The sequence below is a fragment of the Hyalella azteca genome, unplaced genomic scaffold (assembly GCF_000764305.2).
Source record: "Hyalella azteca isolate HAZT.00-mixed unplaced genomic scaffold, Hazt_2.0.2 contig15428, whole genome shotgun sequence".
Taxonomy (NCBI): Eukaryota; Metazoa; Arthropoda; class Malacostraca; order Amphipoda; family Hyalellidae; genus Hyalella; species Hyalella azteca.
The window spans coordinates 37-144,215 of record NW_025945282.1 but is presented as its reverse complement, the minus strand read 5'-3'; the positions used below and the strand labels follow the sequence as shown (position 1 = coordinate 144,215).

The following is a 144,179-nucleotide window of genomic DNA, read 5'->3' as shown; positions in this document are numbered from 1 at the left end:
AATGAGGATAATGGTAATTTCATTCCGCTTCTTGTTTGTGTGTGCAGACGACCATCATTTGGGATGCGTCTTCAGGCCATTCCCGTCAGCAGTTCGCATTCCACACGGCGCCCGCACTGGACGTGGACTGGCAGACCAACACGTCCTTTGCCTCCTGCTCCACTGATCAGTGCATCCATGTGTGCAGCCTCGGCCAGGAGAAGCCCATCAAGTCCTTCAAGGTAATGCACTACTATATTGGCGGGACAGCCACTGGAATTCAAACTGCAGGCTTTGAGTGAGGTTTTTTTATTGATTCATAGAGTAAAATTTATCTCGGTTGAAAATGCAATGGGAACTGTCATTGTATCAACAATAAATATTTAAATGTAAATATTTAAATGCAATACATTTAAACATTTAAATGTATTGCAGGGCCACAGCAATGAAGTGAACGCTATCAAATGGGACCCGCAAGGCAACCTGCTGGCGTCTTGCTCTGACGACATGACGCTCAAGGTGAGAACACTCAGCCATCTTCATGGCTTGCTAACTCAACACTTTTCCAAAAAGAGATAGTGTTTCTTTGTAGAAAGTAAGTGTAAGCTTGAAACTTGTTTATTATTATTTTACGTGATATGTTTGGTATGATTTGTTTCAGATTAGCTATGAGAATTTGGGTGTTTCTCGGGCAAAACGATGACAGTGAAAAACTGCCCCAATTAAAGTGCAAAATTGTGCTGTAGGTGTTATGTATTCTTTTGGACAGTTTTGCAAAATCTTGATTCTCTTTTTTCATACATGAATGTTTTCAGATAGTTTGCTACTGTACATAGGTATATCTTACCGATCAATTAGGCACTCGCTGAATATAGTTTTTCGCCTGCTCTGCTAACTGATGTGTCTTGCAGATCTGGTCGATGCGTCAAGACACTTGCGTCCACGACCTGCAGGCGCACAACAAGGAAATCTACACAATCAAGTGGTCACCCACGGGCCCCGGCACCAACAACCCCAACATGAACCTCATCCTTGCGAGGTAATGCATTGCAGTATCCACAATATGTCATTTGTACTGTGCATCATTTGAGTGGACGGTACGGTATGTCTGTATACGTCCTGCAGGACTCAATAACATGGAGCTACTACATTTTTATTTGTGCAGCGCATCATTTGACTCGACGGTGCGTCTGTGGGACGTCGAGAAGGGCGCTTGTATCCACACCCTGACGAAGCACTCTATCATTTGACTCGACTGTATGTCTGTAATACGTCCAGGACACAATAACATGGAGCTACAACATTTCTATTTGTGCAGTGCATCATTTGACTCGACGGTATTTCTATAATACGTCCAGAAGGACACAATAACATGGAGCTACAACATTTATATTTGTGCAGTGCATCATTTGACTCGACGGTATGTCTGTAAGACGTCGAGAAGGACACAATAACATGGAGCTACAACATTTTTGTTTGTGCAGCGCATCATTTGACTCGACGGTATGTCTGTAATACGTCCAGAAGGACACAATAACATGGAGCTACAACATTTTTATTTGTGCAGCGCATCATTTGACTCGACGGTGCGTCTGTGGGACGTCGAGAAGGGCGCTTGTATCCACACCCTGACGAAGCACTCAGAGCCCGTGTACAGCGTGGCGTTCTCCCCGGATGGCAAATTTCTGGCGTCAGGGAGCTTTGATAAATGCGTGCACATCTGGTCTACTCAGGTGAGACTTTCAGGCGTCATGTTGCTTCTCCAATTGTTATTATTGCATGGCGCATTGCTAATAATATGGGTGTGCCCATTATTGTCATTATTGCTATTATTATTATTTTATTATTATTGTCATTATTGTTTCTTGAAACATAGACTACAGGCTTCACTGAGCATGGGCATGCATCATTCAGGGATCAATATTAATTTTGTCATCATAATTAATAATCATGTATTCAGAAGCATAAAGTAATATTTCCGTTTCTTATATCCTGTATGCATATGCCTGTGGCCTTTAAGCTTTGCTCAGCATGGGTCACACTTAGTTTAGACTTTAGATTGATAGTAATATTAGTAGGTATAATTAATATTATTTAATATAATAATTAGCATCATGATATTGAAATAACTGAAGTGATGGCTTATCGCATGATTCATATCCTTTATGGCTTTGCTTGAGGGTAGTAATGAGAGTCTGCAATGTGCATTGACTCTTTCCTCATGACGCTTCAGCAATCAATACATTTGAATGTTAGCATCAATTATATATGCCAGAAATTGATAAGTGAATACAAGGGGAGTCTTAGGCCCTAAAACCTGGCTGCTTATCATAAGGAGCTCCATCAGATTAAATATTTCTAATGGAGCTTGTGAATGTTTTCAGCAACTTAACGATACATTAAAGAGATCTGACAAAGTTAAATTTCATGTGTGCTTTGATTCGCCGTCATTTTTTTTTGTTATACTGTTTCTGTCGCTGGTAAGGCTTAAACTTTCAATTCACGTGCGATCAAATTATAAAGTTCCCATAACGCGACTAGTATCTTGGCAACTATAAGATCGTTTTCAAAGCTGTAAAGCCTTTTTTAATAGTCTAATATAATGTGTTTTTTGCAGAGTGGGCAACTGGTGCACAGCTACAAAGGCACTGGTGGTATTTTTGAGGTTTGTTGGAACTCCCGAGGAGACAAAGTGGGCGCGTCTGCCAGTGATGGTTCCGTTTTCGTTCTGGACCTCAGAAAATAGAGCAGATGGGCACGCACAGCTAAACCTCCATGCTATCAACAAAAGTATAAAGACTCCATAACTTTTCCTCGTCGTTTGTGTCTGACAAAGCGTCTCCGGTTAACATCCGGACAATTTTGGCTTCACTTTACGTGGCGGTTATTTGAACGACTTCTCAGATATCAATGCCGTTCATATGTTCGATTTAAATTATCTGCCACGCCTATCAGATATCAATGTCGTTTATATGCTATGCTCACCGTTAATTGATCTACCAAATATTAATCTGATATTTGAATATTAATCGGCACCACTCACTTTCAAAGTATGAATTAATTATAAACCCCCATGAGTTAGCGAAACAAATACACATGCAGGATTCCATATGTAATTTGCAATGTAAATCGCATCATCTACTGTACGCAGACAGGGGCAGATTTGATGAGGATTTCCAATTTGCCGTCACATTCTCGTTCTTGTGTGCAACATTTGATTGGGGAGTTGGGCTTGACTCATCATCATATTTGTTTCTAAGTGATGGACTGTACAAATTCGAACTGATGTATTAGGAATAAAAGGTGATGGACTGTACAAATTCGATGCGATCTGTACGGATTCGATGTGACGTTCCGTACAAATAGGCAGTATGTACTGTTTAAAAAACTGACTACAGTGTTGGAAATCTCAAAAGAAGTTACTGTCAGCGGGCAGGAAAGCGGTGTAATATTGTAATCTTGTGCAGATATTGAAGCAGATTTGTGTTTATTTTTCTTTTTGGGTGCCTGATTTTAGAATTTCATTCTATCTCGGATCAAATTGAATTTCCTCACTTCATTTTATTAATGTCCCATGTTGTGTGACCTTTATCTTTCTTCTTGGTTCTTTACCTTGTAGTTTCTTCAACTTCCTGATTATTTTCACATAGCCGTACAATGTATGGTACTTATTCTAAGTTTTACTGGGCGTCTCAACGGCACAGCCATACGCCATTTTCTTTCTTCCAAGCAAGCTAAAAAGAAATCGATATTTTTCTAATCGATGAAAAACGCTTTTGGTGCCGTACCATCACTGCTCTCTGGGGTGGAGACTAAACTTATCATTTCTGAAAAATCCGTTCAAAATGTCTGAAAATTTTACTGTATGACATTGTACGACTTCCATACGTGTGATTTCAAGATATCGACTTACTTGTTTTTAAACGAATCTTTCAGTGTTTAGCTATCTAAAGTGCCTATATCCCTAAATAATTAACCGATATCAACATTTTTGAAAAGACTTGTTCAGAAATTGATGTTGGAGCAAATTGCTTGTGTTCCGGTCCAGGATACGATTGCACGAAATATTTTATTAGCAAATTTTGAAGCTTGACTTGACTGAAATTTCTGACTTAGATCAGTAGCTCAGCTGTGTACATATTCTGATGTGAATTCTACGCTTGTATGGTGATTGAAATTGTCGGCCATCGCTAAATTATATTTCAAGTCCAAGCTTCTTCTCTCGTTTTTAAACAATTTTTATTCTGGCTGTCATTTTTCATGTATGGTTAGGATTCGTTTGTAAGTAATGTTCGTCTTATTCGCCAGTAAGCTGTTAAAGATCTTTATTGACTAGTTCTGTTCTATATCAGTTGTACTATATTGTACAACCATATTTATCAGCGCCTCCTACGTTTGGCCGCCCATCTAAAATTTTGCTCGTTTTGAATTAACTGCTCGGCTGATGGCATTATCTATTATTTCATCTCCATATTATCCTTATCAATATTCTTTGATATTTTTTAGTGCAACATTCACTACGATCTAGGAGAATGAATTATATTTTAAGCTAAGATTGTGCTAACTACTTCGCAGTCCAGCTGCTAAGTTTAAATATCTGCCCTTAAATATACACTATGTTATCTTGGCTGCTTACCTTTCATTTGTTAGTGTCTTGTTACTGCATGAATTTGGTTGTCGTCGTGTCTCCTACAGGTGCGAACTATCAGTAGGAAGAACCGGCATCACGTTCCTACTTCAAAAGAGTAACGTTTAAATTCGCCCGAATTGTCATATGAAGTCATCTTGACTACGTTCATAGTAGACTTGAAAATTTAAAAACTGGCAGGCTCCGGTTACTTCGAATCCTGCTCAGGTGTTTCCAATAGAGGTGAAATTTTATTTTTGGATTCTAAATTTACATATAATTTTTCATTCATTAGGTCCTATGAAGTTGCCCTCTGATCCTTCTTCAGATTTTCGAAAATCTACGAACTATCTATTTTATTTTCTTACGTATGCGCATGATTAGAAGTTATCTTATTAGTTAAAACTGAAGAGAATCGTATTCTTAAGTGATTAGTTTTAAATATGTTAGCAAGTATTGAGAACGATGGGCGTGTTACGTAGCATTTTACCATTCATTACTGTATGTACCTTGAATTATGTAACCACCGGCAGGCAAGTTTCGATATTTTTCCGATAGGAATCAGTTTATTAAATAACGTCCAATACCGTACAAATCTTGTTTCAATTGCACTGCATGTCTTGTTTTGTAATCTTGATTACCGGAATTTCTGGAGATACCCTGATGCTATTTCCGTTACTGTCGAGGTTACACCGATGGATATAATTTGTCTGATGCAATCAAGAGAAAATCAGGCACAAGTTTATGTAGAGTTGCTTGTTGGGCTTCAGCTTTCATACTCATTGCATGTTGTTAAAAAATACCATCCCTCATCTTCGTTGCTTAATTAGCTGATGTTTCATGACATGAGAAGGGAAGGAATAATTTATTTCGTACGTATATTTATACTCTAACAAAGTGTTCTGCAACAGTTAGCAAGCAGGTAATGATGATGATGAAATGGCAGGTATTGTGATCGGAAATAAAATTAGACTGACACGTGAGTTAAGGCGAAATTATTCATTTATGTCATGTCAAAAAATCATATAATTTGACGCAATGCAATTTAAAAATCATCCCCCGTTGCTCTGCTTATAATATAATTGATCTACATAACAACAATTTATTAGTTATTTGCGAACATAACTGAAGCTGCAGCCACTGACCGACAGGAAACGAGTGTGCAATATGATAATTATGTAACATGTTACAAATTGTGTTATCCTGTTACGTCAAGAAAATGTGTGCCTACAGACTTGCTGTCACATGAAAGAACAGATTCCATCAGTCTTGAGAGCTTCCATTTTAAACGCTTGTAATGAGAGACGGATTGAAAATTCTTTAATATGCGCTGACCAATGAATCTAAAAGCGGAAAATTTCATTGAATAAAAAATGTACTGCCGTGAAATGTTAATATCGTGGTAATAGAAATCACGCGATGGCAGTCATGTCTGCGTGGCATCACGCGATGGCACTCATGTCTGCGTGGCATCACGCGATGGCAGTCATGTCTGTGTGGCATCACACGATGGCAGTCATGTCTGCGTGGCATCACGCGATGGCAGTCATGTCTGCGTGGCATCACGCGATGGCAGTCATGTCTGCGTGGCATCACGCGGTGGCAGTCATGTCTGCGTGGCATCACGCGATGGCAGTCATGTCTGCGTGGCATCACGCGATGGCAGTCATGTCTGTGTGGCATCACGCGATGGCAGTCATTGTCATGTCTGCGTGGCATCACGCGATGGCAGTCATGTCCGTATGGCATCACGCGATGGCAGTCATGTCTGCGTGGCATCACGCGGTGGCAGTCATTACTCATTCTCGATTGCAGCACATGTTAATTTCTCTACATTCAGCTATTATAGTTCGATGACATGTAGGTAACAACATCGTCCTATGGAAAGCCACATTAATTACATGAGAAGAGCTTCACATTACATAAGTCAAACCTGGCTGTCGTTAGGCAGTGGTTAGGCTAACAAAAAATAAGTAATAACCAAATTTTCGAAAATTTAGGCGTTAATAAGCAGGAGCATACAACACAAAGGATCTAAATCTACAGCGAAATTTCAATTTCTAGAAGTGAAATTAATCGATCCATGTTGCTCGCTCGAAATTATAATGATATAAGTCATATAACTTGCAATATTTATTATATGCCTGCATAGGCAGTGGCTCCAAAAAATCTAAGTGTATGAATTATAATTATGTATAAGAAAAGTTTTTAGTTTTAAAATTGCCAATGTCTTAAACGAGATCAACTAGGATTGCCATAGATCTTGAATTCATTTACAACACGCATAGAAATCCCATGTTGCTAGCAACGGTTCGCAATTTTAGATGCATACGGACGGGTTTACATTAAAGAATACAATATATATATTTTTTTAAACAGCTACTATAAAATTGGGGGTAACGTTACTAATATAATTTTTTACGCATAGAGTTTAGACCACATCTTGCCGATGCAAATTTACAAGATTTTCGCAATTTTTCAAGTTGGTTCAATAAGAGGTTTCGTTTGACCAGGAATGACGGCTAAAGCAATTCCATTCAAAAGAACATCGAAGAAGAGAAATTTTAACACAAGGTCTCTAATGAATCGTGAACTGAATCAAAAGTAATGACAAGGATGCGGATGAAGAAATGAATGAATATTATGCCCATTATTTCCCGCAACATTCATAAGCAATAAACATTTCTTGTGGATGTTGCCGAGGGAGTTTGCTAAACTATGGGTTATTCGCCTACAAAATTTTGTACGAGTTTGTGAACGGTTAAAAGCTTGTACAGCAAAATTCAGATAGGCATTATTTTATTTAGAACTATTCCATCTAAGTTAGCTAGAATTATAAACATGGTAAAATGACTTATTTAAAAGGCACTTATTTATTGAAGAATAAAACGAATTAACGGTTAAGTGACAGCGATCTTTGAATACTACGAGAAATTACATCGACTTCACGTTAAATTCCAGTATTGATTTAATTGAAACGGTTAAAAATTTTTATACAACAAATAACCTAAATCTCGCTCTGATCGATGATAGCGTTAATATTCACTGAGATTTAAATTATTATTGTCGACTACCTATTCTATTGTAAAAATGTGGACGCTCATATGGCAATTTCGACCACGATAAATTTATTGTATTTTTAAGATGCGACGATGTCTTAGAATATAACGAAAAACAGAAGGGACGGAGAGTTTGTGCAGTTTCGTACCTATAACATGCACCTGAACATTCATTAACAAGCACGAAAGAAACGTGTATAAACATGCACTTAAATATCGACTCGCGAGTAACATTAACTACATCGAGAGACGACAACTTTACGTTACGTTATCGTATCTACCAGCAAATAACACTGCGTTCTCGTCACATTATAATTTATAACTTTGTGAAAACTTACACACGAACTTTGATGTTTTACCAAAACATAACGAATAAATCAATTCCAATCCCAATGTTACTCTGAGGACCGTCTATCACATCCACGTAATGGATTAAATTCACAAGATAGAGTTCCGGGCGAAACTTCTGTTAGATTTGGTTCGTTTTGAAATTTGTGGAGTCATTCGACAGAATCAAACTCCAATTTTGCTCAAAGCATCTAGTGCGATGCGCACGAAAAAATTTACATGCACGTTTACGATATGGTAATGTTTAACCTAGATTCAGGATTTCGATTTTTAAGGATAGATTTACCCCGAGCGATGAAACGATCTTTAAAATTATGTAAATTCAATCTTGTTTGTATCTTTGTTCTATTACGACACTAAAATCTTCATTGGAGTCTCAAAGTACCTGTGTGAAAATCCTGCACATTCTACGCTAAAATCAAAGTTGTAAAATTTGTTCGACAATTTGTTAAACAAACTGGGCGGCTAGACAAAATTTAGACTCGGAACCTCGCTATCAATAAAAATAGGGAATAAACTTTGAGTTTGAAATAACGTGTTTTCGCTTCAACTAATGATGATAACAGCACAGTCCATGCCATTTTAACATTTTCAGGAAGTTGATGCTTGTAACGTGCAGCTAAAAACGTTTTACAATAAGGTTAATTTGTGATGATTCAGTAGCCTGACTTTTTAAAACCTTCCTATGAGAGGATTCGCAGCTTGTTTTTGGAACCATCATTCGAGAAAGTAGATGTGAATATTTGTTCAGCATCAGACACGTTCTTCGGGCAGATCATTTGTGCGTAGAACTTCCTCCTCCTCCCCCGGTTGGGCTCACATCGGGAGATTCCTCCTCGGGTTCCAGCAGCGGTGTTTGCGAGTTCTCCTGATCTCTTCCACGATGGAAAGATAGCGGGGCTTGCAAGAAGCGCTGTGGCTGCAAAGGAGCTTGTAAAATCGGGAAAGTCGTTCCCGCCGGCTGCCTCTGGGGCAACGTTTCGTCTGTACCCGTCTGCAGTCTGTCGCTCGTGGCCACGGTATCGCGATCAACGAAATGGTCACTGGTAGTTTGCGCGTCTGGTTGGTCCAAGATTAGTGGGTCTGGAGTATTCAATTGCTGACCAGAGGTTACGGGGTCAAACAGAGGGGTTTCTGCTTCACGGTTTGGTCCAATTTCACCAGGGAAATCAAACCGAGAGGCTTTGAGATCGGCTTTGTGCCTCGTCTCCAGAGGAGTTTCGGCCAGGGGAGTTTTGCGTCCTAGCATGGGTTCGCCGAGCAGAGAATCCGGAGTATCAGGAGTCGGGGATGGAGTGGCTCGGTCCGGTGATAGGAACTGCCCTATACCTCTGAGCTTGAGTTTGCTCTGACGTGACCTGTATGGAGTGAGCGGCTTGTAGATCGAAGTTGACCTGAACGGACTGGACGCTCGATCGTAATCTGTTTTCTGCACTTGAGGTTCATCTTCGGTTGGTGGCGACGGCGGGCGATGACTTTCGATCGTAGGAGACGCTGGACCGGAGAAAGCCGGAGAGCCCGACCGCGCCGACGCTGAGGGAGAGTCATCAAACGACTCATCGATGTGGAGCACCTGAGGTGTTGACGATGTTGAATTCTGCGTGGAATGGAACGGATGCAGCTGCAGCTGCTGCAGCAGGGGAGGCGCAGCCTGCTGGGGCAGTAGCGGGGGAGGCAGAGGTCTCGGGATGGCCAACGGTGGTGTCGCAGGAGGCGTCACTCGAGATTTTTGATTGCTGGCAAGTTTTCTGTAGAAATATTAAATGCAAATTTTTCTCTGAAGTAAAAAAAAATAAGTGTACGTTTTTTAGTTAAAGTATTCAGAACTTTGCAGTAATTTCGTGTTTAAATCAACAATTTGGTCAGCTAGACTATTGCCTTTACATTTGGATGAATTGTTCCGATCTATTCAAGTGAAATTGTTGGGGAAAGCCGCAACGTAGCTGCATTTAGAAGAAGTTATCAAAAACATAATAACTTAACAAAGACAACAAAAAGAAAATACCCAAAATTTAAATCTTATCGAGATCGAAACAATAACTTCATTAATAGGCTATTACAGAAAGATGTTAGTACAATAAATATAATATTATTTGTTAATTGCGACCAGAACGATGCCAGGATTATTAATTAGTTATTGGAACCGGAACGAAAGCCGTAATATTAATAAATGATAGCACTGGAAACGAGAGAAAATGTGTTAAAATATTCTTTTGGAGTACAATAAATGGAGCAAGCTTGAGGAAGCCTTAGCGACCGAAGAAAAAGTAGCAATATTATCAAGAGAATATAATAATTCAATTTTAATTCAGTTGTATTTCAATATAAAAATAATAAATTATCAGGAATGGGAAGGATGAGGAAAGGTTGGGTAACTGGAAAAGTTGATCACGAAGGCAACCAAAGAATGAACCAAAGTTCAGAAAGAATTTGAACAAACATAAACGTGATAAAATTTCCGGACACCGAAATATATTCCATATCCTAAATAAGTATTGTATTTGGAAATCTATATTTCCTTGCAGTGATAATAGTGGTTGAGAATGTAGAAATGAAACTCGGTTGATCCAATAAGCCCGGATAATATCGTGAAAATAGAAAAAATCAAGAGAAAAACGTAGATTTATCATTTAATTGAGAACCTCAGTATAGATTCCATAGATGTTGCTTAATTAATGGATTCCATAGACGCTGTTCTTGACCGTGCATACACTCAAAGAATGAGACGTATCTGATTTTGGCAATTTTCGTGTCATGCTGAACCAGTTTGGCCCGACAAAAAAAGGCGTATCAGTGCTGCGTATTTGCTTTGGGCATGAAATTATGTCAACATTTGGTATTTGGCCCATTCAATCAGTGCCCGGCAAAAAGGGCGAATCAGTGCTGGGTATTGGCTTTGGCCAAGAAAGTACGTCCGCATTTGGTACATCACCCAATCATTTAACTAAGAGTGTTGTTAGAGTACACCGCGCTGCCACCTTCCCTTGTGACCATAAAAGTTATTTGCGAGAATTGAGCAGCGGATCCCTGATCCATTTTAGTTTTATGATGAATCTTCAGCATGCCAACTTCAGGAATTTATTTATCAGTGTAACTTAACAGGCAACTCATACCGGCGCTCAGGGAGGTTTAAAGTTCGCTGCCGTCGCGCTGGCTGATCCCTGTTGCTTTTTTGACGCTAGTCATTGTATCTTTTCAAATAAACGATTAAGAACTCGATACTTCCGAGCTGACTTGCATTTCGCCGTTACTTGAAAATTCCTGTATAATGAATGAACTTTTATCTGGATTCTTTTGAGTAAAGTATTCCTTAGGTTCCAATACAACTCGAATTTCCGTTTCCTTTTCACGAATAATATTCTTTCGATGTTGAATAGGTATCTTTTTATCAGTTTGTAAGTCCGTGCTAGGTATTACTTTGCATTAACCATCTTGGTAATGGATTAATGATAATTAATTAATAGATTCCAAAGAGTATGAATATTTCAATGTTAATTAAACAAGCTAATAATTCCAATTAAAATATTTTCTTGAGCGGATTTGATCCAAATTTCACTCGACAATTAATTTAGAATCAAGAGGCTAGAACGGCGCACTGTTGGTTCCTTTTTAATTCCTAAGAACTTGAGGTTATAAGGATGAAGTAGGAACTACTGATAAGGTTTCTTCTTCATTGGAAAGACTTTTTTGACTTTGATCTTTATCTCTAAACTTAATGACTTAAATGAATTATTCTGAATTTTTTCTTTAAAATTAATGAAAATTTGTCGAGAAAAAATTTCTAAGAAAATAGCAACTCACCCTGGAGGGTGAGTAGTCTCGCCGCTGCCGCTGCCGCGGCTGCCTCCGCTCCATCGCTTAGTTTGCTCCTCTAGAAAAAAATTATAATTTCAGAAGCTAAAAATGATAAAAATTCAAGTATGCACGCATATGTGGACAGATAATAAGGAAAATGATTCGTGAACCGAGAAAAAAAGTGAATAACTTTCCAATCTACCTTGCTGAGAACGGCTCTACTAAATGCGAAATTAACAAAAATTCACCATACAGGGGAGGTTAGACAAAATAAGGGAAACACCTGAGAAATCCACAAAATATATTTTAGCATATTGTAAGTCCACCTTATGCGGCAATTACAGCCACAATGTCCGAGTTATTGATTCATACAAATTGTGAATTGTTGCCAAAGGAATATATTAACCCATTCTTCGCGTATAACTCCTTCCAGCTCTTTTAAAGACGATGGCGGCGATCTGCCAGAAGTAGTGTCAAGCGTGTACTCTAAGTATGTCGATGACGAAAAAGTTTGTATTACAGTGAAGGATGTGTCAAATAAAGTGCAATTGCAAAGAGGATCTTGATAGTTAGTTAGCTGGGCTGATACGTGGATGTTGCGTTTTAATGCCGACTAGTGTAAAGTACTTCACCACGGTATGAACTTGGAATTGTATTGAAAAGTCTAGTATGGAAAAACATTTGGGAGTTTATGTCGACAAGAAGCTGAAATTTTCTAGGAATATTGAGACGAAAGCTAATAAATCCAATGAACTTCTTGGACTAATCAGACGTCATTACGAGTTCCTAGATGCAGAAACGATGGAGCTGTTTTTTGTCGCTGTCGTGCGCCCGAATCTAGAGTTTGGAAACGCCGTGTGGTCACCGAAACTTGAAAAGGACAAAAATTCAGTACTCTGTTGAGAGACGTGCAACAAGGATGATTCCAGGCTTGAAGAGCAAGTCTTACGAAGAAATATTAGAGATTATGAAGCTTCCAAGCCTCTATAATATATTATCAAAGTTGGCGTGGTGACCTCATTGAAGTGTACAAGTTTACTCATGGTTTATACAAGGTTCCAGATGGACTACTAGAGTTTGAAACAAGAACCAACACCAGGGGCCACGGCTAACGTATAAACAAAAAAAACTGTGTTGCAACTCATCCACGCGACAACATTTCTTCTCGCTTCGAATCACCGACATGTGGAACAGCCTCCCTGATTACATCTTTGACGCTCCAAGTATAACCGCGACCAAGAACAGACTAGATGAAGCTATGGAGAAATATATGTTCAGACTTTAAATGCATTGCACCATATCGAACCTGAATCAAATTTATTAGTTATTTCAAACTAACGCCAGTTTTGAAAAGATCCGGCCAAATGACCTGTTTTTAGATCTCATGTGAACAAGTAACGGAAAGTGCAAGAATGCCTTATGAATCGAATGCCTTATCACATATATATGCCAATGTATGTGTGTGTCTATGTATATGTATGAATATGCATGTTTGATCGTATATATAATTTTTTTTTTAATTCAATGTGGAGCTTTTCCTCGAGCCATCGGGGTAACCACTTTTCTTCAATAAAAAAATTGCTTCGTAGGTAAACTAGTTTAACTTTTTTTAAATGGGGCGTTCTATCAAAAAAAAAAAAAATAATTCCTTCTACTGTTATATCGATCACAGCTAATCAAATTTCTTCAATAAAAAAAAAAAAAAAAATCGACGACAGGCCACATCAGGCCTATTCTTCAGCGCCGACATCCCTATGATATGATCTTGAAAGATGGCGTTCCCCTCCGGAAACAATGCTTGAACAATTGGATGACACGGTCCTTGTAAATTCCTAAATATTTACGGTTATTCATTCTTCCATGAAGAGAAATCATTGGTCCGCCAGATTTCCATCCCAGATCATAACAGATCCCCCCTTCAAAAGGTTATAAGTTAGGTTTTAGACATGAAAAATTACCAAAAATATATAGGACAGAGGGTAAAATATCAATTAGCAACAACAATAATCAATAAAAGATAAAAATATGTCAAGTTTTCATAGTTTATAGCATGTTCAAAAATTAAAATGTCAGCTGTTTCCCCTTTTTTGTCAAACCCTTTCTATATGACGGAAACATTTCGCAGTCCAGCTCCATCCATCTGCGAATTGGCGATGGAGTTGGACTCCAAAACCTTTTCAATAAAGACTTTTTGATTCTTATTCTATGCTTTTACATGTCTCGTTACTATGTACTATCATGGAATCCTAGAAAATGTAGATGCATATTTTTGCTGGCACGCAGTACACATTTGTAGCGCATTTTCTCATTTATGTAAAAAAGGCGCTATTGTGCTCGTCATGTCCGTCCGTCCGTGACTTCACGTCACAGACGGACGAGAAAATGCTCTCTCTGCCACTCACTGCAGTGAGTGACAGACTGATCTAATTTTTACTTGATTCAACGTTTCAGATTATTAATGTTTCACATTATTAATGCTTCACATTATTAATGCTTCACATTATTAATGTTTCAGATTATTAATGGCGAACGAACCGGTTGGGTCCTGAGGAGATGCAGGAGCAGGAGATGAAGGCTGCAAGCAAAAAGCGTTACTGTCAGTAAGAAGTCTACGCATCCGAAATAAAAAAAAATGACATGCGTTGAAACTAAATGAAAATGTAATAAATATTACGTCCCTATTAATCAAAAATAATAAAAATTACGACCTGGAATTTTTCCAAGTATCATCAACGCAAATGTGATGTAAAGCGAAAGTTTTATGACTAATATATAAAAGACTTAAATGTTCGTCCAACACTCGAAAGCAAAACAATTTCACAGAAAATATTTAAATTAGTTATTTTCCTTGAAATGAAAGTATCCAATCCTTCAAAACAATTCAAGATAGCACAGTTCATGGAAAAGAGGATTTAATATCATAAACCTTCGAACAACTTCCATCAAATTTCACTATGTGTTCCCTCATGTGAGTGAAATTGTGCAAGTGAAATGACTAGGTTTTTATTGGCAATAATTCATGAAATCATTAAAGCGTGATTACATGAATACACATTAATGTAATGATTACATGTAATGTAATCATTACATACATGTAATGATTTTACATCATACATCATTACATACATGTAATGATTACATTGTAATGATTACATGAATACATTACATGTCGCGACTGAGTGCTTTCATTACACACATTATTTACGACAATGTTGACGGGTGAATTTTTTTACATTTTTTTATTTAAGAAGACAGCAAATGAACCGAATGTTGGGGACAGAAATTAACGAGTATTTTGTCATTTCATATTATTGCTAGGGACATGAAATGCTCAATTATTTTTAGGCTTTGACGAGCAGTCCAAGGTTCAATGGATACAGGTTGGAAATATCAAATACAAATAGTTTAAATAATTAATTAAATACTCTTACTTCAACCGTCGTATGTAACTCCCTCTACCGCCATAAGTAACTCTCCGGGAACATGACTTTTAAGTAAAATTACACGTAAACTATTGAGTTTAGCAACAGGTGGACGTTTGTACGCAACAGAGAACATTTTATAGTCGTACGTGGCGGCAAGTATAAGTGCAAGTCATTTTACGCTTTACGCTCACTAGAACGTCTCCTTTTTGGGTAGGCTTGTGTGCCAATATATTGCTCCGACTACTCATGTCAGGCGGTAGAGGGTTAAAGATGATATCTAAAAAACGATGTCAAGTTATCGCTTTCATAAAATATTGCGCGATTGGCAGAGGAAACAAAGAAGGAGCTAAATGAAACGTATATATAAAAATAGATAAAAATGAACTAATTGGAGCTAAATGAATAGTATAATAACCTAGTATAATGGCGGTTATTAGTAATTATATGGGGCATTAGTTACTGTTATAATAACTAAAGGAAAAGGAATGCAAGCGCTGTGCGCAAAAATTGTAAGGATCGTACATGGATTCTCGGGTTTACAATATTCCGACAATTAAGCTCATTACAAGTTCACCGCTTCTTCGGTGAATAATTATTGAATTACTTCAGAAAATTTCACTCCTATATTTATTATATATTTATTATTTTAAATTTTTACTAATGGCGGAAATCTAATGTCCTCACCTCAGGCGAGTCGACGCAGGCAGCGTCAGTGGATGGCCGACGGCGCTCGTCCTGACCATCTTTAATAATATAATTAATAGATAACAATTAATAATATAATTATAATTATAATAGACCCGTATGTAATAATCAAATATTACCTAATAATTAAATTATTATCTGCGCATGGTTCCACAGTTTAAACCTAAAATTCTACAAATTTATTCGTGTTGATATCGAAATTTCATTTTGAATTTATAAAAAGAAATTACTCATCACTGCAGACTATAAATCATTCCTTGCACAAAAATATATGATTTAAACTACATACAATATATCCTTGATTACTTCAATAGTTCCAATCACCACTGCACTAAAAATCATCAATTACTGTAGTAATGGATTAATGATTAAATATGATTATTATAATAATTATTATAATCATTATATATCACTATTAACATTATATATCATTATATAATGATCACCACTGCACTAAAAATCATCAATAACGGCAGTAATTGAGTAATGATTAATAATGATTAATATTATAATTATTATAATCATTATATATCATTATATAATGATCACCACTGCACTAAAAATCATTAATAACGGCAGTAAAAAAAATCATCGTCAACCCACCGTCAGATGTCGCCTCGTCCCGAGTCTTGTGCAGACCGGCGTCGGGGTCTGTTTTGCTGGTCTGCCTGGACAGTCTTCTATTGAAGCTCCTCCTGCTCGCATTCTTCCCTTGCAGACTTTTAGTGAAGACTTTGAGGGTCGTGACCGAGGGTCGCTGGGGCAGACCCGCCATGGGGTTAGAGGGTCCCGACCCTGGGGTCCCGGGGGTGCCCGGGTCTGTGTCAATTAATAAATAAGTAATCACTGTATCTAATGAGTAATTACTGTAATAAAAGAGTAATTTCTAACGAGTACATAATAAATAAGTAATTACTGTCAATTAATAAATGAGTAATCATTTGATAAAACTTATGGGGCTGCGGAAAACATGAATTATTAATTAATCGATAAGTTAATAAAAATAATGGAGCAGCAGTGAATATCCAGTTGTGCGCGTAGCAGCTCAAGTTAACGTAGCCGGCCGAATTCTCTTCTACGATTGGTGGGTTTAGTTTGAAAAGACGTCAGTGATTGGCTGAGGGCGTTACGAACTCTTACTTTTTTTGATAGCACAGTTATAGGAATGAGTGAGAATTGGTCGTAAATCAATGCACTTTTTGCCATGTGTGGTTATCCTGACCCAGTTTTGCTCAGTAAAATGAGGCTCGTATAATCAAGCTACATCCGCTCTGTTTGGTGCTGTAAGAAAGTGTGTCACTATTTTGACAATATGACTCGTTCATTTTCCTGTATATACGACGAGTCCTGCATATATCCTGTATATTTATCATGTATAATATAATGAATACGACACCAACGCACCTTGGTTGGGCTGGTCGCCGCCATGTTGGTGGCCATCGGCCAGGCGGGTGCCCGAGGCCCCCGCGTGGGGGTAAAAGTGGACTGTGTCGCCTGACTTGCGACGTCCGCCCCCCGTGGGGTCTACGCTGTGGTCTGAACCTGCGGTGAAGCTGAGCTGCTGGCTCGTCTGTGAGAGAAAAATTCGGGAATGGAATTTCAGAATTCCAGAAAAGGCCATGTTATGAATTAAATAAAATAATTGATTATAAAGTAATGCGTGAAGAAATTTTAGATTTTAGATATTTTTATCTAGAGATTAGCATCGAAAGGGGGCTTCATACCGACGAACCTTGATTCAACAACACCTTGATTAATGACGAACCTTGATTAATCAACAAGTTATCAAATTCAAGGTCCTGCATAAAACTTCTACTCTAACTTAAATATTACTCGTCGGACGTTTTTCGGTCCACATTATCAGATGAAAAAGTTTTAAATCTAATTACTTTAAAGAAACTAATATATATTCGTTGAAGATTATTATAAAATGAAAAAGAGATTAACATTATTATTAGTAATAATAATAATAGTGTTAGTAGTTTCAAGCGATTTGGAATTCAAAATCTATATAAAAACCAACTATTCAGAAGCAACGACCTTTCAACTACGGAGAACATAAAATTACGAACTAACCTGATCTCCCGGCAAATGTAGCACGTTCCTGTTGAGTGACGAAACACTTTCTGTTCAACAGAAGATCAAGTTACAGTCAACAGTTTTAAGCAGTTTTTCAACAGTAAATAATGAAACGCTAGTAATGGCAGCAAGCGCTAGAATAACAGTTTGTGCATTTTTTATTACCAATGAATAATCATTATCAATGTTGTGAAATTTCTGTTGTAGCGCCCATATGTACCTAGTATTCCGTACTATAGTTTCTACTAGTAAGTTACTTCGCTCTAGAACTAGTGACCATTGTTAGCATTGACTCGGCTCTTGTACGTTCAAGACATAGTACTATTGTTCTCCTTGTAAGTTGCACTCGACAGTTTAATCGTTCCATTTCTTCCCATAAACCAATGACAATGGGAATAAAAAAAGTATTCAGTAAATAGTTTCTTTATGTGTAAGACTATCACATATGAATATATTCCCATTACCTTGCCGTTTTTCCTGTTTTATAGTAGTGTTTTTTTGTTCCAGGATGTTGCATTCTTGTTGAATAAAGCTCTTGATGAGTTACCTAAGAAGCATAAGCTTCAAATACGCAAGCTGCACTGATATCGGCTACCTGAACCGAACTATCAAGAACTTCAATATTTCGTAAAAGTCTTTAATTGTAAAATGAAATTGCAGGCACCCAACTTCGAAATCGAGAAAATTTACGAGAAAATTTGTAAATTTCCCATTAAAATAACTAATTATATGAAATAAATTGAATTTTCTGACTGTCACTGAATAAAAAATGCTGACGTTAAAATTATGCATTGACTGCGAAAAAACTTGTATTTCTATCTAGGAATAGGAATGAATTCCAGATTTTCGGAACGGGACAATAATGACGTTTAGCTCGCGTCGGTCAAGTGGTTAAAATCTCCGAGTTGATGGTTCGAGACCCGTAATTAGTTGTAAAAATTCTGTTCAAAATCTGCAAGGTGGTTGGGTAGCTAGGAACTAGCGAATCAACATGGCCTAATCATCATTAATTATTATAAATATTCATTAAAAATAGGTTAAGGAAATAAATTGACCTGCTGGAGAGCCGCGATCCAGAGATGATGGATTGCTGCCCTTCAACTTGTGGGCGATGAAGTTGATGACTGAGTTGATGGGGGCGAGATTGAAGCTTGAAGCGTTCGACATCTTGGAATTAGCACGGCGAAGTCCGCCTTCTTCGTCCTGTAATATTTCAAAGTTAAAATGAAATATCTATTATATTTTCACGAGTTTTTTCACATAAAAAGTTCTACCTTATCGGTATGCCACATCAAGAAAAAAGTTTCAATGAATTTATACTCAATTGAATAATTCAAGCGAGTTCATTCTGACATGAGATGCTAAATTTGCTACTTTATGCAAATTTTGTGTATGTAACTATATTTACAACAACAAATGAACATCATGAGGCTTATTAAATTGAATTTTAATCATCAAAGCACCTTTGAAATTAGTAAGCTCTGAACTAGAAGCACGATCTTATTCGAGACGCTGTACTATTTCATTTTCTTTCACCCACAAAACAATGCAAAATTCATCTATTGCACTCCCATTATCGTAAAATACCTAGCATACCGAGTGCTTAAAATTTTGACATTAGGTACAAACCCCTTAGTTTTTTCAGTGTATACGCCGAAAGAAAAAAAATTAGAACAGAATCAATCAGCAAAAAAAATTTCTCTTCTCGCCCTTATGGACATGCTCACCAAAAGAAAAAAATGCTGAGCAAAAAACGCAATGTTATGAATCTGTAAAAATGTAGTTCTATATTCCTTTACCGGGTGCCTTTAGCAACAAAATTTTATACAAAATAATAATAATAAATAAAAAATAGCCTGCAAAAAAGTAGCTTTTCGTCCTTTTATTGGACACATTCAACAACAAAATTTCTACCGAAAGCCTAAATAAACAATCAACCATCAAAACGTACCTCTTCGTTCTCCTCGACGACAGGCAGAAGCTCCATGTCCTGCTGGGTGACTTCGATGTTTGCGGTGGAGCCGAGGTGAGGCTCAGTGGGCTTGAAGTCCTGAGAGGCGACGGTGTAGGGCAGCTCCTGAGGCACCACCTCGTCCCAGTACATGTCCTGGATCAGCTCCGGGTGCTCGTTGTGCATCTCGTCTACGATCAGGTACGATACCTGACATGTACGATAAGGTCAAATAAAATAAATATAGGTAACGTCCACGATCAGGTACGATACCTGACATGGACGATAAGGTTCGTCTACGATCAGGTACGATACCTGACATGGACGATAAGGGCAAATAAAATAAAATAAATATAGGTATCGTCAACGATCAGGTATGATACCTGACATGGACGATAAGGTCATACTGCTGGATTTCAAGTTTCGTCCACGATCAAGTATGATACCTGGCATGTACGATAAGGTGATAAGGCTGGGTTTCAAGTTTCGTCCACGATCAGGTACGATACCTGGCACAACATGAATATATTACTGTTATTACATTATTGCTTATAGCTCGGTGCACTCGTCTACGACTAGGTATGATGCTTAACACAACATAGACAATACGAAACCTACAGTGTACTACGTCACACCTTGAGCGTGCGCCGAAAAAGGTTGTTAATTCATGATCAAACCCTTAATTCCGGAGTAAAGTTTCTAAATTATGTATACATCACACAAAAATATTGTAATAATAAAAGATGTTTCGCTACGACATGAGCTGCTTACCTGCAAGTTGCGGTCCACTAGCCAGTTGATCTCAAAGTCATCATCATCTTCGCCGAAGGGATTGACGAGAGACTCCGCTACTTTAAGCCACCCCATGTAGAAGAAGAACTGCAGGTACGTAAATACTGGCAGGTAAAAGTCTATTGAGTTGTTCTTATAGCCTTTATCAGGGTCTAGGAACTGACGTCCCATAAGCGTGGAGAGGAAGAAAGTGTACACTGCCAGGGTAACAACCTGCTCGAGAATACGAGGAGTTGAATAACAATCAAAATAGGAATAACGACAATTTTAATGATCACAAGAGAGTATTAAATACATTTTGACACAGAGATTTTACAGGGACAATTTGTCCATAATAAATTTTTCCGATCATTTCCAGCATTTGCTTCAATTATTATACGTGTTATAATCCAACGTCAATTTCTTGGTGGAAAATTTAGACCAGCTATGCGGCTACTGAGTATAAGCTGGGACAGTCCCCCAAATTTTGTTATGTTGTAGCATGGAGATTTTTGTTTTGGTGTAGCATGGAGATTTTAGTTATGGTGTAGCATGGAGATTTTAGTTATGTTGCAGCATGGAGATTTTGAACGGCGGTTACCTGCGTGTAGACAAGAGGGATGCTGATCCAGTCGTACCCCAGAAGTGAGCCGCACAGACCTCTGACTCGCGTGATCTCATCGATGATTGTCTTCACAGCGAAGTCGTCTTTAATTTTGTTCTCTTTTCGCGCGCGCGATACCAAAGCTCCAGCCCAGGCCAGCGGCATCCAGTAGATCGGGTGACTTGTACGATCACGCATCGAAGAGTAAATCTTGCGCTCGTTGGCGGTCATCAAACCTGCAACAACAAATGCAGCGACATCAACAAACCTCGAATGCGCGTTGAACAAGACCGGTAAATTTAAAAACTTGATGAACTTACCTCACAACGTAAGACTACAACATCATCGAAAGTATTGAACTAAACAGTCATTTTTTGGAATAAAGTACGTTTTGGTGTCACAAACTTACTATCGAGCTTTGCTCACCAGCCTCTTCGATGTGGTCTAGGGTAGGGAAGCGCTTCTTAACACACGGCGACACCATAGCGAAGGTTAGGACCATGGCTAGGTTGGCGTAGCGCAGGATAGCTCGCCGCATCATGCGCGCGCGGTTGTCCTGTCGACAAATATATAATTTGAATTTCGATTTAAAATGAAATATTTGGCTGCTAACTTGTTCGATTATGTGACTAATAATTTTTTGTGACTAATAATTTTTTTTTTAATTTTTGTGTGTTTTCCATACTGCAATAACAATAGAAGTATCCTGATTCGACAGAACTTAATTTCAACAATAAACGATGTATGTAAATCGAATTATAACAATTTATTCAATTATAAGAATAACTGATCATGACGTAAATAAACAAGAATGCAGTCTCATTCATCATTTAGTATATAATATAAGAACTGTTCTTGTTTTCTGAACATAATGGAAAAATTATCATTAAGTTATAAGAAAAATATTTTTAACGATGTATTAAAATCGCCAACAGTTTTATAAGTAAGTAACTTCAGTAGTATATAAGTTATATAAGAAATATATAAATTATACATAATTACATGCGTTATGTATAAGAAGTATATAAATTATATATTGGTTGGTCTCACGTTTCCAGTGACGGTGGTGGAGACAAAGAGGGCGAGCGTGTCAGGCCAGGGTAATGTCTCCCACTGCGCCCACCAGCGCTGCACGACGATGCTCACGTAGAAACCCAGCACGAACGACAGCGGGATGAGATCCGTGAAGTACTGACAGTACAGCGAGATCCGCTCGAACTGACTGCAAACAAAAACATTCCAACGAAATGACTACCTTTAAAACCATTCCAATAAAATGACTGCTCACAAAACCGTTCCAATAAAATGACTGCCTACAAAATCATTCCAATAATAAAAATAAAAGTGTTGAAACCATTCCAATAAAATGACTGCCTAAGAAACCATTCCAATAATGTGACTGCCTACAAAACTATTCCAATAAAATGGCTGCCTATAAAACCATTCCTATGGAATGACATGCCTATAATATCATTCCAATAAAATGACTGCCTACAAAACCATTCCAATCAAATGACTGTCTACAAAGCCATTCCAATAAGGTGACTGCCTACAAAATCATTTAATATATTCCATTCACTTCTATTCGATACTGGAAGTACAGCGAGATACGCTCGAACCGATTGCCCACAAAATCATACTATACAGTCCATTGCATTTAATTCGACGCATTTCATTTTCATACTTATATTCCATTCAATTTTCACTTTATAAGTGCTGCGAAAAGTGTCGAAATTGATTGAATTTGATGCGATAATCATTTTTGCAAACTTTCGATGTCCTAATATATATGTAATAATTTCTTTCCTAACAGTTCGTACATGATTAGAAGGACGGTCCGAACCACAATATACTAGGGTTCGTTATTGGCAACCAGGTTCATGAAGGAAGACAAGTGTACACAACAATTTACCGACGCCACAAACACACTTTTAGTGGAGCATGGATAAAACTGACACAGGTATTAATATAGCTTTACACATCAGGATCCCTGACTCGTGAGTTTGCTAACTCAATTTAGTTAGTAAGCGTCCCAGGACCACGAGAATATTTTACGTGTCTCCGAAGGGAATACAGTTTTCGATACAACTCTGGAATTTGGCAAGGTAGGATGATTAGTACAATTCTCACTTGATAATTTTTCGTTATTAAATATTGTTCAAAAATATTATTATTCGTTACAAAATATTTAAAATACGAATTAAATATTCAAAATATTTAATTCGTCTCCACTAGAAAGTACAAAAAGAATTACAGGATTCGTCTCACTAACGATACGTCGTCTGAGTCATACTCGCCTGTCGCGCACAAGACATTATCTCGTGCGCCGCGCATAACAAGAGAGCGCGCTTTTGCATCCGCGCGGAACTTCAAAGAAAGATTTGCCGTGACCATGACAGCCGTAAAACATGCTACCGGTATCATACATCGGGTATCATACATCGGGTATCATACATCGGGTATCATACATCGGGTATCATACATCGGGTATCATACATCGGGCATCATACATCGGGCATCATACATCGGGCATCATAGATAGTGCATCATATATCGGGTATCATACATCGGGTATTATATCGTCTTAAAATGTAAAATAGGAAAGAAAGAAATTCGGAAGAATTGTATCTTTATTTTAGGTAAATGGCGACTTTTGCATCATATATCGGGCATCATACATCGGCTATCATACATCGGGCATCATAGATAGTGCATCATACATCGGGCATCATACATCGGGCATCATACATCGGGAATCATGCATCGGGTATCATACATCGGGCATCATACATCGGGCATCATACATCGGGCATCATACATCGGGCATCATACATCGGGAATCATGCATCGGGTATCATACATCGGGCATCATACATCGGGTATCATACATCGGGCATCATACATCGGCTATCATACATCGGGCATCATAGATAGTGCATCATATATCGGGTATTATATCGTCTTAAAATGTAAAATAGGAAAGAAAGAAATTCGGAAGAATTGTATCTTTATTTTAGGTAAATGGCGACTTGAAATGTACGAGTCGGCTTATAAGAAGGCTGATGAATTATTTGAAGATTTTGGTACATCATTACTGGCGTTAAAGCAATTTTACATCATCATTACTGGTGTGGCAGTAATTTCACGTGGGTAAAGTCCAAATAAATTATTAAACGAAGTATCTGGTAATTAAAAATAGATTAGATTTTAAAATCCTAATAATTTAGCTAATAATATCAGTTCAAAGATGCACACGATAAAAAATAAAAAAAAAGAAAAAAATGTTCTTTTCTGGTCAGGTTGTCAGGTAGGAAAAAGAGATAAATATCGAAAAAATATTGTTGATTTTGGTCAACTAAAAGTCTTGCAAGTGGCTTGAACGACTGCGATTCACACTACGGCAACAGCACCACAAGACTGCATGTGCAGAATTGTTATCAAGTTTGATCTACTGTATTCGCGATCAGAATTGTGATAAGGTTGGATCTATAGAAATATTAATTGAAATCATTACAGAGTTGGATATACTGTAATCTCTGTCATAATTTTGGCTAAGCAGGATCTACTGTTTGATACTACTGAAAATTCCTTAAAGTAATTTTTCCTTGGTCATTCCTCGAGTTACTCCGTGGGTAAATATTCCTTCTGAAGAGTCGCAGTGTGGATTCCCACGACCGGAAGCTTTAATCGGAGTGCACCGCCAGCTAGACGACCTTCAATGCTTCTAAATATCCTAGATATCCTGCACTAAAATTAGTAACGTATTTTGCTATTAATTTAATAAAATTTGTAAAGTATAGCACAGTGTAGGATAGTATAGCATTCTCGTATAGTACATGTCGACGTAAAAGAATAAGCCCAATTTAGCCTGTCGCCAAATAAATTGCCATACCTTACATAAATTAATATGAACTGATTAATTTAATAATAATAAAAATAATAATATTGTTATTATTATTAATAATATTAGCAACAGCATTGCACTTTTATTGTATCGTATTATAGTAATCCGCCAATAACTGATTTACTGATGCACTGCGCAGCAGCAGCTCGTTGCTATATCACGAATTGTTTGCACTATCATATCAACTATTTTAAGAATATCCATTTATGCTTCCTTATAAAAATTAGTCTAATGGTATTTCTCGCAAAATTGAAAACGCTAATTTTATATGTTTGACTTTGAATCAGAAGTGAAGAAAACTTACGTGCACCCCTGACTTTGAAACATCGAGATCCACTAATTATGGTGCACGTTATGCCAACAATGTTATTTTCATTGAGGATTCTTAATGATCAATAAGAGAAAAAGAATTTAGGCGGTAATTCATCCAGTTAATTTGAAATTAGCATCAATAATTTCTTAATATGACTGTGCAATGCAGCTAGTAGCATGTGAATCAACTTACAGTTAATGTTATTCAGCAGAAAATGTTTTTGCTTCACTATGTCGGAACATTCTTAAAACTCATCTGACATGTAGTACCCTCTCACAAGATAGATTATATATGCACAAGGAGATAAAAATTTTGCGTCAACCGAAGTACTCAACATTTTTTATCGGCTGCACGGCGACTCTAACATCGAGCTTTTACGAGTGTCACTCGTAGCTTTCTCCGTGCCTTGCCAATTTAACTGTTCGGTAAAGCCAATGCCATTTCTACCGTTCAGTTATTGCATTCCCTAGTAGACAAGCTAAACTAAACGGCTCGAGGCGGGTACTCAGCCGGCATTTAACGAGACTGATTTCTAAAATTTAAATTCCAATAGTAGCTTCACTAGAAATTTTACCGTAACTATAAATTTTACTATAACTAGAACTACTAGTACTAGAACAACTAGAACTATTTAAAAACAAACTATGATTTTTGCACGCAGATCATCTTTTTCCCAAGCACCAATATCAATTTATTCATATAGTTAGGGGTTTACTGTTAAAATATGAGAACTGAAAAAGACAACGTGAAGTGGTCACTGTTGCATCAATAATTCTATGAAGCCAGAAGAGCCCGAAATATTGAAGTTATTATAACGTTTCGATCAATTGCAGCTGTTAGCACTAGAAAGTAATTAATGTGAATGCGGGTATTGTTTATCAGAAATTTCGATAGCGGTAGATTTTTCCATAGTAACAATTCAGAAACTCACGTCATGTCTTTCTCCTTCGCATTTAATTAGAGTATCACTCAAGAAATCATCGCTGCGCTGTGCCTAGCAGAAAGGAAAATTTTCTTCAGAAACTCCCGTGAAATTTTGGCGCAGAATGAAATGCCCGGTAGTAAAAGAACCATATATAGGCGACCTCTTTCATCCTCATATTGGCGGAAGCGACAGAAAAAACGTAAAATTTAGGATTTTCTAAATTGTTTGAGGATGGCATAACTAAATTATAATTTTACGTAAACCAGACCAATTTTTATCTGACGCGCAGAAAATCTTTTGTTGATAATAATATTGAGTAGCCTAATTTCAGAATTTTTGGTGCTGATTTAGAAATTGAGCGATAATTCGAATAAAGATGGATTTATAAAATGTATTGGAATAATTCCTATTCTGTGTAACTAAATGCCCAACGTTTATATGAAGAAATTAAATATTAGTCTCAGTTCAAACCGCTGACTTCAGCATTATGCATCATCAACAAAATAATTCAATGAGTTATTATTAGGCAAGTCACTGAGTCGAGTTAATGAAATGCAGACAAATAATTTATACATCGAATTTGATCATGAGGATTGTACAAATTACACCGAACACACGACAGCTAACGTTGTAATGACATGTAATAAGGGCGAAGGATTTTTTCATGCAGGGTTAGCGTGCAGGAGAACAAAGTTCCTTTGATGTGCACCAGCCAACTTTCTAGCAGATGTGATCTCCGTTAAAAAATTCTAAGCGAATTATGACCGCCCGAGGGATGCCTTACGGTTGGCTGGTGCTGCCCAGCAGCAGTTTTTTCACGTTGGATTGCGTGCGCGGCAATTGGATGCTTAAAATCTTTTTCGTAAGTAGTTTCGTTCATCTTATGTGTTGACATTGAAAAAATATATTGTCGTTTTAACTATATTCCCATAATTTTTATTTGAAGTACTAAATTATTCAAACCGTCATTAATCTACACAAATTTGTCGATCACAGACTTAGAACACGAGTCTACGGCAACGTAGGTATAAGAGTTAGCATTAAATATGAAGCTATGATTTGTTTGAGTTTCGGCTAATTTGTAAGATAAAATTTAGTCAATTTTATTGAACTTGGGCAATGAATTACTTTGGCAGTGATGGTTATGAAGGCAGGCGATGGTAAAATGATGTCGGCACTTTTTTCAAAAGTTCAAAGCAAGAAAGTATAATAACTACATCAATGCAATCAAACGCCATGCATCTAGAATTAATTAAAAATCATTTCATATTCGTGTCTATTTCCGTTAACACAAAGCGTAAACTCGAAATTCATATGCATAGCTGAAGTGCATATAAGTACTAAATTAATGCACTTCAGGCAGAATAAACGAATTCATTATTCTGCAGTAGGAATGCAGATACGGATGCGTAAGCAAACATAGTGCCAAGTTGAAGAAAAAAACGGCAAAAAAGCGTCAAGCGTCAGTGCGTCTCTCACGAACATGTGTATGAGCGTGGGTATGCAGATATGCTAGCGTGAGAATTTTTTCTTCGGAACCCACCCGAATGTTCAAGCTGACATCAGGATACATCGTTAGAACGAAACAAAATAGACTCAATAGCTTATTTTGTACAGGGTTGAAGAAATTCGACGCAGATTTCATGTATCTAAATAGGTACGAATATTTATGACAAAGAAATATTTTGAAACGTTTACCTATTTGGATAATTAGTTTACTAATGTTACAGAAATTCGAGTCGGTACAAGAGAAATTTGAGTTCGGAAAGCACATGATAGTTTGAATTCAGATACATCTTGACAATCTACATGATTTCCTGAATTATAAATAAATTTTATTCATGGATATGAATAATTATGAGCACGTATTTTTTAAGCTACAAAAAATACTGAACTCGGAGAAACTCTGGAGAGCAGAACATTTCTTGTTTGCGCTGAAGAAAATGTAGTACCGTATGTCAAAAAAATAAATTGGGGTTAGTTGAAGGTTTAACAATTATTTTTTCGACGCCATCGATATGAATGAAGGTTCAAGCACCAAGAATTACTTAAAAGCAGCGTTCACGAACGGAAAAAAATTCTTCTTGATGGTCGAAAGAAATCAAGTTTACGCAAGTCGAGGCTGGCAATATTTGAATAATAAAATTATTGCCGGAATTATTGGAACCCAAATTTCAGGTAACTAAAGAGTATGTTCCCGGAAATTCTCGCGTTAGAATAACCTAGATGTTAACATTCTGTCAAATAACTGATTACTATATACCGCAAAAAAGTGTTTCTTATAGTTGCAGAGGGTCACATCCAGTACAACGATCTCTAATCGATGAATTTTATAATAACGTTAAACACCGATTTCTTCATCAAATTTTACAGTTTTCATGTAGATTTCAGCGGGAAGGGCATATAATGAAACTAATCCATACCACACAAAATGATATTGAAGTTTTTGAGCACATTATTATATAGCAAGTATCGGACTAAGAATGGTTGTTCATTTATTTTATTCACGTAAGAAAATAGAAATGTTTGATCCTGACGATTGGAATGACCATTCTGGTAACAGTCAATTCTTTGTGTATTTAATGTCTTGATACTCTCACTTCGTATTCAACACCAGACACGCTGCTTATCATAAAATGATTCATACAAAACACGTCTCTGTTTCGTCTTTAAATCGCCTCTATTCGCCACCCATTATAGATCTCTGCACTTCCATTAACCGCAACACTCTGACTATTCTCATCGTACATGCGAGCATGTCCAGTTATGCACTTATATTCGACTACGCCCACACGCATGTTGTTCTGCAGCCTTGTAGCTAATATTATTGGGAGAAATAGGCGAATCTTCGTCAAAATAGCGTTGCATATTTTGCCTTTGTCTAGATTACAATGACCCGTTTGGGCTCGAAAAAATGACGTATTAGTGCTTCGTCTGTTCTCGGTACGTGTTGCGGGTACGAAAATCTATTAATATTTGGGCAATAAGACGCATTCTTTTTCTTGAGTGTACGCCAAGTAAGACAGACATGCACGTCAAGGGCGCGTGCATAAGAGCATAGGTTTCGCCTGCAACCGGTCAACGGCCACGAGGCATGGGCGCTAAGCAAGCGACCGGAGGCCGGCCCGCGGTGATGAAGCAGAACCGGTTGCAGGCCGCAGACATCGCTAGCGACCTGCCAGCTTCTCGTCGGCAATAGAAAAAAATGGTTGAAATGATGGCTTAAATGATGGATGTGGATGATCGCTTGGGGATGATGGCCTTGTAGGATGCTGGCTCAGGAATGATAGCTTAATGATGCCCGGCCTGGATGAAGATGATGGATGTTGAATTTAAATTTTTTCTCTGCTCTGGTATTGACGATGCTGGATCTAACAATGCTAGCTTGCACGATGAGGAATTGAGTGCTAAGACGTCCGCGTTGTTCTCGCAAATGGAAGACGTCAGAACCTGAAGACCATCGTCGGCGTTTGGTGACCGGTTATGGCTGTTGTTGCAGCGGTTGCAGCTTAAAAATAGCTGTAACCCTTTTCTTACGATAAACATTTACCCTCGTCAATGCTATTCCTACGTAAAGATACAAGACGGGAGGTACCGTCAGTACAAGAGAGAATAAATTAGCTAATGATGGGATGGATTCGCATTGGTCTACTCGGTCTACGTACTGACAACCAATTGGCAGACTCCTATGGAAATGCAATGAGAATTCGGAAATCTTACGCAAGGTGGTCGCGATAGAGGATTTATAACATATTGATGTCGGCGCTAAAGAAAAGGCCTGATGTGGCCTGTCGAAAATTTAATAATTTATTTAAAATCATTTATTCAAAATGATTTTTTTTAAATAATTTATTTAAAATAAGTACTTTACCAAGTTCACCTAAAGTTGAGTATAAAGTTCACCAAGATTTTCAAAGTGAAAAAAAAACAATTACATTTTGATAGAAGATACGGTGGATTTATTCATCGGTTTTAACTTAATAATGCCAGTTCACACATAAAATTAGTACTAGATAAATTACGGAGTGGGAAATATTCCTAAAATACTTCACATATATATTGTTTGGTGGAGAAACATCCCTAAATAGACAGCGGAGCAGCAAATAATTGCTTAGTGACAGAGTTATTGAAAGAATTATATGTAAATTGAGCGTAAAAAATGAGTGTGCGGACAACAACGTTTCTGGAGATACATTCGGAACGTGAGGATGACATTAAAATCAGGGCGATTACTGCAATTCATTTAGGGACATAGAGCGTTGAATTATTTAAAATATCATTTCACAGCGAGAATTTTATTTTCCCGTAAAGTTTCATGGATGTTTATATTTAATGTGACTTCCAGCAAGGAGTTTCTTGAACATAGAAGCGCGAAAAAAGTATTTTAAGTATATCATCATTCATTGATGACGGTGAGATACTCGAGTGAAGCATTTTCTTTTAATTAACAACTTTGATGTCGGAGTTCACAGAGATTTTCTGTATTATATTTTCTTCGTATAGGCAGAGCTGGGCAGCGCTACTTTGAAATGTAGCGCCGCTACCGCTACCGCTACATGCTCTAAATGTAGCGGGCGCTACCGCTACCGCTACCGCTTTACTGAAAATGTAGCGACCGCTAGTAGCGGCCGCTACAAGTAGCGCGCTACTGCCCACCTCTGCGTATAGGCTACGGAAGACGGAGTCCCACTATTCAGAAGTGAAGATGACATGCCAATCGTATGTTAAGGAATACGTAAATTATAAATAGGTGGGAGTAATTTCACACCATCATCACTGGTGTGACAGTAATTGCAGATCATATAAATATATTTTCCTCGCGTTTAAAGTATTTTTCAATGTGAAGATAACACTGTATAATTTAAGACTACACAATCTTAAACATTAGTTCAACATTGTAAATCCATCAGCCTACATGCATCAACTAACTTTTAAGATCACCCTAATAATAAGAAATCAGAAACCTAATTTTTTAACCCTTTCACACTTTACAATCACTATGATATTTCTTTCCTCCCAGACAAATGACGCTTAAACGTTTATTTCGTTACAAAAACGTGTAAAGAACGTTATTTAAACGTCATATATCTAGTTGGAGTTTGTTGCTTCAACCAAACTGAACTTAACCCGTCAATGCAGCGGTTATTCGGACTTAGATATATACATATATATATTCTTGATTTTCAGATTCAGATAATTCAGCCTATTATTTTGTAGCCAAGCACGATAGCGTGTGGACAAAATTGGTAACCCCACGGCACTCTAGTCTGGCAAGTCTCGAACATGAATCCCTAATTCCGAACATTAACATCACAATCTCGAACATCAAAATCTCGAACATCAACATCTCAATCTCGAATGTCAACACCACAACTTCGAACATCGACATCACAATCTTGAACATCAACATCACAGTCTCGAATCTCGAACATCAACATCACAATCTCGAATATCTACATCATAATTTCGAACATCAGCATCACAATCTCGAACATCAACACCACAATCTCGAACATCAACAGCACAACCTCGAACATCAACATCACAATCTCGAACATCAACACCGCAACCTCGCACATCAACATCAGTCTTGAACATCAACATCACAATCTCGAACATCAACATCACAATCTCGAACATCAACAGCACAACCTCGAACATCAACATCACAATTTCGAACATCAACACCACAACATCAACATCATGCCACTGTTCATACGACAATGCTATTCATTTCATGCAGTACCGGTTATCTAGACCCAGTTTGACCCGGCTCAGGGGTATAAGTGCTACGTACGTCTGTTCTCTGCACGTGTTGTGGGTACGAAAGTGTCACTATTTGACCCATTAATTTTTCTAAGGGTATGTCCATTCACATGCATTTACTTTACCTAGTTTGTGTCCGAGTAGCAACAGCCATTCAGCCCTCATACACGTATTAAAATCACTTGGCTGCCTAAGTCGCAAATTTACCAGGAATTTAAAAGTAAAAAAAAATAGCCAAAAAGTTCACCATTTCTTATAAGCAAAAACGTTTCGGAGTCCAGCTCCATCGTCAGTTCAAAACCTAGAACACAGGTACAAACAATTAGTGGCCTAAAATTCATATTCAAACAATTCACCTAAACTTGAGGACATTAGAACTGAAATCGAAGATAACAGAAATAAAAATGAGATAACATGTAGAGAGGGTACTATATATTTACAATTTCTAGAGGATAGGAACTGAATGCAGCATTTGAGCTGGGTTTCTGTTTGAAAATATATAAAGTTATCTGTTATCTCATTTTTATTTCTGTTATCTTCGATTTTAGTTCTAATGTCCTCAAGTTTACGTGAATTGTTTGAATATGAATTTTAGGCTACTAATTGTTTGTACCTGTGTTCTAGGTTTTGAACTGGCTATCGTTTTCGGTTATAAGAATTGGGGACCTTTTTGCTATTTTCTTTACTTTTAAATTCCTGGCCCTCATACACATTTTGGCATCACTTTAATTACGTTAAATTTAAAGGTACTCGAACACTCCCCCTCCTTTCTCACTGCCATCGTACATAACACACGACCAACTTCTGGCATTGCGTCTACTCAGTATAATTGAAGAGAACCTTTGTCAGTCCTTGCGTCAGTAGTTGCAGCTCATACTAATTCCCTCTTCACGTAGATTTCTTTAACTTAATTTGCATCAAGTTCTATGACAACAACGTTTCTGGAGATACATTCGGAACGTGAGGATGACATTAAAATCAGGGCAATTTACTGCAATTCAAAGAGGAACGTAGACCATTGAATAACTTGAAATATCATCTCACAGCGGAAATTTTATTTTCCCGCATAATTTCAAAGAAGTTTATATTAAATGTGACTTTCAGCAAGGAGTTTTTCGATCATAAAAGTGCGAGAAAGTATTTTAATTTTATCATCATTCCTTGGTGACGGTGAGATACTAGAGTGAAACATTTTCCTTTAATTAACGACTTCGATGTCGGAGTTCACAAAGATTTTCTTTACTAGTTTTTCTTCGCACAGGCTACGGATGATGAAGTCCCATGAAGATAGCAGATAACATGCAAATCGTAAGTTAGCAATAAGTAAATTATAAATAGGTAAGAAATATATAGGGTGGGAAATAGATCTATAGGTAGGAAATAGAATAATAGGTGGGAAAATAGACCTTTGCCTCGCGTTCAAGGTATTTTTCAATGTGAAGAAAACACTATATTCAATGTGAAGATAATTCAAGACAACGTAGTCTCTAAAATTAGTTTAACATTGTAAATCCATCAACCTATATATGCATCAACTCACTTTTAAGATTACCCTAACAATTGTAAATCAGAAATCTGATTTTTTTTAATTCATTCACTCTTTACGATCACTAAGATAGTTCGATGCTCCCAGGCGAATGACGTTAAAAACGTTGATTTCGTTCAAAAAACGTCTAATGAACGTTATTTGAACGTCAAATATTTAGTTGCATTTTATTGCTTCAATCAAACTGAAGTCAACCCGTTAATGCAGAGGTTATTCAGACTTAGATATATACGTATATATTTTTTAATTTTCAGATTCAGATAATTCGGCCTAGGATTTTTTAGCTAAGCACGATAGTGTGTGGACGAAATTGATAACCTCACTGTACTCTAGCTCGGCGAATCTCGAACATGAATCCCGAATTTCGAACATCAACATCACAATCTCGAACATCAACATCACAATCTCGAACATCAACGTCACAATCTCGAACAGAAACATCATGCCATTGTTCATACGGCAATGCCATTTATTCCATTCCATGTACCGGTTATCTGGACCCAGTTCAGGGGTATATATAATTTTCGTACGTCTGTTCTCTGCCCGTGTTGTGGGTACGAAAGTGTCACTATTTGGCCTATTCATTTTTCTAAGGGTTTATCCATTCACATGCATTTACTTCACCTAGTTCCTGTCGCAGCTGCAACAGTCATTCAGCCATCATACACATTTGGCATCACTTTGATTACGTTAAATTTAAGGGTACTCGAGCCCTCCTATATCACTACATAACACACGACCAACTTCTGGCATTGCGTCTACTCAGTATAATTAAAGAGAACCTTTGTCAGTCCTTGCGTCAGTAGTTGCAGCTCATACTAATTCCCTCTTCACGTAGATTTCTTTAACTTAATTTGCATCAAGTTCTAGCCCATTATAATCACTTTACATCTACCATTAATATATCTGAGCACAAAAACTAATGAGGCTATTACACATTCTGGTCACGTTTATCTCAGCAATGCACGAATGTGAATGAGTTGCGACACGGAGGCTTCCTCTCTGTGGTTACCACATCTAAAATTACATACATTTACGATGCTTGATAACGAATCTCGTTCACCAAATATTTCGTTGCTTAACAATTAAACTGAAGATAATTATGCTATATAAATTTTTAAAAATGTTCCCTAGTCTTCTTTCAGAATGCGTGCAACTGATATCGTAATATTAAATATGTACGCGAGTGTCAGGCGAGACCATGCAAACATGGACTACTGAATGACGTCGAATAAATTCACTATCGTTTTTTAAAGCAATAAAACGGGTAAGTCTTCAAGCTAATTTCAACATTTAATTAAGGCAAAAAATTGTTATAGGCACTCATAACGAATTTGGAATTTTCTCTGCTCAAATTATAATGAACACAACGCGCAAATTCAACGCATGCAAGAATTACCCCAACGTCGCATTTTAATCAAGAACCTCTGATAATAACAGGCTTAAATCTCCAATGAATGGATAAGGTCAAAGTAATTCGGTTGTGGGTGAGGATTTTTGCAGCATGCTTGGCTTGGGCGACAGTTCTCAACGTAACGGGCCATTTCAGGGGGGACCGTTTCAGGGTCAAGATCGAATTCCGGACGCGGCTTGACAGTTGCAGTTCTTGTCAGAGATATTTACAGTTAACTCTTTGCCTAGCGACTGTTGCCCAATTTATCTGGTTATTTGATACCAATAGCATTAAAGACGGTAACTGAATTTATCAGGCCGTTGAATACGTACGGATCGCATTGAAGACAGTAACTGTACTTTTCAGGTCTCCACAAATGAATAGTTTTCACGACAGTTACTGTCCTTATCTAGTTTAAAGATACGAATAACACTAAGGATGGAAACTTTTTATCAGATTTTTGGATTCGGATATCATCGACGACGCTCGCCGTATCCGAGGACAAAAGACTTCGTTACATAACATGCTGGAGACTGTGCGGTTTCGGCCCGACAAAATATAAAAAATCACAATATTTAAAGATGCGGAATGCATGTTACCGAATACTGACGATAAATACAATGCTTTTCCCTATTCTGCAAACAAAATTGAAATTTACCTAAAAATATGCTTCCCCGTTTATTATTAATAATTTCCAATGTTAATTAATTTTCGTTTTTATGGATCGTGATAATTCCTGACACTCGCAGCATTTACCGTAGACGCGGAAGACAAAGCCGCCTTCTTCATATTGACGCAAGAGAAAAAATATATTCCTGGCCCTGGAAACAACAAGGAGCTTTAGAGAAACCGATCGCCGGGAGAAAATTAACCTTATTTCGGCAAATTAGTCATGAATATTAACGACGCAAGGGCGGAAAATAGCGCCTCTGTTGAATTGACGCCTTCAATATTCCAGCTCGGCCCCTCTCGCTTCCCGCGAGAAATTTTGGGAGAAAACAGGATTTAACCGGTATTTTCAACAGGATTTAACAGGTATTTTTAATAGGATTATTGCAAGGAAAAAGTTTAGGCTTATATCTCTGTTGAATAAAGAGGATACGCGAGTTTAAAAAAGAATGAATGGTATCGATTAATTATGACATGAGTATGACTCACGCTACACAAGACGGGACTTAAAATTCACGAAACAAAGACGAAGTTTGAAGCGATGACGAAAAATTGAACAAAATAAGTGATGTGAATAAATTAGAATTTTACGCTTAAGGAGCTGGGCAATGGCTGACGTCAAGCTGACATTTTCAAATTAAAACATTTGCCAAATGGGAAATTATGCGTTTTATTTATATTCAATTAAATTTAAACTTTCATTTCATTTAAATGCACAAATACGCTTTTTAGGCACTGCAGGAGATGATATTTTTAATTCCAGTCGTCCAAGCTGCAAGTTGTAGCAACCAAGATTTTGTTATAATTAGACAGTCAATTGTGACTAACGTTTCACAAAACTCAAATTCTGTTAACGGTAAAAACTCGAGAACAAATAAATGGTAGAAAACTCACAGTCTACCACTGTCGTCGAGAGCGAAGCGGTAGATGAATGAGAGCGAGAAGTACATCACTGAGTAGAGAAGTAGATCTGGCCAGATGAGCTTGTAGATGCTGCCTCTCCATCTATATAATAGCAGAAGAAAATCATATTAAACGTTTACAAATAATATTGTGAAGCGCTAACAAGCATGAAAAAAATGTAAATACAATAAATTATAACTTCATCTATCAGTTGATGGACAACTCCGTATTTATAGTAATCTTAGTTAGAGGACAATTAAAAAAATACGTAAGATGAAAGAAAAACAATTTAAGAACCATAAAGCAGTTGAGAGAGAGGCCTCAATAGTTATGTACATAATAATAATCAAAATGAAATAATACGGGCTAGATGAGAGGCGGATAATATATCGGATAAAGGATAAGTAAAAAATCAATTTATACGGAATAGATGGAAAATCATGGGTTCAATATTATTATTCACGAAGAAAAATCCATAAAATTTATGATTGGTCAAAACGAGCATGCATGACGAGAAAGAATGCATTTCCGTGACTTAATAAGGGCTTTAATCTAACTTTTAAAAGGCTCTACATAACACGCGTTTATATGAAAAATTTTTCTTCCTCGGAAAGTGACAAATATTAATTGCTGTGCGCTTGAATGAATAATACAGGATGACTACAAAAGAATAAAATAATAAATTAAACCAAAACAAGACGATTTCTCTTCCAAGTTGGAATAACCCTAACTATAATTATTTTATTGAAACTTTTATTACACAGAATGAAACTAGAATCACCAGCGAAATAGGAACAATTTAAAGTACTACCAATATATTTTCCAAGGGAGGAATCTAGTTCACAATTAACAATCTAAAAAATTATTCTCAAGGAGTTACTCGCCTGAAAAAATTGTCATAAGGGGTACTCGCCTAAAAAATAATTAGTAATTGGGATAACTCACCCTAAAAATAATAAGCTATAACAGGTGACTCGCCGGAAAAAATAATTAGTTTAAATGGGGCAACTTGCCTGAAAAAATAATTTATAAGGGATAACTCGCCTGAAAAATAATTAGTTATATGGGGTAACTCGCCTGAAAAATATTTAGTTCAAAAGGAGTAACTTGTCAAAAAAATTACTTATTAGGGATGATTTGCCAGTAAAATAATTACCGGCAGTTATATGGGGTAACTAGCCTGAAAAATTTTGTTTATAAAGGGTAACTCGCCTGAAAAATAATTAGTTATAAGGGGTAACTCGCCTGAAAAGTAGCTTCCAGAAGCACCCAAGTCCCTTGCAGTCCGCGACCTCATGTGTGTAGGTGACAGTCATCGTGCAACTGACAGCAATTTATTTCGTAACAATTAACTTAAATTAAATTTTTTTCACTCTTTGATTAGATTGATGTGTAATCCTCGTGAGAAGTTGAAGCTGGAATTTTCAGTCAACATTGCTGGTTGCAGTAGATGAAATAAGATGGTCGAGCAGAAAATTTCGGTCCACAAAAAGAGGAGTTGAAGAAGTTTTTTAATGAAAATTTACAGGTTTGATTTCACTGATGAATTCAGAAAAAATTCAGCAGAAAATTTCGGTTCATAAAAAAAGGCGTTGAAAAGTTTTTTCATGAAAATTTACAGGTATGATTTCACTGAAAACGTAACTTTTCACCTGAGCGCTCATTTACTGAGCGGCACTTCGAGAGGAAATTTCTCCCAAAGAAAGAAGATATTTCGGCTGTACTTTCCTTGCTGATTCTTAAATGTACGGCTCCTAAAGCTTCTAATCTATCCGACCTTCAATTACCCATTCAACGCTAACTTAGTGTCGTGTGCCTTCGATTTCCACTATAGCATTCAACGAATTCTTTGTTTTCTGTATAAAAAGTTTCTTTAGCACAACCATATTTGATTAAATGGTAAAACCTCCACGCGTCTTCACAACATAAGCATCACATTTGGCTGGAGTAAAAGTTAAACTAAAGCCAAACTTTTAAGCGGATAAGACATAACTCAATCTGAAAAGAAAGGAATCGTGAAAATAACTTTATATGTTCGATGATTGAACGCAATTAGCGCCGGTTTTTATCAATCGTACATGGACAATATGCTCCATACCTGCGGGAAAAGATAACTAACACTATCCCTGAACAAAAATAAATATAACTCAGTACTCACTGCAGTGAGTCACAGAGCGCGCATTTTCTCGTCGACAAAAACTTGAGGTAACGGAGTCACGGACAGACGGACGGACAGACGGACGGACGGACATGGCGAGCACAATAGTGCATTTTTTTCATAAATGAGAAAATGCGCTAAAAAGATAAAAATGTAACATGAAAAAAGGTAGAAGGTAATACGATCCTTAAATCAGGTGCAGTGGACTCAAACACGGGATAAAGAGGCCTCACACATGGCGTAGAGGCATCAGTCATGACAAAGAGGCTATATACTCATGGCAGGCAGGCCCCGCAAGTGGCAGGGAAGTCCTACACATGGCAATGATATACCCAATACATATCAAGTAGGTCCCACTTATGGAAGAAACTTAGAGAGAGGCCCCGGACATGGTGAGGGGCCCCACACATGATAGCGATGCCCTATACATAGCAATGATATACCCAAATATATCAGGTTGGTCCCACTTATGGAAGAAAGTAAGAGAGAGGCCCTTTTTGCATGTTTCAATTCAAGTTTAATTTAGCTAGTAAAAAAATGGCATCATTTATAAAAAAAAGTGGTCTAAGTTACCCCATTTTACGGTATCAATTTTGGCCGGTCTCTATGGTTCGCTATCATTTTTTGCCATCGTTTACAAAATAGGACCACTAGCTGATTAAAATGCAACGTCGACGCTCATGTCCCGAATTAAATGCCATCAATGATGTAAAGATATGCATTAATTGAAGAGTTATTGAGCAGCAATTTATTGAATTTATCGAGCAGCATTATTGAATTTATTGAGCAGCATTATTGAATTTATTGAGCAGCAATAATTATGACATATTGAGCAGCAATTTATTCAATATTGATGCTTCGGTCCCTCTTAGCAAGGACGCAACCAATTGCAAGAAAAGGCCCTAGATACAAGTGGGGAGAAGGTCCCACACGTACATGGACAATATGCTCCATACCTGCGGGAAAAGATAACTAACACTATCCCTGAACAAAAATAAATATAACTCAGTACTCACTGCAGTGAGTACTGAGTTATATTTTTTTTCATTTCTGTGTACTGCCTCACTCTACAATTAAGTATGCGGCCATGTGAAATATAAAAATTAAAATATCAAAAAGGTCCGAAGTTGGCCTTTTCTAAGTTGATCAAGAGTAAAACTTGGGGAAATTTCCTAGACAACTTGACTGCGCAGAATATTTTAGTGATAACTGGTCAATTGATCCAAATTATTTGGCATTGGACATAATTTGAGCCACGCAACCTTATATATATCTAGTCACACAAGTATTTTGTATATATATATATAGTCACACAAGTATTTTGTATATATATATAGTCACACAAGTCTTGTGTGTATATATATATATATATATAGTCACACAAGTATTGTATATATAATCACGTAAGTCTTGTATATATAGTCACGTACGTAATTAAGTACCGTATCGTGATTGAAGACGAAGTGCAGTGCAAAATAAAAATATCACCACTTCCGTGTTCAAGGAACGCGTACGTCGACTGCAGTTCTTAAAAAAATTTGTCCTATATGACAAAAAAAATTTGTCCTATATATCCAAAGTAATGCGCGAGACTTTGTTCAAGTAGCTCAACAAACTCAAGCCATTGAATGGGTCACACAGACCCACTTTAGACGTATCACAGCTACCTCCGTTGTGCGTTCGTGCTGGGGGTGGTTAAAAAGTGGGTAAATTTTTTACAATACAACTTGTTAATTTTCCTGAGTGTATTCAGCACGGCGTTCAGCATAAGTATATACCAGTAATTTATATGATCAGGTAAAAACCAGTAATATAATGAATAATTTGATTCCTCGAGAAACAAGGCAGCTGACCATGACAAAGATCATCCATAAAGTGCCAGTCGACATTCTGAAGAAAATAAAGCAAAAACACGGCACAGAAGCGATCTTCTGAATCAATTAATGCCATATGAACGGGGAAAAAACTCGGGCCGTTTGCCCAGATGATTTCATACATTAATTAATTTCTTGATTCTTCGTCATCTTCAAGGCATCAAATTTTCATCGATGACCTCGGCCCATAAGCATGGACTAGATTGCGAAACCCAACAATCAGTTTCGAATTCAGCCGCAAATGAATGCTAACCCGCAAATGAAACTGCTTATATGAATGAGACGCGCATGCGAAATTGGGTTAATATTAAAATTAAATTTTTTTTACCGCCATTGAACGGCAAATTATGACATACGTACAGCTAAGGGTGAAGCCATTAGTCTACGAGAAGGCGCTAGCGGGTTATGTTGAACGTCAACAGGTCAGTAAAATGCATGTAGGACGCTTCATGTTTCTCAATCTTAGAGGCCGCTTCCATAAATTCAAATGCTTATATTTCTTCATATATTACTCGGACGATACTTTCTCTTCCTAGTTCCGGTTTGATAGCTTATGACCCGAAATAAATGATTTAATACATGAAACGTGTAATGTCATCATATACTATACGACATTGAAATAATATACAGCAATGAAATGATCGTAAGTCACTGGAGACCCCGCGTCAACAATTTTATTCATCTAATAATAACAATGGCATCTTATCATTTTGGGGGGAATTAATCCCACAATATCCACATAATTATAATGCATTTCGCAAGCAATCGCAACTCTGATCGCCGCATATTCACAGTCGACTTTGACAAACACTAAAAAAATGAATTCGTCGTATTGTCCAGATATCGACACACTTTCTACACTCAGACCTGACACCATACTACCTAACAAAACTTGGTAGATCGATGACTATCGATCCTACAGAGGGACTATAAGTGCATCGCTATTTGGACAAAGTGCCACTCATTTCTCTGAGCGAAGAGTAAAAACAATGGCAGGACTTGGCGGTTGACGTAGCAAATATTTAACTTCGAGTCTGACGATGAGGCGAGGCAATTAATCTTGTCTTCACGGCCAATAAATTGCAGTGACCGCCCAATTCGTTTTATATTGCGTTGACGAATGCCTTTACAACTACATTATTTAGGAACACATTGCGAAAATATATAAACATTTGCATTCATGATATCATATGAAAGCGCAACGCATCATTTAAAATCCATTAATCTATCTCGTTTGTGAAATTGATTTTACATAAATTTTACCTAAATATTAATAAAACTCTCCCCCGACATTGACAAAAATTAAAAAATTCACTCAATCAAATCCACTTGAAAATTGAATGCACATGGCTTAGTTTTAAGAAACACAGGAGGCGTTTGAAGGCGAACATTTCGATGCACACAAAACATAACCGCGTCGTCACAGTCTGACGCAGGCGTCACTGACAACGTGTCAAGTTTCAAGTCGGATTAGCCTTCCCCAGACGTCGGAGAAAAAAAAGGGATATTGCTCAAACTTCGACTAATAAAACAAATTAATATTAGAGCTGGAGTTCAATGCATTATAATGACAATATTGCAAAACGGCACCAATATTATTCTACCATATTGATAACATTCATTCCTAACAAGATTATGAGGATGATTGGACTGCCAGAAGAAAAAAAAACATCTTTTCTTCCGCCACGTGGTAAACAAGTTAGCGGCAACAACGGAACAGCCTCCAGTATGCGGGGTCACGAAAAGGACAACTGGCGCCTGCGCGAGTAAGTCGATTACCAAGGCGTGACAGGTGACCTGATAACGGGTGGTGAAACGTGTCACCCGTGAGCAGCCAAACGGGCACCCGTGAGCAGCCAAACAGGCACCCGTGAGCATCAAAGCGGGCACCAGGTTGCAGCAAAGCGGGCACCCGTGAGCATCAAAGCGGGCACCCGTGAGCATCAAAGCGGGCACCCGTGAGCATCAAAGCGGGCACCCGTGAGCAGTCAAACGGGCACCCGTGAGCAGTCAAACGGGCACCCGTGAGCAGCCAAACGGGCACCCGTGAGCTATCAAACGGGTGCGCGCGAGCAGGCAAACGGGGACTCGCGAGCAGCCAAACTAGCACACGTGAGCATCAGAAAGGGCACCCGCGAGCATCGAAACAGGCATTAGTGAGCAGCTAAACTAGCACCCGTGTGCAGTCAAACTAGCACCCGTGAACAGTCAAACTAGCACCCGTGAGCAGTCAAACTAGCACCCGTGAGCAGCTAAACTATCACCCGTGATCAATCAAACGTTCACCCGTGATCAATCAAACGTTCACCCGTGAGCAGCCAAACGGGTGCCCGCGAGCAGGCAAAAGGGTGAGCATGAAGGTCTAAACTGAAATTTATCCTGAGCCAAAACAGCGGCTATCATTGCCCGGCAATACGGCGCATTCACAGCTGACAACAGCAACTTGTGAGCAAAGAAGCGGTGGATCTCTGCCAAAACTGGGACATAATGCAGTCTACTAACGCGCGTACGGGGGCGTACGGTGCTCAGTAAAGAACGCTTTTGATCAGCAAACATACGTACAAAGTACGCTTTTGAACAGCAAACATGCGTACAGCGTACGCAGTTACAGTGCGCGAAGGTATGGTGCACACTAGTACTGTGCATACCAGCATGATGGAAGTTAGTGCAATTTGACACCCTTAAGTTTACTAACAATTTCAGTTTCATATTAAAACTCAAACTTCACTATAGAATGATCGAAAAATATGATGATTTAGCTCATATTTTTTTCATATGAAAAGATAACGAGATTTTCGCACACATTACGTAATGCGTATTCGCTAACATGGCAAATTTTATAATTTTTTATTAACCATCAGATTCCATTCTGGCAATTAACTTGCATGAAATGCTTGCCTTGCGCATTTGAAACGATAATTAAAGTTTCAGCGAAGGTGAACGCAGTCTGAATTACCAGAACGTTGTAACGACAAAGTTGTTTAATTCATTCATCAAGTAAATAGATGTTGGCTCAAACCATCACACTTCAAAAATCAAAGTAAGAATGTGTGAAAACCTTGAAACCTTTAATCCGATGGTCTCGTAATGCCACCGAAGTTGGCAAATCGGTCAATAAATGCGAGTTTGATGATGTCAACTGGTATAGCTGTAATATTAGTAGGTAGTATATTATAATCAATTTCTTGCTACTGTATAAGCAGGCAATTCCTTAACAGAAACCTCACTCTTGGATACCAAATACAACACAGCAAAGCATGCCATCGCGTGTTCAAGTTTATCGGTTTAAAATGAAGATGAAATAATTTTGTTAGAGTACACTAAAGAAAATGTGAATTGAAAATAATTGATACCCATGTAAGATAATCATCACACCGCTGTGGTGATCCTTCATCAAATCCTTACTTCATCAGACCGAATCCTATAGTACATATATTCAGAAAACCTTGGACACTGTGAAGAGAAAATACGGAATACCCATCTGTATATCAATGCAAATTCATTAGCGAATCGCTATTCAAGTCACGAACTAATCGTACCAAGATGCAGATCATCGTTCAGTTTCCTAGCTAATTGACAATCACAATTCAGATCACGAAATAATCCGGCCAATTAATATTCAGTTAACAAATTAATCCTGTCAATCACCATTCACTTTACAACCTATTCAGGTCAATCACCATTCAGTATATAAACTATTCCAGTCACCGTTCACTTTAAAAACCAATCCTGTCAATCACCATTCACTTCAAAAACTAATCTTGTCAATCATCATTCAGGTCACGAAATAATTAAATGAAGATGAAATAATTTTCTTAGAGTACACTAAAGAAAATGTGAATTGAAAATAATTGATACCCATGTAAGATAATCATCACACCGCTGTGGTGATCCTTCATCAAATCCTTACTCCATCAGAACCGAATCCCATAGTATATTCAGAAAACCTTGGACACTACGAGAAAATACCCATCTGTATATCAATGCGAATTCATTAGCGAATCACTATTCAAGTCACGAACTAATCGTACCAAGATGCAGATCATCGTTCAGTTTCCTAGCTAATTGACAATCACAATTCAGATCACGAAAAACTAATCCTGTCTATCACCATTCTCTTTACAAGCAATTCCAAGTCAATCACTATACAGTATATAAACTATTCCAGTCACCGTTCACTTCAAAAACCAATCCTGTCAATCACTATTCACTTCAAAAACTAATCTTGTCAATCATCATTCAGGTTACGAAATAATACTGCCAATCAGTATATAGTTTACAAACTAATCCTGCTTATGTCCATTCGGGTGACGTGTTAATATTGTCTATCACCATCTAACCCATAAAATGCAGTTCAGAAATTAACTTCCCTTGATTCGCGTGCAATCAATTCCTACAAGACGAAAAAAACGCACGAAAAAACTGCCGACAGTTTGAATCGAGAAGACAATATCTCGAGATAGGAATTTCCTAATCTCTTGGTTCAGGCAAGAGCAGCGCTCAATTTGCTCAAGACTTTTTCTAGCCTCGCTATGAGCAGCGCCAGACTAACCGACAGGGTACGTACAGATGAAGACTGAAAGTAATGATTAGCGGCGGCAGCGCATCAGTTCTCTGCAGCGGTCTCTGTAGGCGCACAAGAACATACATGCATAATCTGTATGCATGTTATAGGTGCATTTTCTTTCCCATCTTGCATGCCATCCATTGTAATTTGGATTTCGATGAGTGGTACCCATAAAGGATGTGACGTTCAAATTTATTTCTTTTGGGAATGAAGGTCCGATCTAAATACACTAATTCGACCTAACAACCACTCAACAAAATCCGATGTAATTTATACGTCACGTGCGCTGGCCGCAACAAGGCCAAATTCAAGATAATTCATGGTGGTTCATACTTTCAAAACCGATCCAGCTTCGTAACTTGCTCGACGCAAAAGTATCAGCCTATCGTTAATGCCGATAAGGTGACACAGCACTTAAATCGCCCGTCTTCAGTAGAAACAATTTATTCTGTTAACAAAACTGGATATTTCTAGCGCGATCAAAATGCTTAGTAGTCATCATGCGGTTATCTAATTAACACAGCAAATTGTAGTTCTGACATACAAATCGTATTTCTGACCTACAAATCGTAATTCTGACCAGTATTATACGGTTAACGGTTGTCAGCAACGAGCGCCGAATAAGTACAGTATCTGCCGAGCGGCTACTTATGTCATCGACGATAGTTTTAGAAGGAAGGTACACTACCTCAACTATGACGATATCAGCGGTCAAGTTTAGGAAGATACGAGCATCTGCCCAGAATTTAACCCACTTGCCAACTCCCAGACTTTTAGCCTTTACGACCACAAGTCGGGACACGCATCGTCAGCTTTGAAGAATATGAGCCATTTAAGTGGCCGGGACAGAAATTGATTACGTGGGCACTGTTGAACGACACTTCTGCAGTTTAGTAGGCTAGGTGGTATAAAAAAATCCGGCTGCGTGTCTCTTGATGCAACTGATACCCCGAAAATTAGCTTTTGAAGAATCTGGGGTTACGTTAGCATATAGCTAAGATACATTAGTGAATTATATATATATATAGCTAAGTTCATTTACTTCCTCATATAATAACAGATTGTTCTCGGATTTTTTTTCCTCAAACAGATTTCATCAATATTTAAACGTTATTTCCGAAAAAAAAGAAAGGAATTTTCTTCAACCTGATGTCAACCAAGATACTCCAAAAGCTGGTTTTCAGGGTACTATCCGTCACGTTCGGCAGACTTATTTTTTTTGCAACAGCTTAATTTGCATTTGACTTGCACTGCAAGTTAACAACTTAACGTTATCACATTAATAACTAAATTGTCGTTTCACACATGATTCATTAGGCCCGATATGCAGGTAAATCTAACGCTGCAGCAAAATTAGGACAAGACGTGCACCTGTTGATAGCCCTCCAGTTGTCTGTACCGGAGCGACCACCAACCACCAATCCACACGAAGTCTGCAATGCAACTGAACTTCAACCGGCCGGCACCGCGACCCTGCAGTCTGCACTCTGCAGTCGGTCGGCATTAGATAGCAGCATTTTAAATGAGAAACGATTACAGGCCAGAGAAAATTCCTTTCAAATGCGAATAAACAACAAAATAGGATTGATACCTTGCGCCGCTGAGATTGATTGAAACAAGCAACTTTAGCAATAGAGCCAATTACTGAATGACCACTGCTGAAGCTGTGGGGGTGGACCGTATGCTTGATGCCTCGAAATACACATGGAAAGATTCTTGTCCTTCAAAAAATCGGAAGAAGCACAGCTTGTATCTTTGATGTATTTTTTAGCTTCAATTTACCTAGTAAAGTTGTTATTTCGCTCAACGAACTACCGCGAAATGCTCCTCAATGAGTATAGCTACTTATATCATGGCTGAACTAATGAACCATGCATACGTTTTAAAGAGAATATTCTTTATGATAATAAGCAAGCATATGAAGGATAAAATAAGCTATAGGTTTCACCAGAGCTCTCATGTTAGTGTCGATTAAAACAAAGTGAAACCATTATGATGTTAATCAATATTGAATCAAATAGTTTCCGTAGATTATTTTTTACGGAAATTTCATTCAAAGAAAACAGTTCCAGTCGAAGTTTCTGTGGGAAACTATAGTAAATAGTGCATCGCTGTCTTTCAAGTGTATGTTATTCACCGTTGTGGCAATTGTGCTGCATAAATAGTTTTTTAAGTTAGAAGAACATAGAAAATAATTAGTGATAATGATTCAAGGCTATATTTTCAGACTATTTAAAAATAGTCAGTCATTGTGGCCTAAAGGATGAAAAATTTTTCATGTGTGTTTTTTTTCATGCTTGCAACTTTTGCTTGTCAACTTTGATGTTTTATTTCAACATTGCTTGATGTTTGCTGGTAAATTTTTACAAAACAATTTACAAAAATACTAATGATTGAACACTTAAAAATTATAGTAGGGATTCTTGCTTGACTATTAATTTATGAATGGGCCTTCATTTTCGTTCTGCCTTGCGTTACTTAGTTTCCAACATCTCGGGTCGTTGAATTAATAAGGCGACAGCGCTTGAAGTCATAGAATTTATAAGCTATTACTGACATAGCTTTGAATTAATAAGTTAGTTTGGACTTAGGCGAGATAGGCGATTACTGAATATTTCTTAAATTAATTTGTTAGTAGTGAATTATGTCCTTGAATCAATAAGCTAGTAGCGCTTGAAGTCCTAGGATCAATAAGCCAAGCCTACTTAGAAAAATATGCTGGACCGGAGAGAGATCTAGAAATGAAAGTGAAAAAATCAGAATTGTGTTAATTTGCACAGATCATATTGGAACTTAGCTATAGATATTATAAAAGTCAAGTAATAATAAACCTACTGAAGTGTTGACAAAATTTCAAGTCGCTTCTGAGCCATATTTGTTTCCTCCTCGACAAAAGCGTCAACGAATAAAATATTTGATGTATGTTTAAATAAATTTTTGTTAATTGTGTAGCGTTTCATGCAGGTTGCAAATTTGCTACGAACATCGTAACAAAATAATTTATTTAAATCGTAATTTATTTCATATAATTTTAAATTCTGTCTTCGTAATTGGCAACGATCATTGATGCGTTTTTTATTATGATTTATTATATTATATTTTATTTTAATATAGCGATAAATATTGATTTTGAAATTGATTTTATTTTAATTTATTATGTTGAGTATCCAGCCATCAAAGTCTGCGGAGCATTGAAGTTACTGAAACCAATGTACCCGCAAAATATATTACATGTGTCACCAAACGTTACTTACATCGTTACATCTTACAGTAACAAGTAACAAGTTCTCAATTGTAACTAGTATAAGAGTCTCGAGTACCAGACTTTACATGTAACTAATGTTACCAGGTTCCAGGAATTTAAATTGTATTCTGTTTAGTTAATATTTTTCACAACTCGTTTCGCTTTCTTGTTTCTAAACGATTAGCCGTCTTGGTAATACCATACATTGACCCACAAACATGTACACCATCTGGATTTACGTGTACGTGTCTTGGTAATACCATACCTTGGCCCTCGAACACGTACACATCTGGATTTTCGATGATGTTGGTGGTTTTGTAGTTTCGTCCATCATGACAAAGAGGAAAAAAAAGCGAATGGACAAAAAGTGAATGAACTAAGCAGTTATTAGACATTTTTTCCACTGGTTTTAGAATAAAAGGTGCATTAGTGTACCAAAATAAGATGCAGTATTAATTCTCAAATTATTTTCATGGTAGGATATTTCCATGGGAGTATATATTTTTCAGCCGTTAGACGAATTAGTCGTAAATTAACAAGGTTTGGTGTGTAGTGGTATCGTTTAACTGTCGAACACTAAAATTTAGAGTTAATAATACAGAATGAATAAGTTTCAGCTCTCTCTCTATAAGGCGTTAACGCAGCATTTTAAAGCAGGAGATTCTCTGCGCAAATGTCACTTGAACTCCGGCCCCGTTCTTCGCGATTATTTTTTTTAATGATCAGAAAATTTCTGCTCTATCACTGTGAGGAGATTAAGTCTGATTTTGTTTAATCCATGGAACCGCAAGCTATTGAAGGGCCGTGAATGGCTTTTGCTCGATTACTGTTGATTGGAATAGGCCGGCTGGGACGAGTTTAAATCGAGCGTCGAACGGTTGAACTTCCTGCGCAGTCTGACTTTGAGAAGCCGGTATATTTTTTTTTGCATTATGAAAACTATAAGCTAATAAAAAAATATAATGTACTAAGTTTCCGGATTTAATGGCACGTTAGTTCGAAAAATCATGTATTAGATGGTCAGCGCGTTTAATAACTCAATATAAAAGAATTGAGAAAATGAATTATCCTAATATGGATTTTTTCCTGATGGAAAGAACTACTTTATCTACTTCTCCAATGTGAACACCTGATTTATTAATCAGGAGAGAATATTTGAACAATTACATACATCCAAAAGAACTACGTTAATTCATGGAACCCGCCGTAAAAGGCCAAATCTTTGATGCATTATACTTACTTCTTTTATATAAGAGTTCCTTTTGCAGTCTCAGCCCTTATTGGGTATGGAATATTTGATTAAAGCATTTCGTTCGCCTCCTCACCCAAAGAGTGTTCAATATTGGGCTCCAGAAGCGACGGTGTTGCAGTTGGGTGTGGGGCGTGGAACCGGGAGGTGGGAGGTGTTGATACGCTCATAATTCGTAGTATAGGGGCCGTACTATCAAAAAAATTTACGAATTCGTAACTTTGTCTGCCAATCACTGGCGGTTTTTCAAGATTATCCCACCAGCCACAGCCGATAAATTAACCGCTTAGTGTACTTTGGCCGCTAAGTGTACTGAATGACTTTTGATGGTTTGGCTCCAGATCAAAATTTGGTCCTGAGTTATTTCCATATTTTTATGGTATAAAAATGGACTCCGAAATGGACTCCTTGAGCTGGACTCCGAAACGTTTTCTATAAAGATATGAATTTTTTGTGGACTATTCTTTGCTTTTAAATTTTTAGTTAACTTGCGATTTAAGCAATTAAGTGACACCATATTTTTTTATCAATGATACAGTAACTGCATAATTAAACGTAGATAAGATGTGTGTTATTATGTGCTTTTTAATTAGGGTTTTGATTGATCCCAGTGAATTTTCTTCAAAGAAAGAAACAGTGTAGGCCAAATAATACATTTAATTGTTAATTTAATTTTTGATCTTTACTACCATCACAATTTAATATTTGATTGTGTTTGATAGGTTGAAGGTCAAATTTTTAAGTCGGGTTATTTTTGTGACGCTATAAAAAATTTAATTTCGTTTAAAGAAAAATCCCTGAGAAAAAAGAGAAAAAATATTCCAAATGCATGATTAATTTTAGGCATATACATTACTGGGGAGCTTCTTTCAGGGTGTTATTTCATTTAAATTGTGAATAATTGGAAATGGAAGTGTAATGAAATCATGAATAAATCAGACAGATAATAGTTTTTGCTGTTCCTAGTTACAAACACATAATATTGTATGGTCGTTCGTCTGCGTGCCTTCATCACGAATACCTATGTTAGGAATTTATTCACCAATAATTACTTTTATTATTATTATTATTATTAAGATTATTATTATTATTATTATTATTTTTATTATTATTATTATTATTATTTTTATTATTATCAACAATATTAATATTAATACAAATAATATTAGTTCTATTATCATTATTATTGGTATAAGTTATTAGCATTATTGTTCAGAGAAATAAGAAACATCCTATTACAATGCAAATTTGACAGGAGCCCATTTCTCTCAAAACTTAGGAGAGCATTCACGCAAAAATAAGTTTTGTAGCTTTGATACTCCTGTCGGCAGAGCTGGGCAGCGCTACTTGGAAATGTAGCGGCGCTACCGCTACCGCTACACCCACTAGATTGTAACGGGCGCTACCGCTACCGCTACAGTAAAATGTAGCGCGCTACATTAGCCGCTACAATGGCCAAAATTATCGGAAATCTCTAAATATTTATTGTTCTGCTATTGGGATATACTCATTAACATTTAATGATAATAAAACATTTTTAAAACATATCAATGCAACTTTATTGCAATTAACCTACCGAACTAGTATGGGTTACCCCAGGCTTAGATACAGTAAATAGAAGTTACAGTTATTTTTATGTTTTACCTTCCCTACATGGATGTGAACTTTAATCTACCAATCTAAGAAATTATCCACATATACATCGTTTAAAAATTACTTTTTAAAGACAACACTTCCAAAGAATCCAGTGTCTCCAATCTTACAGATGTACAATGAATTTCTCATTTAATTTTGGAATATTGAAGAAATTAATTTTTCGATTTTTAAATATATAAATTTTTTTAATATATACATTTTTTCCAAAATTATTTATTCTATTAATTGATTCATGCATTGCCTCTGACTTCACACAAGTGTGCAAAATTTCAGATGAATTAGACAGGTAAAAGTGTGTCAAATATCAGTTATAAGATTTGTAGCTGACAAAGTTATTTTTTCAATTTTTTAATATTGAAAAAAAAAAATTATTTTTAATACCTAAAATCATTTATTTTGACATTTGATTCATGCCATGTCTCCAACTTTACACAAGTGTGCAAAATTTCAGATCGATAGGATAAGTAGAAGTGTATTAAATTTTTATTACAAGATTTGTAGCAGACAGACAAACAAACAAACAAACAGACAAGAAGTGAAGTTAAAGAGAAGTGTTGTAAAAAAGGGATGCACATCCGAAAAAGAGATTTTCATGTGCTTGCATAAAAATTCAATGGTTTTATACTAGTGTCAGAATACTGTCAATGGAACATAAATTCAACTGTTGTTTCCCTTTTGGCCTCATTTGGAACTATTGCACGATTTTTATTTGTGGTTGTAATCATGGCGCATCAAGCTCCATGATAATTAATTGTATTACGATGCCTCTAAATTCAATCTCAGAATAATCATTCTCTGTCGTCTATACTCTTGTTTCTTTATAAAATTCCTGTTATCTCGGCCTTGAGATCTACTTACGAGCTTTTTTATGCCCATACGCGAAATTCTCCATTATTTTTTTTCGTTTTAAAATAGCAATGCATGTGGTGGCCGACCATTTTGCCGACCCTGATCGTTTCGCGACTGTCTAACAGAAGGTCAAACCAATCATGATGTTTTTGTTCGTCCGCGAGGGGTACAAAAATTTCTCCGTGCCGATTTAGGTACGAAACTAGGGCATGAAATATTTGGTGCTTCTATATTATATTTTTCTTCATATTTATTCATCCGGGCTAAGCGCCTAGAGATATGATCGGCGTGGAGCTTCATTTATCCCTTCCATGGAGAACGTTATTAAATTGCCTAAAACACATTAAAATTATAATTTGAGGTCAATCCGATGACAAATGGTATATGAGATAAAAGTATACGAGCATATTTTTCAGTGTAACCGTAATCTTATTGAGATATTTTCTTCAGATTTTTCAAGTTTAAGTCTTTTAAATTATGTCTCCTAAAATTTGAAAATCATCCGGCATGCCTAACATTGTCTAAATACTGTCTAATATTAAAAATATAATGATGTACAATATTGTATACTATAGTCTAATATTAATACCAGCTTTAATAACGCACGTGCCTGCTACTCTTGATTGCATCAAACATAAAATGAGCATAAACTCCTCCTTGCAACAAGTTCGCTTCATCTAAAATGCAAGAGTTCTAACCAATGATAAAAAAAGTAAGAGGCTCAAAGCACCAACCGAGCCACTGAATTAACTATTTTACAGAACCGGACCAGCCAAGTAAAAAACTCTATTCTGCTTTTTGCAAACTCAGCCTTGGTGATTTTTGTGACAATATGTGTTGAATTTAGCAAAATGAGTGATGTTAAAAAGTCTATAAATTACCTTTGTCGTGCTTAAAATAGCTCATTCGAAAAAATGCATTAGTTCTGAGTATTTTGATATACGTAATCTCCGATAAATTTTCGGATGATAAACGGCCTGAACGGATAGTTATATGAGTTGGGTAATAAATAATAAACCGTAATAATTATATGAAGTTATTTAAGCTACTTGAATAAATTAAAGATTTAGAAGCTGAGAAATGTCGATGCTGCCTATGCCACATTGTCCGTGCTCATTTTTTATATGAAGTTTTTTAAGTTATACTTGAATAAATTAAAGATTTAGAAGCTGAGAAATGTCGATGCTGCCTATGCCACATTGTCCGTGCTCATTTATTAAGCTCTAACTGAGGATCGGGTTACGTGACTAAGGTCGTGAAGGATAAGTAAGGCACAACTGTCTAGATAACACATCTTGGTATACGGGGTGGTAATACATGAGTTACGATATCGAGGTATAAGCTACGGTGTCGACCGTAAGGTCTGAGAACTCAACCGACGCGTTACACGCGCAGCGCTTATCAACTACTGCGGGGTGTCTTACTGAAGGTTGCTAGCCCTTATATAGCCTTCGCTTCCGCCCACAACTAAGGTCTTGATCGCGTGATCTATCATGTGATGTCTTCCAGATGCTGACTCATGTCATCGATCTTGATCAGGTCAAGTGAATATTACGTCCTAATTACATATAATTATAATGAGACTCCAGATTGACAACGGACAACGTACAGTCTGTAGATATCGTGTAGCCGGTTAATAATATTGGATTCAGGTTCCAGATTTGTAGTACCGTTACGGTATTACATTTAGTAACTCTAAAAGATCCCGTTCGGAGTACGACACTTTTTTTGATACATGCAGTAGAGTTTCATTTTAAGTATTAAATTATGCATCATTTTACTTATTGCCTCGTGAGAAAATTGTGTGTGTTATATAGAAATATAACCGCATGTTATACTGGCACATGGTCTCAGTATGAACGAAACTTCTTGTTTTGTATTTTTGTTCAGCGAAAATTCGTAACCGATGATCGACGTCGGTCCGAACGAGCGGTGCCGGGGGCTCTTGTCTAGCGCATTCCTCGTCTAAAACTGACAAGCACACACAGAAAACAATTAAAGGACTTTGTCCACATAGCGATACACTTCTTACCCTTGTGTGGGTCATCTTGACCCAGTTTTGCCCGAATACATGCAGAAAGTGTGTCGCAGTGCTAAACGTAGCTGGGCCGTGCTAACTATATATAGCTTGGCGGCGCTTACTGTGGTTGGAAACTGTTAGGCGGTTAGCAGTAACGCGGTTTCCAAATGTTGGAAGAGAGAAGGCATATGTTCCACAAACTTTTCAACGTTATTGATAGGGTGCAGGACTGTGAGACATCGAATAATTCATGAGAAAAATTTTGCAGATGAATAATAAAAAGAGTGTGGTACGTTTGTACACGCACAAAGCCACTAGAATTAGAGGCTCTGGTTAGCCTCTGCACTCAGGACTGTAGCGCGCATTCCAGTTTGACGGCCAAGATAACAGTTAATTGTTAACTGCATTTCAGTTATTCGTGAATCGCAGTGCAGTGCATTAAAAAAAACAGTGAATTTATTTTTGAACTGCAGTGCAGGTAATTTTGAATTTTAATACCGTTAATTATGAATACTTAATAGTAGTGCAGTTAAAAATGAAATACGGTTAATTTAGTTTTAAATGGCAGAGCAGTTAATTTTAAATTTCATTGCACTTATCTGTGGGTTGATAGGTAATTAGTTATGAATTACAGTGCAGTTACTGGTAAATTGCTGTGTAGATAATAGAGAAATGCAGTGAATATGGTATGGTCATGAATTTCAGTGAAGGTAATTCTGAATTGTAGTGCAGTTAATTATGAATTATAGTGCAATTAATTATGACTTTTAGTCAGTTAATTATGAATTGCACTGCAGTTAATAATAAATAAATGAATTGCGAAGCTGTTAGCGGGGACTGTATTGCTGTAAGTAATGTGTTACCGTGCAGTTAATTATAAATTTCAGTGCAGGTAATCATTAATTGAGCAAAAACTTCAAAGGAATAGCAGTTAAGTTAATTATGGATTACAGTACAGCTAATTATGATTTGTAGTTCAGTTAATTATGAATTCTGTGGAAATATCAACGAATAGCAGTTAAGTTAATCATTAATTGCATTACAGCTAGTTATGAATTTTATTTCTTCGTTACGTAAGCTATTAATGCAGTTTCGCTGATATATGAGAATGATGAATATGTCCTGCCTTGAATTTCTTCATATGAGTGGGAAATTTTAAAATTTGCACTTATAGAATCATAGGTGAAAGATCATGGAACGTCAATTGAGATGTGACTTTGTGCCATCTTACATGTGCGACCAAGATTTCAAGTGAGATTTTTAATTACTTTTACATTAATCATAGAAGCGAAAATATTTTTAAAATGTCTGTGAATCTCGAGCATTCTCAATTGCAAATGTTTTCTCAGCAGAAGTAGATTCTGGCGTAGCAGTTTTGGTTATTTTACTCACCTTTTTTATAAATTGTTCTCAGAAATTATTATAAAATGACAGTCTCATATGCGAAGGATGTTGTCAGCAGTAAAGTCTTCGGCTGCTTCCTAAAATTACTGTTCAGGTATGTTGCTAAAACATGAGTCAGCATAAGGTTAATCACGTCATAAAAGTTATACATTATTAACCTATGTAATTTATACAAACTGAACCTCCATGTTGCAGAGCCGTGGTGTTTTGACGTTTGGAAATTCTCTTCTTTAGGTTAATACGTTCAGCAGTTTCGTGCCAATTTCAAAGTTATATAGCATTGCACCAGCGAGTTAAAGAGATTCATTCTTCAAGCATCAACGCCATCGTGAAGTAAATTCAATGCTCAATATATATAGTGAACCAATTTAATTTTAAATGTGTACCCAATTTCAATTTATAGGTGGTCCCAATTTCAGTCTTAAAGGTTAACCCATTTTCAGTTTAAACGTGAAGCCAATTTCAATTTAAATGTGAACATAATTTCAGTTTAAAGGTGAACCTAATATCAGTTTAAAGTTTAACTTAATTTCAGTTTAAAAGTAACCCAATTTTAGTTTAAACGTGAACCCAATTTCATTTTAAACGTGAACCCAATTTTAGTTTAAACGTGAACTCAATTTCATTTTAAACGTGAACCCAATTCCAGTTTAAACATGAACCATATTTTCAGTTAAAATGTGTGTCCAACTTCAGTTTAAGCGTGTACCCAATTTTAGTTTAAACTTTTGAGAAAACTTTTATATAGATTATTATAACTATAATGATACTCCGATTATCATAGTTTTCCTTGTCCTCAGGTGGCGCGGCAGTGTTTACAAACTAATCTGGATGGATTTGTTGGTCTTCCTTTCAATGTACTTCGCACTTTCGATCATCTACCGATTTGCTTTGAATGAATACGGCAAGACGTAAGTAAGGTTTTCTTTGAGTGTTTGTTCTCATTAGAAAAAGTTTCCAAAAATCGTTAATACCGACAAACCATGTTCGAGCGTTGGGTTTGAATTAGAGAGCAAATTTTTAACAAATGTAAAAGTGAATACATTTTATACCGACCAAATGTTTAAAACATTTTCTTACTAAATATTATGAAGTCGAAGAGAACTTAGCTCATGAGATGTACATCAATCTAGAAGGCACATAATCTATGGTTTTAAGAAACGTTTTAGTATAAGCATTATCAAGTAAATAATTCTAAGCCATTATAATGTGTGAAGCTCAGATATTTGACTCAAATCGAGTAAGATTCCTTCCCACTCTTGGCATGATCGTATTTTCACGTATTTCAAGTCAATGTCAATGGTGTGTAACAATATGTTTATTAAGGGATTGTGCTGTTAATGCAAAAATGTCACAGTGTTCGAAGTTTTTTTTTTGTTTATTCTTCATTTCACCTGCTGTTTTAGCATTGAAAAAATATTCACTCTAGCCTTATTTTGACTGCTAATAGATGGCTTCGCTTAATTGAAAATTGAAGCCAAGCTACTCAATTTTCATTGTAAAAATCTGTCGTTTCTTTCAAAACCTCATCATTGACAAGAACTCACTGGAAATTATAACTATGGAAGATTTTTTGTACCGAAAACTTTTCTGTGAGCACCTTATCAAAATTCGGAGTACAGGTCAGACTCGGCAACAGGTGCCGCCTAGGACTCGGGGACCACGTTAATCAGACGCTCTATATATGTCCGCTCTACGTTACCATGACATGCAGGTCTTCGCTCACTTCTCTTGTGTCTTCATCACCTCCACCATGTTTTTGAAGTGTGCACGCATCACTTTTAGCATGTTTGTGAATTGTTTGCACCACAGTTGTAAAGTGTGGTCGAATAATTTTCACTAAGTTTGTGCATTGTCTTCGCATCACTTTTGCCAAGTTTGTGCTGTGCTTTCGGTTCACTTTTTGCCTCGGTTGTGCAGTGTGTTCACATCACTTTCACCACGTTTGTGTTGTGCGTTCGCATCACTGCTGTGGGCTCACACCAAAGCCAACAAGGCCCAAGCATCATTATTTATATTTATGGCAAGTGGTCGTCCATCGACCAAACTTCTCGGCTTTCAAGGGTGCAATTAATTAATGTCCATTGTAGTCAACCATTTAATAATCCAGGTTTAGGTCCAACCACATACTTATTAAAACAATATACACTTCATATACACGGACGTAAACGAGAAGTTGTTTTTCCTCTAAACATAAAATTATAGAATTCAATTTCAATTGACTTATTTAAAACCCCAACATCACTTCCAATACGTCTTGCAGTCAGTTCGAGCAGATCTCCTTGACGTGCGCCGACCACGCTGGGTACATCCCGCTGTCGTTCGTGCTCGGCTTCTTCGTGACCCTCGTGGTGAAGCGGTGGTGGGATCAGTACCTCTTGTTCCCCTGGCCGGATACGCTGGCTCTCTTCGTTTCTACATCACTTGCCGGAAATGTATGTGAATTTTAATTGTCCATGTTTTCACTATTAATTAATGATGCTCATGTTTCTGAACAAATTTCTGTCAGGTAAGTCAATTTTACTCATAGTCTTACCAGGTGCTGCTCTTTAGAGTACACAGTTGAAACCATGGAGTATCACAGAGATAATTCAAATCTAAATGAATGCACTCGTGTGCATGAAGAATCTACAAAATACGTAAAAAATATAATTCAGTACTCACTGCAATGAGTGACAGAGAGCGCATTTTCTCGTCGACGAAAACATGAAGTCACGGGCAGACGGTAAACCATGGAGTATCACAGAGATAATTCAAATCTAAATGAATGCACTCGTGTGCTTAAAGAATCTACAAAATACTTTAAAAATATAATTCAGTACTCACTGCAATGAGTGACAGAGAGCGCATTTTCTCGTCGACAAAAACATGAAGTCACGGAAGGACGGACGGACGGACGGACTGACGGACGGACATGACCAGCACACTGAGCATAATAGGGCATTTTTTCAATAAATGAGAAAATACGCTAAAAAGAGAGAAGAGACAGAAAATAATAGAAATAAGTCACCCGAACAATAACAGAATGATTGTTATAGAGAATAGACCTGGTAAATTTCATAGGATCCTAAGACTAGTTTTTTCCGTCCCTTTATCCCGAGACAGGACAAAAGAGGAAGGATGATGAGGAGAACAATCCTTCGCTACATCAACTTCTCCATGTCCTTTACCTTCTCCATGATCTCGCCTGGTGTCAAGAATCGATTTCCCACTCTAGCGCACTTCGAAGATGCAGGTACTTTAGTGAAAAAATATCTATACGTGAACGCTGATGTTGATATCATACGAGTATAATCAGGGTGATGAATATTTTCTACAAATAAATTGAGTACATTCCTCAGATCAAGATACTGCAAAAATCATAGACAAATAATTTCATATTATTGGAAGGAATATTCTTTCTACATACAAATTAAAAATATTTTCTCGAAATCAGGAAAGTGCATATATAATAAATACATTAAATTTCTAAATGAAGAATACGTACAAAATCTTGTACCATAGGATAATTTTGAATTGCGTTAAGTTTTTTGGAATTTTAGACAAATTAGAATTAGCCATAAACTGCTTAACACGTGATCACCGTCCTGTCGGCACTGAAAGTTTGCAATGACAATGAAAAGTGTATCTTTGATATATTAAGTCAAGACTATCACTCAGGTTTCATTACTGAGAACGAGCGCGAGATCTACTCGCGCATGTCAGAGCGCACGCCGCACTCTGTATACTGGATGCCTATGGCCTGGGCAGGAGCTTTGGTGTTCAGAGCGAGGAAGGAGAACAGAATCAAGGATGACATCGCCATGAAGACAATCATTGACGAGATAACCAGACTTAGGAGCCGCTGTGGGTCCTTGCTTGGCTACTACGGAAACAACATACCGCTTGTCTACACTCAGGTTAGGAAATCGGGACGCTGCTGTGGCGACAAATTTAACCTAAGGACAAAGTTAGCCCCCTTAACAAGCGCTCAGCCTCTTTATGGAAGAATTAAGTTCAGCTTCGGAAATATAAAAGCCGGAGACCACTTAATGAGAAAGCGGCAAATCTACCGCCGCTGCTTAAGCTGGTTAAGCTTGCATAACTTCGCATAATATAAGGCAGCAGGAAACTCATCTCCAAATACACTTGCTGCTCGGCCCTACCTCATCGACTGCTTCGACTCTCCTTCTTCCAACCTATCACCAGCTCTACCTCCTCAAATGCCCCACCTCTCCACCTTGCCGCAGCCACTGAGTTTTAGGTTTTGTCCGCTAAGGTTTGGTTTGGGTGGAGAGTCGGGTAGGTGAAGAGGTAGCGCCGAGTTGCGATTGTATTAGGGATGTGAATCCAACTGGCTTGAAATATTGAGACGTGAAGGGTGCTTAAGCAGTGGTTGTGTATTCTATAGGCTCCAATGCCTGAAAGCGCTGAACTGCATGGGCAACTCTCTCCGCGTTTGCCCACGAACAGAGATATAAATGAAGTGTGTACTTCAAGAAAGCTAGCATCAGGCATCCATCCCATCTGATGGATTGCATCACAGGTGGTGAAAATTGGTGTGGTTTACGCGTTGTTTATTACTTACCTGATCTGATGGATTGTATCGCAGGTTGTGACGTGGGCCGTTTACGCTTTCTTCATCACTAATCTGATGGGACGACAGTTCCTGGACCCACGCAAAGGCTACGAAAAGAACACCATCGACTTCTACTTCCCTATCTTCACGACGCTTCAGTTCACATTCTACATGGGCTGGTTGAAAGTGGCAGAATCTCTTATCAACCCATTCGGCAACGATGATGACGACTTTGAGATGAACTTCCTGGTCGATCGCAACCTGCAGGTGATTTCAATGTGCTACTTTGATTTGACATAAACAGTTAACCAATTTTACTATTTTTACCTTTGAGTACTACCTTTGTCGTCGATAGATGGAGGAGTCTATCTTTATACTGTAAAATTTATGCCAAACCTGTCTAATATAATTGGAAACCGAATCCATAGTCATTCAATTACCCAAGACCTTTCCAAGTGAAATATGATCGTTCCTGGCCACTGCCCATTCCTTCTTGGCAGTCTTTTAAACTCACATTTTTGCTGATGATTCACTATGACCAATCAATAACACCATCTACTCACTATGACCCATCAATAACACCATCTACGTGTCGAGCGCAAACCGGTCGAGTTTATGGCAAGACGGCCTATTGTACACTCGACGCCCATGATCGCCTCTGCTCTCAAATCACCGGCGACGCAATTACATTTTTAATGGAGGGTTTTATTATTTATTGCTTCAGATTTTTTTATTAAGTTGACAAGTTTAATTCCTGAAAACGTATGCATTATCATTTAAAAAACGCCAGTATCGCACTTGCAAATATTCAAATGGTAGCAGCATCATTTTATTAGGTTATCGGTTCTAGCCGGGCACATTATACAGTTTTCAAACGCGTTTTACTGTGTCAGGTATCGTACCTGATCGTAGACGAGATGCACAACGAGCACCCGGAGCTGATTCAGGACATGTACTGGGACGAGGTGGTGCCTCAGGAGCTGCCCTACACCGTCGCCTCTCAGGACNTTGGCACTCTGCGACGAATACGTAGCGTTAGCCGCTGTCGCTCGAGGCCAGTCCTCGAGGCCTTCGTGGTGGCGCTCGTTCTGACCAGATTGGACTATGGTAAGCCACACTTTATGGACTTACGAACACGGCAGTTAATAATTCAATCCGTAATGAACGCTACTGCGCGACTCGTGTGCAAGAAGCGAAAATTCGACCACGTGACGCCGATATTGAGCGATCTTCGATGGCTGCGCATGCAGCAGCGCACGCAGTTCAAGGTCGCTGCTCTGACGCACCGGTGCCTTCACAGTCTGAAGCCTCCTTATCTCACGAAGTGTCTGCAGCGCGTGTCGAATCTGCCTCTTAGAAGACGATAGCGTTCGTCATTCGTAACGGTCCTCGTCATTCCATCTACATGTCTATCTACCGTCGGCGACAGAGCGTTCCCGGTTGCCGCTTGGCGGCTTCAGTCTGGCGGCTTCCGTAACATCGGCTCCTTCGTTGCAGGTGTTTCGTCGAAGCCTAAAGACGGAACTATTTCGCAAAGCCTATGAATCAATTGCTTAGTAATTTTTATCCGTTCTCATCCTCTCTCGTGTCTATTTATTTTCACGGATTGAAAATTACAGGTTTACAACCACTTAATTGTTAGATGTTGTGATATGTTCAGCCGAAGTCTGGGGCCAGCAGACGACCTTCCTGCACCTCGCTGATGGAGGTGGCAAGTCCCGAGTTCGCAACCATGTCCCTAGTGGCGCAGCACCTCAAGGGCATCACCTCGCCCGTCTTCGAGGGAGATGAATCTCCAGCGCAACAATCTTCAGCGGAAGGTGAATTAATTATAATTTATTATACCATTTTCCAGCATTTAGTGAATACGGTGTCGAATTATCCGGACTGAATTCGGTCATTCATGATGCCACTTTGACCAATGAGTGGATAGTGAATACGGTGCTTGAATATTCTGTGAAAGTTAATTTTTTAAACGAGATTCGGTCGAGGAATTCGGAGGCACTCCGAACAGCCGTGCCTCTATTGAATTTTGCCTAGAGTACGAGTTGAAATTTATTGATTGTTTCAGTTTTGTTATTTATAACGAACTAATTCGAACCTAGAAATAATCATCCATAGCTAGAAAAAAATACCTTTAATATATAAGAATTCAAGAATATTGTGGCCATTATAGCTAATTTACTTATAAATAGTTGTATCCAATTGCATGTATATCCTTGGTCACAGGCAAGTCTAAATCGAGCAGCAGCGCGATCAAAATCTATTCGATCCCCGTCCCTTCTGGCGACGAAGGATCAGCACCAACTGGAAAAAGAACTGGAACTGTTGATCCAAATTTGTTGCGGAAAGCAAGCGAGGTTCGAGATAACATGGCGGCTAATAAGAGCTGTCCAACCCTGAAGATCCAGCAGCACGATGAATATGTCGTGTGATTTGTTGAATTAACCCTCTGATTACTGAGGTTATCTTCGTTACATGACCTTTTGTTACGAATAACATTTAGGACGGGTAATGTATCCGTCGACATAAGGTTAAACCTTCAACGACTGATGGTAACCCTCGTTGCCAGGTAATTATCGTTTAAGCTAATACCAAATTACCACGGGAAGTTCTAAAAAGTATTTATTTGTGCACATATTTTTTTGTTCATTATTCCAACATTATTCTAGTGCGCACGCTCTACGCCCAGAATTCACTGAACAGAATTTCATTCACAAAAATTTGAGTTATGTCAATATTATTATTACAATGTGTTTAATGTAGGAATAACAATATATCTATAATAAATAAAATATGTTTTCACATCAATTCACAGTAAAATGAATCAATCAAATAAAAATTTCACATGTTTTATACATAAATTAAACATCGATCATTACGTCGAAAAATAAACACACAAAACACAGATCAAACAACAAATATAGATGTCACATGCGCAATAATTCTTAACAAGTAATTATTCCATTTTATGTGGTCATTTTAGCACGATTCTTCCGACGTTGAAACTGCGGAGTAAATGTTACTGGAAGTGAAAATGTATTAATAATAATTATTATATTATTATTCATTTAATGATTATTGTGGTCACTTCCAAGTAAAATAAACATATTATTTCAATGAATTATTTAAATTCTTCATCAGAAATTCAATGAATCACGATTTGTCATATTTTTCATAAGGGAAAGTTCAACGTCAGGCACGGTCTATATGTGTCTGTATAAATCGAATAACATATTATTAATTAATGACTTTTATGTTTATATCTCGACACGTGAACTTCAAATAATTACCATAATTTACTTTCAATTGATGAATAACTAATCAAATGAATCGACCATGCCGTAAATACGACAAACTAATCAGTTTAATGAGCAATTAGTAACTTTAATGTTATTCTCTGTGTAAGCGCAGGTTCTACGACAGTCGTTACGAGTTTCATTACAGGACTTGGAATTAATAATTGACCTTGTGCTTAGGTTATAAAATTTTTCTACAGAATAATCTAGCAGATATTTAGTATTTATTTTTTTTGTACGTATATTTTATAATTTTTTTGTAAACTTTTCAGTTATAATTTTATTTTAGTTTCCTTTTAAAGTAAAAAAAAAGTGATATAACGCCTCAATTACCTCCGAAAAGCTGAAATACTTCCAAAAACTGAATTACCTCCGATGCTAAGACTTAATTACCTCCGATTATATCAATGCAAATTCATTGATTACTGAAGCAATTATACTGGGAAGTGCCATCAATAAAACGGTGCCATCGAACGGGAAGGTGCATACCGCCAGTGTGGCCTGGACGGCCGTGGTGAGTGGATGTGTGTCGCGCGTGGTTTTCTGTCATGTTGAACTCGAGTGCTTTCCCGACTTTCTCTGCGTCACGCAACTTGCTTTAGAACAGATAGCGTCTGAATAACGGAACTATGGCGACACTGAATTTATGTTGATGCACTTGATATAATTGATCACTTTAAACTCATATTAGGCGATAATTGCATGTATCGCGCCAAATATCATTATTGATTTATAACTGGCCTTCTGTTAATTTAGGAAAAGATGAAAAAAAGCTTCGAAACACAAGGATAACTTCTACTTCGTTCTTGAAAACGCAAAGCTAATTTCTTTTTCGTTTTTAAAACTTGAGATAATTTTCCATCGTTGTAGATAAAGGCTATCAAGAAACGCATCTTATCTGCAAGATCTTGCTTGCTCAATCAATAAAAATAAAAAAATTCATGTATATTCATGTATATATCTTAAATATCTTATATTAATATCTTATTATATATCTAAAATAACTTTTCGTTCAAATCAACACATTTAAGTTATGACCAATCAATTGCTTGATAGCCACTTTAACGAAAAATATGGAGGCAAAGAATAGGCTTCAACATTCGGCCATATTTACTTACTCTTTCTACTTATTAATTACAAATTATACTATGTGCTAAAACACAGACAACTTTTTTAGGTTTCAAACGAATTTCAAATTTCCTGAATACACGTTTTTAATATCGAAAATTAGAGAAAAAATTTTCAGTGTTGACCAGAAAAGTTTACCGAGTTTGCTATGCACGCCAGTGCAACTTGAAAGCTAAATTGGTCGCATATAATAAATAAATAATCTGAGCAATGCAATGACAGCAGTAGTGACAGCAGTGGATATGAATTAACGCTGCTACTTCGCTACGCTGTCGTGACGACAACAGCTGTGCTGGCTGTCTTCACGGTGCACAGCAGCAGCAGAAGCAATAATAGCATCAGCAGCAGCAGAAGCAATAATAGCATCAGCAGCAGCAGAAGCAATAATAGCATCAGCAGCAGCAGAAGCAATAATAGCATCAGCAGCAGCAATAGCAGCAACAATAACAGCAGCAGCAATAGCAGCAACAGCAGCAGCAGCAGCAACAGCAGCAGCAGCAATAGCAGCAACAATAACAGCAGCAACAGCAGCAGCAATAGCAGCAGCAGCAGCAGCAGCAGAAGCAATAATAGCATCAGCAGCAGCAATAATAGCATCAGCAGCAGCAATAGCAGCAACAATAACAGCAGCAGCAGTAGCAGCAGCAGCAGCAGCAGCAGCAACAGCAGCAGCAGCAATAGCAGCAACAATAACAGCAGCAACAATAGCAGCAACAGCAGCAGCAGCAGCAACAGCAGCAGCAGCAGCAGCAGCAGCAGCAGCAGCAGCAGCAGCAGCAGCAGCAGCAGCAGCAGCAGCAGCAGCAGCAGCAGCAGCAGCAGCAGCAGCAGCAGCAGCAGCAGCAGCAGCAGCAGCAGCAGCAGCAGCAGCAGCAGCAGCAGCAGCAGCAGCAGCAGCAGCAGCAGCAGCAGCAGCAGCAGCAGCAGCAGCAGCAGCAGCAGCAGCAGCAGCAGCAGCAGCAGCAGCAGCAGCAGCAGCAGCAGCAGCAGCAGCAGCAGCAGCAGCAGCAGCAGCAGCAGCAGCAGCAGCAGCAGCAGCAGCAGCAGCAGCAGCAGCAGCAGCAGCAGCAGCAGCAGCAGCAGCAGCAGCAGCAGCAGCAGCAGCAGCAGCAGCAGCAGCAGCAGCAGCAGCAGCAGCAGCAGCAGCAGCAGCAGCAGCAGCAGCAGCAGCAGCAGCAGCAGCAGCAGCAGCAGCAGCAGCAGCAGCAGCAGCAGCAGCAGCAGCAGCAGCAGCAGCAGCAGCAGCAGCAGCAGCAGCAGCAGCAGCAGCAGCAGCAGCAGCAGCAGCAGCAGCAGCAACAGCAATAGCAACAGCAGCAGTAGCAGCAATAGCAGCAGCTGTATATAGCTCCGTTACCTAGATACACGCGCGGTGCTGCAGGCCGCTACCTGTGCTTGAATTATTTAGTTGGAGCTTAAGACACATTTATGAAAGCTTCAAGTCTGAAAAAAATTGATCTATGTACTGCAAGCATATATCGTGCATCCCATGTGTGCAAGAGCCGCTTATGTACATCACATGTTTACAGGAGTCGTTTATGTACATCACATTTGTACAGGAGCCGTTTATGTACATAACATGTGTACAGAAGCCCGTTTATCTACATCACATGTGTACAGAAGCCACTTATTTACGCCATGTTTGTACAGAAGCCGTTTATGTACGTCACATTTGAAGAAGATTCATTACTGTCACATTTTGTTTTTCGTAAAAAATTAAGCACAACCGTACGGCAACGTTCAACGCCCGTTCCAGTACGCAGCTCACGTGTCGCCTGGCTATTATACATGCTTGGCTGCTTAAATAGCGTAATAAATGGCAAAACTTTCTACACTTTATGAAATCGTTCAATCAAACCTAGATCACATTTTAGATACCAGATCAATGATTGCATAAATTTATGGAGAACTTCAACCCCAAGATTAAACGAAATTAGGATAAATAAAAGATCAGGTAATTAAATTAAAAATTGAATAGTTGCGACTTCAGCAAGTAGCTTCATCAAAAAATTTGATAGTTAAACAGGCAGTCAATCATATATAAAATTAATACATTTTATTGCATATTTCCCCAGTGATTCCTTCTCCTCCAAAAAAAATTAATAATCCATTAGAATAGCAATAACTTGTTACGAACAAGTGTTATTTAAAATAAAATTGTACATGTTTTCATGAATCTAGATTTAGTTTTTTTATATTCTATATTATGGTTGAGCTGATGAAGCGATGTCCCCGGCCTTTGAAAGCCTACACGGTGAGGTCTCACAGAATTCATCAGCGTGACTGGCATAAAGTCTTGCGTTGGCTTTTACGAAATAAAATTACTTTATTAATCACCAGCATTTGCTTCACGACACTCCTGATAATTTCTACACAAAACGATACAGTTTATTTGTATTCGCCCATTCTTGAGCCCGGGGCCATTTTCGATTACTCAGATCTCAAGAATTTGCCTCCTGGACTTCGTGAAACCCTGAGACAAAGAGAAAATGACGAGAAAAAAGTTGAAGAAGAACTTGAAGAAAACAGGAGTAAAGATTATTTCCCATCCGACCAAGATGAGGATCCGAAGCAAACTTTAATGAGCACTGATATCCATAACTTGAAAATTAATATGCCAACCCCAGAAACCAGGTTTTCGGGGTCAAAGTTTGACTCCGAGTTTCGTAAAGTTCAGCGTAAGAACGATCCTCTCATTGACGATGATGGTAATGTTGTCACCTTCGATCAGGAGTTCTCAAGAAAATATTTCCATGGCCGACGTACGCGCTTGCCTCAAAATCTGAGGATGCATAATGGTTTCAAGGAAATTGAAGGTTTCGTTAAAGAAAATGCCTTGCAAAAAGGTGAAGAGTTAATTAAAGAACGGAGCCTTCATGATATCAAAAATTACGGAGATAACAAAGAGTATGAAGGCGCTGATATATCAGGCGAAAATACTAACTTTGGAACTAATAAGGAACCAAACAATGTTTTGAGGATCAACTCTTTAAAAAATCCTTTATCAACATCTGTCTTGCGGTCAAAGCGCGAAGAAAAATCGACCGAAAAAAATAGCACCTGTTTACCACCGTGTCCCGCCCAGCCGCCTGGTCTGCGTGAGTTGAAACTTTTTTTGTATAATAATAATGGGAGAAATTTTATAATTCTAATCAACTAATAATTAAGCAAATAAATTCAATTATCAAATAAATCTATTTATAATTATAGTATTAAATTTACACATTTTAATTAACTCGATCAAATTTTTTTACCCTTTTTTCTATGTACCAAGAAATTATTTCATCTCTCTAAGTTACATACCATCTAGTAAAATGATTTTTAAAAATTCTAATATCTAACAATTAATAACAGCTAATATCTAATAAGCTAAAAATTTTGCAATAATCTAGTATCTAATTACAATATCTTTTGTGTAATAACCTAATATTTTCTTCATGTTTTTTATAACACGCTATGCAATAAAATTCCTATTATCAAATAATCAAACATTTTTCAACGATGTAATATATTTTAATTAATATATAATACACTGTTTATCAATATTTTCTATCAAGTCAATTGAGAGCAAATTTGTTCTATTCAACCTTTTATCAAATAACCTAACATTCTTCAATGATTAAATATATTATAATTAATATATAAAATATAATTACCTGTCTCACGACAATCGAGAGCAAATTCGCTCTATTCAATCATTTATCAAATAACCTATTATTCTTCAGTGATTATATATATAATATATAATATATAATAAATAATATATAATATATAATATATAATACATATTATATTATTAATAATTATTTGCTATCAGTTTAATTGAGAGCAAATTTCTCACCGGGTTCAGGCGGGCGCGAGGTGGTCGGTCTTATGTCCAGCCCGCAGCAGGCTGAGGAGGTGGCGCGGGGGTCGGGTGTTCAGGAGGGGGGGCGCTGGGCCCCGTCCCACTGCTGGGCCCGCTACACCGTCGCCATCGTGGTCCCCGTCAGGGACAGGCGGGACCAGGTTAGGATATAAGGATTTTCACATTCCCAAGGATTTTTACGTGTTTGGAAGAAGGGATTTTCAGACTTTCTAGGATTTTAATATGTTGGAATAAAAGGATTTGTACGTTTTCTAGGATTTTAAGGAGCTCGATTGATAGTATTTTAACTTTCTTAGGGATTTTAATGTGTTCGAATGAAAGGATTTCAACAATTTCCAGGAATTTCATGCTCTCAGATAAAAAGATTTTTGCTAATAGTTGAAAATATAATTTTCGCAGGTTTCATACCTCGCCTGAAATTTGTATTTTCACAGGAATGGGCATTCCTCTCGCACATGCATCCATTCCTGCAGCGACAGGAGCTAAACTACACCATCTTCATCGTGGAACAGGCTGGTGGGAGACTCGTTTATTGTCATTATGATATAATGGTTTATTTATAATGATATAAATATAGAATACTATTATAAATAAATATTTTTAATGAGTTCTTTTGCAAGATGAGCGTCGATTCAAAGTGAAGTCATGGGCTTGTTAATAATTAATTGATGTTGATGAAGTTAAAATAATTTCATTTAGACGGACATAAATTGATACTAATAATTTTTAAAAATACATCAACTAATATGATGAGATTATTTGCTTTCAAACTTTAATACATTTAAATAAAGCTTACATGCGACGCAGGCTGTCGAAAATTCACATTAATCTATTTTCAATCAAATGGCTTTATTTTAAGCAAATACGTAGGAATCGGCTCACTAATTTTCCTCCTTCGATAGTGAAGTATAAAAATGCTATTTTACAGGATTTACCAAACTGCAACGACGGCACAAAAATAGAGAACGTGAATCTAATTTTTTAAAGCCAATATAGAAAAACAGTTCTTAGTTCTGGTCATGAGTGAACGTGCGTCAAGAGCTTCATAATTTTGAACATAACGCATAGGAGGTTAATTCAGGTTAATTATTATAAGGAATTACAAAAAGAAAGCAACAATATTGAAAATGAATATTATATTGAAAAGGAAAATTTCATTGAAAAAGAACGTTGTATTCAAAAGGAGCATTCTATCGAAAAGAACATTCTACTTAAAAGTAACATTATATTGAAAATGAACATTCCATTTAAAAGGAACATTCTATCGAAAAAGAATGTACGTTGTATTAAAAAAACATTTTATTTAAGACTAGCATTATATTCAAAAGTAACATGTTGGCTGAGACGATCTCACGGCCATATGATGTTTGGTCGCGCAGAAACTTCTTGTCGTACAAGTGTACGACAGCTGAATGTGAATGCCGGTCCAGGTGTGTTAACGGGGCTATTCGTGTGATGAGTGTGTGGTGTGTGAGATGCAAGCGATGTGGTGTGTGTGTGTGTGTTTTTTGGTGTGCGTGTGTGATGTGTTGTAGTGTGTGTGGTGCGTTGTGCGTACGTTGTGGTGTCTGTTTGATTGTGTGTGTGTGTGTGATGTGTTGCAGCGTGTGTGGTGCGTTGTGCATGCGTACGTATATGTGTGTGGTATGTGTGTGTGGTGTGTGTGGTTTGGTGTGTGTGTGGTGTGGTGTGGTGTGTGTGGTGGGTGTGGTGTATGTGGTGTATGTGGTGTGGTGTGTGTATGTGATGTGTTGTAGTATGTAGTAGTGTGTGTGGTGTGTTCCACTATAGCATATTATTTAGCCTGGTATTTCATCATAATATTATCTTTTCTACCATCGTTATAATTCAATTTTTTCGTATAGGCTCAGCTTTGTTCAATCGAGCGAAGCTATTAAACGTGGGTTTCGTTGAGGCGATGAAGGCAGCGCGCTTCGACTGCATCGTCTTCCACGATGTCGACATGTTGCCTGAGGACGACCGCCATCTGTACCACTGCGCTGAACAACCGCGACATATGGTTGTTGCTTCGTCTAATAATAAGTATAGGTGAGAACAATAATGAGGATAGGTGAGAACAATAATGAGGATAGGTGAGAACAGTAATAAGTATAGGTGAGAACAGTAATAAGTATAGGTGAGAAAAATAATATGTATAGGTGAGAACATCGTGAGTGCTTTCGGCAGCTTTTTGCTCGCTTAAACTTCAGCGGTTACCGGCACTGAAACTTGGTGAAGCTTAAACTTTAGCGGTTTTCGGCACTGAAACTTGGTCGAGGACGACCTATAGTGCCGGAGTTGCGAGTTGTCAGTCCCGTAGAGCGGCTTAACTCAAGCACCTCTCGGCCTGATGACGCAGTCAACGGCAACTTGCAGGTCAACGTCTTCATGGCTGGCGAAAATTTCGCACGGAGCGTCATTTGGTAACTTGCAGACACTTTGATGGCTTTCTCTAATGCAGGTAAACTGCTTAGATTATGTGATAATCATTTAGACTGGAACCTTGCAGACACTTGAATGGCTTCCTCGGGTACCGATAGAATGCATGAATTTTGTGGTGGTCGCTTACTTTGGAAACTTGCAGACAATAATTGCAATAAAAATAATAATGATAAACTTGTTTGCTTCACTGTTCACGTATCATAATGTTATAGGTAATAAACCATGATCTGTTTAGGTATTTATAAGAAAACCTTGCTGTTACTTCAACGTATCCTAAAAATGTTTTTACAGAATGCTTCACTGGATGCATGTAAGTATGTTGATGAAAATAAATCTTCTTTGAACGTCTAGTTCGGGTAGAAGTTTTCACTTTGAGGGGATCTGCTGCTGAAGTTAGCTTCCTTAATCATTCCTTGTTTGTTTGCGAGTAAGCGCATTGTTATGGCTTCCTCAAATAAATGTAAANTTTGTAACTTTCCGAGCAATAAGCGTTGCCGCAAAGTGACTTTTTGCGAATTTTTTTGTGTTCACGATTTTTTTTAAGGGGGTTCGGATGATTCAAGCGAAAAAAGACTCATACAGAAAGTTTTAGAATTTATCTGTCCAACTGTGTGCAAAATTTAAAAAAATTCTGTAGAGAAGTTTTTCCGCAATTAAAGTTCAAAGGCAAAAGTATAGCTCAATCCGGCCCGTTTCTAGTTCACATAGAGCCTTGGGTACAGGAGCGGGGCGTAGATGTGAACTTGCCCTCCGGGCTTTTGGCGACAGGGCGCCGCGCATCGAACCAGATTACAGGCGACAATTTTTTTTATATCCATACTTGCTCACACTTTTTTTATTTCCCTAGCCACGACAATCCATAAACAACACACACAAAACCCCACCGTGGCGCTCTCCTGTGTGTGTGTGCAGCCAGTAGCACATAGTTAGAATATAACCTAAACTATCCAATTCTAACCTTGCCATGCCTAGCCTAACTAAACCTTCCCTAACCTGACCTAACCTCTTCCGACCTCATCTAACCTTACCTAACCTATTCCAACCTAACCTCACCTTACCTAACCTTACCTAACCTTACCTAACCTTACCTAACCTATTCTAACCTAACCTAACCTAACCTAACCTAACCTATCCTAACCTAACCTAACCTTACCTAACCTAACCTTACCTAACCAAACCCAAACTGGCCTAACCTAACCTTAACTAACCCACATAAACTTATGTGGTACTATGGAAATGAACTTGTTCCTTGCTTGAATCTAACCCCAAGAATCTGTGTGTTTCACACAACATAAGTTAGAAATTATGTTATCATATTGTCTTGTGCATGTTTGAGGCTGGAGATCGCCTTTCCAACAGTCAGTAAACGTGTTGGAAAGGCGATCTCCAGCCTCAAACATGCACATCCATGACGATATAACATAAAAACTTATTAATTTCATCCCACAAGGTGTACTGTTTCATACTGTGTTCGCTAATTACCGATATGTTTTGAGAACATTTTGATCCGAGAAAATTTTTTTTCGTCGGGAATCGAAATTTCGAAAAAATTATATAGTATCAAAATGATCCCTGAAGTGTGTGGAGTTCATTGGTATGATCGCCATTTTTGACAATTTCTGTAAAAAAATGACTAAAATTTTTTCGATGTGTGAAAATGTGTTTAAAAACTCGTTTTCTGGCGTTAATAACTCAAAGGGGTATAGCGGTAGTGGACTTTCGAGGAAATCAGCATCTCAGGGTGCATGCAAAGAAGCGATATCGATGGTTGTTTCCTCCTCAATTAAGTTAAATTGCGTTTTGTATCCATTTCAAAATGGGTTTCCATCACCAAGATAGGGGTAGAGTGGAGAAAAAATTTTTGGTTGGGAATCGAAATTTCGAAAAAANACAGTGAGTCAAGTGAGTCATAGTGAGTCAAGTCAGTCAAGTGAGTCAAGTCAGTCAAGTGAGTCAAGTCAGTCAGTCAAGTGAGTCAAGTGGGTCAAGTGAGTCATAGTGAGTCAAGTCAGTCAAGCGAGTCGAGTGAGTCAATTGGGACAAGTGGGTCCAGTCAGTCAAGTGAGTCAAGTCAGTCAAGTGAGTCAAGTGGGTCAAATGAGTCAAGTGACTCAAGTCAGTCAAGTGAGTTAAGTGGATCAAGTGAGTCATAGTGAGTCAAGTCAGTCAAGCGAGTCAAGAGGTGGTGTCCCTAACGCTGCAGCAAGAGTCACGTCTACCGTCAGACGAGCAGCGAGAGCACCACAACCTCCTTCCTATGCAGCTCGACGAGCACTAAGGGACGAACACTAGGCCCCGCCTGTACAACTGCCGCCAACCTCATAACTTCACAGAATTCTTTGATCTTTCAAATAATTCAAACGAAAGGTTTCAATAAATTTTAATTATCCCCCAGATAGCAATTTAGTTTTATTTCAATTATTATATATTTAGATTTTCTTCAATCATGTGAGCGTGGGCAGAGCTCACATGGTGGCGGTGGTTGGCAAACGTGGGTCTTCTCTCTGACCAATGCCGACTCCTGCTCTCCTGCTCTCATGCTTCTCTTTAATCTCATGAATTATACTTACAGGTAAGCCATGAAAATATTTTAAATCTTAGGGGCCCGAGAGGTCTCGGGCCCCTACAGAGGGCATTTTAGTATTATTTCAATAATTATTCAAGTAGATTTTCTTCAATCATTGTCCTTACCGACTTATAATACCATTTAAAATCAAAAGATTAAACACACGGCCCGTGCCGTAGCACAGCCGCGGCCTGCTGATGGACGGCTGAATGTAACTTTGATACTTCATTTAAAGGACTTTTCAAAGCACTTTTGATACCTTTTCTTTCTCCATATTAATGAAAATGAGCTGAAGTAAATAACCATATGAGAATGAAGTCTCCAGCATGAAAATAAGTATCCCAAATGATCATTTAGAGAGAGTGAAAATATCGAAGTTTTCGAAGTTACGGTCTGTTTTTTCTTATCAAATTACTAATGGAAATAATTTTTTAAATAATAAGTGAAATACACAGTAATTAGCGGAATTTTGTGCTCTATTTAAAGCAACTTTCAGAAAGTTTCTCAAAAATACACAGCTTACACGAGAACGTAAAAAGTAAACACCTTGGAAAGGTTTGCCGACCTCGAGCTCTACGAACTTTTTATGAAAACTTCGTAACTTTGAAAAATCATATATCAAGTTCTATTTAAGCTAAGATCATGAAATAGGGTTCAAATTAAAGGCAAAGACTTGAATTTTATTAGGAACGTTAAAAAAATTGAAAAATTTTTCCGTAGACTTGGAAAGAGAGAAGTAAAAAAGTTTGTAAAACTAGACCAAACTTTTCCTCATAACTTGGTGAGTTTTCAAGTTTTTCAAAATCCGTTTTCACCAGCGTGTTTGTCTCAACGAGACGCACATTTCCGTCGCTCACTGTAGGGCAAAAATGTTTACGGTTTGGCCGTGAGAGATGAAAAACCACGAAAAATGTGAAAACTGGAAAAAACTTTACCTCATAACTTTTTGAGTTTTCAAGTTTTTCAAAATCCGTTTTCACCAGCGTGTTTGTCTTGACGAGGGGCACATTTTATTTTCCCACTGCACACCAAAAATGTTTACGGTTTAGCGATGAGAGATGAAAAACCGTCGAAAATCGAATTTTTTGGGGTTCACTATTTTTTTTAAGGGGGTTCTAAAACTTTTTTCGAGATGAGACCAACAGAAAAAGTTGTAAAATTTATCTGTACTACTGTGTGCAAAGTTTAAAAAAATTCTGTAGGTTTTTTTCCGAGCTCTGAGCAAAAGTTTGAAAAAAACGACGCACCCGCCCCCGGTCTGGCTAGCACAATGAGCGAGTAGGGCAAGGAGCGAGCGACAGCTTAAACGGCCCTCCGGGCATTGGGCGACAAGTCGCCTGGCGCATCGAACCAGCAACACGGATACAAAAACGTCGTCAACGCAACCAAGTCCTCATATATTATGCATGCATTCTTTGACGTGCCAGGTGGCTCGTGGTTGTGTAATAAATTTTTATCTATTGCGGTAATTAGAATTTTCATTTACATTGAATGCGATGAACACATTGACTGAACGGGAATTTTTTTCTAGCATTAAATTCGCTTCCATTATACAGTAATTTAATCGAAACAAAATCTAATTAATGGTCAATCGTTTGCCATGGCTCATTAATTGGGCAATTCGAACCAATCAATGGAAAATTCCAAACGAAGTGCAAGCGCATTTAATGTGCTAGGATCGCAGCGACGTTCGTTGTTCGGTAGATTGTTCACATCTTTGATCGATGTGATTCAATTTAACCGGAATAAAGCCTTCAAATGATTAACATCAAATAAATATATGCTTCAATCTTGATAACTCAGCGAATTCTTAGCGAAGGCGTTTAGTTTAAGCAGAGGGATCTATAATGATTATTACAACCATCGTAAGTTTAATAATTATTACTACGGGCGTAACGATTGCGATTGTCACGATTTTCTGATGAACCCAAACTCAAGGACTTGTAGATTTATGATATCATTGGTGTAAGAAAAAAAGAATATTGCAGGTAAACAAATAAGTATCTGTAATGAAAATGAAACTCGCAAATTTATGAAAAATTTAATTTAACCCAAACACAAGTGGTGCTCGGCATAGAAGTTACAACGCTAGTCAACAAGAAAAAAATAGCATGAACTAAAACTAGTATCACGGGTCACCTAGTGTATGCATGTGGCACCTATAGATCTTATTATGCATGTTGCACCTAGTTCTTAACTATGTATGAGGTACCTAGAGCTCAACTAGAAGGCTGCACATAAAGTTTAGCATGTCCCTAGATACGTTAAGAATGTATGCATAACATCAAGTAATGCGTTTGTTAAATAACATCAACATTTTCACCACCTACATTTTTTTGAGCATGTAATCTAAGTTTATAAAAAATAAACCTTAAAACTCCGAAATCAATGTACCAAAGCAGATTTTTTTACCTTGATAAGCGAAAAATTCCCAGACATTATACACTTCCCATTTTAATATAAATGCGTTCATCCAGAGACTAATCTAGCACCTACAGGATGTTTCATCACCTACATGAATAATGAAGATAAGAGTAATGAAAGTCGAAAAATGATGGGTTCGATAAAGTTATCTACTGAATAGTATCTCGTTTGTCGGCCAATTTTACAATAATAATTATTATATTTACATCAAGTTTGCCAGCGTGAAACAATGCGGCGTCCGCGCTTACTAACGAATCTTCGTACCACGAATTAGCATCACGAATAAAGTTGGTCCAAGAATGCAATGGAATCTACGAAAATGAAAATACATGATAAATGTTCAACGTCACTTGTGAATGGCACGCGTCGTTCATTCGTATCATGGGTAATGAAATTATTAATGCATGTATAATTGGCATTGCAATTGTGATTGCTCGACGAGGGATATTTTTTCCGATGCGCTGAATTTAAACGCGTAGAGTGCGAGACCAAATTGTTTCATATTGATAAAAATTAAAAGGGATCAAATTAATTAAAATTGAAAATTATTACAAGCAAATATTACCCCCGATCGCGCAAGGAGTTGAAGTAAGAGAAAAATTTAATATACTGAACGCGTAGGAATACAATGCAAATGAAGCCAATTTACACTCATGACTGTCGATAAATTGACTCTAGATATGTTATATTGAATTAAATAATGTCATTGAGAATTATATTAAGCAATTATATAAATAGAAACGAATTATTTCGAGGCCAAAATTCACAAAGAATGAAAGTAAAATTAATTTTTTTATATCAGAATATTTTCATATCAGAAAATAAAAGCTCGTGTTTCGTGTTTATTTCGAAGATGGAAGAAAATTTCGTTTTAGAATTTCGAGGAAAAGTTTCGTTATTTTGAAATTCCTTAACAAAAGAATACGAGTACGCAAGAAAAAAAGAGTACCATGCAAGACCTTCGAATGATGGTAAAATAAAGTTCGCCATTCCAAAATTCATCGAAAAAATCTATCTTCTATATTTGACGTAAACTGAGTCAGATGTATATCAATTTGCTACAAAAAGCATTCGAAGTGTGCGGAGAAACGTATCGGAAATTAAACACCCTCTTGCATGGTATTGTCTCCATTTAGTGATTATTATTATTCAGCGTATCATTGTCTTCATTTTCGTTTGCTTGTTGTGACATCTCATAATATTACAAGCTGTGCAGACCAAGACATCTACCACGACAGTTCCAGTGACGAATGCGAGTGTTGCAGTGCAAAATACTCGCCAGTGTCAAACAGTCCGCTTAGTGTTAGAAATGAATAAGTCTATTTGAAGACAATACAAAACAAAATTTTCATAATCACAGAAACACTCACGTATGAATATTAAACAGAATAATGTGTCATAATGTCTTAACGTAAAGCGCTAAAATCGAACACGAAGCTCAAAAACAGATCTTTATGAAACAATACATGTATTCTTTTCTACAACTAAGAACACATTATGCAATTATTTGAGAACCAGTAATTAAGTATATACTTAAAACATAAATATACAAGAGATCTACAATGAATGAATAAATAAGTTTGGTCAAAGTAGTTAATCCGCTAGAGCGGTTTGCGTCTTTGACGTAAACGATCTCCGCAGCACTAGCACACATGTTCGTATTTCACACAAATTATTCACGATGTTCAGGGAATTACTCGCGAAGAAATTTGCAAGCCATGGTTTGTGTCATAATTTGACATTCGCATAATATTTTCCGATACATTGACGGAGCAGAACCCCACAATTAGAATAATAATATGATCCTTTTCTTACTTCATGTTTGTTGCCAGGAATATAAAAGGTTACAAAAAATTGTAACTTTTTTTTATTTCTAGTGAAGCAAGGCTCCGTTAACTGGAGCTCTTTCTTGTGTCAGAAAGAGGAGACGGTTGCGCTACTATAAACTATTTCAAGGTCGGAATTTTATCGCACTATTATAAAAACCTGAGTGAAGCAGATGAAGCAACCAAGTACATTATTGAAGGCAAGGTTTCTATGTTTACTCAACATGGGGTTTCCTCAGTTTTGATAGGATTTACAGTTCTTCCTTGTATTTCAAGCAAGTAATTATACACCAGTTTGCACTCTACGTGCAATATTTACGTCCATGCATTCTACACGGTCATCCAACTACAATATAACCGAGTTCATTACATACTGAGTTCGTTACATAAAATACCATTTTTAAAAATTAAAATAAATTCGTCTGACGATATACTCAGTCAAGCACCAGAATACATCACGTAACTTTTTAATTAAAGGGACACTAGGAAAAACTCGCACTAAAAGGAACACTTTTCTAAGCAAAAAAAAACGCAGGTACGACACAATCATGAACGTTTCTTTGAAATTAGCGAAAAATATTTCCAAAAACATTGTCATCGAAAACGTCAATGTCTTGTGTGGATAGAAAATACATTTCGGGAGTATGCTGAATCCCCTTCACATCTTTCTTTAAATGGGACCATACGTTCCTCCATCTACTCTGGTAAAATTGTATTAAAGAGCTGATTAAATAATTGCTTTGATGGCTGCACGCCATCTTTGAAGAGAATATGAGCCCTTCATGTTTCAGATATAAGAAAAAAGTGGACAATATATTTTTATCACTTCAATATGGTATAAAATTTAGCTACAGGGAGAAATATTTAAAGATGTGGAACTTTCAGAAAGGTGGCTGAACGTCCTCGACAACGTCTGCTGATGGACTTTCAGAATATTGACTGAATGACTTTCAGAAAATCAGCTAGAGTTTCATGACGTAGGCTGAAAGCTTTTCAGAATGTCTACGAAATGACCTTCATGAAGGCTGCTGAAGTACTTCAAAAAATTCGGCTGAAAATTTTTCAGAAAACTCTGCTGAAAGAATTTCAGAAAGGTTGCTGAAGGACTTTCAGGACGATTTTTCCATGAGTCTTACGTAGCCGATCAATGACGTCACACGTAGACCACTGGGTGACATCTTCATCATTTACCTGCACGCATGAATACAAAAATAAACTCTGTACAATATTTATAATATCGATTGATCGAATATAAATTTGTTTAAATTCCAAATAAAGAGAGGATATTGACTTTCCGACAAACCACGAGATAATTCTTACCCTAGTTTCGATTTTAACAAAACTAAAGAAAAATTATGATCAAGGTTACGACAAATATAAGGTCATTCGTATGGAATAAGGATTTTTTTATTCAAGGCTCGTAATGCGGCTTATGTCGAGCGTAATGAGTAACTGATCAATTCAAATACTCACACTAATAATTTCATCGCCGACTTTCAGGCGGCCATCTTTGGCCGCGACACAGCCGGCATAAACGGCCACTACTCGCGTAGCTTCGCCGTCCGCCTTTAGGCTGAAACCCAGACGAGAATTCCAGCCGCGATGCAGCTCAATGGTCACAACCTGCCACGGTAAGTTTCTTGTAATTATTTGGTGCATAGAAACTTCAATACAATAACGAAAATGAAACTACGTAAAAAAAATAAATTAAGCTAAGTAAATAAAATAAATGAAATGAAGCAATCTGCCGTTTAGCAATGAATAGAAATACCGCACACAAACAGCATTGATAGACTGCTTTATGATCATGGAAATGTGCGTTTAGTTTGTATCAAAAATAGGCCTACCTTCTTTCTGCGTGACTTTGCAAGGCCACAATCAGCGGCGTTCTCTTCTTCATCGGCATCTTGATCACTCTCATCTTGACCCATATATGTTCCTTTCCATTTCATCAACCCACTTTTTTGACACACTTTGGAGCTTGTGTTCTTAAGGTGACTACTTAGCGTAAAGTCTGATGAAGTACCAGTAATTCTACCATGATCCTGGTAGTTGGAAGCACCGAAATTTACTGACTGGTAGCCGGGCTGGCTATACGCAAAAGATGGTGATACACTCTGCGCATTATTACATGCAGGAGCAGAGTCTACGGATCCTATGGAATCCAAATATTCTTCGTAATTAACGTCATCATCACTCGGGGATGGGAAAGAATCTTCTATTTCATGAGGTGGAGAAAATTGGGTCTTGCGGGTACAGCTTTGTCGGTTTTCAAGGTCTAGAAAATTAGGTCTAGTGCGTCGCAAGGTTTCAGACGCATCGGAATTGGTTTCGGTTGACGCCGACGACGCATGGCGAGAAATTATGGTGGAGTTGGCGGATAAAGTCGAGGCACATGAATCTCTGTTGGTCAGATCGCGGTCTCCTGCCAAGGCTGGACAAACTTGAGGATTCTGAGACGCTTCCTCCGTGCCTTCCAATAGCATGTCGAACCCTGCGGATAAACACAAGAAGCTTACATCGTACACTTAAACTGAACTTAAAAAAGACACGATGCTACTGCTTTGTCATTTCTTAATAACGATCATTGAAATAAAAAAAATCAATTGTTATAGTAAAAGATCGTACAATAAACGACACAATTGCACAACTTCGTCGTTCCTTACCAGTATACCATCTCAATAAGAACATTATATCAAAAGATCGTTCATGCACTATATATAATATAACACTACAAGATCGTTCATGCACTATAGTATATAAGATAACACTACAAGATCGTTCATACACTACATATAGTATATAATATAACACTACAAGATCGTTCATGCACTACCTATAGTATATAATATAACACTACAAGATCGTTCATACACTACATATAGTATATAACACTACAAGCTCGTCCATGCACTACCTATAGTATATAATATAATACAACAAGATCGTTCATGCACTATATATAATATAACACAACAAGATCGTTCATGCACTAGTATAAGTCAAGAAGCTACGACACAACACGCACGCTCAACAATAGACGCTTTAGTGACGTCAGATGTAGAGGACTTCTGCAGTCGCCGCCGTCGGGGGTTGCCTGGGGAGGGGGAATGGGAAGTGTCCAGCCCTGGGGACGCGCTGTGGGGGGAGGCTCGCTTCCTCAGGTCGGACAGCATGTCTCGGGCCTCCTGCCGCAGGGGCTTGGGGTTCAGGGGGCTGGGGTCGGGCTCGGTGGGGGAGAGGGGCGACACGGGCGTCTGCGTCACGTCTCTGGAGGCGATATTTCAGTGAATAGAATAATGAATAACATTGTATAATATTAAGAACCTTAAGAATATTATTTTAGTGAATACAGTAACAAATAATATGGTAAAATATTCAGGTTATTACTCATGCATATAAAGTAACTATGATAATGATCGCATTGTATAATGATTTATGCTGAATTTCTAAGGTATTCCACAGCCAAATTTATTTCAAAATAAATAAATTAATCAATTAAATTCATTTATTCATTTTATGAATTTATTTATTTTAATTTATTAATTTACTTATTTAATTTAATTAATTAATTAATTAATTAAAGTAATTTATTTATTCTCCAAAGATTCACATAGCAAAATAAGTTAATGGCTATCGAATACCTCACAAACATAACTTTAGTCAGAGTTCGTTCAACCCAAACACATAAACTTCTTCAACTCAAACACATAACTCTTTCAACCCAAATCGACCCAAAACAACCGAAAACACTCAACCCAAATAAACCCAAAACACTCAACCCAAATCAACCCAAGCACACAACCCAAATCATAACCGAGGTCCTAACCTGTAAAGTCTGATGGTGACGACGTCAGGCGTGGTCCTAAGGAAGGCTATGGCCTCCTCGTGGCTGAGGCCACACAAGTCCTGGTTATTGACGGATAGAATTTTATCCCCCGGCTTGATCCGGCCGTCGGACAGAGCAGGATCGCGGACCAGCGTGCGGATGGTGTGACCGAGGACGCTGTTGTCACGCTTGCGTAGCGTGAAGCCCAGAGAGCCTTTCACTTTAGCCAGCGTCACTTCGAACTCCTGTAACAAATAAATTAATAAATCACTGTAAGAAATTGCAAACAAATTAGAAATTGGAAAAAAATAATTTGCAACATAAACAGCAGAAACGTGAATGATTTGCAGAATAGGCAAACGCAATAAAAATAATTTTAATAACTACGGTACATGCATTAGAATTATAAGTTTTGGGATCTTAATTTCAGGATAATGAAGCGTGATATTAAAAAAATATCAGAAAACAGAAATAAGTTAAGGGATTAAAATGATTAAAGACATTGCAAGAAATAATTTATGAAGGGACTTTGAAGTTTTAATATAAAAAGGAAATACTGACATTGGAACTTAAGATTAGGAACGTGAAGCACGCGAAGAAAATAAATGTAATGGTTGGTATAATAGACAATAATTTAAATTGCAAGCAACAACCACCTTATGAATGAACAAGTAATTTAAAAATAATCAGCATCAAATTAAAAGATTATGAAGACAAATTAACAATCAGCAGCCAATAAACGACAAATTAACAATCAGCAGCCAATGAACGACAAATTAACAATCAGCAGCCAATAAACGACAAATTAACAATCATGCAGCAGCTAATGAAGAACAAATTAACAATCAGCAACCAATTAAGAGCAAATTAATAAGCAATCAGCATGAATTTCACCCCCGATGACATTCTCACCCCGCACATGGAGTGGGGTGACGGGGGCATCAGATGGTCACTGTAGGCGCCCTGCTCCCCCAGCAGGCTGGTGCTCACCACCTCCAGGGGACGCGTGGGGGCCGTGGGGGACGCAAGGACGTCGTCGTCCCCCAGGAGTCCCCCAGACGGGGGGCGGCACAGCAGCAGGTGCACGCCAGACGTACGAGTGGTTCTCAGCACCTCCAGGGCCTCCTGAACAAAAAGAAATTATTAAATATTGAATTATTTAAAATATTGGATAATTATTGAGCTCTTAGGCTGAAGATATAAGTATTTTATACTTATAAAATAGAATAATGATAATATTCTGTTTTATTCAGAATTATAAGTATACATAGGTAAGTATTTTTAGCTTTTGAACGATGGAGAAAGATTAATGTAATATCAATCAAATTAGAGTAGCTCCTATTTGTGATTAAATTTGTGTAATCCAATAGATAAAACTTGGAACACTCGGCAACAATCATGGAAGATTTACTTAATTGAAAACATACCACAAACACTTCGATTAATATTTTCAATTAATTCTAAAATAAAAATTATACATACTCACCAACAATGAATATTATTTAACTGGCGAAAAGGTTAAGACAATGAATATCATCCAAGTTCGTGCTTCAATGGCTCACGTAACACGTATACCCCTGTATTCATCACGACCACGACTCACGTCAGCCAATCAAGATCCAATTTAGATGATATGAATTACTTAATCTCATCCATTTTATCTCGTACTCACGTGACTTGTAAGTCCTGTCATGACGGTACAGTTTGCCTCGAGGATGATGTCACCCACGCGCAACTGGCCGCACAGCCACGCGGGCATCTGAGGGTAGAGCTTCTTCACCCTCAGGAGGCCCGCGTGTGGTCCTTTACTTTCACGACCTCCACACAGCGACAGGCCGAGACCACGCGAGTTCTTCTCCAGCGTCACGTCGAAGAGGGTGCCTGCAATGTCAGTGAGTGGTCAGCGTCAATTGTTTATATCCTCTGCGGTACTTCTTTGTAATGATTTTAATTATTTATTGAAGTGTAAATATGATTTTAATTCTGCATCGAAATTGTTCGAGACGATATTCACTATTTACATCCTGCAATGAAATATGGTATAAACAGTATTTGACAAGTAAATATCGCAAATGATGCGAAATATAAAATAAATTTTATTCTTTACTACTGCAAATTTTTTCTTTTTAAATATACAATCAAAAGAGCCTATTGAGGATGACATTTGTGAAGGCTCAGCACGTACCTTCATTAATGAAGGGGTAAACGTTCATGACGGTTGCTGTTGTCAGCTGGACGCCATCTTCAACCAACTGTTGGATAAGTGACTTCTCTTCCACCACTTGGTCAGAGATTCCTGTCGTCTGTTCCTCATGAACAGGCGACTCTGTCTGGTCACGGCTAGACGGTACCGTCTCGATATCGAAACAAGACGGCGGTTCTTCTTCTTCAGGGGATTTTTCCGAGGAGTAACCGGCGTCAAAACCTCCCAAATTGTCGAAATGGCCGTTGTTGCGTTTAACGAAATTCTTGACAAAGAAATCAGCGCCGTTCGTTTTAAATTTTCCGTTCAACGCAGAGTCTCCTCCGCTTGTTCTGAATTGTCCGTTAAAATCCGGGAACCCGTTTGGAAATTGCCGATCCAACTGTCTGAATTGATCAACGTTTGCGGACAAAGTCGAATCATTTCGAAATAAGTACTTGTCAGCCGGATCCTCCGTCTCCAATGATTCTGGAATGAATAAATATATGAATAAATATTATAGGAAAATATATTGTAAATTTGCCTGGAAAAGGCTTTTTAGTAGAGCAGCTGGACTTAACTTTAATATTACAAGCAAATATCTGAAAAAAGGTGAACGTACACTGATGAGTGAGGGTACTTATAATATCATCAGATCCAGCGGAACTTATTGTTCACCGAAACAGTATAATTGTTTACGATATGGGAATGAAAATCGACATTAATTTAAAAGCAAAATAATAAGTTGCTCGTGGTACCTCTGCCGTCTTGATTGTCGTACAGATGAGCCGTAGACCCGAACACGAGGGGCTGTTCTGTCACCAACATCGCAGTGCCTGGTTTCTTTCTCTGAAATGAAGAGTTTATTTCGTGTGCCCGGTCTTCGGTGACTACACGATCCGGTCTACTCCCTCGGTCTGCGAAAAGTGATCGGTTTTCCTTGCCTCTTGCAAAACTATCGGTTTCGTCGAGCTGATTCCTAGCATCAGAACTCTTGACAGACCCTCGAGAAGACTGAGATGTGAGGGTAGCGCGACTGCTGTTCGGGTCACCCGCGTGATGGTCACCTGAAACATCATTCATATTATCACTACAATACTGTCATAGTACATTAATACAACTGAAGTAATGCTGAACACAATCTGGCCTTATTTCACAGCTGAATTTAAATTGCAGAAAATTGCACTGCCAATTTATCTCTGATGCACAGTAGCTTATTGAGGCCAAAAAATATACAATTACTCCCCACGAAGAAAATTTGTTCAGTTAACGAGCTGTTTCTGCCGAGCATCGAGTTGCAGTTCTAGGCTTTACATATAATAAATGTTAGATATTTGTTTACAATTAATCTTCGTAATGGCGAACAGGATCGGCAATTTTTGGTAACGATCAATAAAGCAAATCCACGCACCCACGAGCTCTGTGAAAGATTACAAGAAAAATCCTGCTAATATGGGGAAAATAATTCTGAGGCTTGCTCTTCTTGCCTTGACCCATAGCAATTTTGTCGCGGACGTTCGCATGAACTGAATAGATGACGAATAGAAATGAATTTTATAGTGGAGACCACGAAGAAAAGCAACGCAGGAGATTTAGTTGAAGAATATTATCGCTTATGATTACATTTGTGATTACGATGGATCTTTGTTAAAAATGTTTGACTTTACTAAAATCAGCAAAGGCAACATTTAAGGCTAGGTTAGTTCGATGAAAAGTTATATAAAATTGGAATATTCAAGCAATCAGTCATCTTTGGACCGATCATTCTAAATGAAATAAAATATAAATTACCTACACGGAAGGTCTCGATAGTTGCACGTTTGTTGTAAAGGAAACTTGTAAAGTCTCACGAAATCAATAATTCCATCTTCTGTGTTAACTTTGACCAGCATATACTATACAGAAATACTCTGCTGGGTGGAAATGACATTGATATTGCTGATCTAACATGCAATAGAACAAATACGTCAAAGTTTGCCTTGAATATAAATAACCTTGTTGTGAGCAGCACGTCCGTTAACACACACACAGGAAACACAGACTGCGTGGCCTGTGTCTGTATGAACACAAGAGTTTAACATTGAGCGCTATCTATAATCAGAGATAAACCTATCTTTCAAGAGTAGATACGATGCGGATGTGATATTGGATTTATAACAGTGAAAATAAGAGTGATAACATTGGAATTAGGAAATGATAGAGCAAGGATCTTATAATGATGGAATGACAACAGTGGAATAATGGCTCGGTAAAGTTGAATAATGGAGCGAATTATTGAGGTGACAAAATAGTGGATTAGCCGTCCAGCAGAGCAGCTAATATAATTACATCAGATAAAATTCGAAATCATGATTATATTTCAATTATCACCTTAAGTAATAATCAGAAACAATAGGTACTTCTCAGGGTGCGCTTATGTATATTGTACATTGAATCTTTTCTTTTTCATCTCCGTGACTTTGATAGCAAAAAGATGATTATCGGCTTTGATGTTTTTCGTGCCAGAAATTTTGTTTATTTGGGGGCAAATTTTTTGCTCCCGACATTTCTGTTTCCCATTTAAGCGGATCAAATAAAAATTAATCCATTTTAGACTGTTTCACTTCTGGTAGTATTTTCTGAACCCTCGTTTGGGAATTGTTCAGAGTTTGTTCCATTGAATATTTTTAAATTCTAATTTCATCTTAGTTTATGTTCTTTAACTATAACGATCGGCGAGCTCGCATCTATAGTGTCCATCAGTTCATAGCAAATTTATTTCCATTTCCGCATTTTTCTTGACGTTCTAAAAATCCGTTTTTTGTTTCGTTTTTTTTTCTTCCGAATCGTTCTTTAATCAAATGCTTCATCGGATCTCCATCCAAACTCGAAGTTTTTCCGTCGACAATCTTACGCATGACTGAGTTAAATCCAGACTTCACTTGGCTCAAAGTACGCTTGATGAATTTCCTTATTGCTTTCCAATTAACACGTTACTTGTTACTATTAATCCATTAATTATATTTTAATTTCCGTTATTAAAAACAAAATCAGAGGCGATCATTGTTGTAAAAATGAGGTAATTACAGCTTGTTTAACTCGATTCAAAACAAGAATTAGCAAGTCTCACTGTCAATAGCTTCTCCAAATTGTAATTTCCTGTGTGAAATATAATGGAACGGTTGATATTTCACATGCATTGACCATTCTTTGTATCTATTCTTTTTTTTAAACGAATTCTTTGAAACGAAGACAAAATGAGTGAAAGCGAGAGATCAGCGTTGAGGCGCAGCGTTGCTGCGTGCTTTTTAAGCCATCAATGTTTCAGAACCAAAGACCTTGTAAGCACACAACAAAAGGTTCTCTCTGTTCTCAACTAACCTACTCTATAAATAATGAATAAAAGAAACAACAAAACTCCTAAAGCTTTTCAGTGTCAATTAGAAACAAAACAAAAGGGCCTACACAGCGGCAGCGTGCAATGCGTACCTGCAGCGAAGGAAAAGATGATGACATGCGGAGCAACTTAGTTCGCCTTTCCAAATAACAACAGGACATAAGCTATAATTGAAGCAACCTATATAAAGATTGCAGCAGGTAAATATGACCTGCATGCGAGCACTGACTGTTACAATAGCACAACCAGACTTTAAGGCAACAGACAGCGTCCGTAGTTCTGCCGTAGCGGATTGGTGACCTGCACCACGACCTGCACGCCGCATTCAAATTCCGGCAAAATTACGCACGAGCTCCGGCCATGAGGGCTGGCTGACTTGAAATTGCACGACCGACGTCCGCTGATCAGGAAATCTAGTTTAAAGTAGTATTGGTCCTCACCGCAGTATGCTGGAATTTGTACTTGCGGCGACTTTAATATAGGGTGTCTGATAATATGGATCCGGTGTGTCCGATAATATGGATATGGAGTGTCCGATAGTATGAATACGGTGTGTCACGTGGTTTGGACACGGAGTGTTCGATAGTCTAGTTGCATGGTGACCCATAGTCTGGGTACTAAGAGTTCGGTGGGTTAGATACTTACAGTCCAGCGGAGTGGAATTTGGTCTCCCGTTGAGCGGGACAAACTATGCCGAATGCTGGAAACGAATATCCGATGGCATCGATAGAGCAAAGCTTCACATGATTCTAGATTTAAGTAGATTTCCTAGTAACCAATCAGAGGAACCACTAACGATAAAATTTAGTTAACTGTAATACATTTATAAATGGTAGACCAGGGGACAAATTATAACCCGTTCAGGGAAGCGCCGCGGTACGCAATCTTGCGCAAAGATGCGGCCGCTCCGTAGGAATGCGGAGGCAACGCGCGCATCTGTGGCGCCAGCGACGCCATATCCGAGCACGACGGCGGCGCCTGGCGACGCTCGGTCTGTCGCCCGTCAACAACATTCCTGTCAGTCCGTCTACGATGATTCTGTCTCCCGTGTACGACACTTCTGTGAGTCCGTCTCATCTTAAGCCTAGCAGCAGCAAGTAGTTTAGCGCATTCCTGTTAGCCGAATATGCTGTGTAGCGGCAAGCTGCTTTACGCTTTACATAGACAATTGTTGGTTGAACCTTCCATGTTAGCATAAGTAGTTTTCAGTTGACCTTTTCAAGTTGAACGAAAATTTGCACTCTTTACTTCCGATGAAATTCTGACTTCTAACTTACAGCAGCTGCAATGAATACCTTTAAAATACTCCCTTTAAACTAAAAAGCATTCTGCATAAGACTTATCCTGGTTATACATAAAAAGGAGCAATAATTAGAACTTGTTTCTAGTTTGGTGAGTAAATTACAAGTACAACACAGCTACCTGACTCCATTTGTGGATCTTCAATGTCTCCATCTAAACATACAAGACAGAATAAAGTGGACATGATCTCCATATCGAGGCCACGCACAATCTCGTGAATGACCGAACTGTGCAGTGTGCATGGCAAGGGCCCTTTACTGTTGCTGCCACGTAGGCAGTGCGTGCCCCCGCATCACGTCTTCGTAGTTTGTGTGGAAGGTAAGAATATATTACACGAATCTAAAGACATCGGCTTTCAAAACAGATTGAGCAGACTGAGAACGCCTTGGTTAGCCGTCGGTATCAGGGCAATCGTATTATTTAAAATCAAAATTACAAGGAATTGAGAACTTATATTGGTCTGGTAACAGTGGAATCATGTGCTCCGCATATGCCAAGGAGCGCAGAAATGCACATTCCATAGTAAATATCCATCAATTCATTTAATTGTACGAATTCGGATTACGCTTAATTTACGATTCAGATACCTACATTATTTATCGACAAATCGGAAACTAAGTAGTACATAGATGAGTATATTACCTCCTAAGGGTAATAAACCAATAAATCAAGGAGGTTCATGGTTTAGTGCTAGGAATGTTAAAATTTCATTCTACACAAATATACATATTATTATTTTTTTTTTTTTGTTTTTGTTGAGGGGTCACATGTTCATTGTGACATCTCGAATCCGGTATTATGGAGTAAAAGATTCAGAAAGACTGACGTATAACATACCAGACGATGCAAGTCCATTATTACATTCTGAATGCTGTAGAAGTTTAAGATAGACTGACGTAGAACATACCAGACATCACTAGAGCGGCTGTTGCCACGCACCGAGCAGTAGGCTACATGCTTGGGAAACCCGTTGGTCGTTAGCCAAACCTACTCCCCCCTTACGTCTACAGCCCCCACATGTTGACCTGTGGGGTACATGCAGTGCAAGTACATGACCGACCTACTTCTAACATGGCTTCTTAGTAGCTCAAGGCTTTATCTTATGGCTAAACAAAGACCATCTTATGGAGTAGGTACCGGTAGTTCTAAAGGGACCATTGAGAATTCACAAGTTATATGCTGGTATCTAATTCTGCCAACTTTATCAGGATTATCTACGAAATTAAACTCGTATCATGTATTAGTTGATATCAAAAGTTTTTACGCCATATAACTCCAGCGATAACCAGCTTTAGCATTACGGTGCAAACTGAACTGTAATGATTGCGCTCTCTACGACGGATGTTTAGCGTCACATGGACTTGCCAGTAGCTCAAGGTAGTTGAGTTAACTTAGATATTATGATAACAAATATATGCTCAATGCACTTCGAGTAGCGGTAGTTAACCTAAGTTTTCTGAGCCACGTAATCAATAATTATTATTGTAATGCTGAAATAATTATAATAGCATAAGCAATTACCAATAAATTATCGATTTATGGACCCTTTAGATTCCTGATTTGAAACTAAACTGAAAATTGTATGAGTTTTCGCCTATCAACCAGACGGCATGGGTGGCCACCTATTCGGCGCCCATAATTACCAATAGGGAGCTGCCGAACAGGATGTACGATCAATGGGTAAAAACTAGCGACGCAAGTTGAACAAGTGAGTCAACCATAGGTCAATAAAACGCCCTCATGGCGAAGATAAGCTCGACCTACGCAGATGGCTTTATCACATGAATTTGCTCGCTATTTATTTGGGTAGGAGTGTTCTAAGTAAAAAAGGACCGTCATTCGCTATAAATTCAGTGTCTTTGTTGGCTTATTATCTAGATTGTATATTCTTGCAGGTTCAAATAAACATTTTCTAAGATGAAAGCAAGCAGCAATAAAATACACCATATATTTGTGACTGTATTTTACCACGTCAATACACAACGTTGCCGTGTGCGAGTGCAGACGCTGTGCTGTGTATATTCCAACATCAAGAAAAAGTACACGCACAAATATATTCATAGCAGTACAAGGCATCTTTTCTTACAAATAAGTGTAGGGCTTTCAGTGAAATTTATTATGTATTGTTATTTTTACGAATACATTTGTCATCAATGTAATGTCCTAGCAATATTTGAACATCAGTAAAGCTATCGTACCGGGCAACAGGTTCCTATCACCAAGAGATGAAGGTAAACAAGCTATCAAAAGAAAGCAATTGAATGCTACTAATAAATTACATACAATTCCGGCCTTTTCGCAGTTAATAATTTGTGCGCTATCAGTTTAAATAATTCGGTTAATTATCAGGCCTATTATCATTGTTCATCCTAACATCAGCCTTTCATCATTAGTAATCACAGCGCCTCGATAACACAAGCGTAGGTACTTCGGAACAAGCAATTCCAAGTTGAAGTTTATAGTTTAACGCAGATCGCAGTTATAGTTAAATCATTGTTCATCAATTTTTGTGCTATGAAAAAAGAAATTGCCTGAAATTAAATATGGGACCGTTCTGCCTCACACAGTGCGTGCTAAAGACTTAATTTATTATTACATCATGATGCACTGAAGGACTCACCGGCGCACTGAAGAGATTGTGCTTGGCTATAACACACCATGATATAAGTCAACGACAGGGACCTGAAGCAACGCCAAGTACTTATTACAAGATGATAAACACTAGAATATTAATTTATTGGCGATTTTTTAATCCAGCAATACAAGTCAAGATCGAATTACACGCTGAATTATTAGAGACACTGCGCAGTAATTCGTGATTTGTTTTAACCTTAATAATTTGCTTTAGCGATTGTAATTGATGGATAATAGTGCATTTGTTGACAAGGAGTAATTCTATTACTTAGCGCAATTCAACATTGCATCACTTTACACAAATAACCGCAAAATTTTTTTCTTGTCAGACTTGGTGCGCAAAAAAACTTCGAATAAAAAATCGCGAATGCAATCAATGCGTAACTCGGGAGCCACGAGCGGCGCGTGTGGCTGCGTCGACGCACAGAGCGTGAATGAGAGACCAGGAAGAGTGGCACCGCGATACCCGCAGGCAACCGCTGCAGTGCCACAGCCTGGCACTGAACTGTCATGCGGGCAGCCCGCTCTCGTGGGTAACCCCATTACTGGCCCCTGTGTCCGTCACTCTTCGTGCCCTCACTTCCCTTACTTCTATTGCTTCTTGCACCTTTACTTCGCTTACTTCTACCGCTCCCTGTACCCACATCACCCTTACATCTATCGCTCTTTGTACAATCCCTTCCCTTTTATCGCTGTTTATCCCTTACTTCTATCGCTCCGTGTGCCATCACTATCCTTCCTTCAACACTCCTACTGCCCTACTTCTATCGCACCCTGGACCCTCACTACCCTTACATCTATCGCTCCTCATACCCTCACCTCCGTTTCGAACCGCATGCCCATTACGCTAGTGTATACTTCGATCAACCTACATAATCTAACAACCTACATTAGTTACTTCTAAAATCCTACGTACTCGCACCACACGTTAGTCATCATACCGATCCTTTCCTTAATTTTTATCACATAATATACCTTAACTCACATGCTAGCCATTCCACTAACCCTCACTCGTTGTCCCCTCACATTCCTCTCAGCTGGCACTCCACTTCCCTTACCTCCTGTCAGTGTTCGTCCCTTCGGGGCGCTCTTTCAGTCAACATTTTTCGATCGCGTTCACTTGTAGGTTCCGTATAGCCACAACCTAGCCAGATATTAGATACTAAATGCAGCATTAGCAGTCTTTTTACTAAGAAAACTACTAATTTTGGCACTGAGTAAGTTTACCACTTCAATTTAACGGTGAATCGATGGGTCTAGATGGGCGGCGTGTGGCAGCAGTAGCACATCGTTGCCAAATAATCTTGGGTTAATAAGTGAAAATTTTCGTGAAGTTAAAACTTCGAACTGAAAATCGTTCATAACCCCGCAAGTGTTCACATAATACAGTGGGGGGAAATAAATATTCGTACACTTGAAAAATCGTATTTTAATGTATGTAAGTACACAAACTTAACAGGAAAAGTGATTTAAATTATTTATTGTTTTGTACGAATACTTTTTTCACGCGAAAAGTGAACATGTTGCATTGTTTTTTGTTGCATTGAGATTTAATTTCTTTTGATAGTATTTTTGAATACTATGCGTCTCTATACATAATTTAAATCACTTCTCCTGTTAAGTTTGTGTACTTACATACATTAAAATACGATTTTTCAAGTGTACGAATATTTATTTCCCCCCACTGTATATACCTCCAGCGCCCTCACATATCACTATAGTGGTACGCTTTCCAGTTCGGCACCTCTGCTTCAAGTAGCCTTACTTCTATCACGTACTTACATTTCTTCTTTACTTCCAGTGCTACTTTCCCCTACTCGCAGTCCTTTTGTCACTTCCCCATACGCACCCCTTACTATACATTCACATCCTGTAACTTATAAATTTCACTAACCAAATTGCGTTTCTGTGAATCACGTCACATAAAAAATATTACATAGCCTCATAATTGTTCAGTTTATCAATCACAGCATCAGACATCAAAATCGCCACGGTGCAGCAAAATCTGATAACAAACCACTACAGAAACTGAAGGCCGGAGTTAAACTGCTGACTTCCGGCCAGCAGATGAGAGAATCCGGTAGGTTCTGGCATGAGTGCGGCAAATATACGCTATCGATTAGGCCATTACCAGACTATGATTGCAGCTCCATGGATAATGGTCGTTTAATAGCTTAACGGGGTCAATAATGGATTTAACTTCTAGTCATTAAATTGCTCCCAGGTTTTGTTGCAATAAAAATTGAAGGTCTTTTACAACAGTTGCATTTATAATAAAAAAATATATGAAACTATGTTTTACAGATCTAGATTCAGTGAAAAATATTTTAATAAGAATATTAGATTACGGTACTTCACTTTTTTAGTTTTCAATTAATTCCGCTTGTTTACGGATTTTAGTAGCCATCGTTCAATCATAAATTCATTTTCATTCTAATGGTTACAATCAATTTACTATGGTTGATCATCCAAGATACAGGAAGTTACTTGTAGAATAAATTTTGAGCAAGAGTCCATCACATGCAGCAGGTAGGTTAACAAGGTATACACGAGTGACCTTTAGAAATTGTGGTTCAACAATCGTGAAGGTTTCATCATGAATATTAAATCATCATGAATATCGAATCAGAATTCATTCTGCGAACAATGGCGCTAATTTGTTCCTCAGTCCCTATAATGACGGCATGGCAGTGAAGTGGACAAAGGACGCAAAAAAAACTCATTAACAAAAGGGGTTCAGTAACAGCCTATAAATGGGGTTATACACATTCATGGGGGACGTGCGAGTCTTCCAATTTCAGCTTTCTAATTTTTGTGAGTCTTCTAATTAGCCGAATAAACTTAAAACCCATTAACATTTTCTAGAGCCCATATATCAACTTACAGTTAAGATGCAACTATAAGTAAGATGATCCAATAAAAAATATCAGTTTAAATGCAAATAGTTCACGTAACGTCAGATATTCCCAGTGTAATTCGTATGTTTTTCTTCGCTTACAGAGTTAAAGTACAAAGCTTCTAAAAAAAATAAGAACTCAGGATAGAAATACCATATACCGAGAAAATGCGCTACAATCAATCTAGAAAACTTAAAATTGATAGATTATGTTCTTTAAAAATACACTCTGAAGGGAGACCTGAGCAAGTATATTCACACAAGCCAATGATAGTTTAAAATAGTAAAACCGCGCATGCGCAATTAAGCAAATTTCAAATTTATCACATGATAAATAAATTTAAAAAAAACTGACAAGGCAAAAAGTGAACGGAAGGGCGGCGTGTGCAAAGAACGTCTGTTTTGACGTATTTACGTTGACGACTGAACAGTTAAACAATTTTGTAGTAGAGGGACAACTCGTATAGATTAAGAAGCTGCCTCGAACCGGAAGTCTCGAAATAAGCAAACAAACACGGTGGAAGGTTTGCATTTTGTTAAAACGCGCAAGTAGAGCGGCAAATAGAGGAAAGTAGAAGAGATCGTGCCGATACAACTGAACTCACCAGCCTACACAACAACTTGACCTGCAACTCACCAGCCTACACAACAACTTGACCTGCAACTCACCAGCCTACACAACAACTTGACCTGCAACTCACCAGCCTACACAACAACTTGTCCTGCAACTCACCAGCCTACACAACAACTTGACCCCACAACTGACAAGAAAAAGCACACTTCAGAAAATAATCTTTATGCAAACAATTGTCCAGAGTAGAAATGAAAATATGATGCAAAGAAATATTCATTAATCAAGCATGAAAATGAAACCAAGAAATAAAACCTTTAGTTTCTCTGTCGCTTTCATGAAATAATAAAATAAATTATTTCTCACAAACGCTAGAAATAATCATTTCAAAAGGCAATAATTTCACGAGTCTTGTCTATTTCAAATAATGAAAACCTGTACAGTATAGAGTGAGTTTAGCGGAAGACCCTCGGAAAAAACGGAAGGGCTCATGCACAGTGACGTCCGGCTTTGCGAAACGACCAATTTAACGTCGGAAGTACCTAATGAAACATACGAAAAACCCAACTCGAGTGCGAACAATGGATTGAAATTCAGCCATACTCCGTATTACTGACATCAAATATCGCTGAATACGAGTGAAGAAAGCTGAGTTAATAAGTGAAAAATATATATCTGTTACTTGATATGGTTTTTGGTTGGATGTAATGAAATCCAAAACGCGGTGGGTTGGCTTGAAAAGTCACACATGAAATATGCAACTTGTCCATTTACTGCGAAATATGTAAACCTATATATAATTTGATGGGGACATTAATGGGAATCAAAATACAAAGGGCCCAGTAAAATAAACAATTAAGACGAGATACTAATTTCGTACATTCTCTCACGTTAATTAACGTGTATGTATGTTCGCCCAAAATTAAAAGAATATTCATTAATTCGACCAACATGTAAATGACCCGGATGTAGACAGGAAGCAAGAAGTGATGGCGTATGTATTTAGAGCACAAACAGCGAGGATGTAAGAGGATTCTGTTCAGAACGTGAGAAAATATTTAGTTGCCATTTTGCTAGTGATGAATCAATGAGTCCGTTATCTGTGAAGGCGTCATTATTTTATGAATCATGTTACACTCAACGTAGGAATTTCCGCAGCGCTTGCGAATGATCTTGTTGATCACGATAGTGTTTATAACTTCGTTTGTTCTTGAGATTAACAATGCAATTTAGAAAGTGAATATAACTAGTTGCTATTGAAACGAACATTAAAATTTTGCCGCACGCCGTACTGGTAGAGACAGAATCTATCATTCGTACAGGTAGCTGATGAATTTTTAGGGAAAAAATTAGGGCTACGAAAATTATCCTTAAAAAGTTAATTTAGACTAAATCCAGGCTCCTTAGTGCAGTCCAAATCCAAGCTCCTTAGTGTAGACCAAATCCAGGCTCCTTGTGTAGACCAAACCCATATGGCTCCTTCTGTAGACCAAATCCAGGCTCCTTAGTGTAGACCAAATCCAGGCGCTTTAGTGTAGACCAAATCCAGGCACCTTAGTGTAGACCAAATCCAGGCTCCTTAGTGTAGACCAAATCCAGGCTCCTTAGTGTAGACCAAATCAGGGCTCCTTAGTGTAGACCAAATCCAGGCTCCTTAGTGTAGGCCAAATCCAGGCTCCTTAGTGTAGACCAAATCCAGGCTCCTAGTGTAGACCAAATCCAGGCTCCTCAGTGTAGACCAAATCCAGGCTCCTTAGTGTAGACCAAATCCAGGCTCCTTAGTGTAGACCAAATCCAGGCTCCTTAGTGTAGACCAAATCCATGCTCCTAAGTGTGGACCAAACCCAGGCTCCTTAGTGTAGACCAAATCCAGGCACCTTAGTGTAGACCAAATTCAGGTACCGTAGACCAAATCCAGGCTCCTTAGTGTAGACCAAATCCATGCTCCTAAATGTAGACCAAACCCAGGCTCCTTAGTGTAGACCAAATCCAGACACCTTATAGAGTAGACCAAATCTAGGCTCCTTAGTATAGGCCAAATCCAGGCTCCTTAGTGTAGACCAAATCCAGGCTCCTTAGTGTAGACCAAATCCAGGCTCCTTATTATAGTACTAGATCTCGGTCTTAAGCTTACGAAAATTTTCGCAACTAAGTTCTTGCCAAAAAATAAATACGGAATTACGTTAGAAGGAATATTTTCTTAAATATTCATGCGAAGTATATTAGAAGGTAAAAAATCCTCGATTATTGTGATATTAATCTTATTCCAGAGCAGCATTTAATCACATAAAAATTAGAACCAGTTATGATGATTGCTTGAAAATTTTGAGCAACATGAACGAAAATCCAATTTTCAGCGAAAATAATTCTCATATTTGCAGATAATAACGATACAATTTTCCACGCTAATGAGGGCAAAAAATTATGTTAATGAGGACGCTCGGCGCAGCAGAACCAAAGCATGAATAAATTACAAATTAAAGCGTCCATCATTCTTAGTTTACTTCGACGCACAACCTGCCTGACGTGCGATTTTATAACCTTGCTCGCAGAAAATACTCCACGTTGATTGGCGTACGACAACTTTGAGCACCAATCACGCGATAACTGCGGTAGACCGCTTGCGAAGCTGAACTAAAATAAACAAATAAAGCAACAAATCTGAAACATTTCAAGCTTGACTGACTCACATGTCACGGAAATAATAATTAAGGGAAATCAAAAGTAACGCGGAAAATACAATTGGATAATGCAGCTTGGCAACGATATATTGTGCAGGCAGATATAAATAAAAAAGTTTAACTGCTAAGTGAGACCTGCAATCGAGCCTTGGCAACTGGGGAGATAAATGAAAAAATGAATAAATTGTAATGATGCTTACACAAGGTCACGAGTGTCGTTACTAGCGAATAACAACTAGAGTTTTTTTATACCTAATTAGTTTGCCTGCCTCACAAATTAATGTGTAATGAAGCAAGATTAGAACATTACATTGAAGTAAATTAAGCGCTAATTTGAACATAACATAATATCCGCTATGTTTCAAATACAGTTCCGAATTATCAATAAGAAAACAAGTATAAAATATATTATATATATGAAATGAACGTGTCAACAAATATGGACTAACTTCACAACTAAAGACATAATAAAATTCCAGTAATGAGTCAAAACGAACAAGCATAACCACGACATCACGCGATCAACAACAACGAGAGTGAGTTATCAGGCGTGCCAACTGCGTATCAGCAGCCCACTGGCCGCCTGCCAGCTCTGGCACTGCTCAGGCACTCATTCTGGCACTATATATGCGACTTCAAACTAACGCATTAACAATTATACCAATTTCTTCTACACAATACTACGGTAATTTTTTTTCGAGGGCATGCGCTTGTAATCCTAGTCTGTGGTTTGACTCTATTCTAATAAATATTTAATATAATAAATTAATAAATAAATTGTAATAATTAAATAGTGATAAAAATAATTTACGAAACTGATTAAAAAAATAATTGATAAATAACAATCAATATGACAACCTGTAGTTTTATATTTGATTGCAGTTGGTCACAAAGAAAAAATATTCAGCGTACAAATTTATCAGTCAGAGTTTCTAACAATATGTCAACAATCGATGATAAAATCAACAGCAGTATCCAACTTCAAAGGCTGGGCTGCACGAAATATTTGCTTAATAATCATCTAAACGCATACGTATATGAGTAGATTCAGATGCAGTTTTAATCATCCGGTCCTATCATTACAAGAGCTATTTTCTAAATCATCTTCTGAAGGCAGATCATTTTGGAGGAGATCTATCCATTAAAAGATCATAAGGGCACTTAATGAGATCTTGAAATATTTTCCTTCTCGAAAACCACTTATAAACTTAAGTACGGAATATAAACTTCTATGTTAATTTCTTCAGGACATTACAAGGATGTCTTTCTCGACTTAAGTCAAGGCTAAAACAAATCCAAAAATATAAGCATAAAACAGGTAAAAAAACACGACTGTCGGCAAGAAATGGGGCAAGGAGACAACATTAAGGAACTTAGAAAAAACTTATGAAACTCAATTCGTTGGCACGAGAGATGTTTGTAAGTCAAGGTTCAAACAACATGAGCAAGACAGGGAAATACGGGGCCAAAATAACGCTCTCACTGGTAAATGTTGTTTATGTTTTTATAAGGCACGAGCTACGCACAGTCAGTGCAATAGATAGTTCGTCATAAAGGTGGAAGAGAAACAAAGGAAAAAATATAGTAGAAAACTAATTAAAACTTTTTATTATTATCATGCAGGTCTTTTATCACATACATGCATGTTTTATACCGTATATCAAAGCCAAAGGGGCAATAATAGTTCCAACTGTTTCATAGCTTCATCACAGAGGTACTAAATTAAGGAAAAATTTATAACGAGCAGTATTGATGCCCAAAAATGAAGATTCCACAGTTATTTTACCTCAATATTATAGATTATAAGAAGGGCATTGGACGCGACGCGTTCTATGCATCAATAGCGCCTCACAACTACGTAATCTCTCACTGGTACTCATCAACATGGCGTCCTGCATCAACATGTTGACCTCAACAACACACTTAGGCTATCTTATTGGCATTCAGGGCACGCACGCTACTTGCATCGGTGCACGGTAATGCGTTTGAATCTTGGTCTGTTTATACCGATACTCACTGGATGATGCAGAAAAATCCGGTTAAAAATTATTCGAAACGGATGTTTGGATATTAAGACTAGATGAAGTAGATCAAAGAAACATACGAACCGAGCGCGATGATAAGTCTCAACTAATGCGTTAAGTGAAATTTTGTTTTCTTTTCCATGGGCTGAAAGATAAAAAGAGGAACACGAGCATCAAAAGTTGAAAACACGAGGATTTGATACTCTAACGCAGGTATCGCCTCATTGCCATGAAATACAGCGGCATCTAACGCAGGTATCGCATCATTGCCCCAAAATCCAGCGGCATCTAACGCAGGTATCGCATAATTGCCACGAAATACAGCGGCATCTAACGCAGGTATCGCATCATTGCCACGAAATACAGCGGCATCTAACGCAGGTATCGCAGCATTTAATACAGCGGCATCTAACGCAGGTATCGCATCATTGCCACAAAATACAGCGGCATCTAACGCCAATATCGCAGTCATCATCCACGGGGCGCGTCTATGGCCGGAGCGACAAGGCAACAAAAGGCGTCAGATAAGGGCCTGTCGGGAGCCCTGGCGCAGGAAAATATAACGTCCGTCAGTCGTGATATCGGCCCAATGTGAAGCAAAGTTATTCTAAAATACCTCATGGACTCTTAAATGGACTCGGCAGCCGTGGTACACTGAAGCATTCAGAGTACACCTCCATGACGTGACAGTGAAATGTTATTAGAACAGTTAATTAACGTCGCACCGAAGATTTATAGTGATGGAAAATCTAGTAGATTGTAAAATATAAATTATTATAATGTGATCTCAACTGATTGCAAATAAGATTTTGTACTTGTAGGCCTTCTAATGTTTTAAAATTAAGTTGTACGACACTCAATAGCTTGAAACATAACTAATTTTTTTACACTCTGTATGATCATAAATCGCGTTTTGAAGAACATTTTAAAAAACAGTGCAGAAATAAACTTACACAGCCAAAAAATTTAGTTGTGCGATATACTAAAGTCAGAAAAATTTTAATTCGCTGAATAGGAATATGAATGGGAGGAAAGAATGTAAGGTACCAGTATATCATCTTAATTTCGAAACCGCAAAAAAACATTGTTTTTTTTTTTAAATAGTAATAACAATTATTTTAGGATATTTCCTCGTGATATTGGCACCCAAACACATAGAGGAAAGAAAACTTGTCTCTTCGAAATCACAATATTTTTGTTAGGCCAGACCCGAGCGCCGGTCGCACAGTTATAACAGTAAATTGAAGGGCGACGGTCGCTGAACTTTAGGCGAAATTCCAAGTTCAAGATCAACAAAAAAAGACGCGAAAAAAATACGAGGACTAAAAACGTCGGGACTTAGCAAGACTCGAACCACAGAAATGTGCGTCTTTGGGGCGTTCGTTATTCACTTAATTAATGGACAAATTGCTGAGCGTGACGATGTAATCGAAACGGTCAAATAAAAAATGACCGCAGGGTTGAAGGATATCATTATTTCAAGTGAATGTTCTCAAACTTCACTTTATCAATATTGGTGCTCGTAGCTTAATCAATATTCACGTGAAAACAAAATTATCCTCGACTTACTTTCATTTTCCCACAATTCAATTTGTTTTAGATCAGAGCATGCAATATAATTTCATTCAATCTTTCATTGCTCTAAAGTTCCAAGTGTTTGCACCATTTTTCTGTCATATTTAATGTAAAAGTAGCATTGCTTGAAATCCCTCAGAACCCAGCAAGCCGTCAACCATTCAAATTTCATATCTAAAATTAAACAGAATGAATTCATCGTTAGATATTCCGCCAATCGGATCTAAAATAAAATTGAATATATCGTTAGAAATTCCTTTAATCTCATCCAAAATAAAACTCGATGCATCATATAAATGAATAAATTCCTCCCAGCGTCGGGGAGATGAAACTGTGCGGCCGCGGCGCCGCGCTGGCGGCACCGCAAGGCCGTCGCGCCGCGTCTTCCGGACCGCCTCACCAGAGTCGCTTTAGTTCAAATAATTCAATGGAGATGTGATAAATGATCTTAGGCAATTACGAAGAATTTTTGGCTACAAGTTCTGAAATACCAGACTGATAAATTTATTCAGTAATTAGGATTTGAACTAGAAAATCAGCAATACCCCAAAAATTGTGTTGTATTCTTGTCATTTGTATCATGCACACGAGTACACGAAAATTTCATTATTCGATGCTTCTAATAACTTGAAAGAGAATGCTGTTGCATTCGAAACATCATAAATATATTAGAATTACTTTCTGAAACCAGCCACTCGATCAACCAAGATCATCCCAAGAATTGTTCGATTCCCTTAAAATTTTAATCAAACACATTTTCTGGTACATAGTCGCCCCTTTATAAACAAACAAATCTTGTCATCTAACACTAACATACCTATATACGAATCAATGCCGTGAACCAAGCTAAATTAAGACAAATTCACCGTGCTATCAAAACCATTTCATATATTAAAACGAATAAATATTCCAATTCATTGGAATAGAATCGTCAAAAGAAGAAAAGAGCCAGCGGTAGAATCGTTTTGAGATATGGCGTTCATATCATCGCTAGTACGTGACGCATATGATCAGAGATCATACAAAATATTCCTGACGCAAGATAATTATTCCTCTTCTGTCTTTAATTGATCGAATTGACGAAAACACGAACATAGCGGACTAAGACCGTTAAAAGATCGTGTTTATAACTCATTAAACACAATAAAAATTCTGCCGGTGCTCTCGGATGGCGCCTGTAACTTGATGATTTAGCAGCAACACCAGTGAATCTTCGATCAAATGTCCGCCAAGATCAGTGAACCGCGCGGGCGACGCGGCCGATCGCTTCTCCACCGTCCAGTTGTTGCGCGGCCAGCGGCAAGGTCATGAGAAGGGGCGAGTGAGCTGAGCCCTATCGCGGAACTGAGCCCAACTTTTTAATGTCTACATCCCGATTTCTTTATAGTTAGGGTAGGAATAACATTCTAAAACTAAACAAATAAGCAAATTTATACTACTGGGGATGTGCATGAATAATTAATTCACCATTTTGTTGGGATCGGTAGACTTGTATATATTCAGGGGAGGTCTGTGTTAATAGCGAAATAATTCAGCAATCTTGTTGGACAATTTTTTGAAATATTGGACGATCTAGTATCTTTTTCGTAATCAACGAAAACTTCAACCTGAAATAAATACGTGACGTATAATAGCGTCAAAAATTATCAAAACATTGACCCCTTTTTTGTAATTTATGCACAAACCTATTTCCAACATCGTTAAATGAAATTGGAAGATCGAAAGATACGAATCTCAAATTTCCCGAATATCCTATGATTAGCATTCCAAGAAACTATAAAGTTAATATAATACTAAAAATTCAATATTGTGACGCAGTGGCAAGTAAGTGGTCACTCAGTAACCGACAATTGGTCAGTACGTCTGTGCAGTGGTTCAAAGGTCTCGTATTTACACGACTGACGACGAAGCAAACAAAGACGTGTTTGCCAAGACCAGCAATCGCAGACACAAGCATGGGCTGGATTGACCAGATAGCAGGGAACGTAAGATCCAACGCTGGGGGATCTGAGATCCAACGCCGGAGAAACTAAGATCAAACGTTGAGGGAACAAAGATCCAACGATGGTGGAATGAAGATCTAACGCTGGGGATCCACAACCTCCTCCCATAGCAAATGAAGATGTTTGAATGCATGGTAGGGTGAAATGTCATGATAATTCGAGAAGCCAAGGTGCATGAACTATGTACTAATGCACGGAATGGTGAAAAATTCGTGACAATTTTAAATTAAAGTTTACGATAACAACAAATGCATGGCGGTGTTGAAGCTTACGACAGATTGCGATTAAAAAGTATATTATTTCACCTGGGAGGCAAATTCCGTACGCAAACGAAAATGTAGGTAATTAAAAAACAATCAATAATCATCTATAGGCACACCAAATTGTAATCGCGTTCATCAAATTGACGAATCGCGTTCAGATCTGTTTGTGAGCAAAAATCAGTGAGTGAGCAAGTGAGCAAAAAAAACTTCGATTACACACCACTCATTTTTCAAGAAAATTTTTTTCATTGCATAATTAAAGAAACACAGTTATAAAATAAAACTTACCTGATACTTGCAGAGACGTTTTAAGGCAGTTAGTAGCACTTCTCCAACAAGAACACACGAATTGCAAAGCGGTGATATTAGACAGCAAATGCAGCATTCCAGCACCACAGAAGTAATCAGGGGTGGTTGCAGAGAGGTTAGCGGCGTTTTGTATGTCATGATCACCATTGCACCGGGTTAGGACTACAGTCGAGGTTTCTTTAGAGTAAGCAGAAAGGACAGAAGAAGTAATGTAATCGTTTTCAGCCTCGAAAGCAGGGTTAATGCAGAAGTTAGCATTTATTTTATTAAAGGAGGATTGATGCGAGTTTTTAGAAGTTTTAGAATAAAGATTTTGTTTTGTATTGGTTGAATTAACCGTGTCAGGGCCGTCTTTGCTAAGTTCTTGGATATTACGTGGATTCGATATAGGTCGTTGGAGCATTTTTATGGCGTCGTCACGTTTATTAAAATAAATAACCTCTATCGCAGAATTTTGCGGAAGCATTCGAGTTCTGCCGTCAATGCCTGAACGTTTCTCAGTCACTTGGAAGGGCTTTTTTGATTTTGATAAATCTGTGGAGTCAGAGTAGTTTTTAATTTTACTTCCGTCCGTCGACTTTAATGGAGAATGCTGAACTTTAAAATTCAAACTGTCTTCATTAATATCGATCTCGCTGCTCGATTTTCTTCCTTTGTGAAACTCTATCGCGGGTATTTTGCCGCTGCCATGTACACCCACGATTGCACCACCCTGGCCCTTGTTAGGCCGATTGATGGGGGATGAGATATGCTCAGCTTCTTCAGTTTCTTTAAAATCAACTTGTACATTGTCTCCAGTTTTAAATGGATATTTTTGCGCAGGATTCTGCGTAAAATGATCGGCTCTTTGAGCTTCTTTAGTTTCGTTAAACTGAAAATGATTCGATGTTTCTTCATGGCAACTTTTTGAAAGTGTTTTATGGGGTGAAGGTAGACCCATTGCCGATCATCTTCCCGCGATGTCAGACAACAAATTCGTTCGTCACATCAGTTTTTTCTCGTCATTCTTGTTTCGTGTACGTTTCACTCACGAACTATTTCAAGCAAAGTCCGAGGCAAGTGTGGACAGATCATCAGAAACTAGTTCTGTGGAATAAAGGTCTGGAGGGAAATGAAAGGAATTTGAATCATTTGAATTTTTACCGCGTCTAACATAAGTGATCGTATCGCTGTGCTCTAATTCGAGACTAATTCAAACCATCTAAATTCCAAGATAATTTACAACATTGTTTCAAACAAACTAACACAAGAACAAATATGTATATGAATTCCTTAATGGGAAGACGGATGGAAAAATATACCTAACTGTGACATTGCAAAATGAACAGCCACTCACAATGCAGTACTGAAATTTAGTTTGTCCAGAGAATAAAAGAAAACACGATCGTCAAAGAGCGAGGTGAACACGATATGCATGTGCACGTATGAGTAAAAAGAAACATACACGCAGACATCGCGTCGTCGTCGTGTAGGTATAATGACGTATTATCACAGTCCGGAAGACGGTAAGTTAAGAAGTGTTGTGGGCGTGACCTTCACTTCCACTCTATTCTTTCTACGTTATGCTGCTAAGACGTGGGAAAAGACTGCATTAATAACTGAAGAAAGAGATAGCAAAACAAAGTCTTTATACATTAAAACTCTTGGTTGGTACCATCAGATGACAAATAATTAATTATTAGAGTTTCTGTCTCGAAGACGTAATTTTTCATATAGTATTGAAGATATCCACACGAGGTCAATTAATGCACGTTCGTTATCTACGAGGACGCCGGTTGAACTAATAATTCAGTGGAATCTACCGACATTGAACCACTGTCGCTATAAAGCTTGTTGTCATGAAAACCACTCTACCACACTTAATTGAACGCAATAATTGTGGTCTCAATATAAACTAAAAGAACGTCAATTCGCTAACAATGTAATATAATAATATCTGTAGAAATCAAGAAGTTCTGACACTTTCAAACCAGAAAAGCCTCAAAAATAATTAGCTATTAAACTCTATAGTCTATAGTTGTTCGGGCATTCACCCCTGGACATCTGTCAGCTTACGATCAGTTTCTACATTTTAGATCTTAAAGTACATTTGACAGTCGAGAATTCCATGTCCTTTCATCGAATGAAATATTCCGAATAACAACTAATTTTCAGACACAATTTGGGGTGCGTGCAATAACTGAGTTTCAGAATAAATAAATACGTCATTGTAGGTTGCTCGAAAAACAGCTTATTAGCTCTCGCGCGTTAGAAGAGTGAATGGTGGTTAGGTTTGAGCAATAAAGAAAACAACAGGTCACTCAGGATCGACATGCTGTGTGTTAGTTTGAGCAAGTATATCACACCGCAATCATCCGAACTTAAACCAGTAACTGTACTGCAATATTTGTGGATTTTTTCTATCACATAACAACTGTATTTCACAAAGTTTTTCTTGTAAAATGTACCGATTAGGTTAGCCATCATATCCAGGAACTAAAGGCTATTGTAGTTTCCTAATTAGAATAAATGCAACGATTTGTCATTATTTCCCCATAATGTTACTTAACAATCAGTTTAGATGAAGTTCAAGGAACTTAAGAGACGAAAGTTAAAAGAAGGTTCCACTGGTGCGGAAAAAGAGTGTGCAAATTCAGTTCTTATGTTACCTGTTCAATAAGTCGCCCCCAATCCTGCCAGTGGCCCAGTACGGATTCACTTCCCGATTTATAGCTAGGTAATGCGGGAATTAGTGAATTACTAATACTAATTTGAATTTAGGCAATAAAAGGTCGTTCTGAAAAAAATGTTTTATCATCATTTTCATCATCACTTTGTCGATATTCGAGATTTAACTTCGTATCATTTTATACCTCAACGCTCGAACTTAGTTGGTGTAGTACAGGTCGCATTTAGGCTATCATAAGAAACACTTATCGTTAAGGTGTTGAATATATAGGCTTAAGAAGCTTTACTGTAAGATAATATTGAGTTATCACACTTGAAGTTTATAATCATCATTGAGTCATTGACCACAGTCCATAACCAGACAAGTATTTTTGGTCTACTTGGCGAATGGCCCCAGCATGTAGGTAGGTACGCGCGGGCGAGCGTCAATCGACTGTGACAACGGCACTTACCTCACAGGTTCCTAACCCAATGCAGGCTTAAACAGAAACGAAAAACATTAAACGAAGCACATTATACAATAAAAATCTAATTATGTACAAGACTATAAAACAAGAAAAAAAACTAATCCTGTAACGTAACGCCAGCACAAGACACGCAGTGAGTGGGTGATCAAGAGATCGAATAAGATGCATTTCCTCGCGCAGCTAAACACGTTTTTGCTCGGTGGCTCCCATCCCGTTCCAGGCCGAGAGGGAGCGAAAATAACACCACACCTTCACTCACAGCTGCCAGTATCACACTGACTGGAATGAGCCTATGAGGTGCAAGAGGAAAAACTAAACACGCGCTTTTGCAGCGACTACTTCGTGACCTGCCTATCCATGCACATTTACTGTTTTCAGCTGTTTTACAAGCTGATGACGCAAAACATAACCATGAACGCAGTATCTGTAATGATGGTATAAGTGGCAACAGTAATTTTTATTTTGTTCAACTTGAAGGACATTCCTCCGTGTTCTTATCTATATCGAAGCAGCATTTAGAGCTCAGTGGTATATCTGAAACCTCCTTGTGTGCTATATATTATATGCATTAACATGTTCTTCACCATGACATAAAAATTCCTTCACGTTATTCATTCCGCAGAAAAAAATCCATCAAAACCCCCCTAAAATATTGTTAAGCCACTATAAATAATCTCATGTTCAATCACTAAAATTATTATTATTTTTTCCTAACGCGAAGAAATTCAATATAATGTAAAATGACTATTTGTTTGAATACTTAATCATCCAACCAGTCACTATTAACCTAAGTATGATCATAAATATTTAGTTTTCCTGCAGTGATAAAAAACTAAGCCCTCCACCCTGTCCTTATAGACCTCTACGCCCCCGCCTCCGAGGGACAGTTTCTTCGTTCCTATAGTGCTAAGGACGGCTCACGCCGTTCATAGAGCAAAACCTTCATTTATAGCAAAGAAAGATCAAGGTATGCAAGGAATTCGTCTTGTATCCGTGATACCGCGACTCAACCCAACAACACCTGCGTGTGGTCACTTGAAGAACTCGCGGCCTCCGTAGGCCTAATGGGATTCTGGAATTTTCTCAAATCATTGCGTCAGTATTCTGTTCTTTCTATGTAGCTTGTCTAATAAAAAATATGCTCAGTGATGAGCCAAACGTGTCGCCGGATTTTAAACACCTCTCAGTTGGTGGAACTTTCAGAGTTGTTGACCTTATTATTGTGCCCATTTCTAGACAGCTAGAGAAACTATACTCTAAAAGAGTTATAAATAAATAATATGCGTTTAAAAATTACTTTTTAAAGACAACACTTCTAAAGAATCCAGTGTTTCCGATGTTACACATGTACAATGAATTTCAATTTTATTTTGAAATAGTAAAGAAAATTAATTTTTTTAATTTTGTTTTCAAATAAAAAAAAGTTGAAGTTTCAAAATTATTTATTTTGTCAGTTGATTCAAGCATTTTCTCCGACTTTACGCAAGTGTGCAAATTTCAGATCGATTGGACAGGTAGAAGTGTGTTAAATATTGATTATAAGATTTGTAGCACACAAAATAATTTTTTCGAATTTTTTTAATATTAAAAAAATTATTTTTGAAATTATTGATTTTGTCAATTGATTGTCTCCAACTTTACGCATTGTCTCCAACTTTACGCAAGTGTGCAGAATTTCAGATCAATAGGAAAAGTAGAAGTTTGTTAAATTTCGATTATAAGATTTGTAGCAGACAAACAAACAAACAAACAAGCAAGAAACAACAAGTGAAGTTAAAGAGAAGTGTTGTAAAATGACATTTTTTTCAATCAAACTTTTCTAAATGAAGGGCTCTACCCACAAAACACTGATTTTTTTATTGTAAAGTTAATTCTTTTTCGCTGCAAATTCAGTTGAAATTCAACAAAACAATAAATACCTCGAAGTTTTCGTTCAATCAATGATTAGCGCATTTTCTCATTTATGGAAAAAAATATAACTCGGTACTCAATGCAGTGAGTGACAGAGAACGCATTTTCTCGTCGACGAAAACGTGAAGTCATGGACGGACGGACAGACAGACAGACGGACGGATGGACATGGCGAGCACAATAGTGCATTTTTTCCATAAATGAGAGAATGCGCTAAAAAGGCGCTATTGTGCTCGGCATGTCCGTCTGTCTGTCCGTCCGTGAGTCCGTGACTTCAAGTTTTCGTCGACGAGAAAATGAGCTCTCTGTCACTCACTGCAGTGAGTACTCAGTTATATTTTTTTACAACATGAACGATAGTTTCACTTATTGATGATATTGCAGAATTTCGAAAAGCTTCATGAATAATAGATGAACATTGATGTAGTACGGCAGAAGTTGTTCTATAAATCGGGTTTCATCGCGTACCAGAGGGTATTTCTTATTAACAATTTTCTTATTGTTTTTCTCCAGTCGGCGAATTAGGCTTTCGATAGTACATGAAAATTCAAATCAGAGAGGCTATTCCACATGTCGGTGACTCGAAGCGAGAAGAAATGTTGTAGCGTCGATGAGTTGCAAGCAGTTTTTTCAGTTTATAGGCTTATAGGAGTTATAGCCCATGGCTGTTGGTTCTTGTTTCAAATTCCAGTAATCCTTCTGGGATCTTGTATAAACCATGAATATAGTTGAAAACTTCAATGAGGTCACCACGCATACGTCGATAACAGAAGCTTGGAAGCTCAAAATCCTCATATTCTAGCTCATGATCAGTCAAATTTTAATTTGTGGTTGAAATGCGGACGGCGACTAGCATCTGTCAACGCATAGTCATAAATATTGACGAATACAAGAATATATGATCACAAAATAAACTATTAAACATGTGATTGCGGCAGAGGGGTATGTTAGTACGTTCGTTCGATGGTTATATATATGAAGGCAATACGAGCGCGTGCCCAGACAACATATCGTGAATGGATATTACACGAGTCTGGAATTCTATTTAATTGTGGAATCATTCAGCGTAGCATAACAGGGCATAGGGTTGAAATAGAGATCTAATTTTTCTGGTTTGATCTAGTTGAGAATGTTTACTTATTTATGGAAATTTCCTTCGAACTCCGAAACGGTAGTTAGATGACAATAATTTTAGGTTAAAATGGGGTTTAAAAAGTCTTCTTTTTAAAAATAATTAGTTTAACTTTAAATGACAATGAAACTTAATTCCATGGAGAATTCGAAAGTCCATGTATTATTTTAAGAGGCTTACATCGTAACCTGGCGCCACCGCACCATAAATAAATTAATTTTATAGGTTTGTCTAATGTTGCCATATATAAGCGGATAATTGATGTAATTTTACAGCGCTGTTTTAGTCGAGTGTTGCCAGATGTCGGATGTTCATTGCAGCAATTTATGAGCGCGGCTCTGGTATAGTGTTGTCTGATGGAGGTTCGTTCTGGATTCAGAATGAATCACAATAGATGATTTCGCAATAATTGAAAATTCTAATTTGTCACATCTGTAGTGATTCAAGAGATTTTAGATTGAGGCAGCGTTCCTATATATTTTAATCCCTTAATTAGGTAGTACGTTACTTGTGAATCCTGGCTTACGATCTACGTCAAATAGACTAAATAAAAGTAAATGTAATCAGCGTCGTAAGCCAGTTAATCATATCAATAATTTTTCCAACAATTTTGTAATAGTTTTATGCTCTGGTAGTAACAAAATAATATCATTCCGTAACTCATATAATCAATATTATTCCGTAACTCATTAATTAATTAGCTCAAAATCGCTCTCCTAAATGTATGGAAACATCGCAAGCCAGAGCCTAATTGAGAATCAGAAGAGTTTTTCAAAAGAAGAAGCGCTCACAAAGGGTTGCCAGGTTTCCTTGTGTGTTTTGTGAATTAACCTATGGCTTTCACGTATACATGAAGAGCACCTCAATATTCATTCATGTATTTTTTTCTTTATTAGCTGCTTCTCTTGGCTTCTGATTTTGCCGGCCAGTCCTCCGTAATTCCTGTCACTCACCTTCTATAACGACCGAATAAATTTGTAAAATCTTTCCTGCATCAACCTCCTGATTACCCTAATTCTCTGAGCCTTGTCAACATCAATTTTGTCTTCCAAGCAGTTGCTAAAAGCACTTCAAATCCATCAGTTAATGATGATTATGATTCAAGTATTTTTTATCCTTTAGATGGGCACAAGGCACAATAATCCAATCAAAAATGTAAGTTATGACTGTTAGTTCGAATAATAATTTTATGAAACTATTTAAATTCAATTCATTTTCCTTAAAAATGATTTTTTATTAACGATTAAAAATGTCATGTATCTCTTGGCGAAGTGATACTCCTTGCAAATAATTCCCTTTAGATTCTTTAGTTAGAGGATGCCAGTGATAGAAGATGCGTTTTTCTGGAGCTTATTGACCGTGTATTTCATGAAACATCAGGTATCAAACAGGTATCAAGTCAAACATCATTACTCACATTAACTCATAAGTAAAAATCAAATACAGTCTCCCTTAAAATAATTTTCTAATCGTAACTCAGAAACTCTACGGTGATTGCTACTAATGTTTGGGTACAGGCAGGGCAGCCTCATTTTACGCGTGTTATTCATAGGACAATAAATATTGAAATAATTATTTAACTATGAGGCAAACCAGATTGTAAGATATCTAAAGAACGCAAGCCCTTCAGTTAAGTGATTTATTTTGCATAATTCCAATGAAAATTCTACCGTTAAAAAATGAAACCATCTAGAAAGATTATTAGCCTTGTAACTATATTTGACAGCGAATATGTGCCTGGTTAACTCCTTACGACGGAAGGCCATTTACCAATAGCTTTTAATATGAGAAAAGGTGCACAAAATTTTTAATCAAATCCACGGAGGATGAAATTTCTACCAAGCCATGGAACTCAATAGAGTTTTGGCATAATTTTCGTAATTTGTTCGCGAGCATCCGGTAACTTTAACCATAACCCTGGCACGGTTGGTATCCGCACCAAACTCGCCGGAATAATCAAGGGACACTGCGTTCCGGGAATCATTGCGTCGAGAAGTTGATATTTTGTAGCATAGCTACCGGCAAAAATTGGCCAATCACGGCCAGAATGGAAGTTATAACGGCAGCAACAATGTCAGGTACAGGAATTTGTACATGCCACAACGCGAGTTTTGACCGAGAACTCAAAATTTTTGGAAATATGGATTTGTTTGCGCAAAGATGCAGAGATAACAATTCGAAAAATGTTTAATTTGAAATTATAAGAGAAATTTGAACATTTTCCGCTCTGAAAATTCAAGAAAGGTAAAAAAATAGTTGGACACAAAAACGGAAAAACGGAATCAAGTTCCACAAACAAATTGGAACCAATAAAGAAATATATTTTCCAAGTTACGAATGCAATGGCTTTGAAATGCAGGGAGTAACGAATAAAGAGTAAGAATTCAATTCCTAGTAAGTGAAAAAGCTAATAATTGCATTCAGAACTATTTGATTGGATCTTGAACATAAGTGATTTTAAATGAACAAGATGAAATTTAACACAGGACTTAAGAGTATAGTTCGTTGCTACATTACAATAGTTAATAATACACGGCCTCATTCGCATATGCCAGCATACGATATCAGTTATGCGGAACTAATCAACAAATTCGATGATTCTGCTCGCTGTGAACTGCAGACTTCAGCAGCAAAGTTTCATTGCAGGTGAAGCGGAACTGCTTTCAGCACCACGCTGCCAAGAATAGCGCAGTGATTGCACTGGAGCCACCTCATCCTATAGAAGTCCAATCAAATTAACAGTAAAGACAGTAAAACCTCATCTGAAAGTCTATATTTTTCATAAGATTTCTTTTAAGAATGATCAAGAAAACAAAAGGGAATTGATCACCTGAGATGAATATTTGTGTAGTGCATAATATCATGGCGCGGATGCCTCCTGTCATCGATGTTAATGAACTGTACAGGCTGCAGATCACGCTCGTATTTCGTAACAAGTTGTTTTTTTCTTGTAATTCATCGTCAAGAAAGACCCTTAAATGATTAAAAATAGATATACTTGATTGCTTTAATTACAGAAAAACAATCCCGTACTTATATTATTTCATTCTAATTATGCAATATATGAAAGTTTTCAATTGAATTGCGTGAAATTTGTTCAATTTCGAAGTGATACTATGGAAAAAGTATAGCCCGCTTATTGCAAGATTAACAGATAGAAAAATTATGAACATTGATGTTTTATCCCATCTACCAAATAAACTATGTATTACTTTGGTTTAATTGTATTCTTGCTATAAAGCAATCAATTAGTTTGCAGAAAAACAGCTCACCGATCTATTCAATTCACACTTTCAAATCAGTTTTAGAAATGGTCTAGCGCTACATTAATAATTCGGTTAGGCGTGATTTCACACAAAGTTCCACTAACCTTGGAACCTGACTCGTGACTCCGCGCAGCGCTGGCGGTATACATCTTTAGGGAAATATGTCCGTGTGGGAGGCAGATGGTGATTCTGTGCCAGCTGCTGATGCGCACTGCCAGCTGGTGCCATAAGAGATATACGTGGCAAAGGTCCTCCTGAGTAACAACTTCGTGCAGGCACAGGTTCTAGTAAAAATAAATCACACGCTTTGCCGCGTGACGTTTTGTTCCGAGAAAAGTTCTCTTTCTGACCAAGTCCTACTGCACCTTGGTTGGCGAAACGAATGTGCTGCGGTGACTTGGTCTTTTCATGATCCAAGTCGATCATCGATTCAGACTTCTGATAATATTCTGGTAAACCGTATTTTGCATTTCTTCCAAGAATTGAGCCAGTTGGTGTATTCCTCGATTCTGTATATGGATTTTTATGACTTTGATTGGTCGGTTGAACAAAGTAATGATGGTTATCAAAAGAAAAAGACTTTTCGCAGTACCTTTGGGGCTTACCATGCAGAGAGCTTTCAACACACCTCTCGGGACTACTGTCACTGACAGTAGCGCTAGATATTGCGTATTCGCCGTCAAAGTAAGACTGTTCAGCGTTACTTGCTGACAGTAGAGACGCATGGTCAAACTTATTTCTCATGTAGTTGTCAGGCGTTGAATGTTTATGGTCAAAAGGGGATCGACGATCATGAAACCTACTTTGCTCTCCCGGAGGTTGACCGCCCATCGACGGCAGAATTGGAAGCTCTGAGTGATCATTACGGGAAGAAGGAGACCGGTTCCTCATAGAATTCGGCGTACGAAAAAACTCGATTCCTTCGCTGTATTCTTCATCAGTCGACTCCTGTTCCCAATGTCCGTTATGAAATGTGAAAGAATTCGATGATCCAAGTTGGCAAGACATTCCTGGGAAAACTGAGGAGTAATGCGGTTGACAGTCAGTCAGATTGGTGGGAAGGCTGCTCGATGAATCTGAGCGAGATGGAGGAACGTTGAAAGATTGGTGACGTGTTTTTCCAGCAGGAGTTGTGGGGAAAAGTGTAGATGACTGAGACAAGTGAACTGAATTGTTCAGTTGATTCCAACGAGGACATGGATGCCGCGTGCATTCTTGAGGTGTTGGAAACTTTAAAGGAGCTTTCTCAGCCGGAGCGTTGTATGGGAGAGACAGTCGAGGGTAAGATTCGTACATCTCATTTTTGCCATTAACGACTTCATTTTCAAGAATGCAACTCAAATTTTCTCTGGCTTGTGGATTAAGTGGTTTCTGGACAATGGAAGGGAATGATTTCTTATTCATTTTAGCAAGAATTCTTTCAGATTCTGTTCTACGAGAGTTCCCTCTCATGGCTGCCTGTCCAATCTTACTATCCTTGAGCTTAGCTTCCTGTACTGGAGGAACGTAAAGTTCCCCGCTGGTCGACTTACAATGATCTGCAATTCTTTCGACGTATAGTGACCCTGTCTGACTGGGCTTTGATTCTTGATCCTTAGGCGGAGCTTTAAAGACGTTAGTGGCTATAAGGCTCATGTCATCTCCGTAAACTTTGACCTGTGGCAGCGAGCGAAGTGCCCCACTGTCGGGTGGATCTTTCAAGCATTTTTCTTGTGATGAATCTTCAGTGTAAATCTTCCGATTTCCTGGCCTCATCGTAACACTTGTGTGCTTTTTGAAGTCCCATTGGTCTTCTGGAGGAGCGTATTGAGTCTTCCATTCTATGGGCTTCAGTGAGTTGCCGTTGAAACCGACCTTGTCCTGTTTGTCGGGACCTATTGTGAAGGCTCCAATGTATTCGGTAGCAGGAAGGGCAAACTTGTCGTGAGGAAGTAAGCCACGTTGCAGGTCGCGGTAATCTGTGACATCAAACTCAGAAGTTCTTGCGTCGTGACAGGCGACGGTGAACGTCGGCGGTGGAGGACACGGGCCATCGATTGGCCGCCGCACCTTGACATTTATGACGTACTCGTCCTCCAGCAACATCTGGCCGACCATCTTACTTAGTATACGATAATTGTGATTGTTTCACTCATCCACTGAAATTATTGTCATAATCTTTAAAATTGATCCAAGATTTGCAATATTAGGTTAGTACACCGCAATTTCAATGATGTATTTATCTTCACTGAATCCAATGAAGTTTTTTTCGATAACTTCAAGTTTCTCGTACAGCCAAAATTCAACAAGACATGAAAACTACGCTGGATATGAATTTCTAGCTGATATTGAAACTTGTATGCAATAGGACAATTCAATCAAACTCGCGATTATTACATTCGATATAATTAAGAAATAAACTTCTCTGAACTTTCGGATCGTAAATCATTGGAATAAGCAACTGAAATCACCAAGTGCACATTGAACCTATATATATTCATGTTATTGCGTATATCTTAATTCGGTAGAGCTGAAATCCCTGCACAACATTTACAAACCCATAGACAGAGGTGGGCAGTAGCGCGCTACATGTAGCGGCCGCTACACTTTCAGTAGCGGTAGCGGTAGCGGCGCTACATTTAATCAATTGCAGCGGTAGCGGTAGCGCCCGCTACATATTTGAGTAGCGATACGAGGTTTTACCGCTACATTTACAGATAAGGCCTTTAGATTTTACTTAATAGTATTAAATATTATTTAAAAACCAGCATGATATATACATAATTAAAATTAGAGAACAAAACTGTACGATAGATTTCGGTGTAAATGTAATGTTGTCAACCTCAGCCTGTTACTAGTGTCAACATGTTAGTTGTTAGTCCAGAGGTGGGCAGTAGCGCGCTACGTTTAAGCAATTGTAGCGGTAGCGGTAGCGCCCGCTACAATTGCATTTAGTGGTAGCGGTAGCGGCCGCTACATTTCAAAGTTGCGCTGCCCAGCTCTGCCTATAGATTGACAATCCAAAACGATAGGAAAATCATGAAATAAGGCTTGTTTATTAAGAAATGGGGTTTGATAATCGTAAGTTTTAATTTTTTCCCTCTGACATAGAACTATGATTATATACAAAAGATAATTGTATCAGAACATATGACACAATTGATCTTGTATCAATCTATGTCAGACCATGTGAAATTGAGCATTTAGGTACAAGGAAAAAGAATCATTCACAAGAAAAATCACAATATTGGAGGGAAATGTTCAGCATGTTATAAAATAGCAAAATTACTTGAATAACATAAAAAGATATTGCCATTTCAGCGATGTAAAAAATACGGTAGGAGCTTCAATTTCTGAGGGGAGAAGTTTTTTTCTGGTTGAAGTTTCACTAATTTAATTCGTACGCGAAATGATGCAATGGATACAAACTACATGAATTTATAAAAAATAGAAATAATTTTACTGAAATTTAGTCCAGTCATACATCACAATTTTCGCAAAGACGTTTGCAAACGTCATGATCGTTGATACGAACTAGGGAATACGAATAATAAATCTGTTTGAGTTCAATATAAATTAAAACAGTGCCTCAGAATAGGCACATTGAGTTCGATTTAATGCTGTCGCAGTGCTTATTTTTCTAACGTAAAATCGAACGTTTTCACCAGTTACTGAAACAGATTCAATTTTCGTGCTTTTATATATGCCTATATTTTGCAAACTTCGCGCTACCTGCACCAACGAAATATTTACAACATGATATTTTCTTATAACTTTTCTCTTGTTTATAAACTTTCATCCTTAACGTTTGAACTTCTCAGAATTCATTACTAAAAAAATTTTTCCGACCTATCTGAATATATATTCTTCATATTATTGCTCAAAATTCCAGTAGTCAGCGGTATCATAACGATTGAACCCACGCGGACGGATCTTTATGTGTATGCTATTGTTTTCCACACACATTATTAAGTTAAATGAATTAACCGAATTCGCGAGAAAGAATCAATCTCTTGCCCGAGGACCGCATGCACTGAGCTGACAGAGGCTCGTGCGAGCGACGCGCGCTGCAGTGGCAAGACTGACGCAGAAATAGTATTGCCGACTCGAGGTTATAGCTTACAACTTTTCATGAAACCACAGAGTTTTTTCAATAAACTTCAGAAATTGTCATCCCACATTCATCCCACATTTCATTCATGAAATTGTCATCCCACAGCCTATGTGATTTAGTAAAATTAAAGTACAATCTTAAATAGTATGAGTTCATACGCACTTTTCAAATCAAAGCACATTATCTACTGATATATTACTTTTAGAACTTTTAAATAATGAAAAATGCAACCTATTAACAATTTTCATACGGTGTCAATATTTTTGTGTAAGGGAATTTTGATAGAAGTTTAATTAGCTAGCTGACAAAATTTCACATTCATTTCCTTACTCCTCGACCAACATAATAAAAATTTATCCAACTCAATATTTTATTGAAGTTTCAGAAATGGTTGAAAATTTCTTGACGTTAGGAAAAGGTAGCAGAGATACAGAACTTTCTGTGGTTGGTAACACTGAAGCGAGGTACCACGAAGGGGCGGGGCTGGGCAGCGCGCCAGCGCAGCTGCATGTGCTGTTTCTCACAGATTCCTGATCAATTTGTGTTCGCTTCCTCAAAGTTGATCACGACCTACGATCTTATGATTTATTTTCACGCGCTTTTAATTTCCACGCATTCTTTATCAGATGTCTATCCGGGGAGTTCATGGTAATTGCTAATATTTAGTGTTGATTAAAGTGAGTATTCGACTTTTATTGTCTTACGATAAATTAAGCTTATATGCTGTTTGTTATCGTTCATCAATATATAAAGGAAACAAATACTGCGCTATTGATATTAATACAAGTGTATGCTGTTAAATAAATGTAATAATTAAGAGACTTAACTTCGATCAAAATATCTACCTTGCAGCAGATTTCTCTGATTAATTGTGAAGCTAGTTGAAAAGTGCATCCATACTAATGGCAAAAAATATGCATGTTGTTTTTTTTTAGAATATATTACGTTGCTTAGACCTCCAATTGTCATAAGTTTTAATAATTAGTACAGCGCACGAAATAAAATCGAATGAACAGTAAATCAACTGCCTATGGCCATGAAAAATATTGCTTCTTAATTATAATTTTGTTTATTTTTGTTTATAAATAGAAACATGGGCTACGATCACCGTCCCGGATGTGCCGACACTCCGATAAGGCAATCCGTTATAAAGATTGTTATGTCAAATGATAAATTCTAGTTGTACATATTTTATGCAATGTGCTAACCGAGCCTCACTTAAATGCCAACAAAATATTCAATATTGCATTTGGATGTAAAACCAGTTTAGGAGTCCCAGTATTATTTAATTTTGGGCACCCCAATTGAAAGAATCAAGAGTCATTTATTCTATCACACGAACGTTTCGTCGCTGCATTTTTCGTTATTTTTTTTCAACATATGGTACAAAATTGAAAGTTCTGTTAAATAACTTGCCACTCATAAAATGCAGGCTGAATCTTATTGTGAATTATTTCATATAATTATTATCTTTTTGATTTACGCATGGTCACCACATTCTGATTCTTTTACTTACCTTGCCACAATGATGAATCGCTGATTAGCAATCCATGATGAGTCGAAGGCATTAAACTTGAGTTGTAGCGACTTTCTTGGAAACTATTACCACTCACGATCCCATCCAAATACGCAGAATTTTCCTGCGCTAACACATTCTTAAACGCGGAACATTCATCTGGGGTAAGAACCCTTGGCACGTCAGCCTTTTCATAGAAGGGAAAAACTGTCGTTCGCACTGATTCCGATTGTGCTTCTACACTAATTTTGTCAAAATCTGTTGTGATTCTGTTAACAGCTTTATCATCCTCATAGAAGTTGGTGATATTTTCATTTGAAAGCTGGGTCTGGAATGTACAGCCCTTATTGCATCCTGACGGTGCTCCAGTAAAAAGTTCGACTTCTTCATCCGAACCTGAGTCGCATTCTGAACTGCTTGCATCTTCTATACCGAAGTACATGGCACCAAGATAACCTGAAATTTAGGTTGAGAATATATATATATATATACTATTTCAAAACATATTTACTATTTTAATATATTTATTATTACAATATATTTACTATTTTACCATATTTACTATTTTAATACATTTACAAAACGTACTGTGATCATTAAATCAGGCTCTATCGAAGCCTGATTAAATCAGTTTCGAAGGTCGAAATGATAAATGAGCAGGCGCACATATCCACACATTAATTTAGGAAAACTTGAAAATGTATTTATAAAACAAACATACAGAAAAGTTCACAGTAAAACTGAAATTCGAATAATGCCAACTTCACTCCAAAAAGCCTCATGATAATGATAATTAAATTATCAAGCAAAAGACTATTACATGAAATAGATCTCAGAATGTTACAGTACTATAAATGGACACCGTTCGACGTACCTGATTTGTGAACAGCCATCGAATTATTGTCCACATGACTTGGTCCCATTACCGAATCCTTGGAAACATCGCGTTTCTCTTCGTTAATGAGGTTATTTAATGGCGTTTTCAATTCAGAATCTTCGGATAAGTGCTGCGAATTTTTCCGGCCGCCTTCTTGATTGCTTGATAATTTATCAAGTAACAAGTCATTCGGACTACACACGGAATCATTGCAATTTTTCAGAGCATCAGACTTTGATGAAGAATTTCTGAAAGATCTATCGTTGCTGCATATTTCACAGCTGTTTTGTATGTTCTCAACAAAGCTGTATTTTTGCATGGACTTTAAAACTTCCCCGCCACTTGAAGAAGATAATACAAGATTTTGTGTAAGGTAGTAGAGTCGGTCTGCGCAGGATGCAGAAATGACGCCGGAACGTCGAGCATCCCGTGAACTAAAAATAAGTTCTTCGGCTCCAGCAAGCGTGATAGTTGAGTCAATTGTAACGGGATTTTTATTTTGAACAAGAGAATGAACAGAGAGTGTGGAATGAATTTCGTTATTGAGATATGGAGGCAAGGAATTGATTGCACGGTCAGCATTTACTGCGTGAGGTTGGTCCGTAATTAGTAGATCACTGTGAGGTACGGAACTACTGTCATTAGAATATTCTGCCTTAAACTTGATGTTAGTTATCTTGTCGAAGCAAGCTCTTTTATTTTCAGAGTATAACAGTGAAATTTTACCCACCTCTATTATGTCATTGTCATTATTTTTAGATGTAATTTGTGCAGCGGATGTATCATAGTGCTTGGTAACGTACGTCTGCCCCATTTCAACGACATTCTTTTCTGCATTTTCAAGTGAATCAAATAACCTGTTATTCTTAGCAACATCTTTCAGTTGTGTGGCAGCTTCCTCTGACAGAGAGATGTACACATCCTGGAAAACTCCAGGTGCCTCTCTGTCTTCAATGTCCATTTGGGAATTATCATCCTCAAAGTTTTCAGCCGTGGATAATGACCTGCGTGTTGCAGTTTCGGTGCTTGCCAATCGCGCTACCAGAGCAGGAAACATTCGTTCATCCGTCTCCAATGGAAACACTTGTTGAGAATCGTTGTCGTTGGTTTTACAATTACGGTCTCCGTAGCTAACACAGTCACTGTCATCATCTTGAGAAGGGAAACTATCAGCAGAGGAGTACATGTTTCCATGATGTCTCTTTTTCAGATCCCCATGAGTACTTTGATCTGCACATTCCACAACGCCCTTGTTGGATTCTTCGCTGAGAAAATTTTCTTCTTTCGATTCAAATTCTTCCACTGAAATGGCCTTCCGGTCTTTTAATTCAAAACTTATTTTATTCCTCTGGATTGGACAGTCATCGCCGACTTTAGAGGCAAGAGATGCAACTTCTTGATTATAGAGCATGTTAGGGCGGCTCACAAAATTGATAAAGCCCGTTTCTTGTGGCCTATCATCGAGAGAGGGACATGAACGGCTGCTCTGAATCGATCTCGTAGGTCGAAATAAACATCGATTATCATCATCACGTCCAATAATATCAGAACGAGATAAGGCACGAGTAACTTTCTGCTTTACTTCACATGTACTATATATTCCTTTTGATTTGAATGGGTTGCTGTTTGATGGAATTTTGCTTCCATTTATTTCTGTTTCCGTTCCTTGTCCTAAATCAGTTTTCTTCACGAATTTTTTTTCTTGGCTCCTTACTATAACCGGTTTCATGCAAGCTGGATTTGTTGTGCCAGATTTTAATTGATTTTCATTCGAAGATGATGGTTTCGTTTGTTCCATAGATAACCTTATGAGATCAGCACGGGTTTGATGATCATCAAAGACGTTTCCTTTTGAATCTTTCCTGAAGCTTAGAAGGTATGATGGATGTTCTAGATTGGTGAGGCTGGAATTTGGCATAGCTTCTTCTAACAGAATTGCGGTGTGAAGGTTTTTCCTGATAAAGGCTGCTGGAAGGTGCGACAGAGCAGCGTTTTGGTCACTGATTTTGGGTTCTGGTGCTTTTCCATTGCATTTCATTAATTCTGATTCTGTGATCAGAGTGAAGTCATGATTCGACGCCGAGGGGGCGTTCGTCTGGAAACTGGACGAGTCATGATGTAGATTTAATAAATGCGTTTCAGGATCACATAAATCTTTCGGTTCGCTATCATGAATTCTTTGGAAATCACAACGGCTTTGCGAGGGAAAACTGCATGTTTGTTGAGTTTCAATGTTGTTTTCGCTGCTAGAGTTCACTTTGTTTTTATTTCTATGGCATTTTTCTTCAGTAATTATTGCCTGTGTTCGTCGCTCGTCTAAAATTTCGTGGAACTTTGCTTGCTCGGCCAATCTATCATCTCCCAAAGGTCCCGGTAAATCGTAATCCACAAAACTTGGTACCGGGACCTCGTCGCGCATTTCAGCAGCCGAATGGATGTCTGTTCTGGAGCCAGGTTGCATAAAATGTTTTTCTTCGATGGACATGTTACCGAAATAAATCATGTTAGACAGACTGTCGTAGCTTCCGATGTGCTGTTGTTGCCATGGTCGAGTTTCCTGACGAAAGCCTGCTTGCTTAGAATCGACGAAACGTGCAATTTTTCCTCGTGGCGATTCCAGTGGGAAACACGGAACGGAATTTGAGGAAGTATTTTCGTCACAGTTAGTATCAAATTCAATCCCGCAGCTTAACGATCCTTGAAGAGCTTGCAAGGAGTCATCATAATCAGGAGTGTCGTGTGTCTTTGAAGTAGGAATCGACCGGTCGTTGTTCAAAGTATGATCCATTACGAAGGTTAGGAAATTTAACCCCACAATAATTCACGATGAACACCAAAGCGCTGGGTAAATAGCCCGGAATTTGCTTCAAACTTTGTTAAAAAGCATAAAATTCACCATTGCCAATTGAAAATAACGAACACAAACTGTCCACCTTAACTGTAAAATAAAAGAAACCTAAAAGGTCATGAAACATATTCGTCTAAAAAATTAGACACAGCAATAATTGATCGCTGGGCAGCGGTCCCAAACTTCCCTAGAATGAACAAAAAATGCAGGTTGATTATCAATGAGCACTTTGCCACATTTACGTGATCTATATTAAAGATTGGTGATGATTGAGTGTTCTCTAGAGTATTTCAGTTATGTAATTCACAGGCATTCTCTCAAAAAACAATACCTTCAATAATTCTCTTATGAAAAATATTAATTTTTGCTCGTTAAAGGCCATCCCTCAAATAGTTTATGAGTCGAGTCACATTTTAACTTTAACAATCTAAAATAATATATTTCTGGCGCAATACCCCTGGTCAGCTGACTTATATCATTTTAATCTAATTATGAGTCATGTCCTGCATCTTGTTTTATCAGCGAGCTTGCAATATCTCAACGCATCGGCCGTGGACATTCCGCAAGCTTGCATTTTAGGCATTGATAAAAGCTGCATGTATTTCTATGATACGTGTGATTTAATTGTATGGCAAGAACAATGAATATTAAATTCCTTGTACAGTCTTGACCAAATCCGAGGTCATATGCTGAGCACGATTTTACGCCTAATTTTACATTAAATGTTTCCAATAATCACTGAAAATACTAACATACACGTTCAGATACTACTAGCTAATATTGAAAAAAATACTTAGTGTGATGAAAATGCTATATCTCAACATAAAAATCCCATAGTGGCGACCAAGAGCACAACCCACGTCTCGCAATATATAGCGATAACTGAAGCACACATTCACTGCATAGGTCTGTATTGCAGCACACAGAGCGACTGATGATCTCTGGCGCGCCTGACCAGCATTGATTAATAAATAACCTGGAGCTGCACTATCGCAAACTATCATGCTTGTTAGTAAAGAGCATCAAGCTTTCTTATGGTGAGCGCGATAATGCTTACAATCGTGAAGGTGATTAATACACGACGTATTACAAATACTTGATAGATGTTTATTTAGCAAATTCTCGCTTACACGAGAACTCAAACGCGTGTGGTTGTCATGACAACCCCACAACACAGCACGTATTGTTGCTATGACGTCATCGGTTCTCATTACTATTAATGTTAACTCTTGCTAAATATCGTTAGTTCCTATCATTTCTGCCATTCAAAAACATGGAACGCGATGATCTTAAATAACGGCTGTGGAGAGTTGAGAAAATTAAAATGAAATCGTAGGAGTCAACGGCGATAGTTGAATTAAAGTTTAGCGTGATTGCTTTATTACAAGCAATCACTTTAGATCGGTTGATAGATATTCAACAACGTAGATGTTCGAAGAATACGAGGAATCACAGCTTTTCACCGATCAATGTTTCTGAGACAGACGTTGTGCACTATGAAATATAAACTAATTATCTAGTTTTTCTCTAAAAACAATCATAATATAACTTTTTATATTTTTCAATGAACAGATGGGGAGATTCTATTTATTATTTAATTACCTAAATGAAATTGGCCACACTACGTAAAAAGTATCAAGTATCGTTGGTTGACTATTCACGGATTTATTTTTCAACGCCATAAAATGTAGGCCCACAAAATATAATACTTCGTTTAATCTTCACACGGGTGACATAAAAAACCATTTGATTGTAAATTTCCTTTTATTCGTACACAATAATTTATACCAGTAAACAGCAAAAAACATATTTTTTATTGAGAAACGTTAGCAGGTAATAAATGAGATGGGAAGAAATAACACATGAAGTCCAACAAATTTTTGTATTGCGGAAATAGGTGGCATCATTGCAGAACAATGTTATTGCTTGCGAATATAAAACATTTATTTGGTACATAAAAAATGTTTGCAAAAACTACAAAACACTTTAAGAGTTCTCAATGAACCATCCGCACTTTCTTACAATAACCGAAATTTTTCTCAACCATATGCCACTTTAACAAAATTTCATAATAGAAATCAAAATTAGAGGTCTGAACACGCTCATTACGACTTATATTAGCTATTCATGGTCTCGCGGGGACAATTAAATAATACAATGCTTGAGAATGGAGGGTTTGCGCATATGACTAGAACAGACTAGATAAGCTATGGAAAACTATATGTTCAGATTTGAAATGCCAAGCTCCTTATCGAACCCGGTGGAAGTCTAGTAGCTACTTCAAACTATCGTCAGTCATGAAAAGATCCGGTCAAATGACACGATTTTAGATCTTCTGTGAACAAGGCACGAAAAAAAGAAAAAGAATCGGCGACAGGCCACATCAGGCCTACGCTTCAGCGCCGACATCACTATGTTATGTTATGACTGGTGGGAATATATGGGGCCCATGCGCCACGTAGCAAGGAGGCATAGAATAGAATAGAAGTGTCGGCACTGAAGAAATAAGTACATGGCCTGTTGCAGATTCTTGAACTTTTCATGACTTGATTCACAAGAGATCCGGCCTTTGGAACCCGTTTACATAACTGACGATTGATTGAGATAGCTGCTGGACTTATTGCCTGGTTCGTTAAGTTGCTAGGCATTTTAAGACTGAACATATGCTCCTGCATAGCTTCGTCTAGTCTGTTCTTGAAGGCGTTCATACTCTGAGCGTCAAAGATGCTATCAGGGAGGCTGTTCCACATGTCGGTGACTCGAAGTTAGAAGAAATGTTGTCGCATGGATGTGTTACAACGCAGATTTATAGCTTATAGCCGTGGCCCCTGGTGTTGGTTCTTGTTTCGAATTCTAGTAATCATTCTGGGAACTTGTATAAGCCATGAGTATTCTTGTATGCTTAAATGAGGTCCCCACGCAGACTTCGATAACTGAGGCTTGGAAGCTTCATAATCTTCCCTCAAAGGCCTTGCCTTTCAAGCCCGGAATCTTGTTGCACGTCTTCGAACACACTTAATTAAATTTTGTCCTTTTCAAACTTTGATGACCACACGACGTTTCCAAACTCTTAGGTTTGGGCGCACGACAGCAACAAACAACTGCTTCATCGCTTCTGCATCTAGGTACTCGAGATAATACATTGGTTTAAGCATGGCTAGAGAATTCCAAATTATTTTTAATAATCCGGCCATGTAATGGAATTAGAACGAAACCCCAGGGACGAGGGAATATTTCTGAACAAATCCACCAGAAATTCATGTGTACGCTCACAATAAACATAAAAAACAGTAGGTAACAATAATAAAATAAACAGCATCGGAAATCGCTGCTCTGTTATAATTCGAGCATGGTTGTTTTAACCGAGAGTTCCATTTCCGAGTACGGTACCATACCTATATAGTTTTCAAGAGTAAATTGAAGACACAGATCAACTTTGAGAACTTTATGAATATCACTAGGATTCAAGAAAATTTTAAAGTAATTCTGCATATTCCACCTCTATTATTTTCTTTTGACTAGAATTAGGCGCCACTTGTCCATCAATTTTATATTCATTTAAATATATCTAAAAAAATACTTTAAAAAAAAATTTATAAATACTTTTTTACGTGGACTAAAAAGTAGAAAATAAATATGGCTCGCCCCAAAAAAACGTGTGTCGGGCAGATTAATGATTAAAGCGTAAAGCACACAACACACGAATTTTGGGAATTTGATGGTGAACGTACAGCCCGACCCACGTCTATTGGCAGATTTATGATTAAAGCGAAAAGCAAACACACGAATTTTGGAAATTTGATGGTGAACGTAAAGCCCGACCCACGTTTTTTGGGGCGAGCCATAATTCATTTCTACTTTTTAGTCCACAAGAAAAACTTTTTTTTTTTAAAGTTTTTTCTTAAGTATTTTATTTTCTCCTTTTTAGTCCGTTGCTACACATGAAACGTTAAGTACACATGAAACGTTAAGTATAACTTGACGTACGTATCGATGATACGCAGCGTCAGCGCCTGCTCGTCTATAACGTCAGCGCCAACATGTTATACTATATATACTTATACTATATATATACTTTACTCAATTAAGCTAATTTAGGTCTCTAATTGCTCGTTTTTATGATTGTATCTGAAATTGTTAGGCGAAAATAGCCTGCATGCCGAATTTCAAATCTCTAGAGCAATCAGAAGTGGGCTAATTTTCGTTGTCAATGTTAACAACAAACAAATCCACAAACAAACAAACTCGAAGATGAGTTAAGAAAAACGTGTTAATAAATAACATCACTGAACATTGAATGTAAAACTGTTTTTCATTTAATGTTTGATGAATTGGATCATCAAAAAATATTTTTATGTACCTTTCTTACTCAAGTGTTTCTGGTGGCAGCAGATAGTACAATTTCTTATTTTTAATTAATCAGGACAAGAGACTTGATGTTTCAAGGGAATGATTAATGATTTCTCAGAGGTGCAGTGTTCCAGAGACCCATGCTACTTATGTTAATATTGGCATTTATTTTATAGAGCTATATATGATAGAAAGCTATGTATGAATACCTTGAGAAACTTTGATAAGAATTACTCAAGAACAATCAGCTGGGACCTGCTATAGCAACATGGCCATAATCATCAGTCGTTTGTTCAACATAGAGCTGCAGGGAACATAGTTCACAGGACAAGTCTTTTAGAGGTACCACTTTAGGCACATTAATCATGTCATCAGTAGGCTCAGCAGCAATCCAGGCTCGTTCAGCACCATCTGAAACCTGGATGAGATGATAAGAGTGGATAAAATTAGTACATAGAAACAGCCAATGTATAACAAGTTATTGATTAAATCATATTGAAGGCAACGGCTAATGTTATAATTTAAATTCAGAAACAGAATTACAATGTATGAAATTTACCAACAATTCAAAAGCAAAATAACCTGTTTTGAGTGGAGAGATCCCAAGGATTCCATAGGTAACTGAAGAAGAATCTTATATGAACACCGAGGTGGAAGTGGCTTCAGCAAGTTGTCACTGACGCTCAGCTTGAGACAGAGGGCACGGAAACTTTCTTCCAATTGAGATAGTTCAACTTTCCTGTGTATCAAGAACAAATTTTCAGTTCAGTCCATAATTTAGGAACAAGATTAATGATAAACCATTTTAGAGAATTATGGATTTCATTTGCAATATCAGATTGTAACTAGAAATGAGAAACATCATTTGAATCAGGAATACAGTTAAAAATCAATAATTAAATACCTACAACTAATATATAATGCTTGATTCAATCATTTATTGATCACAATTGTTCCTTTGAAGAGTATCAACAACTAATATACTGTATTAATGAGCTACCCAACAACAATATCATGCCAGTCTAAACAAAAATTACATCAATGAAAATAAATTCAATTTATCTTCCCTCATAAGTCAATTCACATCTTATTAAACTTTTATATGTTTAACAAGAACCAACCGTAAGTCAGCTGGAATGATACTATTTTGTGACAGTCTGAAAACAAACTTTTCCAAAGCCCTGCCATTGTCAGGAGCTGTCACAACCAACTGAAGGGCTTTCAAAGAACCAGTTTGGAGCAGAGGCTTTGCTCCCTCCACAATGTCATGTATGTAAGCACAAACACCAGGATGGAGGCACATCTGATGAAAAAAGAAATAAATTAGCAAGATAATTACAAATTATTAAAGAAGTATAACAAAAGAACTATGACTGATACAAAACATAATACCATTCAAGGGATTCAAAGTTGAATTTAGAGGTGGGTATTGGGTAACTCACACTGTATAAATGTAATTTATCAATTAACTGTTTATATACGGTATGTGAATTATGGAAGAAGATATTATTACAGTACCAACATGCTAGCATTCTTTGTAAAATTAAACATGTATTGCCACTGCAACAAAGTCTTCACTCCAATGTGGATAATTCATGAAAATGACTGAGAGATTTTATAGACAAAACATTAGGATATAGGATAAACATTAGGAAAATTATAGGATATAGATATATACCATGCCTAACCTCGTCAGCTTCATTCATGGCCAATTAGAACATCAAACAGATCTTTCCAAAAAAAAGCAAAGGTAACAATTAACAACAACAACAATTGTTTCACAGGTGATTCTCAGAAATTGTAGGTAAAAATGTGTGTTTTTTGGCACTAAACAAATTGTGAAATTGTCTGCAGGACTGCAATTCTGGGCATTTTATGGGTCCTTTAGGCTTCACTCGTTTTGCCCATTTTATTAGCTCAGAGCCTCAGACCTCAGATTAACAAATGGCATCTGCAGGATTTCCTATTTTAGTTTAAAAAGTAGTAAAAATTTAACTTTAGCATGATAAGAATTAAGAATATTGATAATTTTCTACCAAATTTAGCTAATTTTTTATTATTCTCACTGAGAAAATTGCAATGTAACAGGAAGATACAAGCATAGAAAACATCTACCTTTAGGACCACAACTAGAGCTTTCTGGCCATTTCTGGAACTGCAAGATTTTTGCAAGATGAATTACCTCCTATCCAGATGAATTCACAATTGGGCTGCAAGATTTCAGTTGTATAAAAAATTTGTCAGATTGGAGACATAAGATTTCAGAAACAAGTAGGAAAATTCCAATCCTGCCGGGTGAAGATATAATATTAGTGTGAATACTGTGCGTCTGTATACTAGTGTATAGTGCATGCCTCTTGTGTTGATGCCTGCTGGCTGCTGGCCTGCTGCAGCCTGCATAGAACTCAGGTTGGAAATATTTCATAAATTCATATCATCATTACATCATATCAAGATCACCCACACTCAGTTACATGATTACATCAGTTGATCAGTAGATCACAAGGACAAGATGGACTGTCAGTGGTAACTACTAACTAAGTTACTGAATGTGAACGATAAATCCAAATTATCCAATATCCAACAAAGACCAACATCCATTTATTAACTGAGGCCACTTTTTTATGAGCTCGTTGCTTCCAATAATGCAATGGTATTGGTAGGAATAGGGTTGGAATAATTATACTTATTACAAAAATATAGCAGCTCCAAAATCACTTTTCAGTCAAATTTATTGTGCTGTAACTGCAAGCCTGAAGCCTGCTGAGTGCTGCAGCTAGTCTGGAAAAGTCCTATTTTTGTCTGAAATATCGCGGCTCTAATATCATATAATTTCAGTAGGTATGAAATCTCGCGGCTCGAATGTCATAATAGTGCTGCAGGCATAAAACCTTGCAGGCTTGAGGCTTGCAGGTGCAGCTCATTACTGCTCATAGCCTCATACATGGAGAAGTAGAACAGAATATACAATTTAATAGATTGATTTTTGGAAGATAAATAACTTCTTATGTAAAAATTGGTCCTAAATAAAATTTATAATGCAGAAAATGTTCAACCACCTGAACAGGAATGTTGTATTTTCTTTTTTGCTGAAATGCATTGCGTGGGTAAAGTTCTCTTGTATACAAGATCTGATGGACAATAACTTCAAGCAACTCGGATATTAGACTGCTAGAAATGCTGTAATCTAATTCTTTCATTTTCACCAAAATTCGTATCTAATAAGAGATTATGGTTCTGAATTTCAAATAGCTAAAATGTATACCCTGCTGTGATTTGCTGAGTATTCGGCACCTCTTGGTCTGGTGAAGGGGCTTGTCCGTTTTTGGAGGTTGTAGATCTCAGAAGCTTGTAAGCATATCATTGATGATTGACCCGTATACGTCATGGTTGAAGTTGAACTATATAAGGTTGACCCACAAGAAGTTCAGTCTTGCAGTACAGCTTTATTGTTTCGTCAAGTAGATGGAGAAACGTAAACAAATCCGTCATTCCCATTTCCCATGTCGGATTAGTTGCCTGGTTTGAACGCATTTCGGTGATTAGTCAATGCCCGTGACGTCACATACGAACAAAAAGCTCCAGCCGTGAAAAATGGGTATCGTCAGCATTAGTTCAATTTCTCAACTCCCGAAGGAAATTCTACAGTGAACTTGAAGTTCTTCTGTTGAGAATTTCTCGCCGTGCGCTGAAACGTAAAGGTTTTTACAGTCCTTAGGACGATTACATGTATTTGCAAGCTGTTGTAGATTTTTACGATAAGCTCCACACATTAGAAGTTAGGACATTTAATCTAATGTTATGGAGAGTGACTAATAGCTATGACCTTGCTTACAGGATGAGACTATACCGTATACGGTGTGATAGAGCGGTGAGTATTTTGCATTTTAGTATCTGCATGCCTTCCTTGCGCAGTGTGTTCATTCGTTCTGTGAAGTACGCATGTGCTCCTTATAAACGAGCATTTGAGATGCTCCTTCAGTCCTTGAGCTTCGGTGACAATTTTGTTGAATAGGCAGCAATGCAACAATCATTATTTTCATAACAAAATCCGTCCAAGTATTCGCATCACGTGTGTGGCTAAAGAAAAATATATGTACCGAATAATTTTTTATTTAAATCTATATTGTAATTACATAGTTTCTGCATTAATTGGTACAGTAGATTTTACTCAATTTACCGGTTCCAAAAGTTGCATTTGATATTTATACGGCAGATTCAAATTTTCTGATTTTCTTCTCTAGAATTAATTTGAATTTCGTCGTATAAAACCTTTAGTTAAGCAATTTTAAATATTCACTTAACACTAAAACTATATTCATTGATATTAGATGAACACTATAGCATTTTTCCACATCCAAGTGACCGACCATATTTTCGTCAGCGCTGTTTGGGTGGTTCTGGTGACTGGCGAGTGGCTAGGAACTAACCTAATCCGTTTCGTTCGACACACACTGGTTTGTAGCTGGCGTCTAAAAATAACTATCGTCATGGATATGAGATGAACCCTATACAATTTTTGTAAGGGAGAGTGACCATATTTATATCAGCATCGTTTAGTGCTTCTTGTGGCTGCTCAAGAACTAACGAAACCCGTTTCGTTCTTGACACTCCTGCTTTGTATCTGCAGGCGACGACACATGACCTTGTGTTAGGACTGCCGCATGTGCACAGGCCACAGTGCACCCGCTAGAGGCTGATCAACACTTGTGGCCGTAGCAAGTGCGTTGCTCTGCAGCTCTTGGCCTAATTGGCTAGTTTCCAGTAACTTGGTGTTGTTAACTAAGGTGTTTAAGTGCTTAGTTTTTGGGCCGATATAGCGTTCATTTTTCGTGTGATAATGCCTCAAACGTTAGATTACTCAATCGAAACTGCAATACATTCATGTTTATATCATTGTTCATTACGCAGATGCGTAGCCTACTGTCAATGATTTAATAGATATGCAATTGAAGACATATCACAAGCATTTACACGCCTTTCATTGTAATTTCTAACCGCAATAAGGAGTTAAAAATGATTTGTGCCATTTGCAAATTAATTTTAGGCTAGTGATTTGGAATCGGTAGCGAGTTAAGTGCAGCGCCGTTAATGCTGCGATTTATGCGGCATTTTCGATGATCTTGCTAAATTCTGGTTCGAAGTGAAGGTTCGTGTCGATTTGGGTTTTCAGACGACCCTGGCAAGATTACATGGAAATTTTGTTTGGGATCTACAAACGAGGCCTATAATTAACGATATTAACTGGTACAGAGAAACCCCGCCTTACTGTGTTCCTGCTGTAACTTAGTTATAAAGCAACCCTATTATCCCCATCGAAGTTAACAGAAAAGACGCCGATCCGGATCGGTACTCACAAAAATTCACCTCTTTTCTTGCATATTGTAACTTCAAATAGGGTGAAAAATTATTATTTTAATTTTTATTTGCCTAATAGGAGGGCATCGTTCTGACCCAAGATTGGGGAGCTCGTGCTTTTACTTTGTTCGTACTCTTTGGCCAAGTCGACGACCGGCAAGCTGACCGCCGATGTATTGACGATGTCTAATTTATCATAGATAGATATCGACACTTTTTCTGCCGATCCACTGCATTTTTGCAGTTCCTGTGGTCGTGCAGCGGAGCACGATCGTATTGCGCAGTATATTTATTCCGATCTGACTGATCGTGGGGCGGTCTGTTCGTAAGGTGGGGTTTTACTCAACTAGGAGCCCAGCAGACACGTAAATCTATTATTGGTCTTAATTATAACTAGCACGAATTAGTGACGTCACTGTCGTGCTATAGCGAGATTAAACAACAAGGATGTTGCTAGCTCAGCGTTTACCACACAAGAGCAGCTGTCCGATTGCATGGACACCGCATACGATACGTCGATGTTCTCGTGTTTTATGATGAAAAAAGTACTTCTTGGAGAGTATTTAACTGCTTACTAAGGACATTGGCTCCTAACAGGTGACACTTTGAATTTCAGTGCGAAGATTTTAGTTGCCTTGGTTAAATATAATGATAATCAGATGCAATCATTGTAAATGTACATAATACCAGGTTAGGATAACATAACCTAATTCGAGTTCTTAGAAGATGTGCATTATGTGTGAGAATTCAGGTCATAAAAATCAAGCTCGCGAGCAAGTAAGCAAATATTATTGACCCATTATTGCCATAATGGGTTCTATTTTGGATTCCCAAACCGAATTCATTATTAATGCGATAAATCTTGAACAACATACACCTTTGGACAAGATCGACATCAAATGAATAACAGTATTTCAATGAGACTTCATGAAAGATGCTTGAGGCTGAACGCCACTAACCAAATGATCTTAAGCCACGTCGAGAGGTCAACGAACGAACTGGGATGTGTTGAACGATGCACCATAGCAAAAAGAATCTAGGGCACCGGGATTTAGTGCCGATGTGATTAATAAATACAAGTATGTAAGAGGGTGATTGAAGTCAACGTTGAGCTTACGTTTGGCCATATTCCCGCGCCTGGCTCTACGTGTATGGCGGTAATCCCGAGCATGGCTGTACACGTATGGCGGTAATCCAGCGCCTGACTGTACACGTATGGCGGTAATCCCGCGCCTGGCTGTACACGTATGGCGGTAATTCCGCGCCTGGCTGTACACGTATGGCGGTAATCTCGCGCCTGGCTGTACACGTATGGCGGTAATCCCGCGCCTGGCTGTACACGTATGGGGGTAATCCCACGCCTGGCTGTACACGTATGGCGGTAATCCTGCGCCGTGCTGTACACGTATGGTGGTAATCCCGCGCCTGACTGTACACGTCTGGGGGTAATCCCACGCCTGGCTGTACACGTATGGCGGTAATCTCGCACCTGGCTGTACACGTATGGGGGTTATCCCGTTGTGCTCTTATCAAAATAGAAGTAAACCTAGAAGGTATGCACCCTATACAAATGCATTAACGCTAACTCAGATAATTGGACACCTGCCAGCTTACGAAGTTACGCTAACTCGCACCAACGCTCGAGATTACGGAAACAGTTTGAATAAATGATTGGGATTGGCAGGTGAATTTATTATGTAAATGATTGGAGTATCTATCAACGTTACTTGAATGATACGTAGATGATTCTGGTAGATGTCTACAATCAGGAAATGTGTCGAATGAAATTTTATTGTAGGCCTGGCACCCCATAGTTTCGTGTGTGTAGATGGAGCTGGGGGAATTCATTTGTTATGTGGTTCTTCAGTTCCTTTTTTTGAAACTTTTATTGTGTACCGGTTTAACCACTTGCGCTCAACCATGCAGTCTGGGTAGGCGGAGAATAGACTGACGACTCCAAGATCACATTCAAGCATAGCAGAGTGACATCTGCAGTTAAAAAACTAGAAATTTACAATTGCATCGTAAATATCCTATTCTAAATTTAACTTTATAAAAAACTTCGATTTTTTACATACTTTTAAAAATTATTTTCTGTTGTTTTTGCGTGCGACGTATATTGTGGATGTTTCTTTTAATAATAATAATAATAGCGGTTTCAGCGTTTATTAGGCCGTAGGCTTGTCGCCGATTCTTAACATCGCAGAACATTAACAGCTTATTACGGTCTCGAAGTCGCAACTCACTGCTACAATTCTGCTATGCTTAACCGCCCGGCCTCCTCGCCGATTCTGACCAGAAACTGGCGCACAGAGCTGGGATCGAACCCGCGCCTCTCTGCGCCAATCTTGGTACCGGTACTCTGAACTTTAACCACTAGGCCACCCTGCCCAGTGTTATTTTTATTCTTATAGCAAGAGTATGTTTTCCTTTTTATATGTAGGCGTCATAGTAACAAGGGACTTGTTTCGAAGTAAAAATTGTCGAAGTAACAAGATATCCTACTTGTCGCTTCAATAGGATACAAACGAGTTGTTATCATCCTTCTTGTCGCTTCAATAGGATACAAACGAGTTGTTATCATCCTTCTTGTCGCTTCAATAGGATACAAACGAGTTGTTATAATCCTTCTTGTCGCTTCAATAGGATACAAACGAGTTGTTATAATCCTTCTTGTCGCTTCAATATATAGGATACCGAAACAAGTTGTTATCATCCTTCTTGTTGCTTCAATAGGATACAAACGAGTTGTTATCATTCCTCTTTTCGCTTCAATTGGATAGAAATATGTTGTTGATGTCATGTCTCCGCATTTATATAATTGTCCCAGCAATACCGTGGTAAATAATAAATTTTTTTATTTTAAAAATGCTGAAACGAATAGTAATACTGATTTAATAAAAAATTGCACAATGAAATAGCACATAACTGAATAAAAACTTCTGTTTAACATTGCAGGTTTTATAACGAGTTAACGAGCTATGAGAACCAGACTACAGAGTGTATTGCTGCGCCCGGTGCTGCGGCGTTGCATCGGCGGCCGCTGCATCAGCTCGTCTCTCGCTCTGCCCTCGGGAGCTGCTGGGTGAGAGCCTGTTTTATTCCCTTATTTATTCATTTATTCTTCATTTGTACAATTTTTCTTTTTTATTGAATGTTGGTAATTGATTATTCAGCAACCACCTTTAATGTTGGTAATTGATTATTTAGCAACCACCTTTACTATTGATAAGTTACGTGTGTGGTAAAGTTCTCAAAAATTGTTAATGGTTGGTACTGACTTGGCTGCCGGTACACTTGCAGCTGAGCAGCCATGTTACTAAGGTTAGAATTGTGTTCGTAAGTGTTGAAGTTGACCATTGTTTACTGTAAGCATTATTTTCAAACCCAATTGATTCTTCTGCAAAGAAGTCTTTTCGAAATGGGTTCATGTCTACTAGTAAATAAATGGATTCATGGGAACTAGTTACTGGGTCATGGTTACCGCTTAATTTATGGCGTTACCCATACTACGATGTCTGTTTGATTATAGATCAAAGTGAACGTTAGTTTGGTTGTCGGTGACGAGACATTAAAAGGACCGGAGATAATTAACAGTAATGCTGGGGGCCGTTATTCAACGACTTCCTTTGTCTCTGAAGTTTGATAGCGCACGATGCGGGATTGCTTATCAGAGATAGAGCCCTAATGATGATATCGGCACGTACCAAGCGCTTAACTAAAACATCTGCCGATATTTCCGTAGTAAATCCTGGGTCTGTTGGCACGTCTCATTTTTGGCTATGCTTCAATACTTGCTAAATTTTTGCAGTGAGTAAAATGAATGCTTCGTATTGTATCGTAGTCGTATTGTATGGGTCGCATTGTTGAAGTGCTACCGTAGCGACCCGTTTTCTAGCCCACTGTACGAGCAAAGAGCGTACGTAGCACCGATACGTTATTTTGCCGGGAAGAACTTTTACGATTTGAATTTTTAGTGTATTGCTGCGTGAATATTCTGCTGAAAAAATTATCGAGTCTATAAGGAAATAATAAACATATCAAGTATTAACTATCGCTTAGTAAACGACAGTCCTGAGAAAAGGAAGGCCACTACAGCTGTTGGCCAACTGATATCTGTCACGATCTGAACGAGTAGGTGATGTACTTATGATAACTGAGCGTGGACGAATAATTTCCTGAATCGATACCAATGAATTTACTTTCCCGTATTCCAGCCGGCAAAATTTCACTATTCACGCTGGCAAACCTGATTTATCATAACTCTTTTTATGTTAGCATTTCATTAACTGTAATCATGCAAGACTCTTAAATTCTAAGTCGTTCATGTTCAAGGATTCATGACCATTGTTTTGTGCAGAGCTTCCGAGGAGTTTATTGTGCGCTCACAGTTCCCGGACACGCCGCTGCCGACATGCGGGTTGACGCATGTCTTCCTCGATCAGTGCAGCCAGTTCTCCGACCGTCCTGCTGTCGTAAGCTCCATCCATGCACTGACAACATGACCTCATCTACAACTATTGTAATGAATATATCTGAAAATAATATGCATTTAAAAATTACCGTTTAAAGACAACACTTCGAAACAATCCAGGGTCTCTGTTGTTACTACCTACACATGTACAATGAATTTTTAATTTTTTTTTCAAATATCAAAAAAAAAAAATAATTGTTAAATTTGTTTTTTGTTATCTGAAAGAAATAATTTTCAAATTTATTTATTCTGTCAATTGGTTCATGCATTGTCTCCAACTTTAAGCAAGTGCGCAAAATTTCAGATCGATGGGTAAGGTAGAAATGTGTTAAATTTCGATTATAAGATTTGTAGCAGACAAACAAACAAACAACAAAAAGTGAAGCTAAAGAGAAGTGTTGTATTAATTAGATAACTCTGTTTGCGGTAATTGATAGTGAATATTCTTGTATTGATCGAGTTTATTGATCGGTACTCTTCGTTGTCCTGGCCAGTGAACGAATTTCAGGATATCGCCTATAACAAAAATAGAAGTGGTCTTGAAGTTGTGAGCACTAATGTTTAATTCCAACATCTTAATTATTCTTTGGAACTGCAGATTGACGGCATTACGCGACGCACGCTCACCTACGGACGCCTTATAGACAGCATTCATCGTTGGGGGGCCGTGGTACAGAAGCGTTGGGCCCCGGGGTCACCGCCCCCCACTGTGGGCATCTTCATGCACAACTGCCCCGACTACCCCGTCATTTTCTTTGGCACGACTCTGGTAGGGGCCGTCGTCACTACCCTCAACCCCAGCTACACTGCAGGTTCGAAGATCACTTCTGTTTCGGTATAAACTTCTGTAGGATCTGAGTTGATAATCGCGTTTGAAGACTGTATGATTCTTTGCTTAGCATCTATAGGTAAGAATAACAGAGTATTTTGTTTGAAATTTCGCGTAGAACTAAGCTCATTTCATTCGTATTTTTATGCAGAGGAGGTGGCACTGCAGCTCGAAGACAGCGGTGCCTGCCTGTTGGTAATCGGGTCAGAATTGGAGGACGTGGCGCTGAAGGCCTTCAAGCTGCTCACCGACCGCCAACTGCCGAGCCCCTCCCTGTTCGTGGTGGGGGCGTCCAGGTCTGGCCGCTCCGACCTAAGGACTCTTCTTGAAGACTCCACTGCACCCTTCGCCACTCACGTTGATGTAAATATCGAGCTGCAGTTCTTTCTTCTTGGTATTATGGTTACCCCGAGGGCTCAAGGAAAAGATCAACCTTAAATTTATTGCAGTTATTGCTGTTATTCTTTTGTCTTTTCATAGACGATGTTTCTTTTTGTATAAGTCTTCGCTTCTTGGTGAATTTCATCCAGCGTGTTGACACTGCACGCATACAAGTGATTCTTTAATTATATCAAGAGTTTAGTTGATCTATTTAGTACTTCGCTGTTGACACTTGCTTGTTTATTGACGACCGCGCTAAGGACACTAAAGATATTGATATTTTTATGGATACTCGAGCTCTTATAGATACTGCACTCAACTTGAGTGTACTCTTATATTCGTAGAGCGTTTTCCTTAATTTTTGAGTAGACATTTGACAAAAATTCAATATCGTAAAAAATCAAGTCACTTCATGTAAAATTAGTTTTATTGTGTTTGTTACCGGACGAAATTTAGAAAACTGAAGTTGACTTTATTAAAAGGTTTTTTTTTCTTTAGGTTGACCCAAGCAGCGTAGCGATGATGCCGTACTCCAGCGGCACGACCGGCCGACCTAAGGGCGTTTGTGTGACGCACGGCGCAGCCACAGCCTGCAGTGAAATGATTTCCAGCCCTGCCGTACACTGGACCGTAGACCCTGGTACTTGCTGGTAGATGCAGTAAATTATTTCCAGCCCTGCCGTCCACTGGACCGTAGACCCTGGTACTTGCTGGTAGATGCAGTGAAATGATTTCCAGCCCTGCCGTCCACTGGACCGTAGACCTTGGTACTTGCTGGTAGATGCAGTGAAATGATTTCCAGCCCTGCCGTCCACTGGACCGTAGACCCTGGTACTTGTTGATAGATGCAGTGAAATGATTTCCAGCCCCCCTGCTGTCAACTGGACCGTAGACCCTGGTACTTGCTGGTAGATGCAGTGAAGTGTGTAAGGTGATAATCTTACTGTCATTCGACCTTGGATATTTCTGCATTAATAACTTTTTTGTTGGAAGATACCGGTAATATCCTTGATTGTGATATATCCATGAAACCTTCCTTATCCATTGCCCTTTTCCTACTTACCCGGTAGCGACTCATGGCCTTGTGACGTCAGCTAAGAATAAGCCATATAAGGCGGTACCCAACCAGGAACTGCAGTCTTGAGGGAGATCAGTCGTGTGTAAGCCTTTACTCCTTTCCATGTTAAAAACTTGAAATGATAGTTAAGTCAACTAGAGTCGGGAGTAGAGAACGATAGGTGAGCCGATTATAGTAGTTTTTAAGCTCTAATGTATGAATCTTTATACCCAATAACTGTTAGCCGCATATAATCTTCAAATAATGCTCTATAAAACCGTAACGCTGAACCACATTAATCCTCGTATCACTACCACTTACCGAACCAACTTCAAGTCATACATATAAATATTAAGTTAGGGGTGCGACAGGAAACGCACCCTCCTGCAAATGATTTCCTGACTCGCGATCCACTGGACCGTCGACCCAGGTACTGGGGCCATCAAATTATCCTCTGAAATCTTTAAGAGCGAAGTATATTTTACGAGAGCTGTATGACATCTTTACTGGCACGAGCCTGCAGGAATGCATTTAAATACCGTAATACAAAATGAAGTTGTTGTTTTTCTGCCTCAAAATAGCAGTATCATCTATCAAGTACTTGTTATTCATTGATGCCAATAGAAATATGTATTGCAATGATGAACTGATTATTTAAAGAGTCTGACATTCGGGTCTCGGCAGACATGGCGGACAGGATGCTAGGACTGCTGCCTTTCTACCACATCTACGGGATCATGATCATCATGTTGCAGGGTCTGAAGATCTGCAGCACCATCGTTACGCTGCCTAAATTCCATCAGAATAGCTTCATAAGCGCCCTCCAGGAACACAAGGTAAGGCTCGTCTCACAAAGTTGTTCAGAATCCATGGCTAACTGCAAATTAGATGTTTATCCCTAAATCATTGTTTTAATGTTCAACGGGCTTGCTTTTACAGTTCATAACGATGCCTCTTTTTACTGACAATTCTCTGCGATGCTTCTTCAACTCTTCACAGTTTACAACGATATTCCTGCCTCGCTTTTAAATTTAAAACGATGGCTCCCTCACTTTGCAGTTCAATGCGATGTAAACTTCTATGAACAGTTCGCAACGCTGTCCTCCTCTCTTAACCGTTGACAACGCAGCTTCTCTCCTCTTACAGTTCACAACGATGCCTCTCTCTGCCTACAGTTCACAACGATACCCTTGGTTCCGCCTTTACTAAAATACATCAACGAGTGTGACGACGTGACGCGCGAGCACCTACAAAGCTGTCATACCGTCACCTGCGGCGCCGCTCCCTTGTCTAAATCTACTGCAGAGGAATTCAATCGAAAATGCGGAAGCTTTGTTCACGTTTGCGAAGGTAAGCCTCTGAGTGTTGCAATATCGTTCATATAATCCTTTGATGCGTGATTTTCCTGTGAGTAATAATGCAGAACGCAGAAAAATGTTCCTACTAGCTGAGGATGTATAATCTCGAATCACATTGGAAGAATAAGTAGTGTTAACTGTTAACTGGTTTCATATTTCCTAAAAATAAGTTTGAAAGACTGAGAGCAATTTTCGTTGCAGGGTACGGCATGACGGAGACCTTGATAACGCACACAACCCCAAAAGAAGGCAGCAAATTAGGTTACTGTGGCAAACTACTGCCACACGTGCAAGCCAAAATTGCTGATATCGATACTGGAGCTGCTCTTCCTCCCCATGAAAAAGGGGAAATTTGGATGAAAACCCCATGTGTGAGTCAAACCTCTGTCACTAAAAAACTAATAAAAATGCGCCTTAGGTTAAACGCACTATTTGCACTAATTGTATGAACCGTACAAATGATGCGCTCAACAGATTTATTGGGATTTCATGAGGTCTGAAAATCAGAATTTTCAACGGCGTAAGATTATGAATGAATCTTTTTCCTTGATCAGAGTAATGCAAGAGTATTTACAAATTTTACTCGCATGATCGTTTAATTTTGAAACAAATGAAGGTTCAGTCATTTAATTATGCATTGAATATAAGCTCTAACATTTGTTAATGCTTATAGGCGTTCTTAATTCGAAAACTTTACTTCTGTCAATAAAATTGTAAACAAAAGAGGGCACATTAAATAATATAATAATATAGCGGTTTCAGCGTTTATTTGGTCGTAGGCCTGTCGCTGATTCTTAACACTGCAGAACATCCACAGCATGTTGCTGGCTTGAGCTCGCAACTCACTGCTTTAAATTTCCTTTGCTTAACCGCCTGGCCTCTTGGCCGGTTCTGACCAGAAACTGGAACACAGAGCTGGGATCGAACCCTCACCTCTCTGCTCCAATCTTGGTACTCAGAACTTTAACCACTGGGCCACCCTGCCCATATACCTGAAATGATCCACCAGATGATGGCTAGATATCACAACCGTCCTGATGCGACTCGTGACACCATCGACGAAGATGGCTGGCTGCACACCGGTGACGTGGCAGTCTATGACGAGGACGGCTACTTCTCCATCGTCGATAGAATTAAAGAACTCATTAAAGTGAAAGGCTTCCAGGTGAGTGGCGGCGTAGTTTGTTCATTGTTGACAGAATCTGGGGCTCGTTGGCTGGAAGATCTTCATGCTAATAAATGTATCGGTGTATCTTAACAGTCGGTAAAGAGGTTGGAAGTCATATGTATATTATTTAGAATTAATCAGATAAATTCATCTATGATAAGTTATCACATTAGAATAATCGATTTGACTTACAAATTAAACGAATGCCCAATTTATCGATCGTGCTAACTTTCGGAGCACTTTTTGATTGCGTAGTTTTTAATAAAGGCACAATATGTTTAAAAAAAATCATGCCCAAACAACAATGAAATTCACAATTTATTTGATATTTCAGGTATCTCCTTCTGAGCTGGAAGACGTGTTGCTGAAACACCCTGCCATAGCTGACGCAGGAGTGATAGGAATTCCTCACGAGAACCATGGCGAGGTTCCCCGGGCTTATATCGTCAAAAGCAAGAAAGCTTCTGTAACAGAGAAAGAAATAAACGAATATATGAAGGGACTCCTGGCTCCATACAAACAGCTGCTCGGAGGAATCAAGTTCGTGACAGACTTGCCCAAGAACCCAACCGGCAAGTTACTGCGCAGGGTGCTTGCTGAAACTGCAGCCAAGGAAGCTTAGCCGACGTTAGTGTTCTTGTTTGCATTGAAATCTCAGGCATATTATCACAAATACCTTGATCTTGTTACTATTGAAATCCAAAGCAAATTATCCGAAGTAAATTATGCATATCTATTTTGAATTCTCATAAATATTTTCCAAATTACATCGTTTTTCTCAACGTTTTACTTTCACGTGTACTATCAAAAGCACCTTGCTCTTATTTCCGTTGAAATTCCATGAAAATTATCCAAATTACCTTCGAACAAAGTGATAATTGATAGCAATGATCAATTCAAGCAATAACTCTTATATTATTATTTTTTTTTTGCTACTGGTGAACTTGTCTTCAACTGAAACCAGATAGAGGAGGCGGTAACTTTCGATACATTATTGGGGGTATTCGTTTGGGCTCGATCTCAATGGTGTGCTCACGGTTACTACGCCACATATCACCAAATCTCACGTACTGATTTGATGGCGAAAATTCTACGTTGTTGCAGCGATGGCTCCTCCCGTGCATGACAGCTGATCGATGGAATAAAAATATTTCTATCTATTTAGAATATTTAGCAAAATAAAAAGACTGATTTTCACTCTAGTAATCTCATTACGTTTCTTATTTTTTATGCAAAAACTGTTACCTGTATCGAAATTAAAAACAGCCCTGCCATACATTCTGTGCATTTTACTTATCTCTCGGTTGATAAAATGTCTAGATAACCCATTACTCAAGCATTAACGCATGACAGTTTACTGGAATAAGTCTTTTGGAGGAACGCTGACAACGTTTAACAAGGATATGCCGATGGACAGATCCGTGAATGCAAGTCATGAGATGCGTTTGTACGGCGCTTTAGAGTTTATACTGGTACACCAAAATGACTAAATTTGTAATATTTCTAAATAATGACACGCCTCCTTACAAACAGCACATCCAGCGAGCGGACGTAGCTGTAATACGACATTACCACGACGCCAAGCTGCATGGAGCAAGAAGTCTCGCTCAAGGGCAAAAAATGCATCGCTATTTGGATGATAATTCACTCAGTTCTCGTAAAGTGCAAATTTGTCTTACATGATACTGATAAATTTTCCAATTAAAATTTTGTAATTAGTACAGTTTGAATTTTTCGATCGCTGATCGATTTTTTCGATCGCTGATTTTATATGTTAGATCATTCATTCATAACATAGCATAACATAGTGATGTCGGCGCTCAAGAGTAGGCCTGATGTTGCCTGTCGCCGATTCTTGAACTTTTTGTGACTTATTAACAGAAGATCTAAAATCGTGTCATTTGACCGGATCTTTTCAGGACTGACGATAGTTTGAAATAGCTCCTAGACTTCCACCGGGTTCGATATGGTGCTAGGCATTTCAAGTCTGAACATGCTGTATATTTTTCCATAACTTTATCTAGACTGTTCTTGTACGCGTTCATACTCGGAGCGCCAATGCCAGTTCATAAGCACTATGATCCCATTAATCTTATTCTGTACTAGTAGGCAGATCAAAATTAATTGCTTATTACTCTCTTTTTTAGATCTACATATATATAATGCTAAGTTCTTCTATTAATTGTGCATCTATAATGATAGATATTTAATTGATTGATTTTGAAAATCGATTGAAATTTGATATCAGAGTAAGTGCGTTGTTGGAAGAACTTTAGCTCACACTTTCTGAGCAGAAAATTAATAGATAGCACAGTGGCGTTATTAGGTCTAATTCATGGGGCTACAGCCCCCCCCCCCTCCGATAATATTCCTAAGCCTTACTGGATAATTTTATGTTTACTCCTTGTTACAACACTTCTCTTTAACTTCACTTCTTGTTTGTCTGTCTGTTTGTCTGTCTGTCTGCTACAAATCTTGTAATCAAAATTTAATACACTTCTACTTATCCTATCGATCTGAAATTTTGCCCACTTGTGTAAAGTTTGAGACAATGCATGAATCAAATGTCAAAATAAATGATTTTAGAAATTAAAAAAAAATTTTTTTTTTCAATATTAAAAAAAAATGAAAAAATAATGCTGTCAGTTACAAATCTCATAACTGATATTTGACACACTTTTACCTGCCTAATTGATCTGAAATTTTGCACACTGGTGTAAAGTCGGAGGCAATGCATGAATCAAATGACATAAAAAGAAATTTTAAAAATTTAAATAGTATTTTTTTAATATTTAAATGAAGATAATAATATGCGTTTAAAAATTAATTTTTAAAGACAACACTTCCAAAGAATCCAGTGTCTCCAATCTTACAAATGTACAATGAAT

At 37.9% G+C, this 144,179-nt stretch overlaps 8 protein-coding genes across 13 annotated transcripts in view; 5 read left to right on the top strand and 3 right to left on the bottom strand.

Annotated features, from left to right (window-relative positions):
• Positions 1-5,201, top strand: part of LOC108682371 (F-box-like/WD repeat-containing protein TBL1XR1) — a 12,227-nt gene extending 7,026 nt beyond the window's left edge. The window contains exons 7-11 of the mRNA XM_018171524.2: positions 48-221; positions 415-498; positions 891-1,018; positions 1,547-1,712; positions 2,597-5,201. Of these exons, the coding sequence (XP_018027013.1) occupies positions 48-221; positions 415-498; positions 891-1,018; positions 1,547-1,712; positions 2,597-2,725 (681 nt within the window). The 3' untranslated portion in view covers positions 2,726-5,201. The remainder of the gene's footprint in view (positions 1-47; positions 222-414; positions 499-890; positions 1,019-1,546; positions 1,713-2,596) is intronic.
• A 1,112-nt stretch (positions 5,202-6,313) lies between these two features.
• LOC108682376 lies at positions 6,314-38,318 on the bottom strand. The gene is made up of 15 exons (XM_018171526.1): positions 38,008-38,318; positions 36,754-36,864; positions 22,394-22,565; positions 21,770-21,899; positions 21,341-21,579; positions 20,740-20,973; positions 19,969-20,178; positions 19,073-19,220; positions 18,015-18,064; positions 17,343-17,508; positions 16,542-16,757; positions 15,918-15,976; positions 14,344-14,383; positions 11,815-11,884; positions 6,314-9,761 (listed from the first exon to the last, which is right to left on the bottom strand). The coding sequence occupies exons 1-15, from the start codon at positions 38,076-38,078 to the stop codon at positions 8,789-8,791; spliced, it is 2,889 nt and encodes a 962-aa protein (XP_018027015.1). The 5' UTR covers positions 38,079-38,318; the 3' UTR covers positions 6,314-8,788.
• A 17,420-nt stretch (positions 38,319-55,738) lies between these two features.
• On the top strand, positions 55,739-61,708 carry LOC108682370 (bestrophin-3). The gene is made up of 7 exons (XM_018171523.1): positions 55,739-55,877; positions 56,584-56,694; positions 58,047-58,218; positions 58,889-59,018; positions 59,444-59,682; positions 60,375-60,608; positions 61,235-61,708. The coding sequence occupies exons 1-7, from the start codon at positions 55,807-55,809 to the stop codon at positions 61,706-61,708; spliced, it is 1,431 nt and encodes a 476-aa protein (XP_018027012.1). The 5' UTR covers positions 55,739-55,806.
• Positions 61,709-61,976: 268 nt separating this feature from the next.
• Positions 61,977-63,168, top strand: LOC108682372. The gene is made up of 2 exons (XM_018171525.2): positions 61,977-62,161; positions 62,571-63,168. Exons 1-2 carry the CDS (start codon positions 62,044-62,046, stop codon positions 62,774-62,776), a joined length of 324 nt encoding a protein of 107 aa, XP_018027014.1. The 5' UTR covers positions 61,977-62,043; the 3' UTR covers positions 62,777-63,168.
• A 3,680-nt stretch (positions 63,169-66,848) lies between these two features.
• Positions 66,849-71,176, top strand: LOC108682369. The gene is made up of 5 exons (XM_018171522.2): positions 66,849-67,866; positions 68,619-68,776; positions 69,071-69,152; positions 70,502-70,685; positions 71,146-71,176. Exons 1-5 carry the CDS (start codon positions 66,975-66,977, stop codon positions 71,174-71,176), a joined length of 1,347 nt encoding a protein of 448 aa, XP_018027011.1. The 5' UTR covers positions 66,849-66,974.
• Positions 71,177-75,673: 4,497 nt separating this feature from the next.
• LOC108682377 (tyrosine-protein phosphatase non-receptor type 13) lies at positions 75,674-115,503 on the bottom strand. Of its 4 annotated transcripts, none has more exons than XM_018171527.2 (10): positions 113,087-115,503; positions 84,664-84,972; positions 83,909-84,394; positions 83,396-83,604; positions 82,636-82,848; positions 81,724-81,968; positions 80,923-81,164; positions 79,742-80,388; positions 79,368-79,517; positions 75,674-79,085 (listed from the first exon to the last, which is right to left on the bottom strand). In XM_018171527.2, the coding sequence occupies exons 1-10, from the start codon at positions 115,077-115,079 to the stop codon at positions 78,981-78,983; spliced, it is 4,599 nt and encodes a 1,532-aa protein (XP_018027016.1). In that variant the 5' UTR covers positions 115,080-115,503; the 3' UTR covers positions 75,674-78,980. The 4 variants fall into 4 exon arrangements, with proteins under 4 accessions (XP_018027016.1, XP_018027017.1, XP_018027018.1 ...); XM_018171528.2 differs by lacking the exon at positions 113,087-115,503 and adding an exon at positions 103,519-104,635; XM_018171529.2 differs by lacking the exon at positions 113,087-115,503 and adding an exon at positions 91,204-91,633.
• Positions 115,504-126,551: 11,048 nt separating this feature from the next.
• Positions 126,552-130,475, bottom strand: LOC108682379 (mitotic spindle assembly checkpoint protein MAD2B). Of its 2 annotated transcripts, none has more exons than XM_018171534.2 (4): positions 129,932-130,475; positions 127,788-127,969; positions 127,249-127,405; positions 126,552-127,084 (listed from the first exon to the last, which is right to left on the bottom strand). In XM_018171534.2, exons 1-4 carry the CDS (start codon positions 130,052-130,054, stop codon positions 126,911-126,913), a joined length of 636 nt encoding a protein of 211 aa, XP_018027023.1. In that variant the 5' UTR covers positions 130,055-130,475; the 3' UTR covers positions 126,552-126,910. The 2 variants fall into 2 exon arrangements, with proteins under 2 accessions (XP_018027023.1, XP_018027022.1); XM_018171533.2 differs by having other exon boundaries at positions 129,726-130,471.
• A 15-nt stretch (positions 130,476-130,490) lies between these two features.
• Positions 130,491-142,569, top strand: LOC108682378 (4-coumarate--CoA ligase 3). 2 transcript variants are annotated; one of them, XM_047884414.1, is made up of 11 exons: positions 130,491-130,537; positions 134,983-135,109; positions 136,385-136,499; positions 137,097-137,310; positions 137,479-137,690; positions 138,207-138,348; positions 139,450-139,601; positions 139,941-140,115; positions 140,325-140,494; positions 141,133-141,288; positions 141,626-142,569. In XM_047884414.1, the coding sequence occupies exons 2-11, from the start codon at positions 135,006-135,008 to the stop codon at positions 141,911-141,913; spliced, it is 1,728 nt and encodes a 575-aa protein (XP_047740370.1). In that variant the 5' UTR covers positions 130,491-130,537; positions 134,983-135,005; the 3' UTR covers positions 141,914-142,569. The 2 variants fall into 2 exon arrangements, with proteins under 2 accessions (XP_047740370.1, XP_047740371.1); XM_047884415.1 differs by lacking the exon at positions 130,491-130,537 and adding an exon at positions 130,599-130,738.
• The last annotated feature ends 1,610 nt before the right edge of the window (positions 142,570-144,179 follow it).

Bases quoted from the DNA above. Each gene is read 5' to 3' on its own strand.
- LOC108682376 (XM_018171526.1), bottom strand. From the start codon at position 38,078: ATGACTGTCACCTACACACATGAGGTCGCGGACTGCAAGGGACTTGGG. The intron at 36,865-38,007 runs GCGAGTTACCCC...GCTATTATATAG, and splicing joins TTCTGGAAGCTACTTTTCAG to ATGGAGAGGCAGCATCTACA. The intron at 9,762-11,814 runs GTGAGTTGCTAT...ATATTTCTACAG, and splicing joins GAGACTACTCACCCTCCAGG to AAAACTTGCCAGCAATCAAA.
- LOC108682372 (XM_018171525.2), top strand. From the start codon at position 62,044: ATGGAGGTGGCAAGTCCCGAGTTCGCAACCATGTCCCTAGTGGCGCAG. The intron at 62,162-62,570 runs GTGAATTAATTA...CCTTGGTCACAG, and splicing joins GCAACAATCTTCAGCGGAAG to GCAAGTCTAAATCGAGCAGC.
- LOC108682369 (XM_018171522.2), top strand. From the start codon at position 66,975: ATGGTTGAGCTGATGAAGCGATGTCCCCGGCCTTTGAAAGCCTACACG. The intron at 67,867-68,618 runs GTGAGTTGAAAC...CACCGGGTTCAG, and splicing joins CGCCCAGCCGCCTGGTCTGC to GCGGGCGCGAGGTGGTCGGT. The intron at 70,686-71,145 runs GTGAGAACAATA...GGAACCTTGCAG, and splicing joins TCGTCTAATAATAAGTATAG to ACACTTGAATGGCTTCCTCG.
- LOC108682377 (XM_018171527.2), bottom strand. From the start codon at position 115,079: ATGGTCGGCCAGATGTTGCTGGAGGACGAGTACGTCATAAATGTCAAG. The intron at 81,165-81,723 runs GTTAGGACCTCG...TATCGCCTCCAG, and splicing joins GTCACCATCAGACTTTACAG to AGACGTGACGCAGACGCCCG. The intron at 80,389-80,922 runs GTGCGTGTTGTG...GTTTATCCGCAG, and splicing joins TAAAGCGTCTATTGTTGAGC to GGTTCGACATGCTATTGGAA.
- LOC108682379 (XM_018171533.2), bottom strand. From the start codon at position 129,866: ATGAAAGAATTAGATTACAGCATTTCTAGCAGTCTAATATCCGAGTTG. The intron at 127,970-129,725 runs GTGGTTGAACAT...TTTTTTCATCAG, and splicing joins AATACAACATTCCTGTTCAG to ATGTGCCTCCATCCTGGTGT. The intron at 127,085-127,248 runs GTTATTTTGCTT...CATCTCATCCAG, and splicing joins GATCTCTCCACTCAAAACAG to GTTTCAGATGGTGCTGAACG.
- LOC108682378 (XM_047884414.1), top strand. From the start codon at position 135,006: ATGAGAACCAGACTACAGAGTGTATTGCTGCGCCCGGTGCTGCGGCGT. The intron at 139,602-139,940 runs GTAAGGCTCGTC...CTCTGCCTACAG, and splicing joins GCGCCCTCCAGGAACACAAG to TTCACAACGATACCCTTGGT. The intron at 140,495-141,132 runs GTGAGTCAAACC...ATGATCCACCAG, and splicing joins TTTGGATGAAAACCCCATGT to ATGATGGCTAGATATCACAA.